The sequence below is a fragment of the Eubalaena glacialis genome, chromosome 5 (genome assembly GCF_028564815.1).
Source record: "Eubalaena glacialis isolate mEubGla1 chromosome 5, mEubGla1.1.hap2.+ XY, whole genome shotgun sequence".
Lineage (NCBI taxonomy): Eukaryota > Metazoa > Chordata > Mammalia > Artiodactyla > Balaenidae > Eubalaena > Eubalaena glacialis.
The window spans coordinates 19,316,682-19,460,860 of record NC_083720.1 but is presented as its reverse complement, the minus strand read 5'-3'; the positions used below and the strand labels follow the sequence as shown (position 1 = coordinate 19,460,860).

The 144,179-nt window shown below is 38.6% G+C and overlaps 2 protein-coding genes and 1 pseudogene across 2 annotated transcripts; all 3 read right to left on the bottom strand.

Moving 5' to 3' along the window:
* Positions 1–8,632: 8,632 nt before the first annotated feature.
* Positions 8,633–13,390, bottom strand: IL2 (interleukin 2). The gene is made up of 4 exons (XM_061191109.1): positions 13,244–13,390; positions 13,091–13,150; positions 10,541–10,687; positions 8,633–8,743 (listed from the first exon to the last, which is right to left on the bottom strand). The coding sequence occupies exons 1-4, from the start codon at positions 13,388–13,390 to the stop codon at positions 8,633–8,635; spliced, it is 465 nt and encodes a 154-aa protein (XP_061047092.1).
* Positions 13,391–57,020: 43,630 nt separating this feature from the next.
* On the bottom strand, positions 57,021–90,482 carry LOC133091747 (uncharacterized; annotated as a pseudogene).
* A 27,986-nt stretch (positions 90,483–118,468) lies between these two features.
* IL21 (interleukin 21) lies at positions 118,469–125,435 on the bottom strand. Its single transcript, XM_061191108.1, has 5 exons — positions 125,268–125,435; positions 125,125–125,160; positions 120,524–120,679; positions 118,579–118,656; positions 118,469–118,492 (listed from the first exon to the last, which is right to left on the bottom strand). Exons 1-5 carry the CDS (start codon positions 125,433–125,435, stop codon positions 118,469–118,471), a joined length of 462 nt encoding a protein of 153 aa, XP_061047091.1.
* Positions 125,436–144,179: the final 18,744 nt, after the last annotated feature.

The following is a 144,179-nucleotide window of genomic DNA, read 5'->3' as shown; positions in this document are numbered from 1 at the left end:
ATCCTTATACATTTAACCTTTTTTGTCTTTTTATTTAAAGTATTTTTTTAATAAACAGCAGTGTATAGTTGGGTTTTTTTTAAACAAGTAGTCGATACATGTTTATTAAAATGATTACTTTATATCTTTTTAAAAAATTTAAATATTAGAATCAACTTTGTTTTTTACGTTCCTTTTTTTTTTAATTTTTTTAAATTAATTAAATTATTTATTTTACTTTTGACTGTGTTGGGTCTTCGTTTCTGTGCGAGGGCTTTCTCTAGTTGCGGCAAGCGGGGGCCACTCTTCATCGCGGTGCGCGGGCCTCTCACTATCGCGGCCTCTCTTGTTGCGGAGCACAGGCTCCAGACGCGCAGGCTCAGTAGTTGTGGCTCACGGGCCCAGTTGCTCCGCGGCATGTGGGATCTTCCCAGACCAGGGCTCAAACCCGTGTCCCCTGCATTGGCAGGCAGATTCTCAACCACTGCGCCACCAGGGAAGCCCAATGTTCCTTTTTTATTTTCTTTTCCATTATGGTTTATCACAGGATGTTGAATATAGTTCCCTGTGCTGTACAGTAGGACCTTATTGTTTATCCATTCTATATATAATAGTTTGCATCTGCTAACCCCAAACTCCCAATCCATTAATTGGGACTGGTTTTTATTGTATCTTACAATCTTTTTTTTTAATTGAAGTTTTTATTAATTTATATTTAATGAGATTATTGATAGAATTTGGTTTAAGTCTTTCTTCTTGCTATTTGTTTTCTGTTTGTCTCATTCTTTGTTCCTATAGCTTCCCTTTATTCTTTTTATCTTATCGTTTTAGGTGTATTTTTAATATTATATTTTCTCCTGTATTACTTTTTAGTTATACTATTCTTTGAGTTTGCTGTATATTATAATACACAAATTTGACTTACTACAGTCTACTTAAACTTTATTCTTTTAGCACTTCCTAAACAATGCAAGATTTTAATGTAACATTTTAATGCCACTTACTATCTTTTGCCCTTAGTTCTTTTGCTGTCAAATATTTTACTTATGCATATGTTAAAATGCCACAAGACATGTTGTCATCTTAATTAGCCACTATTTACCCAGTGTGGTACTCTTCATTTCTTTTTTTGCAGTTGTGTGCTTCCATCTGGGATTATTCTCTTGAACCTGAAGTTATTCCTTTAGAAGTACTTATAGTTCAGGTCTGCTTTTGACTAGTTTTCTCAGAATTTTGTCTGAAATGTCTATTTCACCTAAATTTCTAACACATTCTGAAAAGAATTCTAGATGATCATGTGTTTTGTTTTATCACCCATATGTCATCCCATTGTTTTCCAGCTTCCGTAAGTGTTGTTGAAAAATTAGCCAACAGTTTTATTATTGTTCTGCTGAAGGCATTGCCTTTTTTCCCACTGGCTGCTTTTTGTCTTTGCTTTTCAACAGTTTGACTGTGATTTCCCTAGGTGTGGATGTGAGGGTTTTGTATGGGTGTTTTTTGTTGTTTTGTATTTATCCTGCTTGGGTTTTACTGAGCTTCATTAATCTGTAGGTAAATGTCTTTTAATTGTTTATGAAAATTATTAGCCTTTATGTCTTCAAATACAGCTTATTCCTCTTTTTTCCCTTTCCTTTTATGATTCCAGTTACCTGTATGTTAGATCTTTTTGCTGTGTTCCACTTGTTTCTTATGTTCTTTTTGTTTCTACTTCCTTTTTCCCTCTGGTCTTCAGTTTGGTTATTTTTTTATTGGCCTGTCTTTGGATCACTATTCCAGTCTTCTGCTATGTCCAGTATGCTTTTAAACACATCTAGTGATTTCTTAATTTCAGATACTGTATTTCTCAGTTCTAGAATGTTCATTAGATTTTTTAAAAATATATTTCAACTTTCTGCAAAAATTCATTGTAGTTTCATCTATATTTGAGAACTAATGCCCTATTTTCTTCAACATATTAACCAGTTATTTTGAAGTCTGTGACTTATACCTATATCTGAATTCTTCGTTGAAGATTTTTATTGGTTTTTACCTCGTAATTTTGAATGTATGTGTGTGTTAGCATGCCTCATAATTTTTTGATGCCACATGTGGATGAAATATTATAAAGGCTCTGGATGTGGATTTGATGATGTTATCTTTAAAACAGATTATGTTGTCTTGAGAAGGCAAGTAGAATCTGGTGGATACCTTTCATCCTGTTGAATCCTGGTTTTAGGCTTTGTGAGAGCTGGTTTATTTCAGATGGCCTTATTCTAAGGCTCATTTACCTAGGGCCTTGCCCCTTCTTTTCTCTTATCTTAAATCCTGATGTATTTACTAGACCCTACCCCCATGGCAGAGCTTAAACTCCAGTCTGTGTCTCCTCAGCACCACACAGCTCATTTGCCTCATACCTGCTTTTTCTCTGCCATTTCTTTTGGTTGTTGGAAGGTGTCATAACCTGTGCATGTGCAGCTGACAGATCAGCTCTTGAAGGGAATTTGTATGTAGATATATGGATGGGGTCCTTTTCCACCGTTCCCTCTGTTTTGCTTCTCAAATCCCATTCACTTTGACAACCCTGAACTCCTACTTTTATTTCCTCATAGGTCTGCCACTTGAGTTCTATTTCCCTGTGCCATAATTTGGAAAATACCCTCAGCAAAAAAGCCAGGATGTCTGTTGTCCACATTCTTTCTCATGAGGAATATAACCTGTAAGACCTGCCTGCGCTGGTTGCTATCCTCACACAGGGGAACTGGTACCACACTTAGGCTTGAAGGGAGGAGGAGATTATTAGAAAAATGAAGGTCAGAGTCATAAAGAAAGGGCTATTTTGAGAGGTGTATGACCTTTGGTCAGCCATCCTGAGGCCATCCTGAGATGATCCTTCATCCAACTCTTACCAGGGATTTGGCCAAACTCAACTAGAAACCAGAAGGCAGGAAAGCACATTAATGTATGTAAGTCAGCTTAGGGTAGAGAGGATGTCAAGTTGTCAAGGGGAAAATGGAAATATCTGGCACAGTTCACCCCTTTCCTTTGTTCCTTAACATAAACTCACTTTCTTCATTTGGGAGAAAAGTTTGTATCTCAAGCAAAGGAGACACTTGAAATTCCATCAATTTTGGTATCATTGTGGGGTAATGTCCATTCAGCGATACGTTCCTGAAACTTAAAATATTAGGCACACCACCAGTATTTTTCACATAAAGAAAGTGAGACTATATGAAGTCCCAAAAAGAAAAGCAAGTAAAATAACTACCTGGGTCTCTGGTCAATAGCCAAGAAAGTTGGTAGTCATGAAAGTTCACAGTCATGAAAGTTGGTAATCATAGCTGCCTTCTTTCAATACTCTTTGCATGTTCCCCTTTATCCTTTGCCATTACTTTGGCTGGGCGGAATTCTTTGCCTGGTGGTAGACTCCAGATCTCAATTCTATGGAATCTGAATCTCTGGTGCTCTTGCATTTTGAGGATTGGTACAGTTTTCCATTGATCAGTACAATTGGAAAGAGAGAGCTAAAAGGTGCCCCGCTGAGTTTCCTGGGTTCCAAATACAGTGTTACCTATTGTGTAGCAGTCACGTCTGTTCTGTAGCAGGAATTCAATTTCCCCTTGTCAGCAAAATCAATTACTCTGCCAGTACAATATGTACCTGTTGGTTCAGCTGCATGAAAAGCCCCCAGATACTCAAAAGGTAGTCTCAGCTCAGGTAATCAGGTAGTCAGTTTTCTGATAGAAGTTAATGTTCCTGGTAGACACACGTCTCATTGAGCACTAGGACCAGTTAACCAAGCTGAGGTTTTATTAACGGGAGGTAAAAAAAATTTTTCAAGTGAGTCATTTAGTATAATAGATGGCTTACCATTACTTGTACTTCTTGATTCCCAGACCTGTGCACTCTGGCTCTGGGAAAAACTGTACCATATTTTGGCTGCTGATTTAACACAGATAGAGCATTCTGCACTTGATCCTCATAATACTGTTTCCAAGCAGGTTCATAACTGAACCCTCAGCAGGCCATTTCACTGTCTTACCAAGCCAGTTGCCTCTGAATGATAGAGCATGTAGTGAGATAAGTGAAATCCATGCTCATGATCCTATTGCCACACTTCTTTTGCCATAAACTATATTCTTTGGTTGGAGACAGTGTTGTGATGGATAAGGCATTCTATAAATCTAGTAACAGTGGTGCTGCAGAACACTTGAGGCAGAGAAGGAAAATCTGTGTTTAGAACATGGATCTATCCTTTTGAGGACAAAACATTGTTCATGCCCCAGTGGAAGAGGTCCAGTATAATCAATCCCAGCTGGTTCCTCAGGGAAATGGTGCCATATTGAAAGCTCAGCATTGGCTTATGCTTTGGGGAGGTTGGGCACTCAGCAGTGGCAGTAGCCAGATCAGTATTTGTGAGTGAAAGACCATTTTGTTGGGCTCATGCATATCTCCATACTTGCTACCGTGGCCATTTTGTTCATGAGCCTATTGAATAAGCACTGGATTGGCCAAAGAAAGAGACTGGCTGGCATCCTCAGGAAGGGTCATCTTGTCCACCTGAATAATGAGAGGCTTCTTTACAGTGGGACATTAATATCTTCAGATTCTCTGCCCATTCGCATACATCTTCTTCAGACCTCCCTCTCACCAATTTTCCATTTTCTTTCTCATACCCCCAATCAGCTGGCAATCTCATGTGTCACTTCCCATAAATCAGTCTATTCTAGATCCAAACCTCTGTCTATTTCTCCTTCAGTATGAAATGGGTAACCAAATGTACAAATCTGAATAGGGTTATTACTCTGGGATCATCCATTCTGGCTGATACCCACATCTGGTGCAGATACATTTGTGAACCAGGCCCTCAATTTTCTCTCTTGTAATAGGGAACTCGGCAAGAAGCCGAAGGAGTAGGCTAAGGGAGCCGGGTTAAGCCACATACCATGAGAATCTAAACTGCCTGCTGATAAAGTTGACTTGTCCCTCTTGGACCTGTTTATACCCATTCACTTGTATTTTGTAGTGAAATGTGTGCTCTGTTGCCCAATATTATGTTTCAGTACATCAGTTAATAACTAGTTCATGATGGGCAGTTCAGGTTGCATAATCTTTTGGTGTCCTATGGTCAGACATTTGTCTCTACCAGGGTTTTGTAACAAGCCAGGAGCTGCTTTTAAATGGAGACTTATCTGCAGTGTAGGGTGTGGTCTTTTCTAAAAACTCTAGGACTGTGTGGTCATTATCTTTTGGGGACTTTCTACAGGCTTTTAACATCTCTATTACAAACACTTTGAATAACACTGGGTCGGCTGGGTCATAAATCTCATGTGGCTGAAGAATTTGTATTGAGGCCTGGGCCTGCTGTGTAGCCCTTTCTTGCTGTGGGCCTCACTGAAAACTGACAGCCTTATGAGTTACCCTTCAAAAATGGGTCAGAGTAGCATATGTAGCGTTCTTTCAAATCCCAGAGGCTCGCCAAGCTTTGTACCTCTTTGTAATTGGCCTTTCAAGGCACAGCATCTTGCCCTCCACTGTAGAGGAACCTCCTAACATGCATGAAACTACTGAACCCTTAGAAACTTCGTATTTGTGACACATCCCTGAACTTGTCACCCTTCTAACCCACATTCGCCTTACTCAGGCACTACTCCTACTTGTTACTTGTCAACAAATCCAGTTAGCATAAAAGCGTCAATGTAAAGGACCCGCATGATATTCTTTGAAATAGTAAGATGATCAGGTACTCTCCAGACTAATTAGGATAGAGAGCAGTAAAATTGATATATCCCTGGGACAAGACCGTTAATGTATTCTGTTGCCCATGTTATGTAAATGCAAATGGCAATAGCTAGAGACTGTCAGCTCTGCTCCCTGGAGAATATGTTCTCTTGAAAGGAGTCCTGAACAGTGCAGCTCCTTGGCCACTATGGGGGTGTGCTACAGGAAGATCTGTGATCCCTTTGGGCCCTCCTGAGAGGGACTTGGGCTAATCTTCCAGCAGGCTAAGTCCCCATTCTGACTGGTGGCTCACAGTGGAGTTTCAGAATTATAGGGTCCTTCAGGGCCATTATCTAATAGCCCCCAGAATATCTTGATCGTTCCCATTCTTCAGCCAATTGTCTCTCTGGTAAATATCTCTTCCAAAATGGCTTGGGGAAATTTTTGCAGTATGCATCTGTGGCCATATTACAGGATCCTTCCTTCAAGGGGTCCTGCATCCATCCCCCTTCTGAGGCAGGAATACCAGATACATGAAGTGGTTTAAATCCAGGAACTTGGAACAGGTCATGAATTCCAATTATGGTGATTCAAAATTCATTTCTGCCCAACAGAATTAGAATCTTCTAATTTTTAGGGATCTTGCAATCAGGTAGCCACCATTTAAGATCTTTTTTGGATAAAACACTTTGATTAGCACTCTGCCCTGTGGTTTATTGTGGTGATTGCTTCCATTTTGTCTTTGAGGGCTAAGTGCTGTCACCTGGCCTTTATCATTCCAGGATTACGTTATTCCCCAATGAGATCAGGGAAACCAGTTCCATTGCAGCACCGTCTGTCATTTCTGGCCTAATGAAAACACAACAGAACTCTGGTGGATGCTAGTGTCCCTCTTACCAGTGCACTTCGTAAAGTCTTCCTGGGCAAGATGAGAAGACTGTACCTAATGGATCCATTTCAACATTTCCAGTTCCCTGGTCCTTTGGACTCCATCTTCTACCAAGAACCTCTGGCATTTCAACATCGTTAAAAGAGGCCACTGTAGAGTCCTAGCATTTACTCAACCAGCTGTTAATGCCATTTGCAAGTTATCATTAAATTCGGAGTCCCAGGGAGTTGCATTCATCACAATTAAAGTAGCCCAAGCATGACTTATTTTTCATCCCCATTGGTCTAAATACTTTGTATCTCATTGCCCCAGAATGTTGAGATCTTAACTCCCATTTTAGACATGGAGGCAAGGAAAGATGGTAGAGGTGTGTTCTGAGGAAAATTGTCCTCAATTTGTGAGTCATTGGAAGGTTTTTAAGTAAAGGAGTCGTTTTTCCTCAGAACGGATTCTATTAAAGAAAAGGAGTTGCCTCTGTCAACAGGAAAGACAGATGTTTAAGGTTCTCAGTCTCTATGTCTGGCAGAACATCCACATCCCATATCTCAGAGTCCCACTCCTTCCCCATCCTTACTGTAGGAGACCTGGAGGGCTTAAGCTTTTAAGTGGCACTAGCTCTTTGCAGACCTTACATCAGACTCTTTGCTTTGTTCTCTGCCATATACGCCCTATGATTACAAGAGATGAACTCCTTCACAACTGCCAATGAGGACTTCTGGTTGCCCATGAATGTCTTTAATTGTGTGTTCATAACTTTAATTTTTCCCCTTCATTCTCTGTCTGAGACCGTCAGAAGAATACAGGTGATAATCACAATTTTTATAACTATTATTGCTGTAGCAATTAAATGTCACAGTCATTTCATCTCACATCTTGCTCTCTATCTGCATTTCATCCTGTGCTACCACTGATGATAATTTGAAAAATCAGAATGCTACATCCCATAGATTTCTCATGTCCTTATTTTGTGGTATTCCTTGAATATATGAACAACCTGGTCCCAGAATTCTATTTTGAGAATCTATTTCTTAGGGCTATTTCTGGTACAACTACTGTGTCTGAGTCAGAAAACAGATGGCATACTCAGAATAATTCAAGGAGAACCTAATAAAGAGACAACTTACAAAGCTGTGGTCAGCATACAGGGAAACTGCGAGGGATAGTATAGTACCCTGGAGCTGGTAATAGTATAAGTGCTACCATCTTTAGGCTGGAAGGGAGGAGTGGAGGGAAAGGTTAGCAGAACTCAGAAGGAAAAAGTCTCAAGAGAGCCACCTTGAGAAAACCTGGGTTCTTTGGTCGAGAGGCACAACCATCCAGTGGCTACTCCATAGGGAAAGTCAGGGGAATCTCTTCTGTCCCTCAGACAACCTACCAGGGTTCCCCAGTGGCAGGACCCAATGGAAAGCCAAAGGGCAGGGGAGAGCTTTGATATAGGTCAAACAGGTGAGCCTCCTGAGGGCAGAGAGCAAGGTATAAGATGTTGGAGAATGGATAGAAAGACACACCAATTATATAAAGGGTTTCAAGAATGTTTTTGTTTTGGCATCTTATTTAAATTTAAGGCATGACCTGGAGAAGGAAAATAGTATAATTTGATGGGGTAGTCTCAGATTAGAATTAAGAGTCTAATCAACTCATGAAAGGAGAAAGCAAGAGCTTTGAGAAACCCATTTCTGTATTCCACATACCTCTTCAGGGGAAGAGTGACTTTTGTAAGCATCTTAACCATCTTGTGAGTTTACATGAGTAATTCAGAAATATTTTAGTGCTCACTCTGTGCTATTCCCGGAATAACAAATATCTGGGCTTGTTTTTATTAAATAATTTTATTAACTGACCTATATAGACATTATCTTTAACAATCAACATAAAAATAAATAGGATAAATAATTTAAGTGAATTTTTTAGAGCCCGTAGGGCTTACAAAAAGAATCTTAAAAGATCCATATTTATCATCTGAAGACTAATAGTTACAAAAGGTAGAAAAGCATACATCAAAAAATAAATATAAATATTTAAATAAATAGAAAGCCTGATACATTTAAAATGGGAGGCACTTAATTATCAAGTCATCGTTGAGTAGATGCTTTGACAAAAGGTAATCCATTTTTTCAGAAATTCTACAGCGGTTACTGTCTCATCGTCATATTCACATGTGAATCTTGTTTCAGATCCCTGTAAAAGAAAACATTTTAATTTTGTTTTAGTTCAGGGTAGTTTATCTTATATATAATTATTTTCAGTTGAAGTCTTATAGACTTATGGCCTTTATTTTCAAGTATGTTAAACATATTAACCATTCACACTTTCTTGAAATGATCAAAATGATGTGCCAAAATTATATGTTATGATACCCAGTGATAGTGACATAAAAGCTAAAATTTTCCTCATTTGTTAGTTGTCACTCTTACTGAACACAAGATTTTTTTTTCCTGAATTTTGCACAATAAACATTTTAAAACAGTTTTAGACAAATACTTCATTAAGTGCTGCATGCAGAATTAAAGTTGTTAAGCCTCTTTTCCTCTCGAATTATATCTATATCTAAATATAGGTTACATGTATACAGTGATAGGCACATTATACTTTCTTCATTTCTAAACCTTAAATCTCCTATTAGTCTGCTTGAGTGAATCTCCTCATAGTTTCCCCAAAGCAAGATGGAACCAGCCCAGAGTAAGTTAGGATAAGCTTTGGGGGGAAATTTGTATGAAGAACATTTTCAAAAATACTCATAACGAATCCCACCCCACCTCAGTATCAGTGCAGATAAATTTCCCAATTTTTAGAAGTCTAAACATTAGAAATTTTGTGGACTGACTTTTTAGAAATTAACCTCCTCTGCTGATAGGAACTGTTTCAACTCTGGCTCTGGCTGACAAGCTAAGAAGAAAATATTTTGATATATGGTGAGATTAAAAGAGGGGGCTTTTTCAGAGTTGAAGTAATTCCTATCCTGAAAACATAAATCAAGTGAGATAAAGTATTCCCTTTAAACAAACTATTGCAGTGTTATATACCCTCTTACATATAATTATTTAAATACTGTAACCTCTTGGGGGTTTAGATTTTTTAAAGTATCTTGCTTTTTCTGATTTTCATGTAATTTTATATTAATTTTGCATCTAGAATTTAGAATGAGTTTTTCTGATGTTGGTCAAGAATTTTAGAGCAAAATTCTTGACATGGATGGTAAACTGAGTCTATCAATGGGTAGATGACATTGATCTCAATGTATTTTTTAAATTAAATAGAAAGAGACTATCTACTAATAAAGTGACTCTTATTTGGAAACAAGTAGAGTTACATACTTTTAGAAAGTTGGTTCTACTGTAATTAAAATTATGCTGTTTATTTAGGATATCTATTAATTCATGAATTTTGTACTTTGGCAGATGGATGAGAAAAGAGAGCCATGAATTTCTCACATCACCCAAGTTCCTTGTATGTTTCATGCTTCCTATGCATTTAAAAATACTTGAGGTCCTGAAAGTGAGTATTACTTCTAAATAAAAAGTTAATTATCTGGTCCATTGGCCATTTTACTGGTTGCCATTTTTTTTTTTTAGACAAATCTCTCGGTTCTTCCACCAGATGATAGGAAAATCTCATTTAAAAAGTCTTTCAGGTAATCAGAATTAGCTATTCTGGAAAATGATCTGAAGGAATTAAAAAATATATAATGAAACCTGTCTGCTTTCTGTGAAATTCAATTCAGTGTCTTCTTCCACTCCCAATTTTGTGTTCATGTGAGGGGTGACAGAGTGCAGCAGTGGGGGCTTGTCCCTGAATGGGTGGTAGGTGGAAGCCCTCTAGCTTACACTTCCCAGCTCCACCTAATATAAAAATGAGTTATGTTCACAGTGGACTTAAAATGCATGAGTACTTCACAAATACCAAATATGTTATACCACGTTAAAATGCCCTTCCATTTATTTTATTTCCAGGAGAGCAAATAAGATAATATCTTACCTTTAGTGTCAAAACTATTCTATTGATATTGTCCATTAAATCCTTGATATCTATCGAGTTCTGGGTTTTGCTTTGAGCAACATTTAGCACATCCTCCAGAGGCTTGAGTTCTTCTGCTAGACACTGAAGATGTTTCAATTCTGTAGCCTTGAATAATAATAAAAGTAATTATCAGGTCAATTTGCCCTGACTAAAGGTCAGAATCAGAAATTAATATCAAAATTTATTTTATTAACAGAGGCAGTATATAGTTTTTACCATTCTCTCTGTTTTCATCGTTACTATAAAGATGGACCAACATTATAAGACTGGAAAAATAAGAGTTCAGCTGCCCATAGTTAGCATTAACTATTAGTTAACAAATAATGAGTCATTAATTTCAGCTTAATTTGGCTTTGCAAAAAAGTCAACATTTCTGCACCCAAATGTAAATTACCAATATAGGTTGAATTCTTTTCCAGTCTGCAGAGAAATTATTAGAACCAGAGTAGTCATAATATGGAAGTATAGGATCACATTCTATGATTCTAATATTTAATAATCTAAGAGTTGAGAATCATAGAATGTTAGGGACAGAGGGAGCTCTTGGATGCCATCTGTCACAGTTCCAACATTTTATGGATTAGTTAGTTGTAGCTATTTAGTAATGGGTCAATATAGCAAGGCACATATAACTGCATCTTATTTTTTTACTTTTCTATAATAAGTACATTAAGATACATTTTTAAAAATGATTTGTCCAAATCAAATAAAAGCTTACAATATTTGAAGGATTTTTGGATGGGCCTCCTAATTTAGACATATACACACACAAAAACACACACACACATAACACACTTCTATATATAATGATAATATTTCATACTTCTATGGTACATTATAATTTCAAAGTGTTTTGTCCTAAAGAAGCCAAGCCTCACAGCCACCTTTTGAGATAGGTAATGCAGTGTGTTATCTCCATATTACAAATAAGGAAACTAAATCTCAGAATTTCAGTGTCTTCCCCAAGGCCGTATGACTAGGTGGAGCCAGGGTTAAATTTCAGTTCTTTTTCTTTATAACATTAACATAACCTTTGAATTAAATGTTTTTATAGCTCTCTCAATTCTTTTGCAAACATGAATGGTTGTAAAATGAACAAATGAATGGCGTTTATCACATTACTTTTAGTTTCAAATAGATTTTGCCTTGTCATTTAGAAACTGCTAGATTTCAAAGAATTCCACCATGCTCTAAATTATGCACATAATCTGGTGTTATCTTTCTAACACTTTTTAAAGGGATAGGTAGGAATACACCGCATACATCTTATGACATTTTCATCTAACGCCCTTTCAACTTGCTACTATAAGTTCTACAAGTTCAGGGCTTAAGTTTTTGGCATGAACAACTTGGAGCTCTTTCCTTCAAAAAACAGTCTAGTGTCTTTACGCTGCTGGAGGTAAGAGTTACGTGACTCTGATTAAGTTGGAGGAGCATCTCTAAGTTATCTCCTTTTTATCTTTTAAAGGGGTAGTTTGATGTATAATTTCCTCGAATTTATAAGAAGTGGGTCAGTGGGATTGCATTCATGACCCTTAAATCCCATTTTTTTTCTGGGCTGTTCACCCAGGGACAAGCTCTTTTTAGCATCAGATTTTGCCCATTATCTGTTGACTGGCATGACTACTAGGAAACTTTACATGCCTAGCGTAGCTCTAGGAGCTTAGATGATGCTTAGCTAACTGTCTGAATCCCCAAACGACCAAACGAAGCTTTTAGTCTTGGAACGTAAGTCATATAGCATCAGAAGTCTCTACGTCTATTGACATGAAAGATGTGTAAGTCCAAAGTTTTACTTTATACTTTCCAGGAAGAATTTTGTCTTTATTATTACTTCTAATAACTAATGCTTATATGGTGTTTACCATATGCCAGATACTGTTCTGAGTACTTTACATTTACTCCTTAATCCTCACAAAACTATATGAAGTATATATAATTATCATTTACATAAGTAAGTAAGAAACTGAATCACAAAGAGGGTAACTTGCCCAAGGTTACAAAAGCTTGGACATGGCAGAGCTGAGATTTCAGTTTAAATAATCTGCCCTAGAATCTGTGCTACGGATTACTGCTATGCTGCCTCTCGAAGATAGATCCTTAGGACTAAAACAGTAAAGGATTTTTTTTAATGTGGGCCCTCTGATACCAGTTTTGCTAATTTGAATGGTAAAGTGATATGATCAAGTATCTCTAGAGTTTTATATTTTTAAATAAAACAGTAGGTCAACACAATCTTTTTTAAAACTGTCCGAGCAATAAAGTGAGAATATTATTCTTTTCTTCCCATTCCCTCTACCCCAAAACACACATAAGTAGGTATAAAAAAAAAATATTGGCAAAGCCATTTTTCAGAAGCCCATTATCAAACTTGGTTATTTTAAAAAAGATGCTGAGGTTACTAATTCTTCTCCTCAGATGAAGTGCTACTAATCCAGTTAGTGTGTAAATTTTCACATTACTTTCAATTCTATCAAAATGTAAATGAATGTAGAAAGTTGTACTTACCTTCTTGGGCATGTAAAATTTAAATGTGAGCATCCTGAAGAGCTTGAGGTTCTCGTAATTCTGAGAAAGCATAACAGATTGTTATTAAAAAAAACAAACTCCACTTAGAAAAATTAAATGTAATAATTTGAGTAAGAAAGGGAATAAACTTACATTAATTTCCTTCAAAAGCAACTGTAAATCCAGCAGCAGTGACTTCACTTGTTCCTTTGTGTTCTCCGTAGAGCTTGAAGTAGGTGCACCGTTTGCCACGAGTGCAAGAGTTAGTGCAATGCAAGACAAGAGTTGCATCTTGTACATTGTGGCAGGAGTTGAGGTTACTGTGAGTAGTGATTAGAGAGGCTGATAGGAAGCTCTTGAACAAGAGAAGCAATTTATACTGTTAATTCTGGAAAAATATGATGGGGGTGTCAAAATGTTTTACATATTACACATACTTTCAAAGATTCTACCTGTGTGGCAAAAAGCATTACCTTTATTTTTCCTCTTCTGATGACTCTTTGGAATTTCTTTAAACCCCCATAAACTGACTGAATGGATGTAGGTGAAATCCCTCTTGGTTACATTAGCCCACACTAAGGTGGCAGTTCTAATTCATACAACTAACGCCTTCTGTGTGAAACAGTTTTTCCTCCCTCTTTCTTTAAGGGGGTGGGGATACAAAAGAGGCTCATGAAAAATTTCTCTTTGTCATAAAACTGTGTGGAACATGTGGAACACCATGTTGTGGTGGACAAGAACAAGAATAAATAGTTGAAAAGAATAAATTTTTAGATTTGTTGATTAAACAGGAAGAATATTGGTTTCCTGTTTCTGGATGGCTTTACTTTTTTATCTCCACGATGACTGAGCTAATGCATACAACATGCTAGATTACTTCTTATACAATCAGCTAGAGAGGTATTAAAATTAGAATACATAAAATACTGAGCTTGAGGCACCGTTTTATGCTGTTTTAATTTTAACATGTTTCTTGTATCTGTTTAAATCTCTTAATGTCTGTTGTCCTTTTTTTTTTTTTTTTTTTTTTTTTTTTTAGTGGTACGGTGTTTAACAAACATACTCAGAAAAGAGTTTGCATACAAGGGCACTACTAATGCTAATGGGAGTTTTTTTTGGTCATTTGTTTTACAGATTTCTTTTTGCTCCTTAATTATTTTTGATGGGCATCAAGGGGATATAATGAGAGTTGGAATGTTGCCAGAATCAAGGATGCTTTTTCTTCTTCTCAGTCTCTCAGGGGCCACCTGAGCTCTTAGATCTTTCTCCCTCTTCATGTCCATTTCATTTCTTTCTCTCTCTTGAACAGATTGCTTATATTTCTTTAAATATAAGGCAGAAAATGAGCATGACAATAGGGATCCCCAAGTTTATTTGTTTATAGGAAGCTCACTAACTGGAATTTCTGGATACCATTTGTACATTCTTTAGGAGAAAGGTGATGTGGCTAGCTCGTGGTGTACCAATACTGGCCTAATTATTGTGGCTGGGGGTGCAGAAGGCAGGGTAATAAGCAGTCCAGGAGGCCATGGTGAGCCATGGAATGTGTATGGGTGTGCGTGAGTGTGTGTGTGTGTGTCTTGTGGAGTGAGAGCAGTCCTCAGAGCAGGGGTATTTGGGCTCAGTTATTCCAACATGACTCTTACAGAAGCCAGAACTCAATCAATAGAAGTTACCAAGAGGGGTATCCATTACAATTCTTGGAGCACCTTTATGAAAAAATAAAGTACTGCAAAAAACTTGTGACAAACAAATACTCAGAAAAGGGTTTGCATCCAAGGGTATTGATGCCAGTTTTATAATAGACTTTATGTGTGCCATATATAAACCAATCCACAAGTTTCTAGTTTTTTATGTTTTCACTCTTTAATAGATTTAGATTTAGCTTCTAAAGCACCTGTGACACCATGAGTGTAACAATAATAGTTATTAAATAACACCAGATCGATATTTTTGTAGTCATTATATCGGGTAGGATACTTAGGATTGTGTTCATTTGTCCTCAGTGTAATGCACTAACTGCCTGAATGATGGTACAGATATATACTGCTAATTTAAACTGGGGAAAATTGAGGAAATCCTTCTTCAAAGACATTTCTTGTAACTTCTCCGTTCTTACTACCTTATTCATTTCTTGTCTATTCTTTAAACAGATATTTATCTAGCACCTATTATGCTGTCAGGTATATAGAAAGAAAAAATAATGCACAGGCACACAGTCTAGTTTAAGCCTTACCTGTGAAGTGATGGTACCATTTTGTAGATTAGACAACTTAAGATCAGAGAAGTTAAATAATTTGTTCTAGGTTATTTAGCCCTTACTGCCAGTTTAGGGCAGAACAAGATTTGAAACCAGAATATTCTTACTCCAAAGCCCACATTCTTACCATTTGTGTTCTTTTTTTTTTTTTTTTTTAATTTTTTATTTATTTATTTTTATATTTCTGGCTGTGTTGGGTCTTCGTTTCTGTGCGAGGGCTTTCTCCAGTTGCGGCAAGTGGGGGCCACTCTTCATCGCAGTGCGCGGGCCTCTCACTATCGTGGCCTCTCTTGTTGCGGAGCACAGGCTCCAGATGTGCAGGCTCAGTAATTGTGGCTCACGGGCCTAGTTGCTCCGCGGCATGTGGGATCTTCCCAGACCAGGGCTCGAACCCGTGTCTCCTGCATTGGCAGGCAGACTCTCAACCACTGCGCCACCAGGGAAGCCCACCATTTGTGTTCTTTCTCAAACAACCTGACGTGTAATAGAGCAGTCATACACAGACAGGTGTAATCCCAGGTAATGGGTGATTGCTGCCTCAAGAAAAGTGAATATAGGGGCTTCCCTGGTGGCACAGTGGTTGAGAATCTGCCTGCCAATGCAGGGGACACGGGTTCGAGCCCTGGTCTGGGAAGATCCCACATGCCGCGGAGCCCGTGAGCCACAGCTACTGAGCCTGCGCGTCTGGAGCCTGTGCTCCGCGACAAAAGAGGCTGCGACAGTGAGAGGCCCGCGCACCGCGATGAAGAGTGTCCCCCGCCCGCCGCAACTAGAGAAAGCCCTCGCACAGAAACGAAGACCCAACACAGCCAAAAATAAATTAATTAATTAATTAATTTTTTTTAAAAGTGAATATAAAGAATTTTGAAGAAGAAACATGACTTTAAACCGAATTTTGACAGCATGGTTAAAATGTAGATATGTAAATTTAGGATTAAGATAAGGGTGGGTAGGCAGGAAAGGTTACACATTCTTTGAGCATAATTTACTTTTTTTTTTTCTTTTGGCCACATTGCGAGGCATGCGGGATCTTAATTCCCCGACCAGGGATTGAACCTGTGCCCCCTGCAGTGGAAGCGCAGAGTCTTAACCACTGGACTGCCAGGGAAGTCCAGGTTACACATTCTAAGGAACACTTAATTGTATATAAAAAGAACAGAGAAAAATGTTTCAGTACTTTTTATCTATGCATTAGGCAATATTCAGAAGAATATAAAACATCTTCCTAAAATTTAAAGAGTTACAGTTCCTCAAGGGGAAAAAAGTGAAGAAAAAGCCAGATTAGAGACAAATAATTTTTTCTTTTAGAAAAGATTAGAGACCAATGATGATCTTTTCCTTTTTTTTTCTAAAAAAATGCAGAATGTCTCTCTGTACCTTTCAAATCAAAACCACAAATTTAGCATTAGTTATAAGGGAAAGGCTATTTGGTAATCTGTGTGTCAACTTTATTACACTTGTTTCACTTCTCTAAAGACTTCAGTGTCTCATCCCGGCATCATCAGCTCAGGCCTTTACCCTTCCAGAATGGAAAAATTCACACCCACACATTTTTCTGTGCGGGGCTTTTCCAGTGAGGCCTGTGATGTGCTCATAGTCTTGATATTTATATTTCTCCGGCTATTTCCATGAGAGAGTGGGTCAGTATATGGCTACATTGACAGGACCCTGTGGAAAATTGAATTCCTAGGCCCCTGGCTTGTCCTTATTGTGTAACAGGCATCATTATGGGAGTTGGCCTTATAACTTCTTTCTTGAAATGCTTGGGAAGAAAGCTACGGCAATCGTATGCTGTGGCCAACTTTCACTTTCTAACATGTCTGACACATCAGCGGACTTCTCTGGCTATAGTGGTGATAGAGTCAGTAGTAGACTGCTAACTACCACATGTGTCACACCCCCTACTTCCCCTTTGAAAATAAATTTTACTATTCAATAAGAAGCTCTTTTAGTTGCTTAGCATTGTTTGTGAGTCTGCCTCTTAGACTCAGGAATAGCCTAAGTCGCTAAAGCTGCCTCCCAGAGAGGCTGGTCAGTCAGTTCCCTAATCATCCGTCCATCAAAGCTAACTTTCAAGGACTCCACCTCCTGCAAGAATTTCTTCTTTCTGGACCTCTTTCACAGCTCTGTAAAACTTTAATTTGATCTGGATCTTGATGCCTGTATTAATGCATCTCTTGTCGGTCTCTCTAAAGGCCTCTTGGTTTTTCAAGATACAGTTCTCTCCTTTTGAAGTTAGGACATATTGTTGGATCATCTCCATATCACCTAGAGAACATTTCACTAGGAGCTCTGTGTTTCCTGTGAAAATCCAGATTTCCTCAGGCATAGGTTGGTGCCCATTGTTTGTCTTTATTAGACCTGCGGTCCTCCTTAATGTGATACCGCTTCTGTAAATCTGTCTGTCGATCACAGTTAAGTCTCGTTTGTGTGTGCTCTTCTTCTGTGTGGTAAGTTTTAATGATGTTCATAACCTTTTGGAATGGAAGAATTATTTCCTTGGTACTTTTAATTTTGCAAAGTGTTTTCAAATTCATTATCTAATTGAGTCACATTTTGCTGATAAGAAATTTGATGTTTTTAGAGGTTAAGTGACTTACCCAAGATCACATTCTTAAATTAGTGGTGAAGTTAGAGCAAAAACCCAAGGCTTCCTCATCTCTAATCTTATGTATTTCCTGTGTTAAATAGTGATGCCAAATTCTAGGCCCATTATGCTACATAGAAAAAGATGAATTGTGGCCATTTTCCATGTCACTCATTCTCAGTGATAGCTGATGAATCAAGTGAGGCATCATCCACCATCCACCTTCACTTAACCAACACCTTCTCTGAGCAGCTTTAGGATTTCTAAGAATTTAGAGCAGCTGAATTCATACAGTAGCTACAAAAGCTGGGTTTTGCTCATGTTTTTTAATCTCTTTCTGGGGTCTTTTAAAAGCACTGGAGCATTTGATGTTTCCTGACACTTCTCCCATATCTAAAGTAAGAAAATGATTGTATCCAATGTGGATTTAAGCTGCATTGTCCTTTTAGGAGTGCAGTGTTCTAAGGCTGACGTGGGGATATCACACAAGGCAATTGTCTGCATTTGTCAACCAGGAGACAGCTTACTACTTAAATGTGATGAGAATTGGGAGTATCTTCACAACCTTTGGAAATAATTTTTTGTGTAAATATATAACCCCTATGACAAGTCACACAGCAGTTACTAGAGGTAGAACATGACAGTCTTCTGATGGTAATAGTAATAGATTTGTAAAGCACTTCAAGTTCATAAAGGACTTTAACATCCATTTATTTCATTTCACAGCAAAATAGTTAAGGAAAGAAATTTTCTGCCTGCATGTATTTCATGAAGACCTTTATTTTCTTTGTACATTAAGAATTAAACCTTGCAACTTACAAATAAATATTAGCTTTCTCCTCTGTGGAGATAAATGCCTTCATTAAAATCATTGTAAAAATAAAGTTATTATTTACATTTAAGTTCTCTGTTAACTATTGGTTCTTTCCTCTTCTACAGAAGCTTTGGATGTATCATTGACAGTCCATTGTTACATCATTCCTAATGTTGAAAGATAAACTGAGGCATACTAAAAATTTTGAGAGTTTGAGCACAAGTCAATTCGAATCAGGCAGCATCCAATCTAGCAGATAGAAGGGAACTCTGGGGAGCTGTACAAAATGATAATAACCAGAAGGGAATGGGAGCAAGGAAGTTACACTAGGCAAAAAAGTGGATTGGTTACTGCAAGGTTACTTTCCTTTAGGGGATTGCAGGGGTCTATCAGGCAGATTACCTAATTTATGCTGATTAGGCAATTCCTGATTGGAATATCTGGGAGAGCCAAAACTGTAATTAAGTCTTGGTTTAGTGATGTGGGACTTAGCATAAACGATTCCATTTTGGGCCTGTTGTATTGTTTTTAACACTAATATATTTTTTAAAGATTATAACCTGATTTTTTGTTTAAAAATTGTAACATGATCTAATTACAAAATAATACGTATTCATTATAGAAAATTTGGAAAATAAAAGGAAACTGAAAAAAATTAAAAATCAACTGTAATCTTACCAGGTAGATATAACTATTGTTATCACATACTGGTATTTATGTCCATCTAATCTTTTTTCTGTGGTATGGTTTTACATGCTTATTTCTCTTAATTGTGTGTTATAAATATCTCATATATTAAGTATTCTAAAACATTATTTTTATTCTGTTGTGTGACTGTATTTTATTATTGGAATTTACGTTAATTACAAACATTCACAATTATGAATAGTGCTGTAATTCACTAAACTCTTTTGCACATAAATATTTGTGCAAATTTCTGATTTTCCTTTTAGGATAAAATCCTAGAATGGGAATTACTGTGTCAAAGTGTATGAATATTTTAAGGCTTTTGATACTTATTCAGAAAGTTCTTAACAATTTAGCACTCCTTATCAGTGGTATAAGCCTATATTTCTGTACCAATTACATAGTTTCCATATTATCAAATAAGGGTGGATCAAGAGGGAGAAAGGAGTGGGAATGGTGAAATGTATGCCAGTTGGAGGTTATACTAATACATTCAGTTTCATATTTGGAATTGGGAATCAGGTGGACCTGAGTGCCAGTCCTCTTTATCACTCACTGGCTGTGTGACCTTGAACAAATTTCTTATCCTCTCTGAGCCTGTTTTTTCATTTCTAAAATGACAATATGGACCTAAGTGGACTCTTGCGTGAATGACAAAATAGCATAAATGAAAGCACACAACACTAATCTGATAACTTTGAATGAATGAGTAGTCCCATGACCTGTTTCTGGTATGCTACGCCCTCTCCCTTTTCTACTAAGATATTTCTTTAAATGATGGCATTTGCTTTGTAAACTGTTTTGATATCATCCAGGTTTATCAATCTGCCTAATATGAAGGTTGAAAAAGAAAGAGGTGGAAATTTTTACCGTTCCAGCAATGCCCAGATTAAACTCAGGTAAAATCTAATTAACCAAATAATTTTTAATCATTCTATAGGGTTACTAGATGTAAAGTATAATGTAGATATTATTCCATAATATGTCAGCCCCATCTAAAGAGATCTCTGTCCATTGTAGAGGAGGAACATTTTTCCTTTATCCTTCTAGGTGCTCTGCTGAGACACCCCCCCCACCCTGTAATAAAAGACAGATTAATAGGAGAAAAAATAAACAATTGTTAAGTACATACGTATGTACCTACAGGAGCCCTATAAAGATCTGAGACGCAAAAGGCAGCCAGATGATTGAGGCTTAGATACCATCCTGAGCTAAGGAACCGGATAGGGGTCTGGGGCTTCAAAGAGGGGAAGGCGTTTCTTGGGAAAGTGAAAAGAGGAAATGTTTGGTAAGCAAAGGTTGCCCTGCCATGCAGATAAGTCTCTCAAGTTAGAAAGTTATCTTTGGGAATAAAGTGGGTTAAAAAAAATAAAATAAAAGCAGATAAACGAACAGTCAAAAAAAAAGTTATCTTTGGTAAGAGCTTTCTTCCTGGTACAGACCCCTCTCTAAATTTCCTTTATAAATGTAGATCTCTCTTACAAAAGGGTAACTTCTACTCTGTTTTCAGAGATGCTCCTGTGTCTGTAGTTTCTCAAAATAATCAACTAAAAATAATTCTTAGGGCCAAAAGGGCGTATTTTGGGGTGAAATATTCTGCTACCCTTCACCATCAAAATTGACCTATCCTGATCTGAGTTGAAAAACAACCTCATTCCTCTAAAACAACCAAAACTCTGAAAGTTAATTTTAAAAAGTCCTCTGATGTGCTGAATTATTAACAGTGTCTGCTTGGAGTGCTGTATTGAGAACAATTCTGTTCTCAGCGGAGAAGTGCACATGGATATTTAGTCTGCAGTGGGCTCTGGAATGTGGAGTCATGGCCTGTATGCCAAGTTTTTAACATTTCTGCTCTATGCTCATGCTTTCTTTAGGCCCAGTTCTAGCCAGCTTTTTTATTTGTTTTCAAGAGCAGGTTAGATTAGAAACAATTGTGGGAATCAGGCTGCCCACAGAATAAATGATCGCTGACAGTTTAAAAGGATGAGGCATAGGAGGTAACTATAAATACAGAAAACAAGTATTAAAAATGAAGGAAATATGGGGACCAAAGAAAAGCACAGCCTTCTGAAACCTTAGTACGTTTAGTATCCAGTAACCCCCATGCACCCCGATAACCCTGTATGATAGCAGAATATAATGACTGATATTTGCAATGATGACCTGCCTCTTCAAAAAATGTTGAAATTATGTTTTGCCTTGTTAAAATCTGCTTTGTTTAGGAAGTCAGAGCATATGTAATATTTTTAGGAAAGATTTCCATTACAAATGTTTAAGATAGAAACAAATTTGATATTTTAGCAAAAGCAAATGAGAGCATGTCTTCACACGTCTGCAGATCAAATAAAAAAAAATTATTATCGAAGACAGTAATGCTAGAGAAGAGGAGGGAGTCAAACAAATCAACACTGTATCAGGCCTCACTCTTGCAAATCATAGAGAATGGAAGGAGGAGCCAGCCTCTGTAAATAAGATGCATCTGTATCTTCTGTTACAGGGAACAAAAGGAAAGCTTTCACACCACCTCATGGTTACTTGGCTTTTTATACTGGTAGAGATTCTAGAAGTAGTTAATTAGGTGGCTGATTTTAGAGTCAAGCTTGCCTCATATAATTTTTTATTTTATTATTTTTTATTTTTTAAATTTATTTATTTTATTTATTATTTATTTATTTTTGGCTGCCTTGGGTCTTCGTCGCTGCGCACAGGCTTTCTCTAGTTCCAGCAAGCAGGAGCTACTCTTCATTGTGGTGCGCGGGCTTCTCATTGTGGTGGCTTCTCTTGTTGCGGAGCACGGGCTCTTGCCGCGCGGGCTTCAGTAGTTGTGGCTCACAGGCTCTAGGTTGCAGGCTCAGTAGTTGTGGCGCACGGGCTTAGTTGCTCTGCGGCATCTTCCTAGACCAGGGATCGAACCCGGGTCCCCTGCATTGGCAGGCGGATCCTTAACCACTGTGCCACCAGGGAAGTCCCCATATAACTTTTTAAAATTTATGAATATGTAATTTATTCTTAATTCTCTTCTCTATCTTTGACAATATTAGGCAAATAACTCTGGGCTACTCACCAAATGATATTAGGATTCTGGTAGAGTTCATTTCACCTCTTAGGCCAAACGTTGTTTATAGATTAACCCACATAGACTTCTCTGTGTGTGTGTGCATGTGTACTTGTATGTATGTATACATATAGACATATATCTGTATTTATTTCCTATTAAGAATTCGGGCAAACTTCATCCATGGGGTAAGAATGTATTATGGAACTTACAGGCACTGGCAAATCTCTGGGGTGTTTTAATCTGATTCATAAATTGTGAGGCATAATTATCACCAATAGAAGAGGTTATTTTAACCTAGGAGGAAAATCTTGTAAGTTTGTTGACAACCATTATGTCAGCCCTTGCTCACAAACATGAGGAAGCTTCTAACTATACTGAAGGCACACAGTCATTGAGAATATTTATATTAATAACACTTTTCCTCTGCAAATTAACCTGGAGAAATTGAGATTCCCCCCTCCTCTCTCTCACTTTTGATAGATTTCTCACATTGTGAGTCAGCAGTATAGGGCAGTTCTTACAAAACCATTGAGCTAATATTAAAATATGGAGTATACCAAAAACCTAGTTATTTCTAGCATCCCTTCTTTCCTAAGGGGAGGGGGTAAACCCTTGGGGCAACCCATGGACCATCTGGAAGGCACCCTAGATGTGGGTATAAGGGGCATCCTTAAATTTTTATTATTCTGAGTTTGGGTATGTTTGGGGGGAAGCAAAACCATGAAGAATTCTCAGCAGTGAATACTCGCTCAGGTAAGATGCAGGTACACTTCCTAAAAGAAGGAGTAGCAGCAGGTTGGCTGCTTCATGGACCAGAGTAATGATGAAGTGTTTTGAATATAGCAGGTAGTAACATAATAATGCCTAAGATTTTTACTTCTTCCATAAGTGAAGAATCATTGACCTAGAATTACCTATAAACATGGCAAGAGGCGGCATAAAAGTACAAAGAATATTCTTGAGGTGAGGCAAAAGGTAACTTATGTTTTCTGTGTAGAATATACAGAAGAGAAAAAGTAATTTTATTATACCTCACAGGTAGACTATGTAATCCAAGATAATACACTCTTTTAATCCAGTGTTCTCTCTGTGGTTGGCTCTGCTGGCTGTGGTGGTTAAAATCCCAACTATTAGAAATACTTTTGTGTGATTGAAATATCACTGAAAGTTCTTTTGACGTGCTCATGTACTACTTAGAAGAATAAATGTAATGAAATCCTAGTATCCCCTAGATTTCAAGATATTAATTCATTGTTCTCTACACTAGAGTACGTTTGGGGGGAAATGGAGCACTAAGAAATTTAATTTGATTGACTAGGCATTTAGGGATGATTTAAATTTAGATTGTATGATACTATTTCCTAGGGAATATAAATTCAAGTGCCACACCACAATGGTGAGGGTAGGACCACATGAGGGTCCCAGATGACTAGGGCATCAGAGCCTGAAAAAAGGAAGAACAAGCAACATCCATCCCAGGCGTATCTCAGTCCATTCCTACAGGGGCAGCTATGAGACACTGAATTACTTTGGAGCTTCCTAAATACCTTACTTTCTTCAGGCACAAAGGGATTTTAAAAAGTTATCCTGTTATTTCTGTTGTAGAGAATGCTAATTTTCTCCTAATATCTATTCTTCCGTCTTGCTTAGAATAAGAATCCTGAGTTTTAGCTGGTTACAGTACCGCTCCCCAGTAAAGACCACATTCCCTAGTTTTCCTTTGCAGTGAGGTGTGGCCATGCAGATATACTGGCAGCGCTCTAGCGACTCTTCAGGACCTAAAGACAGGGAACCACACTCTAGGGATGTTAGAGCTGAGAGCTAGGATACCAATATTTTCATGGAGCTACCAAATCAACTCTGATTGCCTAGTTGCTGAATTGTTTTATGTGAGAGAGAAATAAATATATCTTGTTTAAGTCACTGTTATTTTGGGTTTCTCATTATATGCCCCGAACAGCACTGTATGAGTACATTAGGCCTTGTTCTTATTAGACAATCCTATTGGGGGTTTTTTTTGACTGCAAAATATTTAAGGTACATTATCGAACATCATCATGGGCTATGAGAGTACAAAAATAGGTTGCTATCCCTAGCCTAAAGAATTTTATATTTTAGTAGAAAAACAGACATATATAGGGATGCTCCAATGTAATACAGTAAATGCAAGGGGACCGGTAGGTAGTTACTTGCCAAGTATAAAATTTATGCTAGCTTCTACTGGCATAAGAATAGACATAGAGATCAGTGGACTAGAATTGAGAGTTCCAAAATATACTCTTGATTTATAGTCAATTGATTTTTGACAAGGTTGCCAAGACAGTTCAGTGGAGGAAGAATAATAGTCTTTTCAACAGCTGGTGCTGGTACAACTGGATTTCTACATGTGAAAGAATGAAGTTGTACCCCAACTTCATACCATATACAGACATTAACTCAAAATGTATCATAAAACTAAATTTTAGAGCTCAAATTACAAGACTCATAGAATAAAACATAGGGGTAAATATTCTAGACTTTGAATTAAACAGTGGTTTCTTAGCTATGTCACTAAAAGCAAAACCAACGAAAGAAAATAATAAATTATACTTCATCGAAATTTAAAACTTCTGTGCTTCAAAGGACACCATAAAGAAAGTGAAAAGACGATCCACAGAATGGGAGAAAATATTTGCAAATCATATATTTATAAGTGATTTATATCCAGAATGTATAAAGAACTCTTGCAACTCAACAATAAAAGGACAAATAACCCAATTTAAAAGTGACCAAATGATTTGAAATTTCTTCAAAAAAGATGTATACATGGCCAAAAGAGCACATGAAAAGATACTGAATATCATTAATCATTAGGGAAAAGCAAACCAAAACCACAATGAGATGCCTCTTCATACCAATTAGTATAACTGAAATAAAAAAGACAATAATGTGTTTGCAAGGATGTGAAGAAATTGGAACCATGATGCATTGCTGGTGGGAATGTAAAATAATGGTCCAGCTGCTTTGGAAAACAGTTTGGCAGCTCCTCAAAATAACTAGAGTACCATATGACCCAACAATTCCACTCCTAGGTATATGCTCAAGAAAAATGGAAATATATCTACATAAAAACTTGTACACAAATGTTCATAGCAGCATTAATCAAAATAACCAAAAAGTGGAAGCAACCTAAATGCCGATCAGCTGACGAATGGATAAATAAAATGTGGTATACCCACACAGTGGAACATTATTTGGCAATAAATACTGAGGTACTGATACAGTCTACAACATAGATGAACCTTGAAAACATTATGCTTATTTCAAGCAACTGATCACAAAATGCCAAATATTGTATGATTTTATTTATATGAAATGTCCAGAAAAAGCAAATCCATCATGTCAGAAAGTAGATTAGTAGTTTCTAGAGGCTGGAATAAGGGAGAATGGGGAGTGATTGCTAAGGGGTTATGGGGTTTCTTTTGGGGGGTGATGAAAATGTTCTAAAATTAGGTAGTGGTGATGGTTGCACAACTTTGTGAATATACTGAAAACCACTGAAATGTACACTTATGGTATGTAAATTATAGTTCAAAGCTGTTAAATTTTTTTTGCTAGCTTCATAATTGTGGTTGAAACATATGCAGTATGCTTTTGGTCTGTGGCTAAACTGAAATAGTGTCTTCAAATGAAACTATATTTATCTCTAATAATTACATATATAACCAATGTAATGTAAAACAACTATATGATTACAATTAAGAAAAATGAAATGGGTTAAAGTTTTAAATTGTCTTTATTGTTAAATGGTAAAAGATAACACATGGCATTCAATCACTACTCCTATTGCCAATTATCATAACCTAATTAAGTCCCAAATATTGTAGAAGTGGTAATGCTTTCTCTTTGAGTAGTAAATGAAAATGGCATCCTCCAACACATCAGTATATTTGAATGCTTGAAAAATATATTTTAGTATGAATAACTGTACCAACCCATGCTATAGAAATGTGGCAATAGTTCCAGAAAAGGTGATTCCATGGCTTTCCCTCTCACTAGCTAATGGGAGTTCCATACAGTATGAACTGCTCAAAACAACAACAAAAAACTATGCAATCATCTTTGTTTTCTTTCTCTTGTACCCCATATTCAATCTGTCGAAAAATCTTGTTGGTTCTTCCTCAGAATTCATCCTTGATCCACCACTGAAACCACAGCTATCTCAACCACTCTAGTCTAAGCCATTATTATCTTTCATTTGAATATTTTAATAATTTTCCTAATTGATGCCTCTTCTTCCAGTTCTTGCCCCTTATACTGTAAGCCTCTTTTCACACAGGAGACAACATGATCTTTCTAAAATCTAAATCAAATTACATCATGCTGACCAGAACCTTGAAGAGGCTTCTCAGCTCACCAAAAGTAAAAGCCAAAGTTATTAATTGGCTTACAAGGCCCCCTCATCTGACCTCAATAATGTTATCTTCCACTCCTCTCTCTCACCTCCAGTCACACTGTTCTCCTTTCTATTCCCTGAACAAAACAGCCTGTGACAGCTTCAGGGCCGTTGTGTTTGCTGTTCCCTCTGCTTGAAATGCTCTCTACCCCAATATCCTCTTCACTTCCCTCATCTTCTTCAATTCTTTTCTCATATATCTTCCTCTCAGAGAGACCTTTTCTGTTCATGTTATTAATACTGACCTCCCAGGAACTAGCTATCTCCCCTCCCTGTTTTTTCCCTTTCTGCAGCTTATTATCACCTTCCAGTACACTGCATTACTTTCTTATTTATTCATTAAATATAGTCTGTGTCCTTCCACTATAACATAAACTCTGTGAAGGCAGGGATTTTTGTTTGGTTGTTTTGCCTATTACTACCCCTAGGGCCTGTAACAGTATCTGACACATAGATGTCGCTCAATAAATATTTATAGTAAGCCATTCTGAGGAAGTAGGATTTTTCCTGAGTACATTGGAAAGATATTGATAGATTTTATGTTTCCATTTTATAAAGATTCCTCTAGTAGTATTATGGAGGAGAAATTAGAGGAGCTAAGCCAAAAAAAAATGACTTTTTTTCTCATATCAAAATTTTGCAGAAACGCTCTATAGGGAGCCTGAACATAGCTTAGGAAGACAACATATCATTTCCTTGAGAAATGCCTTGATTAATTAAATAAAAATAAAATCTGAATTTTATTTGCCGATTTGTGAGCATGAGGTACAGCATCAGGTTTGTATGTAAATCTGCCATGTGCTATTTGTTACTGAGAGATTCAAAATGAAGCAGTGCTATCATATAATGTGGAATCAGCAAGAGTGTTGAAAGTTTGGTAGGGAACGTTGGAGTGGGGGAGAAATGTGGATTACTGAAGTGCTGACACAACTATTTTATCATGGGTAAGCAAGGAAATTATTCACTTTTTTTTCTCATGAAGGCCAAAAACACCCTTCAGTGGGTATTTTGTAGTATTCTGGATGGAAAGAGTTACTGTGTCTCTAAATGAGTGACTGAATTCTAAGGGAGCAGAAGAATCTGTCCTCTGAACAGAGTTTTGAGAGAGTCAAATACTTATAAAAGCAAAGATCCTCCTTTGTTCATTTACGCTATGTATAGTCAAGTGTGTGTTCCATGTTTTTCTTTTGATATTTATCTATAATCTGAAATGATGAAAAGTTGGGCTTTCCATGGAACGCTTCCATCCTGATGCTACTCTTTATGGTGAAAACGACATGCTTTTATGGTTTTCTCTTTGTGATTATGCCATATATTTGGAGGAAAAAATGTGATGTGTATTTATACTGGGGTAGATAAAGTTTTTATTTCACAATTACCATAACCATTTCGTATGACATACAGTCTATTCCCTAACTTTGTACTTTCTATTAATCTACCTCTTGCTAATTTTCTGGCCAAAAAGAACTAAAAAAGCTGTTGTCTTAAATCAGAGAGCTGAGTGAGAGACTCTTGTTTCTGCCCTGCTGAGCAGATAATAGTCAAAGGAAAACTTCTCAAATAGTCATTTCAGTTGTGAGCTTTCTCCTTAGGTTTATTTTTTCATACCTGTTCTTTCTTGGATTCGTGAAGTTTACAATTTAAATAATATTGAAAATATTTTTATTGATAATTTCCTAAAACACTAATTCCAGAGTGGATTGATAAGACTGGATTCATGGATAAAGGGGAATAATGTTTATTAATCGAAGGTTGTATTAACATTGCCAAGAGACCTGTTTTCAAATTGCTCAATTTACATAGACTAAAGTTTGTGCTTTCAGTCACACACAAGAATGATAGCTTCAGAGAGAAATCTCACTTACTACTTTCCCACTTCTTTGTAATAGTGTGTTTCCAGGTTGAAATGTTGTCTCCATTTCATCAAAACAGAGGCAAACCAATTTTTTATAATCTACTTTCACCCATGAAAGTCTGCAGTCTTTGTAGCATTTTAGCAAGAAATTCTAAAATCTTTTAACATCCCTTCAAATATCCATCTCCTAACCATTCTACTGGATTTCAGTGTTGTTTGGCCATATATACTGGGCTTAAAATTTCTAGCCAAGTTGTAAATAAGTCAGTAACTACACAGAGTAGATAAGACATTAAGTTTACTAAATTAAGTTAGTGGAAATTGGTTAAACTCCCACTTTCTCAAAATTTACTTTATTATTCAATCTAAATTATCCAACGTGATATTTCCTCTATTTCTCCAGATAGATAGCAGGAGAGCCTGGGGTCGGGGGGAAATTGACATTAGTGAGCTTGAGAGTAAACCCAATTCCCCCTACTCAAGTTGTTCATCCTCAGAAAGATTCACTTTCTAAGAAAAAAGCGACTCTCCCCAATCTTAAGTCAGTATGAGATCTAAGATGGAAAAACAAAGATGAAACCACAAACCCATGTCATATAAGAGAGATTTAGATATTCCATGAGTTAACATTCATAGAAATAGCCATCATATTTTCATTCTGTCTGCAAAAACCTTCCATAACTAGGGGCATTGTTTCATGAGCAAACACTTTATTAAATTGGAAAATTTATTTTACATTTTATAGTTGACCATGTTAAAGAGATAGTTCAACCATATCTTAACCCAATTTCGAAGAATACAAATGCTGTCAGGAATTACTAACTTATTTTTTTACAACTTTATTGGGGCATAATTGATATGCAAAAAAACCACACATATTTAGTGTATACAGTGTGATGAGTTTGGATATAGGAATACCCATGAAAGCATCACCACAATCAAGGTAATAAACATATATGTTATACCCCCCTTTTTGCTGTAATAACACTTAACACGTGATCTACCCTGTTAACAAATTTTTAAGCACACAGTGTATTATTGTTAACAGTATGCACTGTGTTGCACGGCAGATCTCTAGAGCTTACCCATCCTGCACAAATTAAACTTTATACTCATTGAACAACTTCCCATTTCCCCCTCCCTCCAGCCCCTGACAGCCACCATTCTACTCTGTTCCTATGAGTTTAACTATTTTAGATGCCTCATAGAAGTGGAGTAGTACAGTATTTATCCCTCTGTAACTGGGTTATTTCACTTAGCATAATGTTCTCGAGATTCATCCATGTTATTGCGTATGGCAGGATTTTCTTCTTTTTTAAGGTTGAATAATACTCCATTTTATATATATACACACCACATTTTCTTTATCCATTCATTTGTTGATGGATATTTAGGTTTTTTTCATATCTCGGTTATTGTGAATAATGCTGCAGTGAACATGAGTATGCAGATATTTCTTCAGTATCCTGATTTCAGCTCTTTTGCATATGTCCAGAAGTGGAATTGCTGGATCATATGATAGTTTATTTTTAATTTTTTGAGGAACCACCATACTGTTTTCCATAGCAAGTACACCATTTTACATTGTCACCAATGGTGCACAAGGGTTTCAATTTCTCCACATTCTAACCATCATTTATTATCTTTTTTTTTTAAAATAATAACCATCCTAACAGGTGTGAGATGATACCTAATTGTGATTTTGATTTGCAATTCCCTAATAATTAGTTGAGATTCTTTTTACCTATATGTTGGCCATTTGTATGGTCTTCTCTGAAGAAATGTCTGTTCAAGTTTTTTGCTTGTGTTTTAATTGCATTGTTTTGTTTTATTATTATTGAGTTGTAGGAGTTCCTTATATACTTTGGATATTAACCCCTTATCAGGTGTATGGTTTGCAGGTATTTTCTCTCATTCTGTAGGTTGCCTTTCATTCTGCTGATTGTTCTTTGCTCTGCAAAAGCTTTTTAGTTTTGGTGTAGTCCCACTTGTCAATTTTTGCTTTTGTTGACTGTGCGATTGGTGTCATATCCAAAAACCATTGCCAAGATCAGTGTCAAGAAGCTTTTCCTCTATGTTTTCTTCTAGGAGTTTTACAGTTTCAGGTCTTACATTTAAGTCTTTAATCCATTTTGAGTTGATGTTTGCATGTGGTTTAATATAAGGGTCCAATCGCATTCTTTTGCATGTGGATATTCAGTTTTCCCTACATAATTTGTTGACAAGATTATTCTTCCCCATTGTGTATTATTGGCACCTTTGCTGAAAAGTAATTGTATTTGCGTGGGTTTATTTCTTGGCTTTCTATTCTGTTCCATTGATTTATATGTCTATCTTTATACCAGTATCATACTGTTTTAATTACTGTAGCTTTGTAATACATTTTGAAATCAGGAAGTATGATGGCTCCATCTTTGTTCTTCTTTCTCAAGATTGCTTTGGCTATTTGGGGACTTTAATGGTTCCAAATGAATTTTAATATTTTTTTTCTATTTCTATAAAAAATGTCATTGGGATTTTGATGGGGATAACATTAAATCTATAGATCACTTTGGATAGTGTGGGCATTAAATAATATTAAGTCTTCCAGTCCATGAAAATAGAATGCCTTTTCATTTATTTGTGTCTTCTTTAATTTATTTTAACAATGTTCTGTAGTTATCAAGTCTTTCACCTCTGTGGTTAAGTTTATTCCTAAGTATTTTATTCTTTTTGACACTATTGTAAATGGGATTTTTTTCTTAATTTCTTTTTCAAATAGCTCATTGATAGTGTATAGAAATGGAACTGATTTTTGTATGCCAATTTTGTATCCTGCAACTTTCATGAATTTATTAGTTCTAACGGTTATTTTGTGAGTGTTTAGGGTTTTCTACATATTATGTCATCTGCAAAGAGAGATAATTTTACTTCTTCATTTCCTATTTAGATGCTTTTTATTTCTTTTCCTTGCCTAATTGCTCTGGCTAGAACTTTCAGTACTATGTTGAATAGAAGAGGCAAGAGTGGGCATCCTTGTCTTGTTAGTGATCTTAGAGGAAAAGATTTCAGTTTTTCACTGTTGAGTATGATATTAGCTATGGGCTTATCATATATGGCCTTTATTATGTTGAGGTAAATTTATTCATTATTTCTTTAAATAAGCTTTCTGTCCCTTTTTTTCTCTTCTCCTTCTTATACTCTGTAATGTGCATATTGGTTCATTTGATGATGTCCCATAGGTTCCTTAGGCTTTCTTCACTCTTTCATTATTTTTTCTTTGTGTTTCTCTGAGTGATTTCAAATGACTTGTCTTCAGGTTCACTGATTCGTCTGCTTGATCATGTCTGATACTGAAGCTCTGTATTGAATTTTTCAGTGTAATTATCAAATTCTTGAGCTCCAGAATTTCTGTTTGATTCTTTTTTACAGTTTTGTTTTTTGGGTTTTTTTACCATTGTTGATATTCTCACTTTTTCATGTATTGTTTTCCTGGTTTCATTTACAGTAAGCCCCCTACATACGATTGAGTTCCATTCTGAGAGCGAGTTCATAAGTCCAATTTGTTTGTAAGTCCAACAAAGTTAGCCTACATACCCAACTAACACAATCAGCTATATACTGCTGCTTTTACACTTGCTTCCAGACATCCTGTTGAGTATGATATTAGCTATGGCAGGGATGCCCACTCTTGCCACTTCTATTCAACATAGTACTGAAAATTCTAGCCAGAGCAATTAGGCAAGGAAAAGAAATAAAAAGCATCTGTACTATTGTACTCTATACAGTAGTGTACAGTAAAGTACAAAAAAGCACAACCACTTGTAGAGGATGCACGCACTTGACAATGTATGCCAGACACGTGAACTAACTTACATGATTCACACGAAAACATGTTCACATCTTTGAAAGTTCACAACTTGAAGGTTCGTATGTTGGGGACTTACTGTAGTTGTCTATCTGTGTTCTTTTGTAACTCACTGAACTTCTTTAAGATGATTACTTTGAATTATTTGTCAAGAAAAACATAGATCTCCATTTCTTTAGGGTTGGTTACTGGAGATATATTTTGTTCCTTTGGTTGTGTCATATTTCCCTGAATCTTTGTGTTTCTTATAGCTTTGCATTGGTGTCTGCACATTTGAAGAAACAGCCACCTCTCCCAGTCTTTTCGGATTGGCTTCAATAAGGAAAAATCTTCAATCATTCTGCCTAGAGTTTCTGGGAGATTCTCAAACCTTTTCTATGAATGTGCATACTCCACTCTCCCTTCTCCCTGCAGAAACATCTTTGGTGTTGTTTTGGTTTGTCTGTTTTCAGCCTGCAAAGCTCAAAATTATTGGACTCTCAACAAACTTAGATTATAGGCCATAGACAGAAAAGGCCTCTCTTGTTTTCTCTTTCTCTGCCATCAGATGGGCCACCTTTAGTCCCTACTTCTCTCTTTCTTGTAGGGTTTTACCAAGGCAGAAAGAAGCAGCTGATCCATTCTAATTTTCCTAATTTTTCCTATCATTTCCCTGGATACTGTAGCTTTAGTAGGCATGTCTGCCCCCAAGGTAAAAGAGTTTTACCAACTTTTTCCCAAGCAAGGTTCTGGAACCTCTCAGTGAGGAACAATATCAGGGTGCCCGTTGCCATTATTCCCACATTCTCTACTCGACAAATTCCACATCACATTTTAGAGTCTGAGACTTGTAGCACTTTAGTTTCATGTACCAAACTCTGTATCAGATAGGATACCTCCAGCTTTAAGTAACAGAAGCCCTACTTCGAATTGGCCTGAATACCAATGACATGTATTTCATATATTAGGAAGTCTAAAAGTAGGGTAGACTCCAGAGCCAACTGATTCAGCACCTTAGAGAGGTCATCAAGGATCCATATTCTCTGCTGCCACAGTGTTGGCTTCCTGCTAAGACTAGTTACTCTCATGAACATAATATGGCTGCCAGCAGCAACTAGAATAATGCACTTCCTTGTTTATATCCAGCAGGAGAGTGAAACTAGCTCCTTTTCCCAGAAACTCAAGTAGGTCCTTGATCTCAATTGTCTTAGGCCTGCCCAGCCCCCAGTTAACCAGTTCCAAGGGCGATAGTCTTATCGTGATTGGCTTTCACTGACCTTCTGCATGTATGAGTAGATATTGGCAGAAAAATTGATTGACAAAGCTATGTATTTGTTATCTCTCTTTGGGCTTAAGTTATTGTCGACAACCAACACTTTAATAATTCAATAAAGCTAGGTAGACTCCCTGTATCATTTAGAAAAGGTTCAAGGTTGAAAGTAGCATAACCCCAATATAGTGGCTTAAAAAAAAATAGGGTATTATTTGTGTCATATAAGAAATCTGGTCATATGTACTTGCTGTTTTGGCTCAGTAGCTTGACAATGTCAAGGTTAATGTCTGATTCTCAGCCTTTTTTATATACATCTGTCAACTCATGGTGACAAAACGGTCGCTGCATTCCAGATATCAAGTTTATATTTTAAGCAGGAAGAAGAGGGAAGGGTGATCTTACTTACATACTATCAGCCAGAACTAATGACCCATGGCCGCCCCCAACTGGTAGGTGACTGTGGAGAACGGGTCGGGGTAAGCCAAACACAATGTCTGCTGCATACTGACCACTGGATAAAGTACGTAAGCATATATAGTTTAGTACAGAGTAATTTATTTTCTTCCAGAAGCTAGAAATGAGTTTATATCTGCTGATAGGCATAAGGATCTAGACAGGCCCAATCTAGCTGCCCCATGCTATCAGAATGCTTCAGGCAGTCTACCTGTGGCAGCTCTCCTGGACTTGGGAGAATGTATGCTATCCATGGCCTCCTGCTACCTTGTGGTTTTTAGCTCAGCTTCTGAGTCCCCATCCATAGGAGTCCAGTTGATTGGGAAATTGAATCACAATTGATGCTGCAGGAAGCTGTGGTGGACCTTGTTTCTTGTTACCCCATAAATAGCCACATGATCTATTCTCATAACTCCTCCCAGTGTCCATGTGGGGAATAAGGGATTCTTTGAGCCTCCCTTTCCTCCTCTGCCCCCCAAAGTTGCCTTTGTTCTTTTAGGATTGGCAAGCTCTGACAGACTTTGGAGAGGACCTTGCCTCCTTGCCTAAGCCTCAAGAGCTATCCTCTTCTTAGCTTCAACTCTCTTATCTTCTCTCTTGTTATCTCTATATTTCTCTGGACAGTGGGTGTGAAGAGGCTACAGTAGAGGGAAAAAGGATTATAGCAAAGGGGACTTAATTTTGGCCTTCATTAAGTCCTGCTTTGTTCCCACAGCATCTAAGAGCTGGATGCAGAATAGGGCAAGACTGGAAGACCTACTTCCCATACCTCCACCATTCCCAAGCTAGCCCTACTCTGAACAGAGAGGAAAGATTGAAACCCTTTGATGACTCAGCAATAGTCAAACCCTCTTGGAATCCTAGAGCTACTTGGAACCAAGGCAGCAAATAAGAGGTAATTGTCTTTTGTTGCCTTCAGTTCTTATTCTTTTCTATGTCAGAACAGAGCATCACTCTCTTCCGTAACAACTTTCCTTCTGAGCCTTCTTCGTAAATCTTGTCATGGAATTCCATCCCTGCCCACCAGCATCACATGCACACACTAGTAGTCCTGTTCTAAGGCAAAGAGAAATAGAAAACTATTCTAGATTTCTGAGTCTAGGGAACTTGCTAATGGTTTTTCACAACTGGAGCTTGAGGGAAAATGGTATGTATTTTCATTTTTTGTTGGAAACTGGATATTCATACAGAGAAGTCATATACAGGGAGAAAGTCAACATCAGAGTCCACACACAACTCTTATGAACAGATACAGCTTCCAAGGCAATGAGGATTACGTAGTTGGAAGTGTCCAGAGCCAAAGAAGCTAAGTGGTGACAGCCTTTTACACATATCCAAGATGCCCTGTGCTCTTCTTCTCCAGACACTTCAGGTTTTGGCCAAGAGGCGTAAGTTTAAAATAAGCATGGATTGTTTGGAATGGCAGAATTCTTATAAGGGTTTTTTTTTTTTTTTTCATCCCAGTGCTGGGCATATATCTGTTTGCTATACTCAGAAGCAGCCGTGAGTTTCCTGGATCCTTCAACAGCTGTTGGTGTCCTAACAGTCTCTCAGTACTATCTAGTACAGGAGAGAAAATCAGGTGTCCTTGATTTAAAAACAGATTCCTGAGTCCCTGAATAGGTTATCTCAGGAATGAATCTTAAAGATGCTACAAAGGGGAAAGGGAAGGAAATCTTGAAAGTCAATATGTTATTTTGCTGTCTCTGGAAAGAGCCCAACCCAGATCTTTTCACACAAATGCACCTCTGAATCCCATGTATCCAGCAGTGCAGTCCAGAGCTTTTGTTTTTAAAGTGATGGGTTTTTTCCTCCTGATTAAAAAATAATGCATGTTCATTGTAGCGATTTTGAAAAATATAAAAAGTACAAGGAAGACAAAAATTATCTGTAGTCCCATATGTTCAGCAATTATTACTCCTATCAGTTTGATGCATTCTTTCCAGTCTCCCACTTCTTTCTCTGTCTCTCTCAATTTATGTGTGTTCATGGCCCTGGCAAAGTTGGGATGATAACCGTATACATGATTTTGTATTCTGCTTTTTTCACCCAACATTATATTATAACTATTTTCTCAGGCAAATAAGTATTTTTAAAACATCTTTTTAAATGATTTTGTAATATCAAATGACTGTATCAAATTTAATCATTTTCCTGATAATAATCCATACCTTTTCTGAACAATTTTAATAGTATTTATAGCATTTAAATAGCAGGTATATTAAAAATAAAATGCATATGAAATGTTCACTGTCCTCTGCCAAATGCTATAAAACATATAAAGAATTATAAGGCCAGTTTTCTGATCTCAAAGAGATTTTAGTTTATTATGGTATAACTTTTTAAAAATTAATTGTACCATATAGCTTAGTACTTAAACATAGAGTTTACAATTTAAAATAATTAGTACTTACAATTAATTATTTTAAAACACTATTTATTTTACATTCACTCTACTTTCCAAAACTCTGTGAGGCAACTTACCATAAAAGAATAGCTAAAATAAAAGTGAAGATCATCCTAAGTAGAGGAAAAAGATAGGAACCGAGACATAAAGGAAGGTAAAGGAAGAAAAGAGAAAGAGACCAATGAAATCAGAAAACCTAATCTAAGAAAAATACTGCATGGGCTGAGAGGCACCCAGCTTTTATTATCTAAAGTTCATTCCTTCAATTATTCATTTGTTCTTTCAGCTCACAAATAGTTATTGAGCACTTCCCATGTGCCAGGAACTGAGTTAGGGGCTGGGAACAATGATGAACAAAATAGACTTGTGCTCATAGAACCGGTATTTCACAAAGAGAGATACACTTTGTCCTAGCTCCTAATGACAGTATCCTCAGTGGAAAATTCAAATCTTCCACACTTCTTCATCTCTTATAGGTCCTCAGAAGAAGCAATGGACAGTCAGTTAAGTCAAAATGTTCAACATAAAGTTTGAAAAATATAGTCCATCAATGTAGAAATTGAAGTAGAAATAATAAAGCTTGGAAAATCTAGAGTATGAATGTTTGTCACATTCTTTATGAAATTTCATATGTAAATTACCCTATCTAGTCTTTTGACAATAATAATACAGTTGACCATTTTAAAATGTTTTTTTAAATTATCTAAGAAATCTGAACACATTACTAACATTTTGAAAAAGAGAAAATAAAACTCTCCCTTAAGGCCTTCACCTGACCTAACCAGTAATAACATTTATATATCTCTTTCCAATCTTTTAGATTGCCATATTTTACATACCTGTAATCATACAGTACATAAAATTTTCCTGGAATTTTTTTCACAAATCATTATATCATAAGCATTGTGTTAATCAGGGCTCTCCGGAGAAACAGAATATATATATTTGTTATATGTATAAATATATGTATTATATATATATAAAGTGAATGAATGAGAGAGAGAGAGAGAATTGGCTCACCCAATTATCGAGGCTGGGAAGTCCCAAGAGCTGCAGCCAGCAAGCTGGAGACCAAGAAGAGCCAATGTTTCCGTCCAAGTCTGAAGGTTTCCGTCCAAGTCTGAAGGAACCAATGTTCCACGCAAGCAGTCAGGCAGGAAGAGTTCCCTCGTACTCAGCCTTTTTGTCCTGTTTAGGTTGTCAATTGATTGGATGAGGCCTAACTCACACTAGGGAGGGCATTCTGCTTTATTCAGTCTACTGATTCAAAGGTTGATCTCATCCAGAAACACACTCACAGACAACACTGAGAATAACGGGCAGCAAATATCTGGACACTCACAGCCCAGTCAAGTTGACACAAAAAATTAACCATCAAAAGCATTTTGTATGATATATAGTTTTCATGAGCATAATTTACTTAGCCATTTCGGATTACGGTATTTTTTATTGTTTCCTGTTTTTCCCATTTATAATTAACACCATGATGGACATTGTTCATGATACGAATAGTTCCATATTTTAAACCATTTCTTTGAAAAAGCTCCCCCAGATGGGTTTCTTTTTGTTTAGGGGTTGGGACGTGTGTTGAGTTTCCTAGTGCTGCTGTAACAAAATGCCACCCACTTGTTGACTTAAAACAACGAAAATTTATTATTCTAGAGTTTAGATGTCCAAAAGCAAGATTTTGGCAGAGTTAAGCCTGAGGAAGAATCTGTTCCTTGTCCCTCATCTAGCTTCTGGTGGTTGCTGGCAGTCTTTGGGATTCCTCAGTGTAAGGATACATCACTCTATTCTCTGCCTCTGTGTTCACATGGTACTCTCTTCTCTGTGTCTGCACACGGCCTTCTTGAAGGACACCAGTCATTGGACTTAGGGCCCACCCTGATCCAGTATGATCTCATCTTAACTAATTACATCTGAAAAGACCCTGTTTCTAAATAAGGTCACATTCACAGGTGCCAGCGTTAGGACTTCAATATATCTTTTTAGGGGGACACAATTCAACCCATAGTAAGATGTCTGGCTATTCCTGATAGGTATTGTCAGATTGTACTCTAAAGGCCTGTATTTATTTAAAATACGCCAATAGGGTATGAGAGTAGTTTTGTTTTACGTTTTATATTCTTATAATTGTTATATCTTGCTGCTGATTTGACTCTTTTATCATTTTGGAAATGACACCTTTTTTCTCAGGTGAGCCCTTTTGGCTAGGACCAGAACTGCCGTCAGTATTCTTATAGTGGGAAAAGGTATAGGCTCTCATAGGCTATTCAGAGTGCTGGGACAGCCAGCAAAGGGTGCTGGGTTACTCCAGCCCTTCCAAGTTGCACGGAATGTGTGTAGGTTACCTCAGGAGATAAGGGCATACAGCATATCAGGAGCACTTGGGCACTGCAGTCTAATGAAGACTTGAACATCATCCTGCAGCTACTCAGTCAAACCTCAAGAACAGGCATGGAAAGCTCATTCAGGGTACAGTGCTTACTCCAGCGGCTAGCAATTTTATCTTTCTCTCAGTAGCAGGTATCAGCTGCTCCGTAGCAGACTAAGCTCCATCTGGTAGGCTACTTCTTATCTGTGTTTTTATGTCTTCTGCTGCTAACAATTAACTGACCTTAATCTCCTTATAGCTTCTGTTCAGTCATGGCTTCTACTCTACTATGGCTTCTGTTTCTTGCCCCTTTTCAGTGTCTCTTGGCTTCCATCCATACTATTGTCTGCTGGTTCTGATGCTGAGTGTTCTCAGTTCAAACTCCCCAAGGGAGTGATGCAGACTAGATTGGCCCATCCTCATTCCTGCTGAGCACAGTACTAGGTTAAGTAGAACTCATATGACAGGCGTCACGGGTAAGGGCCAGTCTATTGATGACTGTCTTTGAATCTGCTGGTTGTTCCTGGTGCAATCAACCATAAACATGGTGGTGAATCCTGTGTTAATAAATATGGTGACTCAGACCAGGAAGCCTCTCTCAGAAGGGGTATCAGACAGTCTGAGACTTTCCCAGTGGGGTTAGTGCAATTAGCAGGCTGCTGGCGTGGTCTATCCACTTGACACTTAGCTCACATTTCCAGCTCTACATATGTATGGTTCAGGATAACAATAACTCTTAGGTGATTGAGAAGTCTTCTAGAGAAGAATTCCTGGAAGAGAGGACAATAGAGCACAGTCTTGAAGGATAGTTAGAGTTGATTAAGGATGGAAGAGAGTACCAGGCGGAGATTATAGATTGAAGAAAGGCATAGACAGGAAACATTATGCAATGTGCGGGAAACTAAGTAGTTCAGTGTTACTAGGATACAAATGTTGATACAAGACAGTGTAGGCTTGTGTAGGAACCGATTTATGAAGACCCTATTTGCCAAGTTATAGAGCTTGGACTTTTGGTAAAAGGAAGTCGCTGAAATGTTTTAAGCAGGGAAATATAGTAGGTTCTTCTAGTTCAAGTGTAAAATATAGGTTTAAAGGGAGCAGAACTAGCAGCCTATTAACTGGTTAGGAAGCTATCAAAATAGCCATGCAAGAGACAACGAGGGCAGTGACAGTACAGACGGAGGACAGGGTACAGATTTGAGGAATGTTTGGAAGATAAAACTGGCAAAACTTGATAATTGAAATGATACAGAGACTGAGTGTCAGGAATGAGTTCAGAATGACTCCCAGGTTTCTTGCCTGGGCACCCTATGGGTGGTGTCCCTTTAACTGAAGTATAAGGACTTAGGACAAAAACAGGTTTTGGGGAGGAGATGAAAGGTGCATACTGAGTTCAGTTTTGGACATTTTGAGTTTTGAGTACCATAAATACACACATATGGATATATGCATCCAAGTTAAAGTGTCATTTCTTCAGAGAAAGCTTCTCTGACTAGTTGTAGGGTACAGATCTCCATCTCATAACATCCTCTGCTTTTCTGTTGTGCTAATCACAATTTAAGGTAAGTGACCAATTGTGCAGTTAACCATTAATGTAATCTTCAGGAGGACAGGCTCTATTTTCCTGGCCTAGGCCAGCGCCCTCTCCACAGTAGGCAGTCAGTAAATATCTACTGAATGAATGCTAGGTGCATCTCAATCACCTAAGAGTTAGTTATTGTTATCCTGTACCTTACATATACAGAGCTGGAGATTCTGAGAAAGAAAGTAGCTTGTGCATTGACACACATTGAGTGAGTGTAGGGTTACCAGATTTAGCAAATAAAAATACAGGATGACCAGTTAAAATTGTATTTCAGATAAAAAACAAGTACTTATTACTCCCAAATATTGAATCAGATAGACTTACACAGCTCAAAGTGAGTGGCATTTGACTTAGAACTATGTGACCCCAAAGTCCAACTCTTTCTACTCTGCCACTAAGATTGAACACCACTCCTATACTGAAAGCTTTGTTGGGGATTATACCAGCACCAATCCTCTTCCCCTGTTAATAAAAGTTTTTGTTTTATTTTATGTTGTTTTGTTTTAAAATTCCTGCTTTGATGGAAAGTAACTCAGTTTGTCCTGGATGCAGACCAGCAACCAGTGGATTCCAGAAGTTTTATTAGAGTCTCTCTGGGATGCCTTCTCCAAATATAAAGGTAAACTAAAACAACTTGGACCTTCTGCAGTTATCAGATACAGGGAAATGAGTTAAAGGACTCTCCTGAGTAGAACTGTTCCCCACCCACTTCTGTGGTATTTTGAGCCACTCAGGAGCTGTGGTCCCTATCAGATGATTATGTACGTCAAAAACGATTGTTTATGAGTTTCCTCATAGATGTTCTGAATCGTTCTGGCAACAAGATAACAGTGTGGTTCTGGCAATTTTCCTGAGCAAGCTTTAGGGCTATCCTGTGTGGTTAATTTGATCTGTGGAGCTGCTGCGTTATGGGTAATTTTGAAACACGAGGTTTACTTATCTGTCTGCCTATCCTAGGTGACAACGTTTAGGCATTGGTTCAAGGGGCAGTACCGGGCTTTTCTTGAAGGGCCTAGAAAGGCTCCTGTGCACTCTCTCTCCTTCTCTGTCTGTCTGTATGTATGATTCTACATAGAGAGACACATGTAAGTCATTTACTAGAACATTAATAAAGATTATCTTCTGAATAGTAAATTTTTACTTTTCCTTTATATCTATTTTTTGAATTTTTGATAGAAGCAATATTACCTTTATAATAACAATAACAATAAAGAGTATTCTCTTTTGGGGGAAAAACAGTTTCAGCCTTCCCTTTACAGACCATTGGTTAGTCCTCATATCTGATACTCTTCTGTTTCTTCTTCCTCTCCTCCGCTTACAAAAGAAAGATAAAAGAGAAGTAAGATAAAGAAAAGGTAGAGAATCTTCTAAAAGGTTATTCAATAAAAAGCAAAAAAAAAAAAATCCCCAAACAAGCAGCTCTTAAAAAAGGAAAATATAATATTGGTCAAAATCATCACAAAGAGATAGGTAAATTCTTTGGTTTAATATAAGCAATGAAAACATGTAAGCTCAGGATTTGATGTGCAGGCTCTTTTCAAGAGAAGTTTGCAAGAAAATATTTCCAGAAGTTGACATTTCCACATGGTAAAAAATTTCGGAGCAGAGAGCACCTGTTAGAACCTTGAGCCTCAAGCATGACTACATATTACCAAGGACAAGACAAAATGATTGTCATCTTTCCGTTCCTAATGGTTGATTTTTAACCCAACAATATAGGCCCATTTTCCAGATTGATTTCTCCTCCCTGCAGCCCCCAAGCAGCTGCTATCATTTATAAGGATTACTGTCAAATTGTTTTTGAAACATTTTTATCTATAGAAAGCAAATGGAATGCAGAAGACCTGGCACATTTCCACGGAACAAACTTTCACGCTTCAGCAGTATTTTAGGCTTTGTCTTCCAGCCCAGACTGGGTTACAAGCACAGGAACAGTCACAAAACATTATCTCTCTTGCTGCACTTCTACCTGCTACACAGAAATTCCTCCCGGCTGATTCTGAAAGGCCAGGAGGGAGGTCACTTGTGTTTGCTAACTCACTCTCTGCTCACACGTGGCACTTTTCCTTCCTGCCCTCTTCTCCGGCTCGCTGTGGTGGTGTCCTGAAGCTGTCGATATTGTCAAGGTCCTATTGGCTTCGACAAAAATTCTGATTTGTGTGATGCTGGACAAAACTGTCTTGTCTCCTGAATTTCCTCTGGAAAGTGCTGCCTTGAGTTTCTTAAGGTCTACAAAGTTTAGTGAAATAGCTCTTTTAGTTTTTATTCACGCTTTATTGCAACCCTTTCCACCTTGGACATAGAATTACGTCCATGGGAGTTGGATTGAAAGACAATCTGAGTAGTAAACACCTTGGTCTACTCCCTCTCTTGACTTTCTTCCCTCCCCGTTGCCCACTGTGATCCTTTGTTCTTGGACCAAACTTGAGGATGTGGACTCTTGTGTATGTTTGGATGAGTTCTTTCTTTCCCAGAAGGCTCTTCAGTCCTTTAGGCAAACAGACCTATTGTGGGCCACCCTGCCAGCCTTCTAGACATGCTCAGACACACCTGAATTACAAGGTGAATGTGGCATACGGTACCAAACCCACTCTGCTTCCCATGAATTTAGATTTGGAGTTCCAGGTATAACAGAGTGCTTACTGGGATAGAAATGTAAGAACTCCAGCCAGCGCTTAAAGCTGACAGCACTTCCCTGGTGTAGGTGAGCACAGTGGGTCTTCTTTTTCAGGATAGTCATTTAAGTGATCCCAAATGGTTAGGCAAACAAAAGGTACGCAGGCACCCATTGCCCCAGGAGAAGGGTGGAACAGAATCCTAATGTAAGACATCTCTCAAGACCCCTTGGTGTGCATGGCTGGTTGCTGGAGAAAAGGTAGGTAAATTTGCATAGATGCCAAGCAACCCCCTGGGAGAAAAGGAGGTAGAAAGCCTTTTAAATGTCAGTTCATTAGAAACTTCCTGATGGATTGGGATGGTTCTGACAGATTTTCCTGCAGTTTGAAAGGATAATGGCCTAGAGGCGAGCACACCGTAAGAGATGAGGAACCTGGTCTGATGGATTCATGGGGGCACGGAGGAGATCTGTACAACATGGCTAAGGCTGGAAGGCCTTCCTGGGACCCCCTCTGGCCTAGGGCTCTCAGCCTTTGGAACAAAGACTGTGAACATGTGGACTGGCTGTCTCTCTCCTTAAGGCCCAGTATGGCAGCTCCTCAGCCTGGGTATGGGCTGGGATAGCAAGAGCATCAGTCCACCAGGAGACAACATCCTTTGGCCTGTGTGGGACCCATGGCAGCAGCCAAAGCAAGGGTCTCTTCTACCTAGTGCTTGGAATCAAGACTGACTTTTTTTGAACTAAGTAGGCACCTGGCTATTTTGGCAATTCATGTCAGTGAAGGGTTGAGGAAGTGGGAAGGGCTCAAGATTGAGATACTGGACTTGTTAATAACTTGCAGGTGGGGCTAAAACAATTAACTGCTAAAATTAGCACTATGACTGATAAAGCCTCTAAACTGATAAAGCCAATCATATGGGTTATATGAGCAGAAAGAAAGGGCTCATTCACCTTCTATTAGTTTTAAGATTATTGTCCACTGTAATTTAGGGCTCAAATGAGGTTGCATATTTATACTTTTTAAAAGTAGAAGTTAATATGATTGTTTGCCCTACGCTGGTCTCTTAAATAAGCTAGATCCATTCACACAGGTCTTTGGAATTAATCCAGATGGTCTCCTCTTTGACTGGTGCCACTCACTGGCTCTTGCCCCGTGATTCCTGGTTCTTTGATTTGAGTCCATCTTTAGACCTCAGCTCTCGCTGTCTGCCTGGCCCTCTTGGACGGTTCTGGGCTAGATTTTCTAGTGTGGCAGAGATTCTCTTTTTCCAGCCAAGCCTTTAGCAAATGCCTACCTTTCTCCTGCCATCAGTGCCGCTACTGAGCTGCCTCCTTCTTAGTGGAGGAGGATAAGCCACAGCGCTTGGGAAACAAGCCACAGAGTTCACTCCAGTGCCCTGTGTCTCTGTGCCGTGCACTAGTCTTTTTGAGCTGTTTCACACTCTGCTGCTTCACCTGTGGAATGTGGGGATTAAACTAAATGGACCCACCATGCATTATGTATTAAAAAACAAACAATTATTTTTTGTGCTGGTGGTGTTTGTAATAATTTTGAGATACACATACCAAAAAAACCAAAAAAATGTTTACTTCAAATCAAATGCAGACTTTTGCCCTGGAGTATTCGTAGTGCATTCATAGCTCTCAGTTTTTGACAGGATCATGATATGGAGTTTTTAGAAGTTAAACCCTTGAAAAAATGATTTTTTTTTTTTTCACAAAAATGTATTTCCCCTTCTGAAGAGGGAAAGATGGAGGTTGATTAGAGAGTTGATACAATGGAAAGAAATGCTGAAATCCTGGTATTAATTTTACCTTAAAAATCTGGAGTTTTTATTCACATCAACTTGATAATTAAGCAAAAGCAGTGGAGAAATTTGCCCAAGACTTGGTCTTCCCACCTTTATTCAAATTACTGTCTTTATTACTTTCCATATCTTAACAAGGGAAAAACTGAAAGTAAGGGAGGTGTGTGCACCACAATGAATGCACTCATACCTTCCATCACTGAAAATGAGAATGAGCAAGCAATTTGTTTTTCCACATTCAGAATCATATTAAAAAAAAAAAACTCAAGTTTTTAATGGCATTAAGATTAGAAGCAATCAACAAAGGCAAGGAAATTCGCTGGAAGAAATGAAATTCCAACTTAAATCACAAATCCAAGAAAACATAGTCTACTGGTTTGATTGATCATATCAGGAATCCCCTGCCCACACTCAAAAACAATCTCTTTTCCCTGTAACAGATCTTTTTAGTCATGCAAGAAGGTGTGCCTCATGCACACAATCATGAAGATAGTTTTTAAATCAAATTCTTAAGAGGCTTGTTAAGACTGCTTGTATCTTTCTTTGAGATTCTTTTGACAAGAATTACCAACTACAAAAACCTTCTAAGACTTCAAACCTGAAAAGATTGTGTTTAATTTTTGTTTGGGTGGCAGGGGAGTTGGGGGAGGCTAGTCAGTAAAGACAGTCTACTTTTTATCTTTAGTGAAATCACGATGAGTAAACTGAAAGGAAGATTGGGTTGGGGTTTATGCAACTCAGGTTCTTCCTCTCTACCCTTCTATGCTGCTCTGCCTGCAGAGAGATTTACCTTTGCCTCTCTGTATTCCAGCTCTTCACTCTCAGAGCACTGCTACTCAGTCCTGGGCAATTCTAGCATTTCTGGTATGAAGTCTTAGATTGAATGAACAAGTTCAACATTTCTTAGGATCAGCCTGTAAAAGCAGAGTCTCCATCTGAAAAATATAACAGTCTCCATCTGAGTTATAAAATATAACTCAGTATTCATTCGAACTGACATGAACATGAATCATTTGGAGCTCTGTGGCCATACATGTCAAGAAATATTTATTAGATGCCCATTTATGTATAAAACTGAATGAAATAAAATGTACAGTGAATACCATAGGCACAGTCCTGACCCTAAAAGGAACAGTTGATAACAATAGTGATGATAAGAGCAACTACCACTTAGCAGGTGCTTACCATATGCCAGCCATTTATATTCTCATTTAATCCGTAAGCCACTCTAATGTAGATACTATTATGACTCCTTTATGGAGAAAGAAAATGAGGTTAGGAAATATTAAGCAGTTTACCCAAGGTTGCATGACATACACTATGCTCGTCTCTGAAGAACACACTACTGGGTTGTATTCCCCTTGAGCCTAAGTGAAGGCTGAGCATGTAAGACTGGAGAAAGCCTCTTCCCCACCAGTATGCTGGACTGTAAATTTGTTAAGTGCATGGGGTCCTTGGATGGAGAGGGAAATAGAGAAAAGAACAGAATTTCTTCTCCACATGGCCTGATACTGGTCTCCTGGAATGACTCCGTACAGAGAGATAAGGAGGAAGTGGGTACTAAAGGAACCATAAAATATATCTATAGGTTTATTTTGTGGTGGAGAAGGAAGTTTACAAAAGAAATATATCCTAGTTAAAAATTCAAACAATACAGAAATGTATAAAATAATCTCACCAGAAAATATTGCTGTTAATGGTTTATGTATATTCTTCTGGACTTTTTCCCACATATAAATATATAATTATTTAAAATGGGATTGTAATATACACACAAACATTTCATCTAATAATACACTCTATAATTCTTGTCTTTTTTTTTTTTTATAATTCTTTTCATATCTTTATCTCCTTTTTCTGTAGAACTACTTAGTATTTCATTGTATGGGTATACCATAATTTATCTAATATTTCTATTTATTTGGACGTTTAAATTTGTTTACAAATATTCTACAATAAATATTTGTATGCACACATCTTTGCAATGTGTCTAAAGTAAATCCCTGGAAGCGGAATTGTCAGGTCAAAGGAAAGGCATATTAAAAATTTTAAGGACTGTTGTCAAATGCCCTCCGATGAGATGGTACCATTTTATATTTCCACCGTCAGTGTAGGAGAGTGCCTATTTCCCTACACTTTTGCCAGGACTGGATATTATTAGTCTTTTTAACATGTGCCAGTGTGATGGGTGAAAACTGCATCTTGCTGTTTTGATTTGAATTTCTTTCATTGTTATTAAGTTTCAGCGTCTTTTCATATGTTTATTTAGCTACTTGTATTTTCCTTTTGTGAATTCCTAATTCTGTCTTCTTTTTCTGTTGGGAATTTAATGATTTTCTTACTGATTTTGATGAGTTTCTTGTATATTAGGGATAGTTTAGCATTTGTCTGCTATACGTATTGCAAATTTTGTTTCCTAATTTGTCTTTTGTCCTCATTTTCTTCTTCTCCTCTTCTTCCTTTTTCCCTCTCTCTCTCCCTCTTTCTTTCCCATATAGGTGTTTTAAATTTTTATGTCAAAAGTTTTTATGACCTTTGGACTTCATATATTTATTAGAAAGACCTTTCACAGTTCCAAGAGTATGCAAGTATCAATTCCTGTTTTTTTTAGAACCTTAATTTTTTTCATAATCAAATATTTGATCTAAATTTAATTCACTCAAAGTTAGCTAGGAATCCAAGTTTTCAGGTAAAATCATTAGCTTTAAAATGTCTGCCATTAAAATATATATTTTTTTAATGTGTGAGCCAAAACAACCTCGGTGGCCAGATTTGGCCGTGAACTGCCATTTCGTGACTTCTAGTTATAAAGATTTCACATAAGAAATTAAACAAGACCGACTGTTTCTGTTACATTGCTGATGGATAAAAGGAGTATATACAGCATGTAATTAAATGCAGGAAAAACTGTATAACTACCTGCTTGAAGGTAATGGCCTTCAAGTTCTATCTCCTGAGGAAGATTACTTAACTGAGATTCTAAGTTTCTTCATCTGCAAAATGGAGATAGTAGTAGGTTTCAGGGAGCATTAATTGTGTTCTGGCCTTGTATGGGGTCTAGCATGTGGGATAAGTCATTAAGTGGTAGTTATATTATGAGGGGTTTTAGTGAATTACAAATATGATCTCTACCACTCCAGTAGCCATTTTTGTGGCATGTTCTAAGCTTGTTTCAGAAAGAACTTACTCAATTGGAGATTTGATTAAAGTCAGGTAGTGCTTATGGGGTCCCAGTTTGTGTGTGATTTAGTGAGGGACTCTGTTGGAGATATGCAAGAAGCGTTAGACATAGTCTACTTTTAGGAAGTCTCCAGTTTGGTTAGGAAAATTAGACTTTCATTCAGAAAAACAAATGAAAACACAAATAAGGATGCTATAAATAGTACCAAATTGATATGGATATGTGTTAGCTCAAGAAGATAAAGTTGTAGGGGCGATGGAATTGAAGGCCTTGAAGAATGCATAGGATTTGTGTGTACCAAGAAAAGGGCATTCCAGGCTTGGGAAACAGCATGGACAAGACATAGATATGGGATTGCACGTGTCATTGTGCTCCGCTGCAGATGGTGGGGAGAGAGAGAAAGGAGGTGTGAATGGGGACAGAAAGGAAGAGTCCTGGCCAGGGCAGAATTGTGGGAATATGCTGGGACAGACACATTGAACTCAATAAATAGAGAGGGTTACAATTGTGGACTGAGTATTTTGGATGGAGAGGTACAAGAGTCTGTGACAGTGCAAAGTTTGGTCAGAAGGGCTGATCAGTCATTGGGAATTATGGGTGTTCACATGGAAGTTCAAGTTATGGCTATGGATGAGAATGTAAAAGTAGTAATAGCATTTATTGTCACTAACGTAGCCAGCAGTATGTCACTAACATAAAACATGGTTTCAAGAATTGTTTTATCTTACTTAAGCTTATCACTTAAACATTACAACTGTAGTAAGTTAGGTGATATTATTCTTATTTTACAGATGAAAACATTGAGATATAGAGAGGTTAAGAGACTTGCTCTGGAAGAGAGAAATGTCTTCAATAACACTAAAGGGTCTGTCTCTTTGGGATCTTCTTTAGAAGAGCCACTCATAAAAGTCAATCCAGACAGAGGCCACATTTCAAAGTATAGACACCAAGCTCTCACCCTCTTTTGAATGCACTTTAGGACATAGGTCAAGATGAGAATGGGGTCACAGTGTCTTGGTGACATCTGTGTCCTCACCATATGATGTATCCAGTAACCTTTCAGAGGATTAGAAATGTGAAACAACAAGGCCCACAGAGCAGGAAAAGTCTATTCAAGTGAAAAATTGTTCATTTTTGACTCAGTGATTTTCTCTGGTCCTTGAGTCATGATTGCTTAATGCTGCCAGGTGCTTCAATAATTCCCTCTTTCCTTTTTTTGACTAGTGGGTACTTTCTCTCAGTTTTCCTTTTCAGTTTTGGGGATTTTTCAGATTGTAATTTACTACAAGGGAGATAAAACCATTGATTTTTATAACTATATAACATTTCGGTAAATCAAGTCAAAGAATAACCAAGAATCTTGTCCAAGACAACAAAGTTAATCTCTCTTAGCAATAGGACTAAAATGTCTTAACATTCCTCTTTGGATTTTTATTATCCAAGCACATTTAAAGCATCAGCTTCTGGGATATTGTGCTAACTTCCTTCGTGAGAACCAATAAATGCAACTTTTATATTCTCAAGTTCATTCTCTTGATATCCCTTGGCCAGTTAAATGGCTATTTGGTAAAAAAAAATTGAGAAGACAGGAAGTCTTACAGATAATTTGCATGAAGTTTACCTCCTCAAAATGCAGTTACGAGAAAGTTCTTTTCTAAAATGAGCAGAAATCTGTTTTCCTAGAATATTGAGTCATGAATCTAAGGCTGAACCGAATCTACAGTTTAATAATGTGAACCCAGAATGAGCCTAGGACCCACTGTTCTACTCCAAGGACAGAGGAGCATAGCCCCCATGACTGTTTTGGATTGCCCTTCTTTTCATTCGTGCTTTCAGAAGAGATAGTGCCAGATGTTTCAAATCTGGAATATGGCCACTTTCTGCCAATGCAAACAGAAACCCTGCTACATATTGTTTTGGGGTTTTTAAAAAGACAACCAAAAAAACAATTTATTTATTTATTTGATGTGCCCATGGTTTCATGAAAATACCTCTTTTGGGTTTGTAAGAATTCATTTGCAGATGCATATTTTTGATAGGTAATTACATTAGCAAACTATTGTTTGCACCCCCATAATATCTATCAAATTTATCAACGTGTCTTCAGCCCCACTGTAGCTACCCAGGTCCAAGCCACTCACTATCATCTCTTGCCTGGACCACTATAATTGCCTCCTGGCTGGGTGTCTAGCAGCCCGAATATTTTTTAAACCAAAAGCCACTTCTTAGCTCTATCCTACTGAAAACCTCCCATGACTTATAAGACCCTAAGTAACCTGGCCTTTGACTACCTTTCCAGTCTTGTTTTGTTCTACTCTTGCCCCTACCCTCTGGCCTCCATTTTGTTTTAAAACTTAACCAAGGTCTTCCTCCCTAACGCTGTTGCACAATTGGTTTCCTCTTCCTGGAAGACTGCCCCTCTCACTTAGTACGGCAGTCTCTTTCTCCTCTTTAGATCTCAACTTAATGTCAGCACCACAGAGAAACCTTCCCTCACCACACTATCTAAGTGGGGCCCACCATTTTTACTCCAGTTCTTTGTCCTGTTTGTTTCTTTTATACCAGTTATATTAATCTGTTTTTTGTTTTCTTTCTATTATTTGTTTTTCTTTCTGGAAAAATTGAAAGCTCTTTGATCACAGGGGCTATCTCTGTTAGTTCACTACCATCCACTTAGCACCTGGTACCATGCCAGGAACACAATGGGTTCTTCTACATATTGATTTCCATGTGTTCCAAAAAGGAACCGCAATGCATTTTTGCTAGTTATTTTTTGAAAATAATAGTTTGAGATCTGATTGTTGTCAACAAACTTGGCTTTGAGAAGACAATCAAGTCTGGGTTGGTGATATAGGTAACTAAGACATTCCTGTGTGTCATCTGAGACACTGGTCTCTAGGCTAAAATGTTAAAGTGCCCTGATTACTCAGTAGATACTTACACTGGTAATATTACAATGATACTTCCATATTCAATTACCAAGGGCTATGGCAAACTCAAATACATTGAGAAGAAAACAATTAAGTTGAGGAAGGGTCTGGCTGTACAGAGAAGGAGGAACAGAAGATGAGAATTTTAATGTCAGCTGGGGATAGAATTGTAAAAAAATGAAATGAGATGAACATCAAAGTGTTGTTATATGGAAAAGATATATGATTCATTCTAAATTGTTCCAAAAGGAGAACTAAGATCAGAAAAACATATTTCAGATGATCATAAAGAAAAACTTGCACAGTTGCCCCAAAATAAAATAAACCTCCTTGTTAAGAACTAAGCTTTTTGTCACAACAAATGTTCGGGCAAGACCAATAACATCTTCAAACATATTAGTGTGAAAATGCTTATGCATAGTGACTTGTACAAAATAAACATTCAATTCATGTTGGTAAATAATTGCAACTATGTGAAGTGATAGAAATGTTAATTAGCTTGATCATGGTAATCATTTCACAATTTATGCACAAGTCAAAACATCACATTGTGCACCATAAACATACATGATTTTTGTCAATTATTCTTCAATAAAACTGGAAAAAATTCATGTTTGGTAAGTAAATGAGTGTATTACTGTGCAAGCTTAGAGCAAGTGGCCACAGAGGTCTAGAAGAATGCTGATACTCCTTGATGTTTCTAGCATCCCCTCTGTACCCATGTGGGAGATACAGAGAGAGAAATCAGCCCTTGTTCCTTGTCTTAACAGAGGATTTTAGAGAAGGTAAAAAGCCCTGAGCAATGTACAAGTTTTCTTAGAGGAGTTGTATGAGTTGGTCCTCAAAGGATTAAGAAAAACAGAATAAAGAGGATGTGACATTTTAGAGAATTAGTACAAAGGTCCAGAGATGAAATTGAACATGACATCAAGGACTGAGTAGGCAAGCTGGTTAGAGTGATGTGCCACCCCCCACCCCGGGGCAGGGAGAAATGAGGCAGCAGGAACATAGGAGCCAGACTGGAGAGTTTGAGTTTGATGCAGGAGACACATGGAAGTTTTGTAAATTATTAAGCAGAGGAGGGACATCATTAGAATGTGTATGAGAAACATTTGCCTGGTAGCTACTCCAGACAGACAAAATAGAGCTGTGCCTTTTAAACTGGGGTGCACTCCCCTCACATTCACACACCAAAATGTTCGCTGAGCGTTCATTTTACTTGAAGATTTGGGGGAAAAGATACTTTAACTTGTAAGTAATTGAAGACATTTCTCTATATCAAACAAATATGATAAAATCTAATACTTCAGAGAAATGACATTCTCTGCATGTTGCAGAATGGCTATAGGTTCTGCTCCAAGGGCCAGCTGGCTCTCTTGGGCTCTCTGTGGCAGTCGGTCCTTGGATGGGAAAGTGTGAACAGCCTACAAGAGTAAGTGAAAGAGCAGAAGACCATGCCCGATTAATCAACACTGAGAATGTGCTGCGCTGGGCACTATGCTAAGTGTTGGGGGTAGAGAGGTGAAGGCAGCGCTGCCCTGGAGTAACTGTTCACCTCGTGGAGGAGACAGGTCCATAAACAGATAATCTCAATATATCTTGGAAACCAGTAAAAACCAACTATGCACAGAATGGGGCCCTGGGTATGTTAGAGGAAGCAACTAGAGAATATAGCAGCAAATTGAATGCAGAGGCTACAAGGGATGAAACAAAGACCAGACCAAGACTTCTGTCCTGGGAGGCCCAAAGAATGAAGCTGCTTCTAACAGAAAAGATAGAGATGTGATTAGGTGCCCCAGTGGTGGCTGTTACTAAACAACTTCTGTTTAGTACAACCGAGAACTTATGCCTGGGAAGAAAACAGCACATGAGAAAGACAAACACCCACTTAGAGAACTTGTTTGCACCCACACTGTCTGACCTCGCTCTGCAGCTCTCCCACCTACCTGTGTTCATGAACTCATTTCCATCAGTGGTTCTAAGACCCAAGTTCTGATACTTTCCAATTTTTAACTTACCCTGCCTTTTGAGAAGAAAACCAGTTGAAAACTCCAGAATAACCTTTTCAATAAAGAACCCAGAATCCTGCAGCTTCTGATAAGAATTAGAATAAAGATCTAATTCATAGAAATGTAATATACCTTGCTGAAGTTAGTACTTGAACTATATGTGTGACAATTTTTTCAAAGAAAAAATTGTAGCAAACTCAAAATACAGTTCCTACCTCTCTTATAGAACAGTGGTTTACATTCATCAAATTGAATTGAATTGAATACCAGTGGCACACTGGTAAATGAAGTCATTGGTTATTAATAATGGTTTTTGAGTATTGATAATAATCACGAGTAACTAGATATTGCTACTAGCTAACATTTATTGAATGTTTAGTACAAGCTAGGCACTCTTCTAGATCAGCAATGGTGCAAGAGATTAATTCATTTAATTGTCACACAACCAAATTTGGTGGATATCATTATTATCTGTGTTTTATGGAGCAGGAGAGGTGAAGATATTTGTCCAAAGTAATACAGAATGTGGCAGAAGCTGGATTGTTTAAGAACTCCACAGCTTAAATGCTTAAACACTGTACTTCACTCCCTAACAATACTAATAATCATTGCAAATGATTTATATATTTTTTTAAAAATGGTTATCCCTATGTGGCTTTCTCAGTAGACATTCCCTTGAGTAGGAGAGAGAGAGAGAGAACAAGCAGGTTACACTGAGAACACCAGGAGTTGCACCCCATCTCAGGTAAACCCATAGGAGTATATGATGCCCAGGCACATCATCTGGGTGTACATCTCAGTAGAAAAAAAAAACATTTCAGCCTTCTGACATAGCAAATGAACTGATGCTCAGTTAAACCCTGCTCCAGCATTTGCGAAAACTCAGGGAGCAACTTTTTATGTGTATTGCCAATAAACAGGAACATGTAGCACATTTTTGAGCAACTTTTTATGTGTATTGCCAATAAATAGGAACATGTACCACATTTTTGAGCAAATTTATCTCAGAGGATTTCAGAAACTATGGGCCAACTTTAGATGGGTATTTCAAGCTATGAGCAGATCACCCTCAGCAATCAGTCCTTTGGAGACTGCATCAGACCTGGTTTATGCACCTCCCAAATTTACTCAGCCCTGCCTGCCCTCTGAGTTCTCACTGTTCTCACTGCTTGGTCAGTGGAGTGCCTTGGCCACCACTGTCACCTAATACCACTTGCTGTCACTGCCTCCTCAGAGTGATTGCTGGACTCTTTGTTGGGCCTGTTGGGAACACAGACAGGATCTAACCAGACCTACAGAGGATCTGGCCTCTCCCATCACTGTGGTCTCAAATGAAGCATCTTACTGTAAGGCATGGTATCCAGCTTCTCCAGAAGCTGCCTGGACAAATCAGGGCTGTACAACCAAGAACTGCAGGAGAGTTACTGTTCCATGTGGCAAACTTTGACCATTGAGGCATGGAAGATAGAAAGGTGTTGGCTGATAATTCCTCTCCTTGATGAACTGTTTTAAAGCACTGTGGTTCCAAAGAAATATAACCTATGCAACTGAGCAGTCAACAGTGTTTCCTTATGAAACTGGCCAGCTTGTTAATGCAACAACTTGTATTTGCTTTCTCTCCTTTCCTGCCTCATGTTCCTTTTCCCCTCACTTTTGCTGCCCTTAGATTGTACCACCTAGTAAAGCCTTTACACATAAACTTTGCCTCAGGTTTTGTTTTCTGGGGAACTTGGGCTAAGTCAAACTAATTATCCACTATATAAATGGCTATTGATCTTTTGCACACATGTGCCTTCAGATAATCCCTCTCTTAAGAAACTTCCTGCTCCTGAAATTCTACCATTTCATTTTTCTCTTTCAGCCATTCCCAAAGTATTGGTTGTATAGGATATACATTGTATATGTTATCATATTATCAAGTTATCATATGACTTATTATCATATGTTATCAGATTACCATATGATTTATTCCTTTGGTCTATTAGTATGGCGACTTACATTAATTTTTTGAATGTTAAACCAACCTTGCATTCATAGGGTAAACATCACTTGGTCATGATGTATTATCATTTTTATATCTTGCTGGATTTGATTTGTAAATATTTTGTTCAGGTTTTTTTCATTTGTGTTCATGGGGGATATTGATCTATATTTTTTCTTTTCTTGTGTCTGTCTGATTTTGGTATCAGAGTAATAATGGCCTTGTAAAATGAGTTTGGAAGTGTTTCCTCCTCCTTAACTTTCTGACAGAGATTCTATTAAATATTTAATAGAATTATCCAGTGAAGAATTTGGGCTTGACATTTTCTTTATGGGAAAGCTTATGACTCTGAATTCAATTTTTTTTGTAGATATAGGACTTCTCAGTTTCCTATTTCTTCTTGCAAGGGTTTTAGTAATTTTTGTCTTTCAAGAAACTTATCCATTTCATCTGGTTGTCAAAATTTTGGGCATAAAGTTGTTTTATAACATTTCCTATTACCTTTTAATATCTATAGGATCTGTATTGGTGTTTCCTTTTACATTTTTTATTTTGGCGATTTGAATTTTCTGTCTTTTTTGTCTTGATTATTATAGCTAGAGGTTTATGAATTTTGTTGATTTTTTAAAGAGCCAACTCTTGGTTTCATTGATTTTATCTATAGTTTCTTCATTTTATATTTGAATGATTTCTGCTCTTGAATTTATTACTTCCTTCTTTGTACTTACCAGCCAGTGAGGAAACAGTTTTCAAAAGGGAGACTAGTGGATTCATTTGCAACTCTGAGGAAAGTCCACCAGACTATCTCTAATACCACTTGGGCCTTTATGGTAACAAATGGTACAGTTTTTTGAAAATAAACTAAGAAATTACTTTCTGATTATCTGAGGGACTAGCATTCTGGTTACTTTAAGGCCCATATGAATGCTGTTTTCTGATGTCTGTTTTTAATTTTTTCTGGCTTTATTGGACTATAATTGCTAAATCACATTGTATAAATTTAAGGTGTACAATATGATGATTTGATATACATATATATTGTGAAATGACTACCACAATAAGGTTAGTTAACACATCTATCACCTCACATAGTTACCTTGTGTGTGTGTGTGTGTGTGTGTGTCTGTGTGTGTGTGTGGTGAGAACATTTAAAATCTACTCATTTCAAGTATCCATTACAGTATCGTTAACTATCGTCACCATGCTGTACGTTAGATTAAATGTTTTAAAGGTTGGAATTAGAGGAAATAAGAAAAATTAGTGTGGAAGAGAGGGAGACTTGGGCAAATAATTTTTACAGATGAAAATTAGGTCTCTAAATGAACCCTTTCTAATTTTTTTAAGTCCTTTAAAAATTTTGGCTTATTTGTGAGAAATGAACAGTACTCCCCCTAAAAGTCCTGTGTCTATAAGAGGAAAGATCCTAGGTTACTGTCTCTGTTATTGTTAATTTTTAGAATAGTTTAACTTGACTAAATCCCATTTAATTGAAGTACCTTTTGGATATACAGCTTGCTTCCTCTCCCTACTCTTTCCCTCACAATCATTTCTGTCCAATAAGGAGAAATAGAAATTTACTAAAAAGAACATCAGGGCTAAAGGAGAAATCTCCAACATATACCCTGTGGAATTTTAGAAAATATGTGTATGGCATGTTGTCAAAGGGAGATGTTGATATCAGACTGGCTTCAAAGCCTAGCTGTAGCTAAATGGTCTTGGGCAAGGTATTACCCTCTCTGTGCTTCAACTTCCTCTACTGTAAAAAGGAAATGATAATACCCACCTCAAGTTTACTGTGAGTTCATGTATATGAAGTGCTTAATAAAGTGATCATAGGGAATTCCTCATGAGGCCATAGGTGCAAGCTGGGAGAGAGGCAGCAATGTAGCAGGAGCAGAAGCCATAGGTATTTGGGTACTTCTTATAACTTACTTGTGCCTTCAGGACCTGCTCAGACTTGATCACGTATATACCGCTTCCATTTGATTATGGAATGCTGCTGTGCATGCCCAACTTTACAGTTTGGTGGTTCAGAGAAAACCCAGTACATGAGAGGCAGCTCAGGTCACATGGTAACTTGGTGGCCCATGGTTAAGCATTCAGTCTCTACAAAGGCCAAGTAGCAGGCCAAGATCTATTTCTCAGAAGGGGAGTAGTTTCTCTGCAGACGTTGGCAGGGTTTTGCTCCCAAATCCTAAGGGCCTGAGCTGTAATTCACTGATGGGGGCCTGCCAGAGACTCCAAACGGCAGCCCTATCTGCCACTGACACTTCAAGCAACATTGGATCTCCTGGATCATATGGTCCAAGGGGCAGAGCAGCTTGCCCAGCAGACTGGACCTGTTGCAGAGTCTTCTCTTGTTCTGGGCCCCACTCAAAACTAGCAGCTTTTTGGGTCATCTGGTAAATAAGCCAAAGTAACAAATCCAAATGAGGAATATGTTTCCTCTAAAATTCAAAGAGGCCCATCAGGCCTTGTGCCTCTCTTCAGTTGTAGGAAAAGCCAGGTCCAACAACTTATCCTTTACCTTAGATGTGATATGTTGACATGTCCCACCCCGCTGGAACCCTAGAAGTTTCACTAAGGCCCCTGAAGTTTGTCTAATTTACTTCTCACACTCTGGCATGTAAATATCTTACCAATAAGTCTAGAGTAGTTGCTGCTTCTTGCTCACTAGGTCCAATCAGCATCATATCATCAGTGTAACGGACCAGTGTGATATCTTATGGGAGGGAAAGATGATCAAGATCCCTGCAAACTAAATTGTGATATAGGGCTGGAGAGTTAATATACTCCTGAGGTAGGAAGTGAAGGTCTGCTGCTGGCCTTGCCAGTTGAAAGCAAGGTGGTCCTTATTGACAGAGCTGGAGAAAAAGGCATTTTCCAGATTACTAGCTGCCTAGCAGGTACAAGAGGATATGTTAATTTGTTCAAGCGATGAAACCACATCCGGTACAAAACTTTCAATTGGAGTCAATACCTGGTTAAGCTTAGCATTAAACGATGTCATTCTCCAAAATCTTCTGAAGAGGCCAGATAAGCTAGTTGAATGGGGATATGGTGGGAATCACCACCTCTGCATCTCTTGAGTCCTTGATGGCATTAGTCTCTGCAATACCTCCAGCAATGCAGTATTGCTTTTGGCTTACTATTTTCCTAAGTAGACATAGTTCTGGTTGCTTCCACTTGGTCTTTCCCACAATACTAGCCCTCTCTTCACAGGTTAAGGAACTAATGTAGGTAGTTTGGAAGTCCTAGCCACGGCAATCAGAGAAGAAAAAGAAATAAAAGGAATACAAATTGGAAAAGGAGAAGTAAACTGTCATTGTTTGTGGATGACATGATACTATGCATAGATAATCCTAAAGATGCCACCAGAAAACTACTAGAGCTAATCAATGAATTTGGTAAAGTAGCAGGATACAAAATTAATGCACAGAAATCTGTTGCATACCTATACACCAACAGCGAAAGATCAGAAAGAGAAATTAAGGAGACACTCCCATTCACCATTGCAACAAAAAGAATAAAATACCTAGGAATAAACCTACTTAAGGAGGTAAAAGACCTGTACTCAGAAAACTGTAAGACACTGATGAAAGAAATCAAAGATGACACAAACAGATGGAGAGATATACCATGTTCTTGGATTGGAAGAATTAATATTGTGAAAATGGCTATACTACCCAAAGTAATCTACAGATTCAGTGCAATCCCTATCAAATTACCAATGTCACTTTTTACAGAACTAGAACAAAAAATCTTAAAATTTCTATGGAGACACGACAGACCCCGAATAGCCAAAGCAATGTTAAGGGAAAAAAACAGAGCTGGAGGAATCAGGCTCCCTGACTTAGACTATACTACAAAGCTACAGTAATCAAGACAATATGGTACTGGCACAAAAATAGAAATGTAGATCAACGGAACGGGATAGGAAGCCCAGAGATAAACCCACGCACCTATGGTCAACTAATCTATGACAGAGGAGGCAAGGATATACAATGGAGAAAAGACAGTCTCTTCAATAAGTGGTGCTGGGAAAACTGGACAGCTACATGTAGAAGAATGAAATTAGAACACTTCCTAACACCATACACAAAAATAAACTCAAAAGGGATTAAAGACCTAAATGTAAGACCGGACACTATAAAACTCTTAGAGGAAAACATAGGAAGAACACTCTTTGACATAAATCACAGCAAGATCTTTTTTGACCCACCTCCTACAGTGATGGTAATAAAAACAAAAATAAACAAATGGGACTTAATGAAACTTAAAAGCTTTTGCACAGCAAAGGAAACTATAAACAAGATGAAAAGACAACCCTCAGAATGGGAGAAAATATTTGTTTTTCTCTTTCTGACTTACTTCACTCTGTATGATAGTCTCTAGGTCCATCCACGTCTCTACAAATGACCCAATTTCGTTCCTTTTTATGGCTAATATTCCACTGTATATATGCACCACATCTTCTTTATCCATTCATCTGTCAATGGGCATTTAGGTTGCTTCCATGACCTGGCTATTGTAAATAGTGCTGCAATGAACATTGGGGTGCATGTGTCTTTTTGAATTATAGTTTTCTCTGGGTATATGCCCACTAGTGGGATTGCTAGGTCGTATGGCAGTTCTAGTTTTAGTTTTTTAAGGAACCTCCATACTGTTCTCCATAGTGGCTGTATCAATTTACATTCCCACCAACAGTGCAAGGGGGTTCTCTTTTCTCCACACCCTCTCCAGCATTTGTTGTTTGTAGATTTTCTGATGATGCCCTTTCTAACTGGTGTGAGGTGATACCTCATTGTAGTTTTGATTTGCATTTCTCTAATAGTTAATGATGTTGAGCAGCTTTTCATGTGCCTCTTGGCCATCTGTATGTCTTCTTTGGAGAAATGTCTATTTAGGTCTTCTGCCCATTTTTTTGATTGGGTTGTTTGTTTTTTAATATTGAGCTGCATGAGCTGTTCATATATTTTGGAGAGTAATCCTTTGTCCCTTGATTTGTTTGCAAATATTTTCTCCCATTCTGAGGGTTGTCTTTTCATCTTGTTTATAGTTTCCTTTGCTGTGCAAAAGCTTTTAAGTTTCATTAAGTCCCATTTGTTTATTTTTGTTTTTATTACCATCACTGTAGGAGGTGGGTCAAAAAAGATCTTGCTGTGATTTATGTCAAAGAGTGTTCTTCCTATGTTTTCCTCTAAGAGTTTTATAGTGTCCGGTCTTACATTTAGGTCTTTAATCCCTTTTGAGTTTATTTTTGTGTATGGTGTTAGGAAGTGTTCTAATTTCATTCTTCTACATGTAGCTGTCCAGTTTTCCCAGCACCACTTATTGAAGAGATTGTCTTTTCTCCATTGTATATTCTTGCCTCCTTTGTCATAGATTAGTTGACCATAGGTGCGTGGATTTATCTCTGGGCTTTCTATCATGTTCCCTTGATCTATATTATGTTATTTGTAGACTTTTTTTTTTAAGTGCTTATCAATTATTCTCTCAGCTCTCTAAATGAAGGCAACTTGTTGGACTATGTCAATGTTGACAATAGGATGATGTGAATTTTTCTGTTGGTAAAGCAGGAAAAAGGGCCAGCTTGGGACTTGAGATGGTTAAGAAGACTATGTCCATGACTGCATTTGTAGACTTTTTGATGATGGCCATTCTGACAGGTGTGAGGTGATACCTCATTGTGGTTTTGATTGGCATTTCTCTAGTAATTAATTTGCCACATTAAGCATCTTTTCATGTTCCTGTTAGTCATCTGTATATCTTCTTGGGAACATGTCTCTTCAGGTCTTCTGCCCATTTTTTTGATTAAGGTGTTTGCTTGTTTGTTTTTGATATTGAGTTGTATGAGTTGTTTATATATTTTGGATATTAACCCCTTGTCAGTCACATCATTTGCAGATATTTTCTCCCATTCAGGAGGTTGTCTTTTCATTTTGTTGATGGTTTCCTTTGCTGTGCAAAAGCTTTTAAGTTAACTAGGTTCCATTTGTTTACTTTTACTTTTATTTCTTTTGCTTTAGGAGACTGATCCAAGAAAATATTACTATGATTTATGTCAGAGAGTGTTCCACCTATATTCTCTTCTAGGAGTTGTTATGGTTTCAGGTCTTACATTTAGGTCATTAATTCATTTTAAGTTTGTTTGTGTATATTGTGTGAGGAAATGTTCTAGTCTCATTGTTTTACATGTGCCTATCCAGTTTTCCCAGCACCACTTGTTGAAGAGACTTTCTTTTTCCATTGTATATTCTTGCCCCCTTTGTCATAGACTAACTGACCATAGGTGTATAGGTTTATTTCTGGGCTTTCTATTCTGTTCCTTAGGTAAAGTAAGAATTTAGTAGGCATTCTATCCATTTCACTTCTAGGAATACCAAGATCAACTAGCCAACCTCATAGGTCTATGCCACTCAGACTATTCCAATTACTGCTTTGACTCTGCTTTCCATTTACAGTAATCACACCCACCTTGCCTTTGGCTGCTGACTGCTGCCACTTGGTTCCTGCCACCCCAATATCCAGTTACTCCCTGTGTGTTTAGGTTTCTCAATTCAGTGGCTCTAGTTCCCACTGTGAAAAGAGTGATCACAGAGTTCTTAAGGATGTTGGCGCTCTCCTCACAAATTTATTTATCACAGTAATCATGAAAAGTATCTCTCCTGGACTCTCCCAGTGTGGGTGATTAGGTCTTAAGTGACAAATCCACTCTAACATTCCAATCTCTCTAAGCCTAACCCTAACCCTTCCTCTAAATTAAACCAAGGCAGGTTTGGTACTTCCAGCTTGCTCACTGTGGACCAAATTTTGGTCCAACCAAAGAAACCATTAGAGCTCTTTCTAACTCCCCAAGCTGTAACATTAAAGGCAGAATCTCTACTTGGTGAGCCCCTATCGATAAATTCTGCCTGATTCAATATTATGTTCCTTCCACCATTATCCACATTCTTAACATACATTCCTACACATGAACCCTGGATTTCTGCCTGTATAAATTTTAAAACTCAAGTAACTATTTTAACGTGTAGCATATCTCCTCATGGATCACACTTTGCACCCTACCTTCAGGGACTTGCTGGGACATGAGTCTAGTTATAGGTATAGAAGCAAGGATTGGTGGCAGGAGTGGTCCTGAGGAGAATCATCAGTGTCTTGTACAACAACTGCTCAAGGGAGGCCATTACAGTTTCCTCAGGCAATGCAGGGTTAATCCCCTCAGACAGGGGTAGAGAGGCTGCTTCCACTGGAAGTAGGGAAGTGTCTTCCACTGACAAGACTCATCAGAATTTAGGGTCTCAATGTCCGCAGTTCACCAGGGTCTTCCCACACATCTCTATTTCAACTTTCAGGATCCTGCTCCTTCCCAATCAATGTCTCACTTTAACAATAGACATTCTGGAGAGGCTAGGAGTTCAACTTGCATTGTAATTAAGCCAGTCAGTCACAGGATGAGAGTCTGTCCTTGATTTTCAGCAATCTCAACCCTGTGGCTACAGGAAATAAGGATCTCCTTGTGGGCACACAAAGAAACTTTCAGATCATCTATGCAGCGTGCTTGAGCTGGGAATTTGAATCCATGAACCCATCCTTTTCTATCCCAACTTTGTCCAGCAACAATAGGAGCAACCAGCCAACCTCATTCATTATATCCATTATTTTGCCAAAAATGTTTGAAAGTATTATATACACAGTCACCCAGATCCTTGCTTCTTCAAAGTAGTTGATTAGGAGTATCCAATTGTGATATTTATCCTATCTATATAGTTAGATCACACCATGGAGTGTCAGTACTCTTTTTATTACTGGAAATAAAGCCATTAGCATCTTTAAACCTAATCGGAATAGGGAACCAATTCCAGATATCCAGAAATAATTCAGAAAACTGATCCTTAACATTCTGTTCCTCTAGAACACCTCTCAGTACCAAAATCTGTATTAGTCAGGGTTCTCCAGAGAAATAGAACCAATAGGAGATAGATAGATTGATAGATAGATATAGATAGATAGATAGATAAAGACGAAATTGGCTCACATTGGAAGCTGAGAAGTACCTAGATCTACAGTTGGCAAGCTGGAGACTTAGAAGAGCCAATGTATAAGTTCTAGTCTGAAGGCCAAAAAAGACCAATGTCCCAGCTCAAATGGTCAAACAGTTGGAGTACCCTCTTACTCAGCCTTTTTATTCTATGTAGGTCTTCAGTTGATTGGATGAGGCCACATTCATTAGGGAGGACATCTGCTTTTACTCTATCTAGTGACTCAAATTTAATCTCATCCAGAAACATCCTCACAGACACACCCAGAATAATGTTTGAACAAATATCTGGGCATCCTGTGACCTAGTCAAGTTGAGACATAAAATTAATCATCACAGCCATCTTGTTATTTTCATAGATGTTGTCTATAGTATTTGTAGAGTAGATTTAATTCAGGTCCTTATTATTTCTTGCTTAAACTAATGAAACACCTTACAACTAATCTCATGATATTCAACTTCTCTTTCCTTGCATTCATCCCCTAAACTACCACCCAAATTACTTTTAAATAACACAGATAGATAGTGTTTTCCACCCTCATCCCTTTGCCAGAACACTGTAGCAACCTCCAGTGGTTTTCCTAGGCTGCAGGATTCAGTACGATCTCAGTAGCACAGGCAAGAGGAAGTCATCATCTTCCACTCCACGTCTCATGGGGATGCCTACTTATCCTTCTGATGATAAATCAGTGCAATACAATATAGTAGCTATTAGGTTAAACCATGAGAAATTGCCATTTTTTTAGGTTTAAAAAAAAAGGTAAATTGGTAGAATATGATGCAACTTAATCCAATAATATAAAATGAGAAGTATACTTGAAACTTCTCAAGAGCAGAGCCCTGTCTCATTCATCTCAGTTTACCCAGTGGCTAGCATGATTTCTGGCACATCACAGGGCCTAAGGAAATGTTTTCTGAGTTAATGAAACATTTTTATATTAAAGAACACTCAAGAAAATTTTGGAGTATTTAGTGAGTTTTCATTATTTTAGATTTTTCTCTGAGTTTATACACATGACTTTATGTCTTTATTTATTAGAATTACATTCAAAGATTCAAGTTAAAAAAGCAATTATTCTCAGAGTCAAGAAGTATTTCTGGTTCATCTAGACATTTTTAAATGTTCTTAGTCCATATGGAAGGAAAAAATAGAGAATATCTTAAATTTAACTTGAGCTAAGTTTTACTCTATACAATCACTTGAAAAGTAGTTCACCACCTGTGGCCACAAAACTCCCTTTTGAAAATAGTACTTTGGGGTTTGTTGGGATTTTTGCATGACTTTTTTTCTGGCTTTCAGAAAAATGCTAAAAATAAACTGATAGAACTCATGGGAAAAGTGAACCATTATGATCAAGTATAGCCTGTTCAATCCTTGAATGCACTGGAAACATTTCTTAATTTGACTGGAAATAGAAAGTTTTTCAGTAGAGGATCTCTCAGGGCTAATTACAATCAACTTATAGAATTGAAGGGCTGATAGGGACTTTGGGAGATCAATTTATTTACTCTGTCTTCTAGTAGCACAGTGTTTAAACCATCCCCAACAGGTAAGAATCTATCCTATTTTTTAAAAGGTCTGTAAAAAACTTGAAATTTTAAATCGTAAAGGCTTTTATAGACATAAATAGATAGTATATCACCGACAGCAATTTCCAGTAGTATAATTAATCTAACACATGAAATGCCTGGGACATAATAAGTGGTTAATAATTATTGGCTATAATTATTTTTGCATAATTAAGGTGGTTACAAAAAAATAATCACCTTCCTAAGACTAAGAAAATTTGCTTCTTTTAATTAAAAAAAAGCAAAGTGTGTCTACTTATCTATGTAATTATTTTATAACTGGATGGTACACATGAAACACTGGAAAACATATGAGCTATAGAGCTCTTAGGAGATGCGGGTTTAAATTCTAGCTCCTTTAAATTTCATCTTTTTTAAATGAGGACAATTATACAAACCTACCTTGCAAGACTGTTGTGGAGATTAAATATATTATTTTTAAATGTTTTGTACAGCACCTGCCCATTTGGTTCTTCCAAATAGGTCCTATTAATAGTACTAGTACTCAGCTTAAGCATTAACACATGCTTGCAGAAAGAGTGAATGGTGAAGTTACTACACAGTCAGTCTGAAGTGATAAGCATGACTCTACAGAGAGGGTCTCATTTCTTACACTGTTCCTACAAAAGCCGGATGTTCACAAATCAGGTATGTTAAAGTAGATATTCCTCCATTTGAAAGGAGAAGGAATTGTATCACTGGATCAGACAGCTAATCCTCTGAATCACCTAGGGAAACTTCTAAAAATACAGATACTTGACCTCCAAGTCAGACCTAGAAAATCAGCATCTCTGGGGGTGGGGAGAAGAAGGAAGGAATCCTATATTTTAAAAAAACAACAAAAAACAACCTAGGTGATTCCCATGATAAGTCAGTGAGATGACCTCTCTATTCCCTTCAAGATTTAGATTCTGTGATTCTAATCACACCTTCTAAGTGAGTCAGAGCTCAGAATTATTATGCACAATGAGGTAATTTGGTAATTTGTGGTTTCCTGTCTTTAGATTATGGGAGGGGGAAGAATCACATAATGGACATTATCTGATAAATTAATGGAGATTTGTTACAACATAGAAAAATGAAAACTTGCCTAATTAAACCCATAAGCTTTAGATCCCTAATATTCTGATGAATAAAGTGAACAAAGCAGACTGGATTTGAACACTGTAGATATATTCTGTGCCATAAAAAACCCTGACAGGGCTTCCCTGGTGGCGCAGTGGTTGAGAATCTGCCTGCCAATGCAGGGGACACGGGTTCGAGCCCTGGTCTGGGAAGATCCCACATGCCGCGGAGCAACTGGGCCCGTGAGCCACAGCTGCTGAGCCTGCGCATCTGGAGCCTGTGCTCCGCAACAAGAGAGGCCGCGATAGTGAGAGGCCCGCGCACCGCGATGAAGAGTGGTCCCCACTTGCCGCAACTAGAGAAAGCCCTCGCACAGAAACGAAGACCCAACACAGCCATAAATAAATAAAATTAATAATAATAATAATAAATTTAATTTAAAAAAAAAAAAAAAAACCCTGACAAAAAAGGCAAAATACCCAGGGAATGCTCAAGCAAGCCGCAGCCAAGGGAGTGATGGAGAAATAAGCTGAAGGTAATGACAGACACCTTGTTTTACCTCATAACTGAACAACTGCAGTCTCAAGGCTGAATCAATAAAGAAAAAGAATAAGCCGTCATTGAACCAGAATCATATTATATATAGAATTATGGGGGATGATTGCTGTCTGAGGCCCATATGCTCAAGGGAAATGTTGTTAAATTAGAGTTCACAGACGTACTTGATTCAGTCAAAGGAAGAAATCTCATACCAGTTTTGCAATGTGTCTCAGACTAATGCAGCAGATCGTGACCCTCAGGATAAATCACTCTTCTATGGACTAAGAGCAAACTTTTATATTTCCAGCACTGTGTCCGGCTTCCAGAAAGAAACTAGTGTTTATCGTGGCTGTCAGGTTCCAGAAAGCAGACAAAGTTCTCAGTGAAGTCTCCTCACTCTGGGAAAGAAATGAGAGGGTTACCTTTCACTCCTAAATTGATACAGTCAGAACTAAGATATGGGCAATTGACGACACCCGCCCCCCCCTCGCCAGCAACATGTGCCTACTGCGTTGACATACATGGAGTCTGCTCCTTTGTGCCTGGGGTGATGCTGGTCACTCCGTGCACTAACCTTGGGAGGAAGTGGTACCCTAAAGACCTCAAGTCTTAGGAAAACAGTAGAACCACACCATGCTTTCGACCAGGTGTGTAATTTTTTTTTTAATTCTCATTGATTTACATAATAGTAGGTTTCTAGCTACAGGGATATTAACACACTTTAGAAAAGGCAATTACTCACCTAGCACTATCTCCAGGACCTAAATCAGAAAAGCCAATCAGTCACAAGATAGAGAGGAATCTGATTCTTAAGTGTGTGATTTTGGCTGTAGCTCTCAAGTATTTCCTGACTTTACAATGGTACACCATCTAATAATTAGAAAACACTTTCCTTTCACTTGCTAATCCACATCATGATGACCTGTGTCAGGGTTGATAAAACTGAGGTCTGGAGGCTAACATTGACTTCTCTACAGGAAGGAATTCTCAAGGGCTCCATATCCTGTCCTGTTTTTAACTCTGAAATGTATTAACCTATTCACCCCTTGTGAAGATGACACAGAAAAGGAAACGATCAGGTTTTATAACTATTTATAACATTCTGATTCATTCTTGGTCTCAGAGCTCTGTGGGTGTTTACTACAGCTTAGCAACTTTCTCTCATAAAATAATGCTCAGTAAACCTCTTCTTGGACGACAGCCAGGTATAAATGGTCTCAAAGCCCTATTTTGCATCAGTGCACTTGATTGCCTTCGAAAAAGGTGAGGAGCACGCAAAGAGAAATTCCTCCCCCAGAGAGAACCACTAACTGGAAAGGAGTCTTGATTGCTAGTGAATTATTTTCGGTTTCAATTCCTAGATTCAGGGCTGTATTTAAAGAGGCCCACTTAATGGAAGAATTTAAGTCTCGTTGTTGAGTGATTTGGGGGAAAACAAAGCTATTTGTTTTCCAGCTATTTGCATCGTGCTGGGAGCTGTGACAACAAGGGAAGAGGGAAAAAGTGGCTTCCTTAGAGCTCTGTCTTTGGAAGAAGGCGCTGAGTTTTAAAATAGGCGCACAGTGCTTGAATCAGCAATTCTAGCAGTATTTCCTCTCTACGATGAAATTAAGATAGTTTGTCTTATAGGCTTTCCTCACTTTCTCTTTCTTTTTCACACTTACACTGCGTCCCCTTGCTTCAATGCGTTTCCCTTATCTGCTGCTTACCCCGTTCCCTCTTTCTCTTCTCCCTCATCCTTTAAGAACTTTGCAGATGTGGTGCAGCTGGGGATGGTAGAAAAAACATGCTCGTCTGACTTAAAATCCAGGTGGGAAGTAGTCGGGTAGATTCAGGGATTTGGAAGAAAAATCAGTTGGAAACAATCTACTATATTTCCCCAGCATGTAAGAGGATTTCAGTGGAGGTTGAGTCTTGACATTTGGCAAATGGTACAGAAATCTTGGTTTCAGAACTAGGATCCTAAGGTGGCCTGTGACACGATTTTATTGACTAAAGGACAGGCTAGTGTCTTTGGTGTTTAAATTATAACAGGGCATTTGACTGATTGACCTAGGGCTTGTGCACTGGTGACATAAAGAACGTCTTCTTTTATCCCACCTCTCTCCTCTCCTGGCACTAGTTTTTGCATCCAAAGAAAAGCAAGAGAATTGGGGGTGAGGAAGGAGGGAGAAGTTTTTCGGGGTCTGAGCCGCAGTAGAATAAAGAAATTGAGGAAAATGGAATGATGGTATAGCATCTATCCCCTCTCTGGCTCCTAGAACTGGGTTTGAGCTTGGATAATGGAAAGGACGTGGTGCTTGCCCTCTGCTACCCTTTGGACTGAGAAAAAGGGGAAAGCCAGCGAGCAAAGAGCTGTGTTTTGGATAAATTGAGTGACAAAGTACACCAAGTTCGGACTGCTCCCCTCATGGAAACTGGCGTGGCTGAGGTGCCTTAAGGATTGTCAGCTTATGGGGCACTAGAGAAGCACCCTTGGTGTTTCCCTTGATGTTCTCACGAGGGACTCCAGTGATGCTCCTTCCAGCAGCCCTCCAGACTGTAGACACTGGGGGAAAATGTGCCAGATCCAAGACAGATACATGTAAAGTACGCCCTTTGTATTGGTGCTCACAATTAACTGTGGGAGAGTTTGAGGGAGGGTTGAAATCCTGCAATCAAACATAGGGACATAGTAATTTGGAAATTTCTGATTAAGCCTGATGTACACCTGTCAAGAACATCAGAAACTCCCTCTTCATGACCATGTGTGTGTGTGTGTGTGTGTGTGTGTGTGTGTGTGTGTGTTGAAAGCAGTTGGGATTTAATATCTGGTATAATTACATGCAGTGAGGGGCATGTTTATTTTATATTAGTAGATCTTCTTTCTGGCCTTCCTGTTCCTATATAATTTTTTTTACCTTCCTTAATCTTTGGTGATTAAGAATTGGTGGAGACTAGGTCTAACTATGACTTTGTATACTGTAGAGAATATCTTTCACCAAGATTCATTTTAGGAAAATCATTCTAGCACCAGAGATATCTCCATGTTTTTCTCCCCTAAAGCTTGTAATGAATGAGCTCTTGTTTTGCTTTACATACTTTACTTTTTTTTTCTAGTGAAATAAAAGCATGTGATTATAGAGCATTTGAAATTATGGAAATTTAGAAAGAAGGGAAAATAGCACAAATCATGTAATGCCACAGGCCTGTTTTGGAAAGCACCACCATTATTTGCAGGATCGGAGACATGAAGTCTAGTCTACTCACAGACGAGGGCTGAAGTTGGTCCTCAGTTTAATAGTGACAGAAACAGGATTAAAGCAAGATTCCAGCATGCTTCTAACTATATTTTAATAGTGGCCTGCTAGAGACAACAATGACTTTGCTTTTATTATGTAGGCCTTGGAGAGCACCTACCCTTGGGGATTTCAGACCACATGATAGGGAGGGCAACACAGCAAGCTATTGGAGAAACACTGTAGATTCACTGAAGCCCTGCTGTGTTTTGGGCCTGCACAGCAAGCTATACTGTTAAGTGTATATTCTGGACCCCAAAAACCATCTGTTTCTGCCCCTATTTCTGATGGACAAAAGGTATTTCTGTTCTCCCTATCACATTCAGTCCAAAGGAAAATATCAGAAAAATTAATTTACTCCAATCTAAATGTAATAATACCTCTCCCAGAGATGGTTGCAATTTTAAGGAATGACTAAAGGTATAAGTCAAGAGAATTAATTTCTATCTGTAAAGTTTCCAGTATCAGTAAATAAAACATAGAAGCATTGACAGAGGGCCATGGTGTTTATTACACAGAGAAGTAGCTAACTATCTGAGAAGATATCCCACATATTGAGTCCAGGGCAGTCTTCAGGCATTCTAAATCCTAAATGAGTCTTACTGAAGCAATTTGGAGTACTCCATGGATTTTATTTCAGAGACCAGGAACAAGCCCAAGAAAGGCTTGATTAGATTGAAAATAATGATTCATCCATTCAATACACATTCATTGAGCACCTACTGTATGTAATGCTCAATCTTAGAATTTGGAGAAGTTATAAAGGTGTTTAAATTTTATTTCCTGGTCTTAAGGAGTCTTTATTCTAGTAAAGGACACAAAACATATGCACAAATAACTTTAACATAAGGTAAAAAAAAGTGGTGCCACGAGAAAGGTTTTTTGTGTTTATTTTAAGAATGGAGGGTGCTAGAGCATATTATTGAAAGAAGAAGATATGTCAGAGTGAGGGGGTGATTAAAGAGTCAAGAGAAAGATTTTTTGAGAGAATGATGCTCCTGGAGTGAAATGTGGTGGGATCAACTTTGCAGAGGGGCTGGGAAAGAGACATGAAGGGAGGAAGAGCTTGAGTGTGTGTGTGTGTGTGTGTGTGTGTGTGTGTGAGAGAGAGAGAGAGAGAGGGAGATACTGAGAAAATATAATTTGAAGAGGAAGAAAGTATAGGAGGTTTATATTGAGTAGCCTAGGTCTGCATTACATAGGATGGAAAGCTGTTTATTGAGTGTGAAAATGGCAGCAGTGGTGCTGGGGCTTGATAGAAAGGTTTAGAGTAAGTATCCTGAGACTTTATTGGTTCATCTGTTAAAAAAGAGAGCCTTGTCAAGTAGCAGTGATAGCCCAAGCGGGTTGCGTGGCTTTATTGTGGATCCATTCAGCCTTGTGACTTTATTCTAAGATTGAAAGCAAGCGCAAGAAGGAGTGGATGGGGACTTTAACCTAATGGGATTTGGCAAAGAAGGCACAGGTGCAGGAGAGAAAGGAATGGATCAAGAATGCCCATAACAACATCACTAAGAGGATGAACCAGGGGGTGTTGGGGGGAGGGGAGGGGAGGGGAGGGCTTGTGGAGCTAAAAGAGCCAGAGGACCTGAGAGGGCCTGGTGCAGGTACCTCTCCCTGACATGTTTATCTAAGCTCTACCTAGTGATTTCCTCTACTCTGCCCTGTGGGTGAGTCCCTTTACATCTAAACTTCTTCAGTAGGAGAGAAAGTGGGTGAGTGTGGTGACAAGGTTCCAGAATCTTAATAACACAGTGGCTGAATTTCAATGCAGCTAGACTTCCTATAGATACAATTCATGGGGAAAAAAATCCTCTCCCACTTACATTTTTTAAAATGTGAACAAACACTGCAAAGCAAAGCCCTATATCTATATAACAGTAAGTCCCGTTGTTAAAAAATACAGAAAAGATGATTAAATAAATAAAAACACTTAGGAACAATTAGGCACTTTACAAATTCTTAGCTGTCATCAATCATTATTTAATCTTACGCTGTTTTCCTTGTGCTTGTGTAGATTTTTTTCTCTTCACCTTGAATGTTTATACTTAAAATCAAAAACCATTACAGAATTGAAAAGCCTATACCAGGAGTCAATATATCTTTGACCTTTATTTTGCTATGGGCTTTAACTTCCCTGAAATGGGGATTTTCTTTTTTTTTTTTTTTTTTTACTCTTGATTGGTTCTTTCTTTGTGTTCTAAAATGAGGAAGAAACTGTTTTTCTTCACGGCCATTTCTGAAAGAGAACAGATGAAGTCACTAATTAAAACCCTGTCTTCTCCCCAGTCAAGGTTTCTAGTTCCTTTTTTCTTTTTGGAAAGGACATCCTTCTGTCCCCACCTCCCAGTCAACATCCTTTAATGGTTATCCCCTGAGGGCTGCTATAGCTTCACTTCCATGGATGAATGCTAACATGGAATTTTGGTTGTAAAGTTAAACTTACCAGAACATGACTTTGAAGGAGAGAATTCACCAAGCTCTTAAGGCAGAGCTTAAGTCCCAGGTAGACTTGTCCCGGTGGATGAATCCCTCCCCGAGCTGTGGGCCATTTAGGAATCAAAGGCTCTGCCTAGGACACCTTCGGGAGTGTTGCCCTTGGCCCTAGCTCCTTCTGGCTGATTTAACAGTGGTGGGCCTCCCGTTGCGCAGATCCTGCTGTAACCAGCACGCCATGCCAGGTCCTGCCATGCTGAGGTCTCGTCAATGCTCAGATCGATTGATTGATTGTGTAGGTGACACTTAAAAAGAGCCTTTATTTTAAAAATTCATTTAAAATAGTCAGTAAAAAGGATAGGGGTCAAAACTGAAACCATGACTTTTCCCTGAGAAGTAGCAGACAGCCCCAAGCTTGGCTCCTGGTTCCCTCACTTACTCTGTGAACCTAGGCTGGGTGCCAGGCTCATGAGAAATCTCGACTCTGTCGGCGGCTCCTTCGCTTTTCCTCCCAGTGCCACCTTTCGGGAAAACCGAGCGAAGCACTGAGCGTGCCAGCTTTGTGGAGTGAAGTCACTTTGAGGGGAGGCGGGTAAAGGACTTTGTGCCCTGACCCTTGCTCTCCTCTTTTGGTCTCAGAGCGGGACTCACCTCACTGTGGGGGGACCCTCCCAGGAGCATGAGATTGGTATTGTGGTACGGTCTCCTCCAGAAAGTGGCTGGGCTTCTCCAGGGCCCTGAACTTGGACCTGCTAAAGCTGGGGCAGTGGGCACTGAAGCTAAGCCAAAAACTATACCAAAGAGATATTGTATAGATGTTTATGTAATATATATATGTAGGCTTTATAAATAAAAAGAGTAAGACGTTCTCCCTCTGGGGTGTGCAATATCACCCACATTGAGAAAGCATGCCTTAGCTAAATCCCCCCAAACATTTATGCCATTCTAATGCCACTCAGCCTAAGGGGAAATGTGATAGAGGGTAAATTGGAAGGAAAAGAAACATGGCCCTATGAACACATTGAGAGGAGCCCTCCAGCACCCTGGAGGGGATCAGTTTAAGTGAGGAGACCTGAGGCTTAACCTCCTTTTTCTTCATGGTAAACACACCTCTGCCAACATGATGTGACCTTTGTGGCAGGACAAATAAGAAAATCACAGGGAAAAATCAAAACATGCTCTCCCTTCAGAAAACCAGGCAAATGTCCTAATATCCTTCTTACCCCTCGGGAAACAGGGTAGACCCTGCTCACTCCATGCCTGAAAAAGCAAAGAAACAGACCAATAAAAGCTCCCAGAAAAGACTGTGAGAAATCTGCAGATAAACTAGTCTCTCCTATTATTTCAGAATTAAGTGACTTCTCAGGCATAGTGACAATTGATTTCATAATATAACTGTGTATTTTTGGAAGATAAACTTTTATTGTAAAGTGCTCATTGATTTAGCAATGATGACTGAAAACATTTAAAATAATTAAAATACTTATACAGTTGTCAGTATATTACTCTAATTATCGGTTTTAAAAAAATAAACTTAAATTCAGTTAAAAAATGTTTGTCTTGACAAGTAATAGGAGAGTATTCAAACTATAACTAGTATATATAAATATTTGGTACTGTGGTACAGCCAGTAGAATTCACTGATTTTTACATTTCTTAATGCTCTGAAAGAAAAGTGAATTTGAAGGATGTATATATTGGATATTACTGTGATTATAAAATATTGTGTTTTGAGGATCAGTAGGGTCTCGTATAGCTAGTTATTTAATCTCCGCTAGGCTGTGAGATGCTGCTTGATGCGGCTGTTTGCCTGAGAATATTGACTTCACTGTAAAGGATCATTCAACCTGTTTTTACAGACTTAAAATAGAAAGACAGGTTTTACTTTTTTCCCATGTAGGAGAGAGTGGAACATTTTAAAATTTAGACACTTAAAAAGAATTCCAAGATAAAAGAAAGTGAGACTTGAAATTTCTAAGTAGTTCTGGGTCTTTTAGTCACCATCCCCAAGTCATTTCTCATAAGGTGCTTTTATTTTTGGTAAACTGTGCACCTGCTCATACAAGAAGAATTCTTATTTACAGTGTTTAGGAATACAAGAGTTTAATTTAGAAAATTGATAGTAATTATCAAATAACACTCAGTACAGAATATGCCCCTAATAAACAGCACCATGTGCTGTTGTCACTGAAATGTGAAAATACTCCTTTAGAATGACTTAGCTTCCCTAAGCCACAGTTTCCTCTTCTGTAAAGGGTTATAATATAATATTTTTCAAAAAGGTTGTTATATGGATTAAATGAGATAATATGTCACAATGGTTTACAACTTGTCCTGTGCTTTGCAAGTATGGAGAATTGTTGCCATTATGATTGATGTTTTGAATTGGAGTGTCAGGAAAAACACCCAACTTCTTGCCCAAGCTCTTCTGATTATTGTGTGGTGGTCTACCTAGAGGTTATCATCCTTGTTTGTTAAATATAGAGATTCCTAGGATTTGCTTTGACTATACTGTGCATATTTTCTATTAATTGGATTGCAATTATACTCTGTTAATATTTCCTGTTTACTTGTTTGTATCTACTACTAGACTGTAAATTAGAAAGGCAGCTTATCTACCTCATTCATTCATCATTCTACCCCAATTTCCAGTATATGTGACTTAGCACCCAGTAGGTGCTCAATTAGGTGTTGAATGAATACCAGAATAGATGGTGATGATGTCCTGATCGATAGTTATATACTTCAGTTTCCTCAGGTAAAATGTTTTTCCCATGTGGTTTTAAAACCTGCCTCAATTGTAACCTGAGGCCTCCATGACTCATTCAGCCTCCCAACCAAAAACACCAGGACTGCCAATTACTGTAAAAGGCAATGTCTTCAGAAAGAAAAGTTGTCTACCTACAGTAACTAAACAGAAACCACCTACCTCCTAATTTCATGTTGCCCCATGAACCACCAAAGAGTGGGAATTTTCCATCCCCATCTAAGAAGATTGCTGTTTTAACAAATGGCCTAAATCACTTTGGAAGGTGTTCGGATATTGAGTAAAGAAAGTGATATACACGTACTCATTAAAGCTGTCTTGAATCTACAAGGTAGGCTAGAGTGTGCTGGGTTCCCTGTGAGTTACATGACAAATGGAAGGCCCCTGCCCCTGCCCTCAAAAGGCTTGCTACCACGTCAAGGAGATAAGTCTATACTAGAGAAGGAAGAATTGATTCAAGAGTGTCTCAAGGGACAAGAGGCGTACAAATTATGAAAGGTGAAAGCCCTGAAACAAGGTAGATTCTGAGACCAGTGAGATGAGGAGGACAACATGGATGGGTGGAGATAGTGTGACGGGTGGAGATAGTGTGACAGGTGGTTTGAATTCAAGCTAGGTTTAAAACAAGGTGTTGCCAGTAGGACGTCCTATAGCAATTGGACTGGAGCTAGGCTTGAGCACTTTCCTTGAGCTGGCCACCTTTTTATAAAGAAAATTGCTTTGGTGAAGCAGAGGCTGGGGGCCTCATGCACCGCCCAGACTTAAAGGGAGCCAGTCCTGTTGGGATTTGCTTTGCCTCTGTATCAGTTAGGACTGCTTTCTTCCTCGTTTATCACTTGCAACATAGACAGTGCAGCTCTGAACATCACATCCATGCTCATTCAAGACAGTAGGAGAGGGGCTGGGAGAAAAGAATTAATGTCAACATGTCTTCTCTAATGTCCAGTTGCCAGAATGGTATCACTTGGTGATGTCTGGGGATTCTAGCAAGGAAGACTGGAAAATAAACTGTTTAGCTTTCGCCTCCCTTCAAATAGAGTCAGTAGAGAGCTGGATCTGGGTGTGGGGGAACCAACATACAGTGTCAGTCACTGGCTCTGAAACACACCTCACCACTTGCTCCCTTACCATTCCCTCCCTCCCTCCCTCATTACAGTATTATTTTTAGGTAGAGAACACTCAAGGATGTTTCTAGTGGAAAGAGTCATCAGACTCACTAAAGTCTTCATCTTGCATCCACCCAGTCTGCTCAGATACCAAGGAAACCTGTTTCTCTTATCACCTTTCAGTATTGTAGCAGATGTATTTCCTCTCAGCCCACCTCCGATTTCAACTGCAGCCATGGTGGACAGTTCTATGCATGCCATTAATCCTCCACCTCAGACACCCACCATAAACCTCTCTGCTTTCGTGCCCCAGGGTCTTCAGCAAACCCAAAGTAATTTGTTGGCCCACACATATGAGCAGCCCAGAAATACAGGAGGGTTTATTTTCCTGGAGATAACCCTCCTCCAGGGGTAGACGGGAGTCAGTAGACCAATACCCTGACCTTCTGCACTGGAACAATCTTGATGGGCATTCTACGTGCTTCTTTAGAGGGTCCTAATTAGGTGCCCACAGTAGAAACCTGCCCAGTAAGTCCCTCTTTCCTGGTTTTTCTTCCTCTGCCTGACTCTCCTTCTCCCTTACTCCTGCTTCCTGGGATCACCACACGAGTATGTGATGAGACCTGTACCTATGTCTTTGTCTCAGGCCCTGCTTTGTGGGGAACTCAAACTAAGGCAGATCTCTTCATTGGGACTCCTTGACAATTTTTACCTTTTGGCATTTCCACCATATCCTTCTTTTTTTTTTTTTTTTAAGATTTTTTTCATGTGGACCATTTTTAAAGACTTCATTGAATTTGTTACAATATTGCTTCTGTATTATGTTTTGGTTTTTTGGCTGTGAGGCATGTAGGATCTTAGCTCCCTGACCAGGGATCAAACCCACACCCCCCACCTTGGAAGGCAGAGTCTTAATCACTGGACTGCCAGGGAAGTCCCCACCATATCCTTCTCTTGACATATTCCCTTTTGAAGGGAAGGTGGGCTTAATTTTTCTACAGAAACTAAAAGTTTAGGTGTGTGATTAATAATCCATTATACAAATGTAAGTATATGTTTTTCTGTTGGGAAAAACAAATACATTAGAGAATGTTCTTCTCTCAGAATTCCTTATAGGACCCAGATATTAACTGATTATCGTGTATGTGTATGTGCCCAGGAGAATCAGCAACATAGAAGCATTTAAAAAGCAGTCAATGTGCCACATACCAGGTCCATCGGTACGAACTAAGGATCCACAATCAAGCAGAGACGGTTTCTGCTCTCAGATCACCCAGGGAGTAGAGGTGGGTATGGGGAAGGTCAGGTCAATGATGATCTGTGTGGAACGTGTTGTGAGAATCCACAGATCTTGGTGACTGATGAAATGGGTATGGAAACAAAAAAGACGTAAGGATCTTGGATGACTCCAAGCTTCCCAGCCTGGGTGACTGGGGGGATGGGACATCATTAACCAAGACAGAAAATGTAAGGCAAATAGATTTGAAGAAGAAGACAACATGTTGAGTTTTAAATATCTGTAAGTTATTCAGGTGGAGATATCTAGTAGACAGAAATATGGGTCTAGAGTTAAAGAAAGAAGTCAGGGTTGGAATGTAGATTTGGAAGTCATCGATGCATGAAGTTAACATGATGGGAATAAATTAGATCCACGGGAAAAGAAAAGAGAAGAAAAGCAAGTGGAGGATGAACCCCAGGAAGCAGCAAGACTAATAAATGGATTAAGAAACAGGAACCAGCAATGAGATTGAAGAGACTGACCACAGAGGTAGGAGAAGAATCAGATGGGAGTATTTCTCAATTCTTAAAAACCATGGAAGGGGGACTTCCCTGGTGGCACAGTGGTTAAGAATCTGCCTGCCAATTCAGGGGACATGGGTTCGAGCCCTGGTCTGGGAAGATCCCTCATGCCACGGAGCAACTAAGCCCGTGTGCCACAACTACTGAGCCTGCACTCTAGAGCCCACGAGTCACAACTACTGAAGCCCGCGTGCCACAACTACTGAAGCCCGTGCACCTAGAGCCTGTGCTCCGCAACAAGAGAAGCCACCGCAATGAAGAGTAGACCCCACTCGCCACAACTAGGGAAAGCCCACGCGCAGCAACGAAGACCCAATGCAGCCAAAAATAAATAAGTAAAAATTTTTTAAATGATATAAAAAAAAAAAAACACGGGAGGATGTGTAAGGAGAAGCAGTAATTTATAGTGACTGCTGCTGTGTTATGGAGAGGTCAGGTAAGATGGATAAAGACAAAGGCCTTTAGCATTAATGACCTCAGAGGTATCCATTTCAGTAGAGGGGTGGACAAAGGACATCTGGTACATTATTTTACTAACCTCAACCTATGTCTCCTAAGCAGCCATGAAAGTAGGGCATTACCTTCTAGCATCTCTATTTATAGTATCAGCTTCTGCTGACAACCAGAAGCAGATTTCTTCACTTTCCCTTTTTCCTTCTCCCTTCTCCTCCCCAAACATATTGAGGTTTATTTTCCTCATATGTGAAGTATTATTCTCTCCTCCTCCACATCTTCTATAGAAGATGCTACTGTTTCTTGGCTTACTTGCCCAGCAAATTCTGGTAAAAACAACTCTCTGTTCTTATCTGAACAGAAGCTCTCTGGACAGTTTCATTTGTATTAATGAACTTTGCAAACAGCACCCCCATTGGACTGTTACTCCACCATCCAGGACATGTGGTACACACCAGATGATCTGGTTAAAAAAAATGTGATTGAAAAGACAAACTGGTAGAAACCCAGAAATGGTTGCAAACCCATATTTCCAATTACTTGTTTTGTATCTTTGTGTTTTGATGCTTATTTTACTTTATAATGATGAGTCACATAAAAGACTAGTCCTGCATCTATGGGAGGCTTTGCTAAGTGCAGAAAAATTACAACAACAAAAAACCTGAATTCTTTTTTTTTACAAAATGGTTACGGGAATCACATAAGATCAGAAGTAAATTGTTATGTGAAGCATGATTCAGGTCACAGCAAGCTGTTTAGCCCTAAGGCAGTAAACACTAGGAGGGACTGGAAAACTGCCACTATGTGGTATGAGCTGGTTGTGTGAATGTAGGCTTTAAGCTTCAGAAAACTATGTGGAAACTGGTTTGGGGATTTAGCGAGATGATTATAAATTTGGTTCTAGACATATTGAATTTGAGATTCTAATGTAGAGAAAGGTCTGGATGGAAAAGCCAACCAGGAGGGTGTAAATGGGGAAGGGAAAGCTGAAGAGAAATTGAGGCTGGAAGAGATTTGAGAGTCCATCCATGAACTGTGTAGGGCAGGTTAAGATTAGCAAGGTAGAATATAGGGTGAGATAAACAATATTTCAATATAGGGTGAGATAAAACAAGGTTTGATGATGCCCATTCCCCCATCTTCCTTAGTAATAGAATGCAGACTTTTAGTTGAGCACATCACCTCCTGAAATCAAAGAGCACATTTCTCAGCTTACCACATAGCTGTTGACCACATGACCACATCCAATTGTATAGTTGTATAGGACTTCTAGGACAGGGCATGCCCTCTTTCTGCTTCCTGGTGCTTGGAGTGCAGAGGCAGTGGATGACTCTAGCAGTCATGTTGGCCATGGGGTGGCCTTGAGGAAGTCACATGCAATGGGCCAAACAGTAGAAGGGCCTGCATTTCTGTTGACTTCATGAGGCTGTTATATACCAGCTCTGGACATTCTGTAAACTAGATTTTCTTTTAGTGGAGAGAATAAACTCTTGTGTGTGGAAGCCATTGTAGTTGGGTCTTTGTTACTTTCAACAGAACATAATCTAATACAAACTCAGGGTGTAAAAAGGAAGAGGTGCTAAAGAAAAAGACAAAGAAGGCAAAATCAGAGTGGTAATAGGAGGATTAGGACAGGTGTATCAGAGAACCAAAGAACCAGAGAAAAAAGATGGAAAGCTAGGAAGGTATTAAATACTGAAGAGAGAATGATTATATTTCTTTCTAAGTACATTAAAGTTGTGGTGAGGAAAGAAATGTATTTATTAATCATAATTGATTGTGCATCATTTATTTAGTGTTGCAAAACACCTCGAGCTTACAATTTTCTATTATTCTAAAAGACTTTATAATACATTTCTTAATTCTCTTTCAACTGAAGCTAATCTAAGCCACAAACCTTCATAAACTGTATTTCATATTTCAGTTTGACAATAATGACTATATTATAGAATGGATAGTGGCAAAGGAGCAACAAAAAATCTGTATGTGTATATATTTTGGTTATTAACTCCTTATCAGTCGTATCATTTGCAAATATTTTCTCCCATTCAGTAGGTTGTCTTTTCATTTTGTTGATGGTTTCCCTTGCTGTGCAAAAGCTTTTAAGTTTAGTTAGGTCCCATTTGTTTATTTTTGCTTTTGCTTCTTTGCCTTGTATATATTTGGTGTGAGAAAATGTTCTAATTCATTTTTTCACATGTAGCTGTCCAGTTTCCCAGCACCATTTATTGAAGAGACTGTCTTTTCCCCATTGTATATTCTTGCCTCCTTTGTTATAGATTAATTGGCCACGAGTGTGTGGGTTTATTTCTGGGCTCTCTATTCTGTTCCATTGACCTATGTGTCTGTTTTTGTGTCAGTGCCATACTGTTTTGATTACTGTAACCTTGTAGTATAGTCTGAAGTAGTCAGGGAGCATGATACCTCCAGCTTTGTTCTTCTTTCTCAAGATTGCTTTGGCTATTGAGGGTCTTTTGCAGTTCCATATAAAATTTAAGATTATTCTAGTTCTGTGAAAAATGTCATGGGTATTTTGATAGGGATTGCATTAAATCTGTAGATTGTTTTGGGATAGCTCTTACAACTCAACATCAAAAAAACAAAAAACCTGATTAAAAAATGGGTGGAAGACCATTCTTCCAAAAAAGACATATAGATGACCAACAGGCACATAAAAGGATGCTCAACATTGCTAATCATCAGAGAAATACAAACCAAAACCACAATGAGGTATCACCTCACACCTGTCAGAATGGCTATCATCAAAAAGACCACAAATAACAAAAGTTGACAAGGATGTGGAGAAAAGGGAACCCTCATACACCATTGTTGGGAATGTAAATTGGTGCAGCCTCTATGGAAAACAGTATGGAGGTTCCTCAAAACTAAAAATAGAACTACCATATGATCCAGCAATTCCACTTGTGAGTATATATCCAAAGAAAGCAAAAACACTATTTGGAAAAGATACATGCATCCAGTGTTCATAGCAGCAGCATTATTTACAATAGCCAAGATATGGATGCAACCTAAGTGTCCATCAACAGATAATTGGATTAAGAAGATGTGGCACATATACACACACTCACACACACACACACACACACACAGAATGAAATTTTGCCATTTGCAACAACGTAGGTGGACCTGGACGGTATTATGCTTAGTGAAATAAGTCAGATAAAAAGATAAATACTGTATGTTATCACTTATATATGGATCTAAAAAAATGAAACAAATGAATGAATATAAAAAAACAAAAACAGACTCACAGATAGAGAGTGCAAACCAGTAGTTACCAGTGGGGAGAGGGAAGGGGGGGAGGTACAAAATAGGGGTAGAGGATTAAGAGGTACCACTACTATGTATAAAATAAATAAGCTACAAGGACATATTGTACAGCACGGGGAATGTAGCCAATATTTTATAATAACTTTAAATGGAATATAATGTATAAAAATATTGAATCACTATTTATACACCTGAAACTAATATAATAATTTAAATCAGCTATACTTCAAAAAAAAATCTCTATGTGTGCAAAATGGAATCTATGAGCCTCCAAAAAAGTTAGTGGTAGTGATTTCTAATGGATTCTGAATGATACAATTGTACTGGATTTTTTGTTTAGGGTTCAGTATCTTTGTTCTGAGACAGGAAATTTATATCCATCTTATTGACAATGTTCATCTCATAAAATGAGGATACTGACTAGAATAGAATTTTATTAAAAGAGTTCTCAATCACTTAAAATCCAAAGTTGGATAAAAATTTCATGCAGAAAGAGACATGAAGTTTAAAAGATTTTCCAAATCAGCAAGAATGTTCCACAAAAGCATAATTTCATATTATTATTTGCCTTATGCTTTTTATTGAAATATAGTTGACTTACAGTATTAGTTTCAGGTATACAACATAGTAATTTGATATTTCTATACATTACACACATAGAAAGTTATTACAATATTATTGCCTATATTTCCTGTGCTGTACATTACATACCTGTGACTTATTTATTTTATAACTGGTAGTTTGTGCCTCTTACTCCCCTTCACCTATTTTGTCCATCTGCCTTATTTTTTATATTAACTTGGAGTTACCATATTTTAAATCCATTATACTAGTAATGACCTGCTTCTGAAAGTATATTAACCTTAGTTGATCAAAGTATCCAAAGAATAAGGTATTGTAGTCAACTGAATTTTCTGGACAATCCAGGATTAAATAAAAGGCTTTTGGTTTCAGTTACTACCTTTGAGAGTGTCAGTTCACATGTATATGCTTTCCAGTCTTTGTAATTAGGGTAAAATATACTGCAACTGTAATTGCATATTCTGATGCTTAATCTTCAGTGCCTTGAGAATAACTTCTTTGGAACTATTACTATAGAAAGAACGGGGATCATATCCTGGGATGCAACACTTTATATTATAGATAACGGAACTGAGGCTCTGAAAAGTCAAAGGCATATGCACGTGCATACATCCCTGTGTGCATTCATAATTAAACACAAATTCATAAAAGTACCAAACTAAACCACTGTTACCTTTTACAAGATCTCAAGGAGAGTTAAGTAAACTACCAAAACACATGGATTTTAATTTTTAACAAATGTGACCATCATGAATTTTTCCCTGCTCACACATGCAAACAAGATTCATATTCATTCTATTTCACATAATATAGTCAAAATTACCCTTAGGTTGATAATTGTAGAACTGGATGTTTGAACCTATAGTATTTTGAAGTCTCTAAAGAACCTTCTAGGCAAACAGGGGAAGTGACTGAGTGAGCCAAAGTCAGAATTATTTTTAATGGGCAGAGTAAGAGAAAAGAGAGAAGACAGTCATGTGATAATAATTTTGGTGCCCTCAAAGCTGAATCATAAACTATGCATTTGGCAGGGAGGCTTCTCTGGCAGGGGTTTATACTTATCTTTGTGGCATGTTTCTGGACCAGCTCTGTTTTAGTTAAATAGCATTATCAGTAGATTGCTCTACGATTGCCGATTAGTAGAATGTTAGGTCTGCAGCTTGAATTTGTTGATCTGCTATTATTTCTGCCTCAAAATACACAATGTTGTTGTATATTGGTTTATATTAATGATAAAATTGTTACTGATTTATTTAGCAGGTGAAACAGCATTAGTCTTCTCCCATCACTGCCCCTGAACACCGTATTGGCTCTCCATTCTCCACATCTAGATAATATGTGAGGCAGATTCCAATCTTTTCCAGTCATTTTGGGACATCAAAACATCCTATTTTCAGCTATAGAAGGCCAGCCAATCTAATATCAAAATTTAAATCTTTCATCCAATTAAAGCTTCTCCCTTCCCCTGCCTGCCAGCATGAAATTGACTCATGGCTTTAAACCAGCTGTGGGGAAAGAGAGAGTAGGGCACTCTGCTCTTTTGCTCTCCTTTCTCTCCCCCTGCAAACACACATCTTTGCTACCTTTGGCTCTTTCAGGGCCAGTGGCAGGGGAGAGACAAGAAGTAAAGGGTGGTGCTTTAACTAGTTGGTGCTGTTGACTCTGCTCTCTCACACTGAGATTCAAATGCTGGCTCTTCCGTGGTACACACTGGTGAATTCCTCAGAGATGTCCGTCCACTTGCCCTTGTTCTTGACTCAGGCAATTCCTTCCCCAGATGACCTCTTGTGATACCCGAACAGCTTCCGTCCCTGGTGGTAACACCACACAGCATTGTTCTGCCAGGATTCCCTCACCCCAGCAGACAGTCTTTCGGGCTGGAGCCTTTTAGGACTGGCTCTCACGTGGCCATTCCACCACCCATTCACCGGGAACTGACCTGGGAAACATTTGGCATCCTTGCCCTGTTCTGTCCCACTGCTGTCCTCTCCCCCTTGCCCTGCCATCTTGGGCTACTATGGTTTCTTCTTCAGATGTGCCCCTAAGCTCCTGGAAGCACACATGAGTTTGACCACCAAACTCATCTTTGTGCACCCTGGTGGTAGAGCACATAGCAAGTGATGTGGGTCAGCCCTTGTTCTAGCCGACAACCCCAGTCTCTAGGAGGACTTCTCTTGGGGTCTCCCTCATGCACTTAGGGGACATGTAGCCTGGATCTTCCCTCACAGGGAGGATAGGGGAAATACTTTCTCTACTGTGAACTCTATGCAAGGACTCCTCTTCCCAGGGAATCCTTAGTTTGCTTTTATACAGTATGTGTGGGTAAGGGTCAACGGACCAGGTTGGATACTTCCCAGCAAGTCATGACTCTTTAGAATGTAGAGGGATTACCCATTATTTTCAGCTTTGTGCTTTAGTTGAAATTTCAAGGCAATAGAAGTTCTATTCCACAACCTGCTACACTTGTGTTTGAGGATGTGAAGTAATTTTCATAGATTGTATATAAAATGAAGAGGTTGAATTAGTTCATTGTTCTAAGGTCTCCTCTGTTAGTAAAAATATGCTAGGACTTATCCTGAATTCCTTTCTTTGGTAATCTAGCTTCTTGAGAAAACCAAAAATCAGGAAGTAACCCCCTAAAGTCCTCAGAACAAGTAAAAATAGTGTTTAAACCTCCCCTCTCCCCAACACACGTAAGCCTGAGTACTTATTTATCAAGTGATACCCTTGGGTCTCTCCTCAGTGCCTGCTTACTCTGACTTTCATAGTAAAGTCAGATTTAAGTCTCTGAATACTACAAAGTTAGTGTTCTTTTGTTGCAAATGACAGAGATCACCTTAAAACGGCTTATCAATTAGGATTCTGTTAGTTGCAAACAACCAAAAACCTAACTCAAATCGCCCTTTAAAGGTAAAGGAAATGTATCATCCATGTAAGTGACATATCTAGAGGCTTCAGGCAAAGTTTGATCCAGGTTCTCACCAAGAACCCAGTTTCTTTATTTTTTTCTGCATGGTTTTGGCTTTATCTTAAACCCGACTTCTCTTATAGTTGTAAGGAGTCTGTCAGAAGCATCTGACACTTAAAATGTCCTCATTTATGTCCACCAGGCATTTTGTTTTGCTAACTCCTAAGAATGACAAAGGAGGCTTTCTCAGAAGTTCCCAAAAAAGCCTCTTAATAGCTCAGTCAGGACAAACTAGGTCATGTGTTCATCTCTGCATCAATAACCCTATCCAGGATAATGAGGTGTGCTAACTATCTTCAGTCTGGGCCCACTCTGGAACTGAGATTTAGGGTCAACTCTACTCAAAACATATGATTGGAAAACTGGGGAGCTGTTAAGAAGGAGGAAGTAAAGAATGGACACTGGGGAAGCATGAACAAACGTCTGCTACATCAACATAAAAGGTAAAGCGGGATTTATTATCAGAATATGGAGATGTCTTATTACAGGAATGTTCTGGGCCTCAAGAAGGAATCAAATTGGTAATGAGAAGTCCATTGTGAATCCTTGCACACTTTTTTATTGCCTCTTATCCTTCCTTCTCATTAAGCATCTACTTTACAAATGACAGGCCATATGATGGGCTTAGATGACACCGTCTCAGTTCACATATTATAGTTAACAGACACAGAGAACTTAACATGCACTCTAGCTCCCGAATCCACATTACCCGGGAAGGACCCCTGGTTAACCTAATCAGATGCCTGCCCTTCATGCAATCAACTGTTACCAGGCACCAGGTCACTATAAAAAACGTGCTTCTACTAGGAACCTGCTCCTGTGTGTCAGAGAGGAGTTAAGGGGACCACAGGGAGCCGGGCAGCCTTCACACAAAGTGTCTGCCCAGCAGTAACCACTCGAGACAGACACATTGCTGCACTCTGTCTGCAATGAGAGAAAAAAAAGGAATTTACAAATCAGACACAAGAATTTAAGAGTATGGCGAAGCATCAGTTCCACATGATACAATGGTTCCTATTCATGATGATAATTCTGGGTCATTTAATGTTACACTAGGTTCACTCTCTTTTAGTTAAATTGAAATTTTACTCTTGTGGAATAAAGTGTGGCCATCATTATGCTAGTGAGTATAACCTATAGCCTCCCTATTCTGTCTTTTGTAGTTTCCTTAACCTCTATACATTGTCCAGGTTGATTGTTAAGATTCCCTTCATTATGTGTATCTGCAGTTATTTCTGATACCGATTCTGGATCACCACAATTGTTTCTAACGTGAATTCTTTTAACAAATATTTCCCTCTTACTAAATGGTACGCTTGCCTTCTCCCATAATGTATGCAGTTCTATTTATATAATTTTGACTGAACTGATGAAGGTGGGTGTTATTTATCTTAGTTCCCAGAGGTGGACTTGTCATCAAACTGTTTATAGATTTCCTTATTCCCAAGTTTTGGTCACAAAACTCAATATATCTGCTGAATGATTTCTCTATGCTGAAGTCTGATTCACTGGAGAAGTAATGCCGTGTCTATGCTGAAGGACCCTCGAACACACAGTACTGGAATAAAGAAACAGAGATTTATTACCAGAGAAATGAAAATAAATTATACTCATCTATCAGTGCGGCAGGAATGCTGAGAAGCTGGTCCCAGGATTGCCTCCCTTGAGCCTTTGTTCTGCCTTTCCTTGACTTGTTCTAGATTCACAGACCCTTCTGGAGAGAGGACAGCAGCATCGTTAAGAATGCAGACTCTGGAGTCAGAAAGTATGGTAGCAATTAAGAACATGGGTTGGATTAGAATCCCACCTGTTTCTCTGAGAAACACTGGAAAAATTACTTACCTTCCCTCACTCAATTTCCTCCTTTATACAAGGGTAATAATAATACTAATAATACCTACCTACTAAGGAGGTTATATAAATCCAAGTTAAGAATTTAGTATAGTGCCCATATTCAGTACACTCCCCTGAATAAATTTCTCTTCCTTTTGGATTCTTTCCTAACCTTTTTTCTTTTCTTTTAGGAAAAGGAAACAGTTTTATTGTTGAATAAGCATTAAACCTGAATTTGATGCACATCACAGGCAATCTGCTAAAAGATTGCAAAGACATGAAGAAATCTCACCCCCCGTATATAGCCACACAGATACAGCAAATAACATACAGGTTTTCAAGATAAACAATAACTAGTCCCCACGTAAGACGATATGATAGCACTGTTTGTCACACATAATTTATTCTAACTTTACCTGGTATTTAGGGTGACCATCTGTGTTAGCTAATTGACTTTACCTGGAGGGAAAAAAAAAGTCTCATCTCTTTATGACAGGAGGCCGATTTGTAACTTGGAGTAAGCATCCATCTAAGCTGGGTTCCTAGCCTCCTACAGAATATTGCAAAATAATCACCACAGTAAGTCTAGTTCTTTTCAGTTTTAATGAATCTTTGTAAACCAATGTAAGACACGTGGAAAATCTCACCATACTTGACTGTCAAATCATCCTTACCCTTTTCTGGGAACCACCTCTCTCAGTGAAATCGTAAGAAGTCTCTTGGTCAGTTCAGATTCCTTTCTAAGGAGCAAAGGCCAAATGCCTTAGTGATGACTGGTGCTTTCTTCTGATCTAGAGATGAGATTTCAGGCCTATTCTTCCTCTCTGTGTTCTAGAAAATGCCCAGTAACCCTCTGGTGCTAATTAAGGATTAAATAGTAGTCTCAGTTTGAATTAATGACTGAGTAGTGACTACCTGTATAATAATACTTACCCTCCTTTGGCATTACCTTTATTTGTAGTGACAAACTCTTATAATGAAAGCAGAGCAAATGCTATATCCACATTGTAAAAGCAGGCACTTAGGGATAATGGGACAAAGCAGCTGCCCCTGAGGCAGGGCCTGGGAGTCACCATGTTCCACGTAGCAGCTGGAGCCTGTCAGAGCTGACCTAGGGGCTCTGACTCACACTAACCAGACTCACAGTGCGAAGATCAAATACCCAAGAGCTTTTGTCTATAATAAAGAGGAGGATCACTCAGCAGACTGGATATTTGTAGGTAAATAGTTCTTAGCTTCCTTTCAAGTTCAGAGACCCCCTTTACTCTGCAGTGCTCTCACAGCACTGTCTGAAGGGGTTTAGTTCTAAGAAATACCTCATCATCATAACTTTGTGGTTTGTACCCAAAGGAGGCCCTGGTCTAATGTAATTACCTCTGGGTCTCTATTTTGATACACATATCGCATCGCCACGTGTTAAGTGGCATCTTAAAGTATAGACGACTTTGATAGAATTCAAGACAACCAATGTATAAAAACATTGATATGAATGTAGATTTACAATGTGCATCTCACCAGGATGTGAGCTAAGAGTGGAGAATGAAAAAAAATCATGGAGAAAGACAAGTTTCTGAAGCACAATGTATTTTATGAATAAAACTTCTTAGCCTAGAGCACCAAGGCCAGTTGGACCCATAGTTTCTTTGACTGCACTGCCCCCTTGTGGTAAAATGGCTTAGTTCGTTGGCAGAAAGAGGCTTGGAACAGGAGACATATGAGAGGCTAGAACAATGTGCAATAGGTCAGATAAGAAATAAAATAGAAAATAAGTTTCCTGGAAGAGTGGTCAGGAGATTTTGTCATTGAGAATGCTGGGGAGAGCTCCTGGCACCTGTAGGGGCTGCTTTTATTGCCTACCTGTGATGGTCAGCTCTCTTGAATTGCTTAGGGCAGACAAGGTTTTGCTTTGTTTGTTTTGTTTGTTTTTGCTTTGCTTTGAAGCCCTGTGTAGGGTGAGTATCGTAACACTGAGTCATGTTGCTCATCCAGCACCGTCCCCTACACTCCTCATCATCTCAGAAATGTAGCCTAGGAAATTAAACGATGCTAGCCCACAAGCATACACTTGGCAGAGGACATGGCAAAGTAGCTCAGTGGCCCAGAGGAAGGCCCTATGCAGGGCATTTTACCCTTTTTAACTACCTTGGAGGCTCACAGCCAAAGGAGGCGCTTGGTGCTTGTTTATAATTTATGCCCATCTAATTTCAGTGAAGTGAGGAGGCCTACAATGAATATGACATTCAGGGAGCTTTTGCTTCAGTCTTCCTCTTTATTCTGCAATGTTGAGGAAAGAGCAGAAAGTGCAGGGACTGTGGCACCAGGTGACCGCCACACCGAGCATTACATTTAGTTCTAAATTTCCTTGTAGCCAAGGAAACACTGGAAATACAGAACCTTATATAGTTTGCATTGCCTGGAAGGGGCAAATATGACCCTCCTTCAGAGATACACAGTTTCTGTGATGGGATGGAGGTGTTAGCTAAGGCTATGGTGGTAATCATTTTGCAATATCTAAACATATCAAGTCAACATGCTGTACACCTTAAACTTATACAATGTTATATGTCAATTATATCTCAATGAAGCGGAACAAAAATTTTTTAATAATTTTAAAGAGAAAGAGAGAGGTATTTAGTTAGTTTCTGGCGTTACATTCCAAGAGGAATTTATCCTAGTAATTCGAAACCCATAAATAAACACTGAATTAAAAGATGTATAGTCGATTCTCTTCCAGGGAAGCTTGCAGACCTGTTAAGTATTAGATATGATGAGTAGTTCTTATTTAGTGGTTCCCAACCTCTGGTGGGACCTCTAGTGGGCCATGCAGTTATTGCAAAGTGTCTGTGAATCTAGATTCCAGATGCATAATTTCAGGAGAGAAACAGTAATGTTTTGTGCAAATGTACCAATATTTTTCACAAATATGAGGATAACCAGAACTAGCAAAATATAAATTTATGTAAAGGAACTACTGAACTCACACTAGCTTTTGGTTATTACATATTTTCGTAATTAGCTCTACTAACAATACAGTTATTAAAAAGTTGATATGACAAGTAGGTCCTTGTGCTTAAAAAGGCTGTGAGCCATTACTGGTGCAGACTGTCTAGATGGTGTAGCTGCTCCGAGGAGAGAAGGCAGACCTCCATCCCCACACACGCCTCCCCAGTCACGACTCTCAGCAGCTGCCTTCCACGTTCTGCGACGAGCTCCAAGGACGGCACTCCCGCGCTCGCAGGCGCCGGGGCTTTGTTCACTAATCAGCTTTGTGGTTTCAGGAGGCCCGAAAGTACTTCAGGGCTTTCCACTCCGAGCACTTTGTTCAGGAAGCTTGAGAGACTTGTTGTGGTTTCAGAAATGACACGCTTGAAGTTCTGGAGTTGGCACAGACTACGGCTCCTGCTCCAACAAAGGTAGGACGAGCGGCAGCCAGAGGGGCTGGTGGCCTGAAAACCGGAGCTGCGGTTATCTCCGCAGGCAACTGCTCTTCAGCAAGCTTGCAATTGCTCCACATCCCTTTCATGTGGGCAAAGAAAGAACTTTATCAGACAGAAAGTCTCTATCCTCTTGAAACGTTGGGGTGAAAGGGGAGGAAGTTGGGCAGTAGATCGGGGCAGAATTTACAACAGTGAAAATCACGTTTTTGGTGAGTTCTCCCCTTTCACACAGGTGACTCCGTGCTGCTCTAGATGCCCCGCAGCTGCCTGTGTGCTGGCTGAGGCTCACACTACAACGTGAGGCCCTCACAGAGGGGAAGGCAGGGCTCCCTGCAGCGTGCCTGAAGTTTTAAACCTCTGTGCTCTGGATTACCTGGCTTGGCTTGGCTGTTGGAGGACAGAGCTTCCAAAGCTAAAATGGGCAACGCAGAGCCCTGTGAGAGAAGCAATGTTGTACAGTATTTCAGCTCTCCCATTGAAACAATGCCAATAAGCAAGCCACCCAGTCACCACCCCAAGGACAGACTGGCACCTTTGTTAAGGGAAGTACAAGGTCACAAATAGTTTGTTTTTAGTTGTACCTCTAAGGGTACCTATAGACACATGTAAATTTGACTGTCCAGCCCAAAATGTCAATCCCACTGTCTGTTATGGCTTCTCTGTACCATTGGAAATTTACTTTCTTGAGTCAAGAGTCTTTTCAATCTCTTTTAGAATGGAAACATTCTGGTGGGTATATCTGGTAGAAATGGGGGAAATGACAGGTATATGGAGGTGGGACAGGATGCTGGGAATGATAAAAAGACAAGACAGATTTTGCTCACAGCTTGGAATGTTTGGAATAGAATCTGGAATCCATGGTCAGAAACAAAGTAGCCAAAGGCAAAATCACAACCCCAGCAGAGTCTGTCTGGCTTGTGGCCCAGCCTCCTTCCCTGCCAGGCCCTCTTCCCCTCTAGCTGACTTGACCTCAAACTTCAAACTCTTTCTTACCCACTTTGCTCTAGCAGACCTGTCATACAAAGAGCACTGAACCCAGGAAATATGCATTCACACCTTGATTCTTTGGGTAAGGCGTTCCATTTCCTTCTGTTTTCTCAGGTAAAATGGGGCTAGTGCCATCATGGTTCCCTGATGGTAAAAAAAATTTTTTTTTCTTGCATTTCTGAAATCTGGAAACATTTTTAAATGTATACATTTAACAAGGTAGTGTTTTTTCTTCCTTTAATCCTCAAAAGCCATTACTAAATAAATGGTGTGTCTTTTGATTAATGTCCCCATAGAACTAAAAAAAATCGTATTTTTTGCTCTTTATCACAAGTTAATGTGAGGGATGGATGTGATCGTTCTTGTGAAGACTTGGCAGTGTATAGAGGTAGACAGCAAAATTCCATGAATTTTTCCTAGAGGGCCTGATATCTATTGAATGATGGTTCAAATAATTCCCAGTGACATCCCAATAGGTTCATGCACAACAGACTCATAAGACTCTTTTCCTAGAGGCGCAATGTTAGAATGTTGGGTTCTGTTATTGGAAAACTATTTCATATCATTAAAATAAAAAAAAGAGAAAATGAAAATATGTTTTTACAAACATTAAAAGTAAACACAATATAAATTATGTTATATATACTATATATAGAGAGTGTGTGTGTGTATATATATATATATATATATATATATATATATATATATATATATATACACATATATAAAAGTATTACAGATGTTCCTTTAGGGATTTTTCTGCATGGTCTGGATTGATCAAGGCTGCTTAAAATATGAATCCAATGAGATTTTGATAGAAAACATATTTTTCTTTTCCTTAATATCTCATAGAAAACAAGAGTTCTTGATTACTCTAAGACTTGTTAGGGTATAAGACTGCTAGAAAATGGATTTGGGGCTTCTGGAAGACCAAGAAAGAGGGAGGCTTGGGGACAGGCCAGACATGTGGTACCTCTCAATGATACCAGGTAGGTGGCCCCTGCTCTCCTTCCTGGTCTGTTCTTCAGCAAATTTTGATATAGGAGCTATTCTCTCTAAAGTATTGGACTGGGGAATATATGGTGTCAAGCCTACTGGGGGTCTGACTGTGGTCAGCATTTTCAAATTCCAAGAATTTGATTTTCCAAAGTTAGATAGTAAATTCTTGGTATTAAACTTAGATTGAAAATTAGAACCCCTGGCCTTTTGTGCTGTGGGAAAGACATATCTTTGCAGCCAACAAATGAGGATTCAACAAACTTACTGAGGGACTTCTGTGTGTGAGGTTCTATACTAGGCATCAGATTTGCAAAGATGAATACATGTTCTTACAATTGATAAGAAAATGTGCTAAGGACATGAGCTAGAACTTCACGAAAGAAAATTTCAAATGGTCAATAACCACTTAAATGTGTGTAATTCACTAGCAGTTAAATGTAAGTTAAAATGAGAAGTCTTTTTTTTTTTTTTTTGCTCTGTTTGACAAATGTTAAAAACAATGGTTATACCCAGTGTTAGAGTGTGTGGGTGACTTTTCTATATTATTGATGAAATACCACCTTTCTAGGGGAGTTTGGCAATATGTATCAAAATAAAAATGCCCATGTTTAACCTGGAAATTCCCATTTTAGGAATTTAAACAAAAGAAGTAATAGAAAAGGGGCTCAAAGATATACATGTAGAGATTTTTTACCAAAGTATTGTTCATAATTATGGCTCCATATAAATGTCACTTAACAGGATTGTTAAATAATTTATGGTATATCCTTTCAATGGATTGCTGCGCAGTTGATGATGTATACCTGTCTTATAATAGCTATCCACAGTATATCATCGAGCAAAAATAACAGAATGCTATATACACTTTAATTCTATTTATTTTTTTAAAAAGTATGCATAATTATATACATAGAAAGAAATTAAGAACGATCTTCCAAGACGATTAACATGGACTGATCTTTTTTTATATGTACTTCTCTGTATTTCTTTAACTTTTTTGCAATGAGCTTTAATTACTTTTACTATTTGAGAAAAAGTATTAAAATATAAATATCAAGCACTCTGTCCTTAAGGGTATCACATTTTGTATAATGAGCATATTTTTCCAAGCTGGCATGTGAGTCGCCAACTAATTCTAGAATTTAAGGAATTGGCAGAGCTAAGATAGCTGTGAGCCCACCTCTCTTTTCAAAGCCCAAAGGCTGGTCCCAGGAAAAGGGCAAACACGTCCTACCTCCCTGTCCTCCAGTGAGCCAGTCACTACAGTCCTTTCCTCAGCGTTTTCCTGCTTTTGTTAAATCAGATCCAGGTGATGTCATCTCTCTTGAGCAGGGAAGGAACCACAGTTTCTCGGAAGGTCCAGGCACTCTGCTGGATGCACAAGTATCCTCCACTGAGGAGGTGGGTATTTTTAGACAAGGTAACTGGCCTCAAATTGGTCATGATTCAAATCTAGTCCTCTGATTCCAAAACCCATACTATTTCCATGTGTTCCTTAGCGTCTGCTTTTGTGCATTTGTGTGTTCCTGTTTTAGTGTAAAATAGTTTGTGCCCCCAAATTTGCACTGAATTGGGTCTTCCTTACAAGAGACCTATGGTGGGCACATTTTTCTCATGCCTTAGCCTTCTTTAACTGGCTAGAGGCCTACACACTCATCCGTCCATCCATCCATCCTTACCTGGAGCACCCCCTTCATTCGTCCTTCCATCTAGCATTTGTTAAGAGCAACATAGTTTAGTTGAGGAGCACGATCCATAGAACCAACCTGGCCGGGTGTAAACCATGGCTCCACTGCTTAGCAACTGTGAGACCATGGACAGGTTGCATAAATACCTGTGCCTCCATTTCCTGTAAAATGGGGATAATAACGGTACTTACCTCGTACTGTTGTTGTGAACATTAAATGGATGAATCAATGTGAAGCACTTAGAGTAGTGCCTGGAGTGTAAGTACATCTCTGTCATGATTAAGACCTTGTGCCAGGCACTGGACTAGATGCTGAAATTTCAAAGTGGATCAGAACAGGGTTTCTGCCTTCAAGGAGCTTACAGTCTAGTGGAAGAGACAGATGTGCCCTTGACCGTGAGCACAGAGTGCTGTGAGGACACTGCTGGAGAGGGTGGGAGTCAAGGGGGCTTCCCAGGGAAGAGACTGACCTGAGTTGAACCAGCTGACGGTGGGAAGGGCAGGGGCAAAGACCTGGAGGCTAGAGTGTTCGGCAGGTTTGAGGCACTTGGTTCCAAATGTGGTGGTTCCGAATGATTGGGAGGCGAATGCCAGAGGGGTATGGAGGAAATGGAACTGGAGGGGTGAGGTCAGCTGCCTCTTGTTCTTTGGCAGCTTTTATGAAAGTCCCCTAAATTTAGTGGACTACACCCCTCCCCCTTTACTTGCATTTAAACCTTTTTCCCTACAATCGCCCTTAATTAATAACAACACATCAGACCTAAAAGATAAGGTTGGAGGGTCATGGGGTAAAAACTCTCCTTTCATTCTGCTTGCTGTTTCTGGGATAGAATGACTGTGCTCCAGCTGTGTCTGTGTCTGGAAACTTCACCATATTCAGACTCTCAGACTATGGATGTGGCATCCAAAGTGTCCCCAGCTTTGGGGAAAAATGACTCTCCCAGCCATCTGGGTTTGGCAGGCTTTTCTGGCTGGACCAGCTGCCTCCCAGCCCACAGAGCCGGACATACGCCACGACCCACACCCCTGTCTTCAGTGGAAATCGCAGCGTGCCCGTGGGGCAGGCTGGCCAGCCTAGGCAGGCAGATTTATTTTACAGTTCTTGTATTGTCCTTCTCAAGCATAATTCTGTTCCAAGGATAGAATTTGAGTGCTGCAACTCCCACTGACTAGGAGTTTTAACAACTGTCTTGACTATTCTCAAGAACCACTCTGCCTCTATTTCTTTGCCTTTAAAGTATCAAGTATTAAAGTGTTTTCTGGTTAGTCAGCTTTAAAGTCATGCCTCATTTATCACGAAAATCGTGTATTCTTATTTTTTGTCTTCAGTCAGTGCATTCGTAAGTTTTCTTTATGAAATATGTATCTTTGGACCAAAAGATTCTTATTCTATTTTGAGATTCCCTTTGAGAGTAAAGGAAGGATGTTCGCTGAACTGGTTGCTATTTTCCAGAGGAGGTTCAAACCCTGTTACCTGTATTTATCTTCAAAAGGATTTTTGTAGGTCTGTCATAACACCCTCCGTGTTTCTCTGTTGGCTTCTGCTTACTTTCTGTTTTTTGGTGTAACATCCTCCACAGGTTATTTTTGGCAACAGAGCTTACCTGAATCAGTCTGCTTTTCATTTCTGAGGCAGACTGGTGATTCATCTTTAGTACGGGAGGACCTTCACAAACACGGCTGTAATGTTTTGTATCACTGGGTTTTGAGTTAGGGAGACAGATCAAGGAAAGTTGTCTCCACGGCTGTTCAGCTTTCCAATTAGTCCTTCACAGTTGCTCCTGTCAACAGCACCAGGAAGAATGTTAGTGCAGGTTAAGGTCTCCTTGGACTGCTTTTGACACCACCCCTGCTGGGGAGGCGGGTGGGATGGATAGAGGGAGAAAGGCTGGAAGTTGAAGCTATAGGTGCATTAAAGAGTAATCAAGTCACATGTCTCCTGATGTGCTCTACTGAGAAGGGCTCAGCATCACCTATGTTGTATTCCTGCCAAAAAGTATTTAACCTGAATTCAGTGGTGAGAAAACAATTAGGTACATGCAAATTGTGAGATATTTTGTGATATTTGGCTTGGGCTCTTCAAAAACGTCAATGTAATTAAAACAAAGCAAAACAAAACAAAAGACTGGGGAATTATTCTAGATTAGTTCTCAAAACATGATCCCAAGGCCAGCAGCATGAGTATCACCTAGGAGCTTATTGGAAATGCAGAATCTTGGGCCTACCCCAGGCTCAGAAGCAGAATCTGCATTTTAACAGGTTCCCCGGGTGATTCTGTGCACGTTCAATTTTGAGAAGTTCTGATTTAGTGTACAATTCACATTCAAATTTCCTGAATTGTCCAAGTAACATCCCATTTGGCTGTTTCCCATCCCATCTCCACCCCCAGTTTTTTTTTTTAATAAATTTATTTATTTGTTTGTTTGTTTGTTTATTTATTTATGGCTGCATTGGGCATTGCGTCTTCACTGCTACGTGCGGGCTTTCTCTAGTTGTGGCGAGCGGGGGCTACTCTTTGTTGCAGTGCGCGGGCTTCTCACTGCGGTGGCTTCTCTTGTTGCAGAGCACAGGCTCTAGGTGCACGGGCTTCAGTAGTTGTGGTGCACAGGATTAGTTGCTTCACGGCACGTGGGATCTTCCTGGACCCGGGATCAAACCCGTGTCCCCTGCATTGGCAGGCAGATTCTTAACCACTGCGCCACCAGGGCAGTCCCACCACCCCAAATTTAAATCTAGTCAGATATCACATTGCATTTCGTTGTCAAGTCTCTTAAGTCTCTTTTAATCTAGAAGCATGGCTCTCAAATTTTAGCAGGAATCAGGATCACTTTGAGGGCTCGTTAAAACAGATTTCCACCCCCAACTCCCACCCCCACCCCTGTCCCAGTGCACACACCTGAGTTCCTAGAGGTGAAATCAGATGCTGCTGGCCCTTGGACCACACTTTGAGTAACATGGTATTAAATAATAATGTTAGTTCAATGTTAAATTTCTAACATTGTTTGTATAGGAAAAAGCCTTTGTTTTTGGAGAGTCTTGGTGAACTATTTAGAGATGAAGTGTCATGATATCTACAAGTAACTCTCAAAAGATTCAGTAAAACAAATAAATGGCTAGATGGATGGAAGAACATGGATGATGGATGGATAGAGCAAACCATAAAATGTTAGTTAACAATCAGTGAACATAGATGAACAGTGAGCATAATGAACAAAACAAACAGTGAAGTAACACAAACAAACAAACTGTGAGGGAGGGAAATTTCCTCTGCCCTCTTAGGTTCATTGCCTGGGGCCTTGCAAATTAGACTGACAAGAGACAGATTAACAGAAGAAAAAGCATGCAAATTTTACTTGATGTTAATTTTTATGACACATGGGGACCTTCTTAGAAAAGAAATGAGGACCCAAAGAAGTGGATAGTCCTAAGAACTTATATAGCATTTTTAACAAAGAATGGAATGGATAAAGAAGATGTGGTACGTATATATAATGGAATATTAGTCAGCCATAAAAAAGGAATGAAATTGGGTCATTTGTAAAGACGTGAATAGACCTAGAGACTGTCATACAGAGTGAAGTAAGTCAGAAAGAGAAAAACAAATACTGTATATTAACGCATATATGTGGAATCTGAGAAAATTGGTATAGACGATCTTATTTACAAAGCAGAAATAGAGACACAGACATAGAGAACAAACGTATGGATACCAAGAGGGAAAGGGGGGGGTGGGATGATTTGGAAGATTGGGATTGACATATATATACTATTGATACTATGTATAAAATAGATAACTAGTGAGATCCTACTGTATAGCACAGGGAACTCTACTCAATGCTCTGTGGTGACCTAAATGGGAAGGAAATCCAAAAAAGAGGTGATATATGTATACTTATTCACTTTGCTGTACAGTAGAAACTAACACAACATTACAAAGCAACTATACTCCAATAAAAATTTTTTAAAAAAACAATGGTAAATTATGGATGTGCGACAAGACAAAGGAAAAGGGTTTTGGGCCTTCACATGGGGAAAACTATGGGAAGATAAATATATGGGGGAAACTAATAGAAGATAAGGGCTGTCTTAGCAAGGTTTGTTTGTACAGGTCCATCTCAATACCACCTTTCCATCTTCATGGCCATAAAACTTCCCTGGGATAGGGGATTTATGGTAGTCCTTATTTCTCAGGAGTTTCTGCTTTTTAGTCTGATAAGGAAGGTCTAGGATAGCTTCTTTCTACAGCTGTTGAAACTCAAATATATTCAGCTCCAAATAATCTTTATGCCAAAGTGGAAAAAGCATTCAGGACACACTACCCCAAAATGTGGCACCTTGGCATATTGAATATTTTAAGATGAAAGATTTGAGAAATGGCAGGTGCAGGAAGGACTCTCTGACCTCCCCTTTCTCCCCTGAAGCAGGTTTTAAGACCCATATGTGAGAGCTGCCCTCCCTAAATCTGGAGGAGAGGAGTATCCTCATCTTTGAGGAGAGAGGAATGCCAAGAGGAAGCCAAACCAACAGGCCTTGCTAAGTTTCCCCCAGTGTACTGCCCTGAGCTCATACCTTTTGTCCTATCACACTTTCCCATGACTTTCCGCACTTCATCAAATCTCGTATGAAAATGCTCAGGCTTTACTACTTCTTTGGATCTTCATTTCCTTATGAAGCCTCCCACGTTACATAAAACTTATACAGCATAAGTTTATGTAATATGTTTTTCCCTTGTTAAGCTGTCTTTTGTCAGTCTAATTTACAGGGTCTTAGCCAGTGAACCTAAAAAGGTAGAGGGAAAAACACATATTTTTTTCCTCTCCTACAGTGGCCTATTTTGGGTGGCACAGTCTGATCTCCTTCAAAACATAAAAAGTGTCTACCTAGAGATTGCAGCTTTTATTGTCCCTCTTAACAGGCCCTCTGGGGCCATCCTCGGACAGAGCCCCCTGCCCACGTCCTCTGCCTGCCTCATGTTTGTGGAAAAACTTCAGCCTCCTAGGCCTGTCCATCCGTCAGTCCGCACCTGTCCAGACGCTTTCTCAGCAGCCCCTGCCATGGGGAGCCGTCCCACCAGCCACGCGCAGGTCTGCGGGCTGCCTTCCTGTCACAGCACGTGATGGCAGTGCTAGCTAATACTTACTGCGTTCAGCATCGGCCCCTGCCAAACACACGAACGCACAGTTACTGGCTAATTATTAGTTACCAAGGCATGAATCTTAGACTGTTCCTTTGAAAAATGAAAATAGACATCAGATTCCCTACTGCTTCAGGTTTACTTCAGCAGTTAGTTCTAGTTTTGCTACTCCAGGCTTAGGAAATAAACCCTTAACATGTTTGGTTCACAGTCTCAAATGCTGCCATAGTCAAGAGCTTGGTGTTATTTTTCTTTAAAGAACACAGCAACAGTCATATTAAAGATTCCTTCTGGATTTGCCCCACTACTCCCACTGTTGCACTTGCTTCTGGTTACACTGACCAGCTCACAGTCTAGCCTGAGTCACTGAGCCTTCCTGAGCCTTAGTTTCTGTTTATAGGGATATGTGGCAGGCTGTAGCCTCCTGAATGGCCATGCTGTCTTTGGCCAGGTCCCATGCTATGGCCTCTGCCTAGAAGTCCATACCCACCCTCTAGACCAACTAGGGGGTGATTTTGCCCCTCAGGAGACATGTGGCAATGTCTGGAGACTTTTTTGGTTGTCACATCTTGAGGTTAGGGGTGCAAGTGGCATCTAAGTGGTAGAGGCCAGAGGTACTACTAAATATCCTATAATGCCCAAGTCCGCACAACAAATTATTATCTGTCCCCAAATGTCAGTAGTGCCAGGTTGAAAACTCTCTTCTAGACCTAGTAATTCCTACAAGTCATTAGCCTGCAATTTAAATGCCACTTCCCCTAGGACCCCTTGTCTAATGCCCTAAACCGAACATAAAGCTATCAAAACCTTTATCGCTATATGCTACATGTTATAGTTATCCTTTACCCATTTTTCTCTTTAGGAGATAAGGAACTATTTCTTGTTGAGTGTTTTATGTATCTCTTGAGCTTAGCATGTATTGTAGAACGAAGGGATGGATGGATGGATGGATGGATGGATGGATGGCATGATCAGTTTGCTGGAGATGCCATAGCAAAGGACCACAGACTGGATGACTTAAACAACAGAAATTTATTTTCTCAAAGTTCTAGAGGCTGGAAGTCCAAGATCAAGGTGTCAGCAGGTTTAGTGTCTTCTGAGGCCTCTCTCCTTAGCTTGCAGACTGCTAAACTCTTCTTATTAGGACACCAGTCAGATTGGATTAAGGCCTACCCTAACCTTAAACTCATCACCTCTTTTAACTTAATCACGTCTTTAAAGGCCCTATGTCCAAATATAGTCGCATCCTGAGGTTCTAGGGGTTAGGGCTTCAACATATGAATTTGGCAAGGGGGACACAATTTGGTCCTTCACAGACAGATTTTTATCATCTCTAACATTCTGAAGTTCAACTTCTCAGTTGGAGAAGAACAATTCTGATCCCTTCCCAATTCTGGCTTCTCTTTAACAATCTTTCTGCCTTCTACCTCCAAATCACTGAGGGCTGTGAGATGAAAATCGCTTGATGTAGCCTTGGTGCTAACAGCCTTACGCAGGTGACCAAAGGCAGATAGCCGTGCATCCTTGTATTCTGCCTCCACCACTAGCGAGGTGAGTGGTCACAGGCAATCTCAGCTCCTGCTCTGAAAAATGGGACCATGATTATATCAACCTCTTAGGACTGGTGCCGAGATTTATCAAGATAATGCATAAAATGTGCCTAACATAGCACTTGGCACATAGTAAGTATTCAATAAATGTTAGCTTTAGTCGACCTTTTTTTTTTTCCCCCGTAAATTAGACTTTTTTTTTTTAGTCACAGTAAAGTTTTTCTTTCACCTTAGTAAAAACTTTGAATTTTGCAAGGCAAAACATATTTTGCTCTCTAAGTCTTTCCTCTTAGTTGATATTACAGATACTGATATTGAGAAACCCCTTTGTCATCCAGTTTTTACTCACAACTCCTACCCTGGTACCCTGTGTGCCACCAACTCTCACAAGCTAATGACAGGCTAATGGGAAAACGGGAGGAATGGAGACCTTCGGGGCTTACATTTCCTCTGTCAATCTTGTCATCTCCTTCTCACCCACCTTAGCATCCACCCTGCATTAAACGTATAGATTCTACTTCCTTAGTCCCCTAAAGATTTATCTTTCCCTACAGGCCTCCCGCTGCCTTCTCTGGGCCCTCACCACTTCTTGTGTGGCACCTCTTTAGAGCCTGACTTCCCGGGCCCTGGATGATGTCCCTTCACACCCACCCCCTCTTCTGCTCTTAGTTGGATCTTGCCAACAAAAAATGCCTCCATGGCTTCCTCTAGCTTTCAGGATGAACTTCTCAATCCACGAGGCCCATTCCAATTTGGCACTACTTCCTCCTCCAGCCTCCTCTCTCCAAGACCCTCCTCCTGAAGGGTCTGTGCTATTTCAGGCTTCTATGCCTTTCCACACGCTATACTCTCTACTTCAGATTCCGTTGCTTCACTATTCACAAGGGAAATAGCCAGGACATGGAAGCAACCTAAGTGTCCAGCGACAGATGAATGGATAAAGAGGATATGGCACATATATACAATGGAATATTACTCAGCCATAAAAAGAAACGAAATTGAGTTATTTGTAGTGAGGTGGATGGACCTAGAGTCTGTCACACAGAGTGAAGTAAGTCAGAAAGAGAAAAACAAATACCGTATGCTAACACATATATATGGAATCTAAAAAAAAAAATGGTTCTGAAGAACCTAGGGGCAGGACAGGAATAAAGACGCAGATGTAGAGAATGGACTTGAGGACACGGGGAGGGGGAAGGGTAAGCTGGAACGAAGTGAGAGAGTAGCATTGACATATATACACTACCAAATGTAAAATAGCTAGCTAGTGGGAAGCAGCCGCATAGCACAGGGAGATCAGCTCGGTGTTTTGTGACCACCTAGAGGGGTGGGATATGGAGGGTGGGAGGGAGGGAGACGCAAGAGGGAGGACATATGGAGATGTATGTATACGCATAGCTGATTCACTTTGTTATAAAGCAGAAACTAACACACCATTGTAAAGCAGTTATACTCCAATAAAGATGTTAAAAAAAATTCCCTTGCTTCCATCCTTCACCCAACCAACTCCTACTTGCTTTTCAAACATCTACCTCTTCCAGGAAACCTTCTTTACTCCCTAGGCTTCAACTGTAGCTTTCATTTATTCAGGGAAATTTGCATGCAGTGAAATGCACAGTTCTTAAATGTATAATTCAAGGAGTTTTAATAAACTTATGCACATCCATGTAACCTCTATTGCAATCAAGATACAGGCAATTCCCTTCTTCTCCTTCCCAGTCCACCTCTACCCGGCCCTCCCCCCCCCCCAATTAGGCAACTATCCTTCTAATTTCTATCACCACAGATTAGTTTTGCCTGTTTTTGAACTTCATATAAGTGGAATCGTATGGTATATACTTGTTTGTCCATGTATGCATGAGTCTATTTTTAGACTCTAGTCTGTTCCTTTCATCTATTTGTCTATCTTTATGCTACTATCATACTGTCTTAATCATTGTACCTTTATGTAATTCTTGAATTCAGATTATATGAGACTCAACTTTGTTCTTCAAGAATATTTTGGCTAAACTAGGCATTTTGCATTTCCATATGAATTTTACAATCGACTTGCAACTTCTACCAAACAAATGTCTGTTGGGATTGTGAATGTAATTGTAATTGCATTGAACTTATAGATCAATTTTGGGGAAAAGTGACCCTAAGCAATATTCAGTCTTCCAATCCATGAACATAATATAGTTCTCCAATTACTGAGATCTTAAATTTCTCTCAACAATGTTTTGTAGTTTCTAGTTTAGACGTTTTGCATGTTTTTTATTAAATATGTTGCTAAGCATTTTATAATTTTGATACTATTATGAATGATATTTAAAACTTTTCATTTCCCAGTTTTTGCTGCTGGTATATATAGAATTGATTTTGTATATTGACCTTGTATATTGAGACCTTGATAAATTTACTTATTAGCTCTAGTAGATTTTTTTATAGTCCATGGGATTTTCTATGTAATCAATCATGTCAATCTGTAAATAGAAACAGTTTTGCTTTTCCTTTCCAATGTTTATACTTTTTGTGTCTTTTGTTGCCTCATTACACATGTTTAGGTTTCTAAAACAGCTTTGAATAAAAGTGAGAGTAGACATCCTTGCCTTGCTCCTGGTCTGAAATCTAAAGAGTTTAATAGTTCACCATTAAGTTTATTGTTAGCAGTAGGTTTTTAAAACTGCCCTTTATCAGAAAAAGGAAGTTTTCTTCTATTTCAGTTTGCAGAGCTTTTTTGTTGTTTTTAAATCAGGAAAAGTGTTAAATTTTATCAAATGCTTTTTATGCATCTATTGAAATAATAATTTGCTTTTTCTCCTTTATCCATATGGTGAATTATATTGATTGATATTTGAATGTTAAACAATTCTTGCATTCTTTGCATGCAATATAGTTGGTCATAATCTAATGAATATATATATTGCTGGGTAAAATGCCAATTTTAAAGTATTTTTTACATTTATGTTTATGAAGAATATTGGTCTGTGATTTTATTTTCTCAAAAGATTTCTCTCAGGTATTGGTATCAGGATTATGCAGACCTCATAAAATGAGTTTGGAAGTATTCTTTCGTCTTCTGTTTTCTGAAAGAGCTTTATAAACTTGATATAACTTCTATAAATGATTGATTGAATTCACTAGGGAAGCTATCTGGGCCTGGAGTGTTCCTCATGAGACATTTTTTGTTTTATTATGAATTCTATTTCATTAATAGATATAGACCTTTTCAATATTCTATGTCTTTTTGTGTCCATTTTGATAAATTTATCTTTTAAGGAATTTTTCCATTTCATCTCATTTTTAAAAACTTATTGATATAAAGTTTTTTAAATAATATTTACTTGCTATCATAATGTCTGTAGAGTCTACAGTGATGTCTCCTCTTTTATTCATATTGGCTATCTGTACTTTCTTTTCTGTTCATCAGTCTTGCTAGGGATTTGGCAATTTTATTACTCTTTCCAAGGAACAAATTTTTGGCTTTTCTTGGTTTTTTCTATTTGTCTAAGGTCAATATACGAAATCAATTCTATATATACTAGCAGCAAAAACTGAGAAATGATAGGTGCTAGTGTTTCATGCAAAATAAATCCAAAGTAAGTAGAAGGAAGAAAATAATAATTACTGCTTACTTTGTATTATTATTATTAATTCAAAATATTTTCTAATATCTCTTGTGATTTCTTCTTTGATTTCATGGGTTATTTAGAAGTCTGTTTCTTAATTTCCAAATATTAGGGACTTATCTAGATATCTTAGTAGTAATAACTTCTAATTTAATTTCATTGTGGTAAAATATATATATACTCTAAGGTTTTGAGATTTACTTCTTATGAAATTTATTGAGATTTATTTTGAGGCTGAGGATGTGGCCTATCTTGGTGACTGTTTCATGCACACTTAAAAAGAATATGTACTTTGAAGATGTTACATGTATGTTACATAAATAGCAGTTAGATCAAGTTGGTTGATAGTGTTGTTCAGATCTTCTATATACTCAGTGTTCTGTCAATTACTGAGAGAGGTGTGTTCAAATCTCCACTTATAACTGGATTTGTCTGTTTGTCCCTTTAGTTTTGTCAGTATTTGCTTCGTCTGTTTTGAAACTCTATATTAAATGAATACACATTTCTTTTTTTGTTTCTTGATGTAATTATTTAATGACACAGGAAAATAACATGGTATGAAACAAGCTGGTTACAAATAGTGGTTAAAGGATGACTTACTTCACTTTTGATAAAAACAATTTAAAAGTATGTATACAAAACACTGGAAGGTTATGTATCAAAATATTGACAGTAGGTGAATACACATTTCTGATTCTTATGTCTTCTTGATGAAGTGATCTTTTTATTATTATAAAATGTTCATCTCTTTCACTGGTAATATTTCTTGTTTTAAAATCTATTTTGTTTGATGTTAACATAGGCACAACGCCTTCTTATACTTATTGTTTTAGTCATATATCTTTTTCCATTCCTTTACTTTGAACCTGTTTTTACATTTACAGTATGTCTCTTGTAGAAAGCATATAGTTGTGTCTTATTTTTTAATGCAGTCTAACAGTCTCTGCTTTAAAATAGGGGATTTAGTCCATTTTCATTTAGTGTAATTAGTTATATATTGGCGGATTTAAGTCTAGTGTTTTCCTATGTGTTTTCTCTTTGTCCCATCTGTTTTTTATTCTTGAGTTCTTTCTTTCCAAGCTTTTCTTAGGTTAATTAAATATTTTTACTATTCCATTTTAATTCTCCCAATTTTAGCTATTTTTTAATCCTTTTTAGTTGTGACTAAGATTACAACATGCATCCTCAATTTACCATAGTCTGTGTAGAGTTGATACTGTATTAAATTTAAGAACCCTGAAACAATGTAATTCAATTTACCACTATACCATCTTGTGTGCTGTTGTTGTCATATATTTTTAATAATCTCCGTAATAAGATGTTATAATTTTTGACATTAAACTGGTATTTGTCTTAAACAAATTACAAGAAGGAAAAAATATACTATTTTATATTTTCTCACATATCTGCCATTTCCAATGGTCTTTATTCCTTCCTGTATATCTGAGTTTCCATCTGCTATCCTTTCCTTTAGTTTGAAGAATTTCTTTTAATATTTCTTATAGGACTTCTATAATCTTTTGTTTATTTGGGAATGTCTTTTTTGCCTTCATTTTTGATAAAACATGAAAAACCACTATTTATAGTTTGCTGAAAATCAAAAGCAGGCAAAAAGTGAAGAGATTTGACTCTTGAAAGAAGGAAACTACACTGAGTGAGAGCTACATTTATATGACCTTTACCTTGAGGGCTCCTTCAATCCATAGGTGTGGTATAACCAGAACTCAATAAGGAGGCTTCAGTCTATTGATCTGAGTTGTCAGAAGACATAGTTTAGGGTGTTAGAGTAGCTGGGAATTGAGGGAGGGAAGTCCAAAAACAGGGGAGCCACAGTTAGGACTCCTCTAAATTGGCACAGAAACTGCCTCAAATATTTGGATGGCCTCAGAAATAACCACTGGGCTCCTTGAAGTCTCCTCTGTGCAGGCACAGTTCAGGGGCCTTCCAAGGCTTTGAGACAGTTTGTCTATGGGAAGGTCGTTCTAATAAAAACTACTCTGCCATTCCCAGAACCAGAGCTTTCCCATTGTATTTTGAACATTCACCTATCACAGAATGTGTCATCTTGTACTATAATTATGAATTTAATTATATGCATCTCCCACAATACTTTAAACTCTGTAGGGTATGATCTACTTATTCAGGTATCCTTAATGTCTAGTACAGTGTCTGGCACGCTGTGCTCAATAAATGTTAATTTAGTAAATAAATCTAATAAAACTAACAAGTTTGACAACCAGGGTGAGAGGGCCTGCCTCTTTAGCAGTTCTCATGTGGAACATTGGTTTTCTCAGGCCAGTCATTTGAAGAGTGTTCTGAGGATTACAGGAGAAAAGTATCCTCCTCTTTTCTCTAGCCTCTATGATTTTACCATTAATTTATAGTGATGTCAATAATAAAAACCAGTCCTTTGACAATTAGTTGCAGATTATGGATTAACATAGTAAATAGGAAGTAAGGATACATTATTTCTTATTTTATTTTATTTTTAAATGATTAGATTAAACATCTGACTTGAAACAGCAGATGTGGTGGCCATGGCGCTCTTCACACTTGCAGGAAAGAATAAGGAGAAATAATATTCAGCCCAGCCCAAATGGATTTCCTGGCTGTATGGGAACAGCAGTGGATTCCAGATCAGAAACAATGGAAGGTATGACCCCAGATTCTATTTGTTGTAATATGGTGCTGACCAGTGTTCGGTGCTGACCTGATTGTTGAAGGAAATAAACAGTACAAATAACTGTGGGATCTCAGAACCTTTTACTCAGTGCAACTCTTCTATATGGTTATGGTCCCTTCTGCTGTTTACCTGGTGATGTAGCCTTTACTACAAGGTGTGTGTGGGTTGGGAGCTGGGGACAGACTCCACACAGGGCTGTGTGTCCTGCAAGGAACCACCCTTCTGTCAAGAGCTAACGCTGACTGGTAGCCTTCATAACCTGACTGGGCTTGTTTTTCAAAGGTAGGAGAAGAGGATTCTACATTTTTGTTTTCCACAGATGGTTAGACAGAGAGAGTACTGTCAGAGGGAGTTTCACACCTCAATTTTATTTAACTAGGGGCCTGGTGAGGATCAGGATACTATCTTTCTTTTATAAAGGTTATTTTCAAGGTAATTTAAAGTGCTGGGATTGAAGAGTCTATTAATTTAAGGCTCTTCTTCTCATAAGTGACAAAAATACAACTGAAACTAGTTTCAATATAAAAGGGGGTTCAGTGGCTTACATAATTAGTTTTCATGGTGAACCTTCAGACACAGTGTATCTCCCCTCTGTTTCACTCTGCTTCTCTCTGTGCTCAGAAGGCAGTCCCCAAAGAGTGGCAAAGATGACTACTGGCAGCTCCAGCCTAAATCCCGTCAGCTTAACAACCCCAGTAGGAAGAGAACATTCCTCTCTAAATAATTACAACAAAAGTCACAGGGAGGCTTCTCCATGCTCTGGCTTGTGTTATGTTCCCACCCATGGGGCTGGGGAGGAGGTGAGACCAGCCCCACTTGACCACAAGGACTGAGGGTTGGTCAAGCAAGGATTCCCAAAGAGAAAGAAGGGTTCCAATGCCAGAGGAAGGAAAAGAGATGCAGGGCAGACAAAACAAAGGGTTGGGGTTCTTTGTTGGTTGGCTTGTTGCTCCCCAACCAGGGAGAAGGAAGTTTCAGCATTAAAAGTAGAAGCAACAGAGGCCAGAATGTCTGAGCCATTACCAGGCTAGACCTGATGAGGAGAGCAGAAGCAGGAGATGAGAAAAGGTAAATAACACAGAATTGGTTAGAGCACTGAGACTCTATTGGGGAGGGCTATATTACACAGAAAATAGTGGTAAACTTTCGGAAGGAGAAGGCAAGACCAGAGGCAGCTGGAAAAGATGATTTAACTGATGTGTTTAATTAACGTCCTGCAACCTCAAACCTTTCTTCTGTGGCAACTACTCAGAACACTTTTTGACCTATTAGGAAACTTTGAATTAAAATACAATTCAGTGAGGCCAAGTTTGTGGAAAAGAGGTTCCCAGGTGAGCTATTCGTCATGGGAGAAATCCCCTAAGCAGCAGGAGGTGAATGGGAATTCAGCACAAGCTAATTGTCACTAGTGGCAGAATAAGTCTGAAAACAAGCTTCTACATTGTCAAGTGTGTACCCACTTTACAAGGCACTTTCCTGTGCCTTGTTTTATTCTACCTCTGTGAGCAGCCTTTGATGTCAGAAGTGCTGGAATGATTACGACTATTTCACAGGTGAGGAAATCTGCAGTGTGTTTCTGGCTTCATCCTAAATGAAGGAAAGAGGATAGCAGTGTCCTGGTTAAAGGACCCCTAAAGAGGACCCCAGCTAGATTAAGGTCACTTTCCCAGGAGCCAGTGGCCGGGCATTCTGCCTGTTTAAGGATGCTGCGAGCTCTTCTCTCGGCTGCCCCTATATGAGCAGGGCAGCGGCTAACCGTACCAGAGCAGGTTTCAAACACTCCTGGTCTTGTTCACACTGAGATCTGTAGGTCCAAGGAGAAATGGTCTTCCTGGTCCTGAAGCTCCTTTTAGAAATGATCTCAATAGTGAAAATCTTTGTAAAGTCCAGGACTGAAAGAGCTGAGAAAACGTCTCAGAGTTTCTACCATTTGCTTTTGTGTGGGGTGGCGTGACAGGTCCTCATGGTTTAGAATTTGGGTGTCTTGTATGTAATCACTTTGTTTCGATAGGTGGCAGCATGTCCTCTCCTTTAAAAGGTTGACTTTTTAAAAGAGCATATTCAGTGAAAAGCTCTATCAGGAAATGAAGAGGTGCTAATAATGATAAAAGCAAATAGAAAATGTTCCCTGTGACCCACCATGAACACATTGCTCATGGTCACGACTAAAGTCATTGATTCAGACTTTGATCGACCAGTAATAACTCCAGACCAAAAGTTGTATCATGACACTTCTACTTCAAATTCTAGTACAGTTTAGTTCTTTCCTCATCAGGGATGTAACATATTGGGAAAGCTTTGCCAGATGACATTGAATTCTTTCCCACCTACCATGTTGTGAATGATCACACCTGCCCTTCTCCACCATTCTGAGTGACCAGCTCCAATCTCTTCTCTCTTTTCAGGATTGCTTTCTCCATCAACAGATATAAATGTTTTAATTCCACTCACAATGGCATTTCTCCCAAGGGACCATCCAAGGAATGGTTGATTTCAACTGAGTCAAAAAAGAAAAGGAGAGGCTTAACTAGAAGCTTGAAATGCACAAACTGCCCTACATTCTAAGAATAAGACTATCCTTATCAGGAAAAATCTATTCTGTTTGTGGCATGGAGTGATGGCCACCCTGGGGCAGGGGTAGTTTAGTAAGGAGGGGTAGCAGGTCCTCCTGGGATGTAGGACTTGTGAGTGCCCATTAGCAGTGTCATATTCTTGAATTTGAGAGGTGACTCTTTGCAATACAAATCCGTTTATCTCCAAAATTGGGCTTTTGAGAATTAAATGGGCTTTTGAGAATTAAATTGTGAGAATTAAATTGTGACCCCCCCCCCACAAAAGGAGATAACCTATATAAAATATATATAATAAATATGTATATAATTATATATAATTACATTTGAACAAATATATCCTGAAACTACCTCGTTTTGATAATAAAATTAATCTTTGCCCTAAGCCGCCTTCTTATTTAAAAAATAAACTTTTAAAAGAAAAAAAAAAAATCACTCTTACTGTAGTAGACACAGTTGGTGCCTGCCCAGCTATCCATGGATCCTTTTCATCAACTCTATGTGCCCATCCTATCTGTGCCCTTTGATGACATGGGACACTCAGAGGATGGCGCTTGGGCACTGGAGCAGCCTCACCTGTGTCCTGAAGCTCCACAGACATAACGGGTGGTTGCAAAAGTACAAAAACGCAGTCACTTGCATTCCAGGCAGAACTAACAACTCTGAGGTGTAATTTATGCTCCAGGGAACCCTGCAGGATTAAGTTGAATCTGGGGCTTCCCCTGAATTTATAGCCAGGCCTGAATTTCCCCATCCCAATCCTGCTTTCCCCACTCTCTTCCTGGTTTTTCTCGCATTTCCGTGGTAAACCACTTGCACTGGAATCCTTGACTCAGGTTCTACTTCTAGGAAAACCTGATCAAGGATACTTACTGCTTTTTCTTGTCTCTCTCTCTTCCTCTCTTTCTCTGTCTCTGTATCAGTCCCTCTCTCTCTATCTCTGTCTCTCCCACACGGACATTCTTTCTTTTTTTTTTTGTAAGTTAGATTTGGGGATTTTCTTTCTTTCTTTTTTAAAATTTATTTATTTCTTTATTTATGGCTGTGTTGGGTCTTCGTTGCTGTGCACAGGCTTTCCTTAGTTGCGGTGAGCGGGGGCTACTCTTCGTTGTGGTGCACGGGCTTCTCATTGTCGTGGCTTCTCTTGTTGCGGAACAGGGGCTCTAGGCGCATGGGCTTCAGTAGTTGTGGCACTCGGGCTCAGTAGTTGTGGCTTGCGGGCTCTAGAGCTCAGGCTCAGTAGTTGTGGCGCACAGGCTTAGTTGCTCCGCGGCATGTGGGATCTTCCCAGACCAGGGCTCGAACCCGTGTCCCTTGCATTGGCAGGCAGATTCTTAACCACTGCGCCACCAGGGAAGTCTGGATTTGGGGATTTTCTTGAATTAAGATTATAGGGGAAAATCACACAGCAACTAAACTCTTCTCCTCCAAATCCACCATCTCTCAGCCTAATAGGAAGATGGTAACATGCTCAGAGCTAGTTTAAAAAGATAATTTTAAAGATGTTATTTGTAACTGAGGTACCACAACCTAGAACCTTCCTTTGTAGCAATTGCTGGGTTTTTCCTTCACTCTCCTCTCTATTTAAAATTGACTCTCATCTGCCTCACACATGCCCCACCCACCTCTCCATAGCCCCTTTCTCTGCTTGTGTTTCTCCATAGCACTTTGCCACCTCATTCAAATGAGTAAAGGAAAACTAAATAAAGTGAGAGAAATAAAATAATTTGTAACATGCAAGGAAGCCTTATTGAAAAGAATATTTCATTATGAATGGGAAGGTAGAAAAAGACATCTTTAGGGATTCATAAGTGGGTGTATGGATGCCTTGAATTTTCTATTTCTGTAAAGGGAGAAGAGATATCATATGGAAGAGTTTCAGTTGTGTGACTGGAAATCATCAAGATGTTTTATCGACCAGCAAAAGAACTGTAGACAATAAAACCCCACAAGTTTTCTCTGGAAAAATATTTTTGCTAAAATTTTAATGATAAGTGGAATGTTTCCATTTTTATATTCCAAATTTTGGATTGCTGAAGGCCAATTTCAAAAATAAAGAAGAGGTGTGGGTATATCTGATAAGAGGATGGGGGGAGATTTGCAGAAAATACATGATACCCAAAAATCAGGGAGAAGCTATAAAGGAAAAAAACCATTAGTACACTACTAGCCTAATAGAGAGAAAGCAAGCTGTGCATTGGGAATTAAAACCCAATGGGAGAACTCCAATGCCAACCATCACAGAACCCACCAATTCTTTCCACAAATATTTAATGAGTTCTTTCCATGTTCAAGGCATCGTTCTAGGTGCCAGATATATAGTAGTGAACAAAACAGACTAAATCTCTGTAGAATTGAGCTTACATTCTAGTGGGGGAGAGAGACAGTCAACAGAAATTATTAAAATATATATGTCCAGAGTGGTAAATGCTATGGAGAAAAATAAAGCAGGGGTGTTTGGGGTGGGGGGTTGCAATTTAAAATACAGTAGTAGTCAGAGAAGACCTGGTGGACAAGATGACAGCTGAATATGGTAAGGAGGAAGGTGAAACAATGGACCACATGGACATTTGGCGGAAGAGCATGCCAAAGGAAGAAACAGAAAGTGCAGATGGCTTAGATAGGAGTGTGCCTGGAGTGTTGGAAAAAGGAGAATGCCAGTGTGGCTGGAGTTGAGTAAGAAGAGTGAAAATGAGGTTAGAGAGATGAGGGGTAGAGGGGACATGACCATGTAGCCCCTGTTGTAGGACTCAGGCTTTACCATGAATGAGGTGTGAGCCGTTGGAAGGTTTTGAGCTGAAGGATGCCACATTGTGTTTAGTTTTTTTTAAAGGATCATTCAGGTTGCTCTATTGCAAATAGATTTTGATGAGAGGCGGGGACCAAAGCAAGAAAACTATTTAAGAAGGTATTACCATGTCTGGGTGAGAGATTGCGCTGGCCTCGATAAAGTGGGAGCTGGAGATGGTGACAAGTAGTTGGATTATAGAGGTATTTTGAAAACAGTTGTCCATTATCGCTGACTTTGGTGATAATTAAATTCAACGTGAAAGAGAAAGAGAAATGTCAAGGAAAATTTCAATGCATAATCGTGTATTTGTGTTTAGTTCAATTCAATTACATAAACATTTGTTTTCTACTGTAGGTTATCTAGCACATATGAGGCACTGTGCTAGTGAAATGCAGTTCCTTCTGCCAAAGGGCTTATATTCTGGAAAGGGAAACAGACATATAAATCAATAAATTTGTGTACACCACACTAAGTCTAATAAAGTATGCTCAACTTCTGAAAGTGGGGAGAGATTAACACTGTCACAGAGATAGAGTAAGACAATGATGGAAATCCTTCTAGAGGAAGTGATGCCTATGTTGAATATTGATGGACACATGAGGGGTTTTCTGGGTGCTAAAGAGGAGGTGGAGAAGTAATATTCCAGGGAGAGGTCACGGCAAGTACAAAGACACAGAGGAATAAAACAAATGTGGTGTGCCTAGGGAAATAGAAATAAATTGGATTGGCTGGAATGCGAAGTTCAAGGTGAAGAGAGGCTGGGAGCTGAGGAAAGCAGATGATAAAGGATTTTATATACCCTGCTTCATGCCTGGGCTATCCAAAGGAGAGCCAGTGAAAAGTTTTAAATAAGAGAGAGTTGTGATCAGACTTAAGTTTTGTAAAATATCACTCTGGTGTCCATGCAGAGATGATTGGAAAGAGGAGAAGGCAAGAGGCTAGAAACCCAACAAAAGTTATTGCAACCATTGCTGAGAACCTGAATTAAGGCAATGGCAGAGGGAATAGAAAAGAAAGGTTGGACTTAAGAATTAGAAATAGCAAAGCCCAGTGGCAAATTGGTTATAGTATATGAGAGAGAAAGCAGAGTCTTGGAGGCTGGCAGATGCGTTCCCATCAATTAAGATTAGAGGACACTGCTATTGTAGCATTATTTAAAATAGCCAAGATATGGAAGCAACCTAAGTGCCTAACAACAGATGAATGAAGAAGATATGGTACATATATACAATGAAATACTACTCAGCCATAAAAACGATGGAATCATTTTTGCAACAGTCTGGGTGGACCTTGAGGGTATTATGCTAAGTGAAATAAGTCAGACAGAGAAAGACAAATACCATATGATTTCATTCAGATGTGGAATATAAAAAACAGACAAACAAGCAAACCAACGCCAAAATAAATGAGCAAATCAAACCAAACACAAACACGTAGATACAGAGACAAGAGTAGTAGTTACTAGAGAGGAAAGGGCAGTAGGGTGAGGGTGAAATGGATAAAGGGGATCAACTGTATGGTGACAGATGGAAACTAAATTTTTGGTGGTGAGCATACTGCAGGGTATACAGAAGTAGAAATATATTATTGTACACATGAACCTTATATAATGTTATAAACCAATGTTACCTCAATAAAAATAAATCAAAAAAAGAAAAATTTTTAAAAATAGAAATGATAAACAAAGATCAGGGAAAGCTTTAAAACAAAGAAGGTCGTGGAAGCTGGGGAAAATGATGTGATCAATTTTGGCATGTGAGATAAAGGTGAAGCACCTGGAGGATAAAGATGGAAATCTCCCATTTGGGCCTGGGAATTAGCAGAGGGGAATAGCCTTTATCTGTAGATTTAGGGGTCAATGACATGTACAGGGATATTTAAAACAACAGGAACTTTTTTGACTGTTGAGGGAAAAGGTTTAAAGTAAAAAGGTGGCCAAGGATAGAATCCTCAAGAGCATCAACGTCTAAGGGGAGACACAGGAAAGCAAACCGACAACTGACACTGAGAATATATGGTCAGAGATGTAAGACAAGTAGCAGGATAAAGAGTAGCCTCCAAAGTCAAAGAGGGAAAAGAGACGGTGTAATCAAAAGTAACAAAGATCGTAATAAGATCAAGTAAGATAAGGATTTAGACACATTTGTGAGTTGTGTGAGTTGGAGGTCATTGTTGATCAGAGAAAGGACAATTTTAATGATACAGTGATAGGGTGTGGGATGGGTAGAAATCAGATTATAGTGGTTTGAAGTGGATAGGAGGTGAGGGAGTACAGACACGTGTATAGACTACTCTTTCAATGAGCTTGACTTAGCCTGAATACCCAAACCTCCCTCTTCCACATGAGGTGAGGCCATGCCCACACTAACCTGTGGACTAGAGTAGATGGAGGTAGATGTTGAAAACAGGTGAGTGTTTAGAGCTGAGAGTGAAGTGGGGAAGTGACTCCAGTAAGCCAGATAGGGGAGTTTGAAAGGGTCCCCGAAAGGTAAGGGGCCAGGGCCAGTGTCTAAAGCTGGATTAGGGGAGCAAGACAGACATCTAGGTAGGGAGTTTGTAGGCAGGTCCTCGAGAAGAATGAGACTGTGTGTTCCACTGGGTCTGCAGTTCAAGGGATTGATCAGGGCTCCAGGCTCAGTGGGGAAGGAGGGAAACTAATAAACTGAGAGAATGGGAAGAGTGAAGGCCTAGTTGTCATGGCAGAGTCTCAGGGCAGATGTAGTAGAAGGAGGGCAGTTTGAGAGCAAAGAGACTAATAGGTGATGGTTTCTTATATATGAAGATTTCAGACAGAGAATGGTTCCAGGTGCATGGCCATGGGAGTGGTCAGATGATGGGGTGAAAGATGCAGGCGTTTGAAACTGAGGTACTCAGGTTCTGGGAAGCTACAGTGTTGGTGGAATCCTCCTCAAGGTCACTGAAGTCACCCAGGATGATGGCAGAAATTGGATTCATGGAAAAGAACATGCCTAAGTCCTCAATGAACATAGAGGAGTGTTCAGGAGATGACAATCATCAAAAAAAAAAAAGTAAGGGGACAGCAAAGCTGGATGGGATAAACTTCAAAGCAGGAATGAGTTTTGCGCAAGAGTGTGCATGTAATAGACATTGGGAAGAACATCTTCAACTGCTCTTGGACCTGCCATACATTTGGGAGGGCTGCAAAGGAAGTGGTGTCCTTGAGGTAGGGACAGGAAGTGGAAAGTTCCGTTTCAGGGAAAGTATGTAAGGAGAAAAGATTGTCTTTATCATATACATGTAAAAACTTTATGCTCTCAGAAACTAAGGATCATCTTTTATTTTCTACTAAGACTGTTGAATTATAGGTTTCCAGGGAATCACAAAAGACAGTTGTACTGACTGGGTAGTATTTAATATGACCAGGTCTTAAATAAGAAGCCATGAACATAAACATTTAAAACCAAATATATAATAAATAATCATTAAGTTATAAAGTACATAGTTCATATTAAAACTAAATTCTCAGATGCAAATGTAAATATAACAGAGCAATAATATAGAATAATAATGCTACAATTTTGTGTCCAAAGAAGACACTTTCAGCTAAAATGCTAAAAATAATGATTAATTTTCCCTGAACTACCATGACCTACAGAAACCTTTCTTTCTTTCTCTCTTCCTTCCTTCCTTGCTTTCTTTTCTTTTCCCTCTTTCTTTCTTTCCCTTTCTTCCTTCCTTCCTTCCTTTCTTTCTTTCTTTCTCTTTCTCTCTCTCTCTCTTTCTCTCTCTCTCTTTGTTTCTTTCTTTCTTTCCTTCCTTCCTTCCTTTTTTTTTTTTTTTTTTTTTGGAACATTTCCCTTGTTCCTGCAGCAAGTGTTGCTACAAATGCTGTTGAAATAATGTTGAGTAAATGATCCGATTCAGTAGAAAGTTTTACTCAGAAGTATGGTCAGATGTTCCTGTAAGAGTATCTAGAACTTTAGAGACTCATAGACACATAAAGCTCAAAAAAAGGCTGAATATTCCATAGAGATTAAGTCCAACACCCTCATCCTACAGATAAAGAAATGGAAACCCAAAAAATTTAAGCAAGTGACCACGACTTCACATCCAGTGAGATTTCAGGTCTCCGGTATCTCCATCCATAGGTGAACAGCAGTGTTTATGGGTCAGCCTCAGCTCTTCCGGAGGGCTGGCTAAGTCTTGAACACAGAGCAGTGAAGATGGAGCAGTTCGAGTCTCACTTCTTCATCTTGTTTATTCTGATGCATTGCTTTCCTTGGGATATTGCCAGGATCGTTACCCGAGTCTTTAAACTCAGTTTAGTGAAGGCTCTTAGCCAACACCCCATTAAGTTAATTTTACTTTTAAGGTAGAATCTCTGGTCAAAAGGATTAGAACAGAGATTTTTAACAGTAGACACACCAAAATAAATACATTATTTTAAATATAAAATCACAGTGTCAAAGAAGTCAACAACTATAAAGCCAGAAACAAGAAATAAGGACTCCATCTTTCCCAAGTCAATCTCGTGCCTGCTTTCCACTTTTATCCCAACAACCTGGCCTGATGCTGAGGCAGGCTTTAGATGCATATTATCATCATGATGCACATATTTACACGATTCCTTTGTAATAACATTTAAAAATTTTAAAACAGAATACCTTGTTTCTGATGATAAAACATTTCATTGTGAGTTGAAATAATTGATTCCTAATATACGTTTTAGAACCATAAATTATCTGTACTTGTTTAAAAAATATTTTTAAGTAGATCATCTTTGTTCTTAGAGCATAAAGCGTTTCCCATACAACATCCTCTTGCACACTCACAGCCACTTTAACAATAAGAGATTCTCAAATAGCTTATAACATTCTAGTGAAAATTTTATTTTTCTAGCGTTTTTAACTTTATATTTAAATAAACTGCTGGAGTTGATATGAAATGGCAGTTAGATCAGGTTGCTTGTTTTTGCTACCCATGGTTGAAAGACTGGGATGCTTATGCAAAAATCTGTTTTCTACTAGGAGTCCTGAACTCCTGATTTGTCTCCTGATTTTGACTTTATATAGATGATTGAATTTGCCTTATGCAAAGCATACGAACGCAAAGTGTCTGTCAATTTTAAAAGTAGAAAGAAAGGAAGAAAGAAAGAAGGAAACAGACATTTGGCATTAATAACTCGCTCCCATACGATCATTATAACAATTTGAGAAGAGAGCTACAAGACTTTTTAAAATTCTGTTTGGTTCCAGAAGATCGTCTAATGCATGTCCCTCTATAGATTTTAATTGCCACTTCCACAAGCTTAGAATGTTAGCTTATAAAGGGACTTGAGTTGGGGAAGGTACTAGTATACCCACTTAGAGAAAAAAAAAAGACCAAAAGAGTCTATTCCATAAATACATTCATATGTATAGTATTTAAATATTTTTGACAGATTCTAATAAGGAAGTCAGACTTTTTGGAGCCATCTGGTAAAGCTATCCCCCGGTACATAAATAAATCACGTATTTATATGTTAGACATTCTGAGATAAAATAAAACCTCTTCAGATATAGATTTTAAGCAGTTTTCATTTCCTTAAAAGAATAAACACTTCAACTTTGATTTTCACCCTATGCTTCTATATTCTTCAGATTGAGTGAAGGTATATAACCTTTTAAGTTATGATCATCAGAAACCTCATTCTTGTCATAATCAAGATCAAGGTTAATATAAGATCAATCAATTCCCAAACTGTATTTTTGGTTAAAATTTTTAAACTTCTCCAAGAAATGGCATAATTGGCAGTAAGATAAAGTAAAAACTTTAGAGATCATAGAAATCTATAACACAGGAAATCAGACTCGAATTGAGTAGAAAGTTTTTTCAAGTTGACCAAACCCAGAGCATGTGGATCAAACTGAAGTATTGCATAGTGATTTTGGAGGAATAATCCTGACCTTGAACACTTATCTGAGTTTTTTCCCCCATCACTAATATATTGTACTCCTCCATTTGGAATACCAAGAACTGAGTTTCACTACTGTGTTAGAGTATGAAATATAGTGTCCAGCTTCAAGTGAGATCTTTAGGAACCTTCATATTCCGTGTGTTCTAGGAGAGATGCTGATGAATCATCTGTGGAAATAGAATACCATGAGCAACCTCAACATAAGAAGCAATCTGGATAAAGATGAAAGTCAAATATAATTTAAGTTATATACCTTTTGGATGAGTGATTTTAGTCTTTCTAGGAATTCTTTGGGTTGTTTTTTCTCATAAGAATCACATGAAGGACATGTCTAGAAATCAATGAAAGAGTAATAATCTTCTTTAAAACTTTTTTCCTATTTAATAAAATGTTCATTCAAATTTTATGTTTTCCAATTAGAGACATAAATCATGGTCACTGAAAAAATTTGAGAAGCACATAAAATTGTTCAGAAAATAACAATGAGAAAAATCACTTGTAATCCCATCATTAGATATAACCACTGCAGTGTTTTGATAGGTATCCTCCCAGTAATTTTTTTCTTTGCATTTGTGTTATTTACAGTGGCTATTAATTTGCCTTTGTTTTAACACAACATAACACAAGCATTTCCTACATATTAAATATTCTTCAAAAATATATCCCATAATGTTTGCTTTGTATTCCTACATAGGATTGAAGTATTACTATTTTTGGACATGTAAATTGCTTCTAACTTTTCACTATTTTATACAATACTGCAGTGGACATCTCTGAGTAATTTTTCATGTACATCTTTATTTTATTTGATAAATTACTAAAAGTAGAATTACTAAATTAAAGGGATAAAAAAATTTAAGGCTTTTGATATACGTTGTAAAACTGTTTTACTGCTATTCGCATAGAACATTCTTACCATTATTGTGCATTGTTAAAAATTTTAATTGAAAAAAATAGGATTTCCTATCTTAACTTGCATTTATTTGATTATGAAGAGATTAAACAATTCTTCACATGTGTATTGCCCACTTATATTTCTTTTTTTTTTTTTTTTTTAAATCCTTGTTATATGTTCTTTACCCTTATTCCTGTTGAGATACCAAACACCAGGCCATTGCTTGCTGTTTAGCATCTCTAATGCCGGTTTGATGTTGTGGTGAGAGATATTTGACTGAAAGATAAGAGATATAAGTTCTAATTCTCATTCTGGCACTTAATATTTGTGGAGCTTGGGACAAGTCACTTAATATCCTTGGTCTCACTTTCCCATCTATCAAATGAAGGTGCTTAACTGGATAATTCTATGTTCAGTGCCAATATTACCATTTTATGGTCTTTGATATTGGGTTTCAAAGACATGCTCAACTCTTTTCTTCTTTGAGGAAAGTTTTAGAGGGATACTTTTCACATTGCAACCTGGTCAAGCAATCAAAGGAAATAAAAATCATTTTGATATTGTAATTAAGATTTCATTTGAATCACACGTGAAATTCCTTAGAGTAGAGAGAACTGATAGAAACAATTTCTAGTAATTTATCTTATGTGTTTATCTACTGGTTTTGATTAATGCCTGAATTACTCATGAGATTATCTGCATTGCTCATGAGTTGGCGTAAGAGGAAATATACAAGAGGGTCTCAGGGCCCACAAAACTAGGGGTTATTGAAATTCCCCAGCCAAATAGTGGGGTCTACCCATTTAAATGTAGTACTGACTCTGCAATTGTACAGGACAGTAATAATATTCTTTAAAAGAGGAAGGCAAAGTTTGAGATTTATCCTGGTGTCTTGTAGGCTACCTCTTTTCTTTCAGGAAAACTAGGATCTAGCTCCTGTTAATAAGGATACAAGTTATATGTGATCATATAATGAGAGCAGAATATTTTTTAACTCTTAAGTCACAATTGGATTCTCTGCCTAATGACTTCCTCACCTTTGAAAGCTATATTAATTATTCCAGCTACCAGGAGCTGTTAGCAAATTCTAATTGGGTTTCTGGGCACTTTCAAGTCTGTGGACTAAGAAGAGGTGACTTTGCTTCTCAGAACACACTCTATATGATAAGGTATAACATGTAACTGGAAGGAAGGTACTGGAGGCTCTGGCTGTGTGTGTTTGTGTGTGCGTGTGTGTGTGTGTGTGATGTAATAGATATAGTTAATAAGTACAAATAAGATAGATGACAAATGACAGTCTTACCAGTTTATGTTTCTGTCTTTTCCCTGAATTTGTAGGAGGTAGTTTCCTCTTCAGCTGTTTAGTTAATACATTGATTATCTTTTCATTGTCTCCGGTATTTGCTGACTTTAGTTGGACCTTCTGAAAACATGAAAAAGCCGACCGCTCACAGTGTCTCTGAAAGAGAAATAATTTGTATAGATGTTAATGAAAGTTATTCAGAAAGTAAAAATAACCTTCCCAATCCTCTTTTCCTACTTCTACTGCAGTGTCTTGGGTCACATTCATTTTAGCAGACAAATGAGGAATGATTTCATGTCCTACGTAATCTTTGGGCTAAAGAGCAGACTCTTGTGATATAAAATTTCCCCATGTTAGGGGAGAGAGGACATTTCCCTGTCTCACAGACAAGAAGAGGGAGCTTTGCTTTGCCACAGTTCTTTATTCCTAATGTCATTTTGACGTCTGGGTGTTGGGCAGGACTTGGTATTTCATAAGGGAGAGTTAGTTTGGTTTTAGAACACACTTTATGAATTATGAGGCTCTAAAAGACATTGTGACTGGTGGCAGCTTTGGGTGAGTTATGCTGTAGTCTGATTAAGAATCCTTTCATTTGTCTTTTGTTTCTCTCTGCAATGTACATAGGAGTATCTAACAATGACATACATGTCTTGAGCAGCACCTTATCCTGTACAATGCCTGGCATAGTGTCTTGTTGCTAGTGAGTACTCAACAAATATTTGTGGAGTGGACAAATGAAGTAAGTGAGTTAAAGCCCCTCCTTTGGGAAAGGAAGTGGGTGCCTACCTCTGATGGCACATTCCACGCCTAAGATTCAGTACACCTGCTGTAGACCATGTGTGACTTTTCTAAAATCCTATTCACACTCTCGAGTCCATTAGGGTGGGATCTGCCTGAATCAAGCAGTCAAGGAACAGAATTTGAGACATGCTTCTCCCGCAGTGGGCAGGAAGACTGTCCCTTAGAAAATAAGAGTAATGTCTCAGAGCATGGAGAAGTGGGCAGATCAAGGATCAAAAACTTGACTCTTGCTTTAATCAAATAACCAGTGACTAGTGAATAAGTCAAAATGTTAGAAGTTGAACTGAAAATGAAATGGAATTTATTGGAAGAACAAAATTTATACTGACTTGTTGAAAACATTTTAATGCTGATCTAAGAACTTGTATCCAGGTTACTTTTTTCTTTCAGCAAATGTCTGCATATGATGCTATCCACCGCCCTAAAGTTGCTATATCTTCATTTCACCAGTGTATATGGAAGTTACTGCCATGTATACAGAAGCCTCAATTTTTCTCAGTTCCTACAAGGGCCGTCTTATATACAACAATATTACCTGAGTCTTCCCATGGACAATCAGCTGAAAATAGCATCTGGCCTGCTTTGCATTTTCCAACCTATATGCTTACCCATTATGAATGTTGATTAATAACATGCATCTTTAAGACACAACCCCATCAGATTTGCTTTGCATACATGGCCACAAGCCGAGAACCAGCTTATCTGGTTTCCTTATGTCAGAGCAGCTTGCCTCTCATAAGGGCGAGATAGTGTCCTTTACATATGTTTGCCAAAATGCTTATTTAATAGAAACTATATATAAATGTTAATTATAGCACTTTTTTTTCCTTGAAAACCACATGTTCATGTTTGTTGAAGTTTTTTCTTTTCTCTTCTTTTTGACCACAACCGGCTTAACTTACTGGAAAAAAATAATATTCATATTTAAAGAGGTAAATTTTCCAGCTGAAACTGAAAACACTAACTGTTTCATCCGTGATGATCTGAGAAACCAGCATTTCTCACAGAGACCCATTTTGCTGAGTTAACATTTACATGTGGATGTTGAAAGAGAATTAGGTTCCAAAGAAGTATAGGGGCCTACCAAATGAACTCCCTTGAGACAGGTATCACCAAGAGTGGTCAAGACAAGCAAGCAAAGATTTTGCACCTGAGAAAGCCTTTCTGAAAACCTCTGAATGGCATCTGGACACCAGTGCCTGTATTGATGGGGCTGTGCTTTCTCTCCTGCCCTTCCTTGTTCACCTGTGTCAATAGACATTGGAATTTTGCTTTGTGCTTTCTGCAAGCAGCAGAGCTATCCCTGGCAATCTGTGGTCCAGGACAAATAACTGCTGGCTTTGGCTTCAGATGCACAGTAAAGGCAGCCTCAATAAGGAAAAGAAGCAAAGGAGCTGTTCTGCTAAACTGCCTTAAGGATGTGTTGAGAAGAGGAGTAGACAGATTAACTTCGATTCAGGCAGCTTCAGGTACCCTGTCACTCAGGGTGACGCCGAGTTCATGTGCAGCAGTACCATCTGGGAGCAGAACCACTGTTTTCCTTTGCTGTGCCTTGCAGACTCAGAGGGCAAGGCTTTGTTTCCCTCATCCTTGAACACCTGGAAACATGAGGAGTTATCTGTCCTACATAAGTTTTGCAGAATTGAGGCAGCAGTAAGGAAATCAAAAGCAAGAGTAACAAACCACTCTTCTTTTTAGCTAGTCAAGTGCTGCTTTTGCAAGGAGGTGCACTTGGCTTTGTTGATTTGCAATTGAATATTTGAAAATATTTGCTTCCTTACAATTTATTTTTGACCTACTTACTTTTCTTTCTTTTTTTTGCAAAGAAAGCCCTGGCCATTCACACTAGGAAGTCTTGCTAACTGGGTAAAATTACCTTTGTCCTGCATACAAACTAGGTTTATATCAGGGTTCCTCAACAGTGGCACTGTTGACATTTTGGGATGGATAATTCTTGGTTGTCAGGACCGTCCTGTGCATTCTAGAATGTTTAGTAGCATCCCTGGCCTCTACCTACTAGATGCCAATAGAAACCCCACACACACAATTGTGCCAACCAGAAATTTTTCCAGACAATGCCAAATGTTCTCAGAGGGCAAAATCACCACCAGATGAGGACCGCTGATTATATGATTAGAAAGAGAAAGAAAGATGCCTGGTGAGGCCAATTAGCAACCTTAGATGATCACTATATATCAACATTTATATGCAACATTTAAATGAATTTATTTTCATTAAACTTGTTCATCTTTTTAACTCTTTATAGACTCTGCTTTGATGCTAGCCCTGAAAAGCTTGATACAATGCTACTGTGGCCTTGAACTATTTTCTTCCCTCCTGGGTTTGCCTGACAGCATAGCTTAAAGATCTTTGTAATACCATTATTCACTTGTATCATAGCCAGCATTGCTTGATCAGATTATCAGATAGATGCAGTGTCACTGAGACAAAATCCTGTCATTATACGATAAAAAAGATCTCTCTTTAACAAAGGATATAAAGGAAGTACCCACTGGATCAACTCAAGGTAGAAAGTGAGATATCTTATTTTGCAAGTTAGAGACTGTAGCTAAGAATCTCCCCAAAGGACTCTGACCACAGCAGTTAGACAAAGGGCATGAGATGCTAAAAAAGATATGTTTCGATAATTAGGGCATTAAGAAATAGTCTCACTTGTTGGAAAAGTCTTTCCAATGAGCTGAATGTGCTACTTTCATTTTAGGTATTGCTTATTAGAAAAGGACCTAGTAAATGAGAGTGGTTAGGTTCAGAGCTAGAGAGTGAATTTTAGAGAAAAGCAATAGTTGTGACTCATTCACTTTCTAAACTTCTACACATAGTCATTTACGATAATTGTTTTCTTTGCAATGTATCTTCATAAATCTCCCCTTTGTAGTGTCCTAATTACTGGTAACACTTTTATAGTTATTCTAATTTATGCAGTGAAAGGTCTGTGACAATGAAAACATTTCCCCCAGTTGTGTTTATATCCTCAGGGTACCAAACCTGAAGACTAGATCGAAGTTACCAAGGAAAAGATCAGCACATAGCACACTTGAACTGTATGCTAGGCCTCTTCTTCCTGGGACCTAATGGATTTAAATGGCTTAAGAGAACGGGATGAGTTGTTGAAAACTGTCCTTTCAAAAGACCTCACCGAAGGCCAAAGACAAGACTCACTGAGGCCAAGGTACGAGGGAATTATATTCTAAAGGATGGCCTTGATTTCCACACTACCATTCTTCCATGCTGTGCTATAATGTATTCTTTCTTTCTTTCCTTCTTTTTTTATTCCTTCCTTTCTCTCTTTGTCTCCCTTTCTTCCTTCCTCCCTTTCTTTCCTTTTTTCTCTCTCTTTCTTCCTTTCTAGTTATTAAAAGGTGAATTCTGCTTCTGTGGTATGTGTCTATATTTCGTACCTAGGTTTACAAAGAGGGCTGAAGAACTTTCATGCACAAGGATTCTTAAAATGTAATTAGTTGGACATTGTTCAGAAAATGATCATAGTATGGATTTATTTTCTAGTTTTGTTATTCTATCTCAACAATACTACTTGAGAATACTCTTAGAGATATTTGGAGATAAAAATATATCTTATAAGGTATGTAGTGTTTTATTGGTTGGCTTGTTGGTGAACCAATGAATATTTGAGCAAAATAGAAATAACTATTTTACCAACTATTAAACCCCAAAATTCATTGAAATTAAGTATATTTCTAAATAATCATGTTAATGCCTCTCTTAATTGGATTTAAAAACATATCAAATTTATTTTCACAAATAAATTCAACTGGTCTTACCTTTACGTCTTCTGGAGCTGGCAGAAATTCAGGGTCCTAGAGCAAAAGAAAATTAGTTCTGAGTTATTTATATAAGTCAAAAAGCTCCTTTTATAGTAATTGAAGAATATTATTTAATTTTGTTGTGACAAATATGGCCTTACCAAGTCATTCACATAGTTTTTCAGCTGCTCAACAATATCTATAAGTTGGCGCAGTCTAATCAAGAGGCGATCTTGCCCTTGGAAGCTTGATTTATGGGCCACTGTCCCTGAGAAGAGGACCATCAGGCAGATGACTATTCTCTCCATGTTGCCAGGTCTGGATCTCATAAGTGCTAGTAGAGCAAGACCTTGGTCTCAGTTTTCACTTCAGTTTGTGAACAGGCTGTCAGTAAAGCTATCTATTTATTCATCCTTCAGGGAGAGATAAAGCCCTCCCATTGCAGCCTGGAAATCTTTGTAAAATGGATGAATGTGAGTAACTCTTTTTTCTTTTCCACTGGCTAGGTATACGTGTGCATGTGCTAATGCGCGGGGGCAGGGATTGATGGAGTCAACGAAATGTGCCCCATCTGCATCTTAGACAGGAAAAAGAGAGAAATGGGTGAATTCCAATTTTCAGCATGAATCAAGAAATGTGCACAGTAAATAATAGGTACTACAAGACTTCAAAGAAGTAAACAAAACACTTTGATGTCTCCTTCTGTGCCTCCCTGGCATCTTACCTGTTCTCCCTGACAGTCATAAGGGCACTTCAATAATGAGTAAAATGGCAACATGTGCTTTCTTGCAGGACTTTTTCTTATGGTAGTAACTAGGCTTTTTGACTGAAATCGTCCAGTATTCCATCATAAAGGTAGGAGGAGAGCTACCTTTTAGGAAATTTTAAATATCAGGGGTATTTTCCAAATTAGCAAGAATATTTTAGGTTCTTAATCAGGTTAAATGGTTTAAAGTAGAATGTGCTCCAACTCTTCTCCAAAGCATCTTTAAGTAACATTAATCTCAGCTTCTAACATTTTACTTAACAATCTGATCTATACATATTATCTTATCCTCCAATCAAGATCTCACTCTACCTTCATTCAAAAGAAAGAAAAAAAAGAAACTCTGTAATGTCTCTCTCTTCTATATAATGCATCAATTAAATGAATGAAAAGTGCTAATACTCATTCCTCTCTAAACCAAAATTTTATTTCAAACAGCAAAATCCAGAAATACCCATAAGTGACTCTTTTTCTCTTCGGGTAGTGTTACTTATTATTTTCTCTGGGTATGAATGGCACATTTCTAACTATGACAGATAGAGGTTAATAAAAAACTCAAAGTCCAGAAGTGGTTTTATCATCCTCCTCTCTGCTGCTTCTCCTCTCCCTGCTACTCTTCACTCATTTGAGAAAGCTGAATACGATATTCCAGAAACATAGAAGTAGTATTGTAGCATAGTCAACTAGGTCTTACAAATAAAACTCTTGACTATAGATTTTATTTATCCATTTATTTCTTCATCTGTTTCATCACAAGCTTACAGCCATACTTTTTTCTAAAATGTTATGTGGCTGAGATAAATTGGACTTTGGACTTGATTTGCTTTGAAGGTTGTTTGTAATCTTTTTACCATAAAATAAAGGCATCAAGAGTATCCAGGTTTGGTCTTAAAGAGTAGATAAAAATTCCTACCAAAGATCAAGAAGTCCTCCCTATAATCATTAAATTCCATAGGGGAGGGTTCATGTGTAAACCCATGAAATACATATGGACTTGGGGTTGCCACTTGGCACCTCAACATTGCCTGCATTACCTTTGTGCATGCTTTCTTTATCTGCTAGAGAGATGTGAGTCTCCTTGAAGACACCAACCACAGTATTTAAGAGCTCAATTTCTAAAGCAAAGTGCTTGAATTCAAATCCAGGCCATAACAATTAATTGTACATATGACCCTGGATATGTTATTGCAAAAAGAAGATAAGTATAGAATCTAATCATAAGGTGTGATGAGGCTTAAATAGACATTCCAAGTAAAAGGGCCAAGTACAGCACACAATAAAATCCCAGAAGATTTGTGTGCTGACCGTGGATGAGCGTAGAGAGGAGAATTTATAGAAGCCTGGAGACTCTAACTGATCCATGGAAGGAAGAACATGGGCAGGTCAGCCAAAATACAAGGGTGTTCCTGTGCTGGTCATAAAAATGTCAAAAGTCTTTGGTGCTGCTTAGAGAGAATCACTCATCCCGACTCTGGAGTGCCTCACCACCACCCTAGACACCCCAGTTGCTCCCTGAGACCTCCCAGCCCTTTGCAATCCATCAACCAGCACACCAGGATCTCCAAGGTCCCACTCTAGCCTTAGGACCCAAGAGCTTTCTGAGTCAGATCCCCTGCTTTAAGTGGCATTTCAGTTGTTAAGCATTTTGAATATCACTGCTGGTATAGTAGGCTGAATAATGGCACCCCAAAGATGCACACACCCTCATCCCTGGAACCTGTGAATATGTTACCATCACAGGTAACAAAAGGGACTTTACAGATGTGATTAAATTAAGGATCCTGAGATAATCCAGATTCTCCTGGATTATCCGTGTGGCCCAATATAATCACAAGCGTCCTTATAAGAGGAAGGCAGGAGTGTCAGAGTCAAAGAAGATGTGATGCCAGAAGCCGAGGTCTGAGTGATATGGGGCTAGAAGCAAAAGAATATAGGTAGCCTCTAGAAGCTGGGAAAGATGGGGAACAGGTTCTTCCCTAGAGCCTCCAGAAAGAATACAGCTAACACCTCAATTTTAGCCCCATTAAGCTCATTTTGGACTTCTGAAATCCAGAACTGTATAATAATGAATTTGTGTTGTTTTAAGCCACTGATTTTGTGGTAATTTGTTACAATAGCTATAGGAACGTTACACACCTAGGTATGGAATTTTTACTCTTGGAAGAAGGGTGGGCAAGAGAGGAAAGGGTGATTAGGAGAGAACTAGTAAAGGCTGGAATTTGGTTTGTTGGGCTTTGGGGGGTGCAGGTAGAGGGGACAAGGAACCATGAAGAAGAGAGGGAAGTAAGATTAGTGTAGCTACCATGGGGTATGGGATATTAGGGAGAAGAATGTATGATGAGGACTTCCCTGAAAGTCTGGGTGTGTTGTAACAGCTTCTTCCTGGCGCTGAGAAGGCTTGCTCAGGGGTGACAGTGTGTTTCAAAGTTATGGAGCCCAATTTGCGTTGCACTTGAATTTATCACTGTGTTGAGACGGAACTTAGGGTGGGAGTAAAGAGGCTCAGATTTACTTGAGTTATGTATTCTGCTTAGAAATGCTAACTTATTGCTACCTTTGCAGCATCATTTCGTTGAGGTGTTAATGTATTTTTACTGCTTAAATTATAATCTTTTTTAGTATTTAGATTCAGTCAGTCCTGCCATTAACACTTGTAAGGAAAATGAGAATTTATTTCACTCTGACTAATATACCAGGGCACAATCTGAGTATAACAAGAATTTTGTGTTTTCTTATATGCGATTTTGTCTGCAAGAAATACTAGGTGAATGCAGAATCCTGCATCCAACCGAACCGAGCCATATAGGAATGTACAGAATGTACACACGCCTCAGACACCCACCAGCCACCTCAGTTTACTGCGTGTGTGATGAGCCCCACCTGTTCACATCTGGTGTTCCATCCTGGGAACCCTCTGTTGCCATTTCTCAATAGCTGGTAGCTGCAACCTCCACGAACAAACTTCAGGTCTTTTTCTAGGTAAAATGCCGTATTTATTGTAGTATGTATGTGTTCCTTAACCATTTAACATGTGTAAGACTGCTGTCTTTTTTTTTAGGTTCCTGTCATCTTTTTAATGTGTCACTGACAAAGTTTTAGTGTTGTGCCCCTAATCCCATTTCCCCCATAAGCTCTGTGGTTGTTATTGTGCTATTTTATATAGTGTAGTTGATTTTTAGAAAAGTGTATGTCACGGTATACTGGAACTGACTGTATTTTGTCTGGAAGTGTCACAGTTAAGTCTCAACAGCATCTAGTTACATCCAGGAAAAGAGCAAGACTAGGATAAAGGCTTTATTCCTAAGAAGGGAGAGAAAAGGGGGACGAGGGAGGAAGGCAGAAAGAATGAAAAACAGAGTCTTTCTTTCTTATTTTTACACATGGCCTATCTGAGCTCAGATTTTAAAAACCCTGGTGGTGCCGCTCCTCCCCTGGCCCCTCCCCATTAGCACAGGGGAGCTCATCTTGGCCTCCATGAGCCTCCTGAAATTATTTGCAAAATTTTGTGTTTATGTTTGTGGGAAGAAGAAAACCTTAAATTTCATCCTCTTCTCAAAAGAAATATCAGGCAGCTGCTATTTTTGTTTTCTAGGCTCCAGAGACTTCTGTGAAGGGCAGTGCGATCCACGCTCCTTCAGCACATCCACAGCACTGTGCACAAGAGTGACAGCTCCAGACTTTCTGTACAGGAGAAGTGAAGGGACAGCAGTCTGGCTGAAGTCACACTTGTGCAGTAAGCACCCTGCTTTTACTTAGCTTCCATGTTTACTTGGTACCTTGGAGTGAGGTGTTGGGTTCTGCTAGATGCCTTCTTTCCACAAAGATAACCCAGGTCGTCACCATGAAAGCATGAAGCTTTAGTCACCCACCCGAGGGGATTCGTGGACATATTTCAAGAATTTCTCGAATGGACTGTGCTTATAGACCCCCTGGTCAGTGTAGGAAGGAGGCCAGGGCACAGGAGGAAGGCTTCCAGCAGGGCGAGCAGGCTGAGGGTGAGAGGAATAAAGGGAAGGAGGGGTTGAAGTCTGAAAATGAATGCTGCTAGGTCATGGGGAAAGATGTGCCAGGTCTAAAACAGTGCTGGTTACTCTTTGCACCCAACTCTTCCGCCCTGTCTATACAGCTCTTCCTCGTGACCACTGGGTGTCAAATACTCCCTTTCTGCTTTCACTTGCTTTGGCCACTCATGGGTAGAATTAGATGTCCTGGCTGGCAAACTCTGCAAAGAGAGGTCTTCGGTGTTTAGAGTGATTGATGTTATTATAATGTGCCACTCTGACATGCCAAAGGTATTCAAACAGGTGGCTTGTCTCTAGATAACTAAGACACCCATCAATGAGGCTAGAGATCAGATGTCCATCATTCCGCAACCATCAGGCATAAAGGATGGAGAAAAAGAACCAGAAGATCCAAACTGTCCACCCAAGTTCCATCCTGACCCCACAGCACGAGATGTGACAAGTTCCACTGGACTCAAGGCCTGCACCTGTTTCCTTCCCTAGGGTGAGGGGCTGCTATAAACATCTTCTGTCTTGACCTTGCAGCTCCCAACACATGGTCATGAAAATAAAGAAGTACACCATTGACCTTTGCTGTGTCCTCTTCCTAAGCTGTCTGCTGAGTTCCTCATTCATAGGAACCTCCTCCCCACGTTCTCCAAGGGGCGGCGTCAGGATCTCAGAGAGAGGGGTCTGCAAGTTGAACGCCACCCTCATTCTGGACAGTTATTTCTGTTTCTAGGGATGAGGATCATTTTTTGGAAAATCACTACTTTTCATCGTTGTATTTACAAAAGTAATACATGTGTGTCATAAAACAAAGAATTCGAAGAACATATAATTGTGTAAAGTAAAAAGCAAAATTTTAAATTGCTCTCTTTTCTTCCCTAATTTTCACTTGCTGGGGGCACTCTTGAGAGTTTACAAAGTATCGTTATAGACTCTTTTCCTATGTACTTAGAACAACAGAGAGGCATAGATATAGATATATACATATTGAAGGAAGTAGAATTATAAATGGACATAAAGAAGTATAGAAAAAGAAACATAAAGATATAGACATAGAAAAAATGTGCTTTTTTACTTAAAAATTTAATCTTACCATACATATTCTACAACTTTCCTTTTTCACTCAACAATATGTCAGAGACAGCTGTCCATACAGTACTCACACAGGGCTATCTCATTTAAATAGGTAGATTGATATTCCATTGTATGGCTGTATTATGATTTATCTATTTATAACCCTGCTGGTAGACATTTAGAGTGTTTCCAATTTTTATCTCCTACAAACAGTGCTGCAGTGAACATCCTTAAACATCTATGTCTTTAGCATACGTGAACTGTATTTCTTTTAGGTACATATCCCACATTTCACATCCTGAGTGGAAAGATTATATCCTTTTAAAAAATTGATAGAAACTGCCAAATTGCCTCCGACATGTCATACCAGTTTATAGTCCCACCAGCAAAAGAGTCTCCTTTCCCACTCCATTCTCACAAACACATTTTTTTATAAATACTTTATTTATTTTTTATTTTTTTAAATTAATTAATTAATTAATTGGTTGCATCGGGTCTTAGTTGCAGCAGGTGGGCTCCTTAGTTGCAGCTCGCCAGCTCCTTAGTTGTGGCATGTGAACTCTCAGTTGCGGCATGCATGTGGGATCTAGTTCCCTGACCAGGGATCAAACCCAGGCCCCCTGCATTGGGAGCGCGGAGTCTTATCCACTATGCCTACAGGGACGTCCCTCATAAACACTTTATATTGTGAATATTTTAGATGTTTGCCATTATGCTAAGGCAAAAAAAAAAAATTAGTATCCTATCATTGATTTGCCTTTCTTTGATCAATAATTAAGTTTGGCATATTTCATATCTCTATTATCAGTGGTTTTTTGTTTTCTTCTGTGAAAAGGCTTGTTCATATTCTTTGCCAATCTATTGGGTTGTTTCTTACCTGTAAAGGCTCTTTTTCTCTTAAAGATATGTTAAACATGTTTAAATTATTTTCTCTGTGGTGTCTTTTGCCATACAGAGATTTTGTTTTTATGTTACTGGATCTGAGAATCTTATGTTTTATGACATAAGCTCCTACTGGATATCAAAAATGTCTCTCCTTCCATAATAATAAATGGTAGAAATTGGTTTAGTCTTCCTCTTGCTTGAGAAATCCTAATGCCAAGGAGTCACTATGAATTTAGGAGTACTTTTAAATGAATTTGCATTTAATTCATCACAAGACGAGTAACATACTTTTTTGAAAGTATGAATAATACATGTATGGTTGAAAATGATTTAGTTTATAAACAGTGGCCCACACATCACTGGATTCACGGCACCCGAATACCATAGTTTTAGAACAAAGTTGGATATGATATATAATTATTATATAAGTCTAATCTTATACCACACCCAAGGGGACAAAGCACTGCAGAATCCTAACATGGCATCCGAGCCATCAGTTGTCGATTGTGTTTGCTACGCTTTTAGTGCTGAGTGTTTTATTTTACTTAGAGTCTTCAAGTATGGATTCTCCATGTACAATGTACACGGTAGCTCTATAATCAAAATTGACTGATTAACAAAGTGGTCAACAGGAAAACACAGTCTCTGAGATTTGCTCAATGGACTCAAAGGTTGCCCTGAAATCAGCCTTTAAACTGAAAAATAGTTACACCTGAGAGCCACTTCTGTCGCTAATAAAGGGGGTGGGGTATCTCTGGGAAAAGACCTTGGACCAGTCAAAAAGATACTAATACTAATAATTATTAGAGCAAACACTTATATAGTTAAGTGCTTTACAGACATTATCTCATTTAAAGCACCAACATGAGATGAAGTACTATGATTATCCCTCCTTACAGATGAGGAAATCAAGGCACAACAAAGTTGAAGTGATTGGAGGACAACTGTTTGCAGAGCTTGACTATTTCTCTCCACATAAGGAGACTGCCACTGGTGCCAATACCATTGGGTTATAACAGAATAACCTCTGCAGTTCATGAGACCCCATAATGGGATTAAACCGCAATGGTGATGCTTCTGACATGTGGATTTGGAGTGAGGTGAGGAGTCCTTTTGCAGAATTATTCTTGGTGGTATCCAGAATGTAAATGTATACCTTGTCAGAGTGAATTAAATAATCAGCTTCCGATCTGGGTTGGAATATCCAATTGCCTGTCTTTTATTTTACCCAACCTGGTCCAGTGTAAGATTTGACTTTTTATTACACTAAGTGTAATAATTTTCTGGCATTTTATATCCATATAGGAAGAGATAAAGAAGTGAATAAACACTTGCAATCATTTGGATCATGAATAGCATAGACAAAATCAATCAGGAAATCAGCTATCTTGACAACTTAATGGCCAAAATGTGATTAAGTTATTTACATGTATTTAATCAATTATTGTTCATTTGCCATGTTTTTCAAGCCTTCTCACGGTAATGAAAACATCAGAACACTCATCTTCTGCTCCAGTTAGCTTCCACAACTTTAAAATAGACACTGAGGGGGCAATCAGTACAGAGGAAGACAAAAGAAACGTGCTTACAAAGAGAGTCAACTAAAATTAAATCTTCATGAAATTAAGAGATGGATGCCTCAGTGTTTTGGTATATCCACAGTTAAGTCATCACAGGTCACGTCAGTGTATTTAACAAAAGTTGTCTGTTACTTCTGCCATCTCTATATGTATCACCTGGAAGCTTTAATGGCATGACAGGGATGAGGGACTCCGGCCCTTGACTTGATTTTCATCCAGGCCTCAGAATGACAGCTTTGATCCTTGCTACTATGTTCAGAGAATAATTTTTAATGGGGTTAGTGTTCAGGTCAACATTTATTTTTATTTATTTATTTTTACTTTTTATTGGAGTATAGTTGATTTACAATGTTGTGTTAGTTTCACATGTTGTGTACAGCAAAGTGAATCAGTTATACATATACTTATATCCACTCTTTTTTAGATTCTTTCCTCATATAGGTCATTATGGAGTATTGAGTAGAGTTCCCTGTGCTATACAGTAGGTTCTTATTAGTTATCTATTTTATATGTAGTAGTGTGTATATGTCAATCCCAATCTCCCAATTTATCCCTCCCCCCTTCCCCCCCGGTAACGATAAGTTTGTTTTCTACATCTGTGACTCTATTTCTGTTTTGTAAATAAGTTCATTTGTACCATTTTTTTAGATTCAACATATAAGTGATATATGATATTTGTCTTTCTCTGTCTGACTTACTTCACTCAGTATGACAATCTCTAGGTCCATCCATGTCACTTCAAATGGCATTATGTCATTCTTTTTATGGCTGAGTAATATTCCATTGTATATATGTACCACATCTTCTTTATCCATTCCTCTGTTGATGGAGATTTAGGTTGCTCCCATGTCCTCGCTATTGTAAATAGTGCTGCAATGAACATTGGGGTGCATGTATCTTCTTGAATTATGGTTTTCTCTGGATATATGCCCAGGAGTGGGATTGCTGGATCATATGGTAGCTCTATTTTTAGTTTTTTAAGGAACCTCCATACTGTTCTCCATAATGGTTGTACCAGTTTACATTCCCACCAACAGTGTAGGAGGGATCCCTTTTCTCCACATCCTCTCCAGCATTGTTTGTAGATTTTTTGATGATGGCCATTCTGACTGGTGTGAGGTGATACCTTATTGTAGTTTTGATTTGCATTTCTCTAATAATTAGTGATACAGGTCAACGTTTAGGATGGAGACCTTAGAAATGTAAGGATTAAGGTGTCTAGAGAAGGTCCTCAGTAATTATGGAGAACAATGACCCCAGCAGCCCACAACACAAATGAACCACAATACCTAGAAAAGTTTTGAGTGTCCACCTCTCCCTCCTTTGATCTCCTCCTGGCTCTCTCTCTGGATCTCTCTCTTCCCCTTTTCTCTTGTATTGCTCTTTCACTCCCAATTTCTCCTCCTCTTTTCTTCTCTCTCCCTGGCTTTGTTTTCTTTCATCCTAGTTTGTTTTTTGTTCAAATCTTCACACCATGTATGTTTCTCATAAACTCATAACTAACACACAATAATAGTTCATTAAATTTCACTTATTATTGGGTGGAGGCTTCCTGAGACAGAGCTCAAAGAGGGATTCAAGAAAAAGACATTAGAATTAAAAGTCCTTGATAGCAGAAAGCTTTATGTGGAACAAAAGTGTGACATCCTTCACGCTCTGTCCTCTGAGAGCATTAAACTACATCTGGGGAGGGTCATGAGGTGACTTGGTTGAGATGGAAGGATGGTCTCAGTCACATGTGACAGATTGGAAGGAGTTTGAAGACCCAAGTGGAGGAAGATGAGAAAAGTACATTGAAAATACGTTCTGTGCAGTGCATTTGTTGGGCACTAAGTAATGCCACTAAGGTGGCATTCGGTGAAATGCCACAAATAAAGTGACATTTCAATAAGGTGAAATTTGACAGGGTTTGGTGTGATTAACGAACATCCATAGGAGTTTTAGGGACTCATTATCTCAGCTATGACAAGAAAGTGATATTACTGCTCTGAAAGGACTCCTTGGGGGGGCTTCCCTGCAGGTGAAGGGGAGGGAAAGTGGGCAGGGCTTTGTGCCTCTCCACCCCTGCTTCAATCAGAGAAAATCCTCTTTTATTTGTTTTATACATTGGGTCCTGTGTAAGATTTAGTTTGAAAAAAGGTTTACCCACTAGGAAATAAAACAAACAGTTTTAAAGTGACTGATGGTGTTCCCTATTTGTAGAGCTCAGGGTGGTGGTATCGCCTACCTGTGCCCAGGTGTTCTGCCTTGGATAAGGAAGCCATGCCATGGTCCACAGAGGGCATGGAAAGCCCACTTTTGCACTGTGGTTAATTGGTTGCTAATAGATATTACAGTTAACATTTATTGGACTCATACTACGTGCCAGGCATTATTCTGATGATTTTTGTCCCTAGTCTATCTTTTAGTTATTAATGTATTAAATCAATTCTTGGACAACACATTTGTATATTTATGTCTTGGAAGCCAGGCTGCCTTTTAAAATCAATGGCAACTTAAGGTTACTAAAGTCCAATTAGCCACCTACCCTCACATTTATGAGGTAACTGCTATTGTTATACATTTTACAGATGAGAAAACTGAGGCACAGAGAGTTTAAGAAACTTGTCCAAAGGGGCACTTATAAGAGGTGATGTGATGGCTACTGCTAAACATCAAGATTGCTACTGACTAGGTATAAGATGGCCTAGGATGGTGCCTGTTAGTGCTGAGAATAAAAGGTTTGATATGGGAACCATGATGAGGGTGGCAATATATCACAGCCATAATATGAAATTATGCATAACTTGTCAGAAAAAAGAAGACTAAGTCTTACATTTCTGTATATTTTCTATAAACTCTGCCCTCTCTAACTTCATTATTCACAGTAAAAATTATCTATTAATGAAAAAGATGATGAGAAGGTTTTTTGCCTTTAAAGGTTATAACTTAGGTAAGTCCATCAAAACTGTCTTTGCACATAGCAGGGACCCATTAAATGTTAGTTCCCTGCTTTTTTCCAGGGGTCAAAAAAACTGTCTTGTGGATCATACTTTTAAAATGTCATGGTGGTGGCTACCACCTCGGATATTAAATTTATTTGCTAAATAGAAGTGTAAGCATTGGGGAATATTGCAGTTAGAGCTTTGATGATTCCAGTTGATTTCTAAACAGATTTATAATATGTAAAACAATTTTCCTGACTACTCAAGAAATAGGAAAAGCATTTAGGCAATGGAGGATCATCTACAATTTTTTACTATAAGTTCACTGGAACATCATGGAGGAAAGGTGAAGAGAATTAAAATTAATAGCTATGATCAGGGGCAGAATGTCTTGATTGTTAGAAAAGTGAATAAGAACAAAACCAACAGGAGAACTCAGTATACGTCTACTTTGTGTGAGCATGAGGTGGGGAAAATACACGGTTTCCCTGTCACCTAGTGAGAGCAAATAGGCAAATGACGTGAATTTAGCACACGTCACCTAAGAGGTCTGTGGCTTAGGAACATGCTGAGTCAATTTGCTACTTGAGAATTTACATCACCTTGATAGTGGACTTCCCCAAAAGTGGAATTCTAAGCAACCTCATATCCCTACCTGGAGAGAGCAGAGATTTCCTTTTTCCTCTGTCTCTGACTGTCCAAATCATGCGATGGATACAAACCAGACCTCATTCCCTCCACCCACATTTTCCTTTACATAATACCACAGTAAGATTTTTCCTACAGCTTAGTCACTGGTAGATTAAATAGTGTTCTGAAAATTAGGAGGCAAGGTGACAAAACTGCTTTCAAGGAATTTTTTTTAATCTCTAAATTAAGGATTCTTAAATTCATTATTCAGCAATTACCATAAGAATGTTCCAGTCTGAAAGATAAAATGGCTTGCTATTTAAAACAATAAATAGGAAGCATTACATCATCAGAAAACATTTATTGAGGCTGTGTGTATTTGGTATTCTCCTAGATGCTATCAGGTCACTGCTCTACGAAGATACAAAGCAAACCTTAACTATACACATGATTGAGGAAATGAAAGCATGCTGGTCTTTATGTGTGAAAATGACACTAAATATGATCAGACAAATGTGCATTTGAGGTTTGTTTTACAGTTGCACTGAGTTTTCTTTCCATAATTTCTGTAGCACATTTACTGCTGGTGACCTGTGTCATAATTCTAAGATGATTAGCACAGGTTAGACGTATAGTCTTTGCTCATGAAATGGTTTTTGGCTTTGAGATCTTGATAGTAACTAAAGCCATGAGCAAGTACTATCATCGTCTTATGACTGATGCTTCAGTAAAAGTAATCTGGACTTATATGAATTCGGGAAAGGTTAGTAAAACCTACATTAGTGTAAGACACTATTAAGATACAGAAGTTACAACAATATTAATTATATATGAATTCATCTACCAGAAGAAAATTAATTGGGGGAATTATGGAATAAGAACTTTAGCCATTAATATGCTAGTGGGATTCCTTTATTAAGCTTTGCATTAGAATTCATCTTGATAATATTGGCTTAAATTCGTGGTCATTTTTTCCCCCTTTTAGGCAGGAGAACCTCTGATAACTGCCTTCTGCCACAGTGGAGTGTAAAGAACCCATGTGACTGTCTTGCGCACTGCTGTCTTTTCATGGTCCAGCACAGTGCCTGGCACAGAAAGGCACTTAATAAATATTTGTCTCCTGAACATATGAATGATTGGTTGATTGATTAAATGAATGAATGAATGAATTCATTAACTGATTATTGGCCTGTATTGGGTTGGCCAAAAAGTTCGTTTGGGTTTTTACAAATGAACTTTTTGGCCAACCCAATACAAGAAATACAATTGGATATAGCAGGAAACCAATCACTAGCTCGACCCTGATTCTTGCAAACAGAAGAATGAGACTTAGTGGACACCAAAATGGGAGGAGACCACCCACAGTCTGTTTACCTAGCATCACGAAAACAGATTACTCAGGTTCTAGAAGACGGATGGTGACTTCCTGACAGTTACATCCACGGAAAAAAGCCAGCAGTTGTTCCCTAGATAAGACAAACTGTTTCCATTCGTGAAACAGAAGCATTTGTTAATTAACAAAGAAGTGGTCACTGGAGCAGAGACCTAGGTAAGTGCCTTGAGCAGTTAAAACGAATTTCCTGCAGAAAAGCATTTCTTTTGATGATAACTTTAAAAAATAATTTATGTAGTTTCTTTTTCAGTAGCCGTGCTCCATCTGTATCGTGCAGCATTATTAGCATTTGTTCACAACAGAAGTGGTAAGGAAATTACTCACCACAATTGTTAGACCGGCTTATTAGAGGCAGAGAGAAAAAGAGTGGCCTTCATGGGTACTCAGTTCAGATGCTGCAGTCAGCAAAGGTGTGGGCCACGGTTAGGGAGGATGTGAGAATGGAGGAGGGAACCAGCTTGCTTCAGTTTCTGGGGAAACATTAAAATTTGTAATGCAAGCCACCTAGCCTGGCAAGAGTGATTGGTTTCTTTCGTTCTAGAAGAGAAGGGTTGCTGGGGAATAAATTCAGATGAATAAATATGGCTCTAAACTTTCTTTGAGTGTGAATTTCATGAAAGCCTCGCTTATGACGTCTCAGGAAATAAGTGCATATACTGGTTTTTTTAAAAATTTTTATAGAATGTGCAAAATTAGATTATATCAATCATTTCTCATGAATGGCTTGATGCCATGGCTTCGGTCTTCAGTTATGAATTTGCATGTCCCATGCACTTTGATCCCTATGTGTCTGTGTATAATGAGTGCATCTTTGTTCATTTAAAATTCATTCAACAAGTATTTATTGAGCACCAACTAGTCACGCTTTCTCCTCTTGTTTTTCCATGTGTGAAAAAATGGGATGGTCTTTAGCTGTGTTTTATTGGGCACAACTTTATTGGGCAAATGTTTTAGCAGGGACTTCCTAGCACATATGGTACTTTTGTAGAAATGAAAAACAAAAACAAACAAACACAAAAAAACCCAGCTCCCTCTGTGTGCAAAAGAATTATTTTCAAAAGTATCTCTTCCTCTCAGAAGATGAAGCCCTATGCCTGGGCACAGGGCTTGATGAGGTGAGTGGTGCATGCTTCAGCCCCTTCCTGGGCACCATTTTGCAGTACACAAAAGGCATACCTAAACGTGGAAACTCATCTAGATGAAGCCTCACAGAAACAGTTTGGGTTTGGTGATTTGGACCAAGAGTGGGGAGAGTTCCTTCAATCCATGTTAGTCAAAGAATCTCTATACCAAAGACTCTGTTCTTAATTGTCCATCTGCCAAATAAAGGAGTTAAACTAAATGCCTTTTTTCCCCCTAAAAAATATGTATTTTGATTATATAGTAGAGAGGTCAAGAGTGTGGGCTTTGGAGTCAGGTGCTTGAGTTTGAATCCTGGCTCTGTGATTTAAGATCAATTTGGCCATGGAGAATGTCTCTAAGCCTCAGCTTGTTCATTTGTAAAATGGAGATGATAGTACCTAGTAGCCAGTTCATAGAGTTATGATAAGAATTAAATGACATAAGGCACATAAAGCACGTAGGACAATATCTGGAGTAAGTGCTGAATAATCGTTAGTCATTATTATTGTCATTATTATTTAGTCAATGTGATTCCATATCTCCAGAAAGCCAAGGGCAGTCATCTACTTAGCATCAGTCATCTCACTAACACTCAATAGTTTATCCACACTTGCCACTCAGCCAGTTAAAACACCCTCTGGGTCACTTATCTGTAGTAAATAAGGGCATTCATTTGGTAGGCCTTGACAAAGCTACCGCCCTCTATCTCCTAACACTATTGTAATACCCCTAAGACATTTTTGATCTTTCTAGGGAAGGGTCAGGTGGCAAGCAGTTTATCCTGAATCAAATAATTGGAATCTGCACTGACACCTCAACATGCTCCTAAAAGCAGCCCATGGAGATTCTTAAGAAGTAATCCCTCAAGCAGGTGAATTCCTGAAGCACCTGAGAAGTACAGTGTTAGTGGCTAAAAACAACCACCATTTATTAGTTCTCATGAGTTTATGGGATGGCTTAATAGCTCTGCTGATCTGGGATAGGCTTAACTGATCTTGGCTAGGCTCACTCATTTGTCTGTGATCAGTGGCGGGTTGGCCTTGGCCCAGACCACTAAGTTCTCTTTTACTTGGCTGTCACATCGCTCCAGCCTAGGCATATTCTGATGGTGGTTGCCAGGGTCCAAGAGAAAAAGTGGACAGCAAGTCTTTTTCCAAGTCTTTGCTTGGGTCAAGTCATTAGCTAAAGCAAGTAAAGTGGCCAAGCCCAAAGTAAACAAGGAAGAATATGGGTAGAGGGAGGCATGAAAAATTGGGGCCATAACTATAATCTACCATACTCGGCAAATATTATTTTAAGGAAATCTATCTTATAAATTTGTCTAATAGTCAGCTTCATTGTTTTACTATTCTTTCACTAATATGTATATATACTCATGAATACATACATATATACGTATTAGTGACTGAATGTGTATACAGCATATATGTATTATATATATGGTATATAATACTAATATGTATATATATAGTTTTTTCTTGTTTTAGTCACAGGAAATGTCTTGAAAAGTGGTACAAAATCCAGAAATAAGTTGCTAGTTTCTAATCAAATGATAAAATCATGTCTGAAATGTTCTGTTTTGTTTTATACTTCCTTGCATGGCTCAGTCTGGGTCTTCAGAGAAGTAGTCACCACAAATATAATTGCCAGCAGCCAGAGCAACTGAAAGACTTCCCTATGTTTCAAACAGTGTCTTATGGAGGCCCCCAAGAGCCCCGTGTGCTTGGAACATGAACACTTTAGACAAAGAACAGAAAGAAAGCTGGCAGGCATTTTAAGGAGTGTTGAAGATTGGGTGAAATCTTGATCAAGTTCTCTTCATGAACTTCTGCTTTGCTCTTTCAGAAATCAGTTAGCAAAGTCCTTCTAAGGTAGATTAAAAAATTAAAAGGTAGGGTGAATTTATCCCTACTAAGGTAAGACTGAAGCATTGAATTATGCAGTTAAGTGACATGCTTGGGGATGCCAACACCTAAGACAGTGTGAAAGACGGAGTTCCCACTTCATAACAGCTGGCTGTCCTTGTACATAGAAGCCAGCTGGGGAGGGCAGAGGGTAGCCATCAAGGAGCTCGTTCCAACTAGTTTGCAAAACCACAGTTATAATGACCTGTAAGTCCTCCAAGTTGTAAGTTGTCTCATAGGATATTCATTTAGACCTGAACTTTAGGATCTAAAAAAATCCTCTTAAAATTGGCAAATATACCTTCTAATTTAGTTTATGTCTCCAAATTCTGCCACAGAAACACAATGGCTCACACCCTTAAATATTTGAAGACACTGTGTGGTCTGCTCCTCTCTAACTTTTTAACCAAACTTGTTTAATATTTTCCTACAGGACCTAGTTTCCAGCAGTACTATCATTTTGTTCCCTGTTTTTCTCTAGACCTTGCAGCTCTTTGCCACATCTGCTTTTAAATGTGGTGACAGTGCTGTCCCAGGTGTGGTAAACTGGGACAGTTCCCAGGCTCTGCACTCTGCCCCACCCCCACCCAACACACACACACACACACACACACACACACACACACACACATACACACACACACACACGTTACAATGACAGGTGGGTAGGAAATGACTCAGGAGGTGCTGTGTAGAGGAACAAGAGGAGGCTTCCAGCACAAGTGTGGGGAAAACCTTGAGGGTTTCAGACATAAGTGTACTCAGTCAATAAACTCATCCTTCCTCAGCACTGCAGATAATAGCAGAGTCCCTCGCTCTTTCCACAGGCTCTTCAAGATGCATGTGTCAAGTTAAGACTCCTGTCTCCTTCCAAGTTTATCCTTGCTATTCACTGTAACAAGAGATTGCCTATAAATGAGAAGTCGGCACCAAATGATATGATTTACCCTCACCTGTCTCACTGCACTAACCACAATGACCCCCAAGGGGTAACCAAAATCTCTTATAACTCTAATAACAGCAAAACAAACCCAAACTCCAGCCTTAATAAGTCATTCTTCTAACGATGCAACCTGATAGGTGTTTTTCTTTTGACCAGTACTCCAATGCTCACTATATTCAGCTTGAACTACTACAACTCCCTGGTCTTTTTTTCCCCGCTCCCTCCCTCCCTCCCTCCCTTTCTTCCTTCCTTCCTTCCTTCCTTCTTTCGCTTCCTTCCTTCTTTTCCCTCCTTCCTTCCTTCCCTTAACTACTCAAACCTTAATATTTTCTCACAAAAGTAGCTGGAGTGGGTTGGCTGAATGCATGAAGAGGAGAGTTATCCCTGCAGGTTCTGCTTTACATACTTGCCTCTAGTGTACTTCATCCTACTCTAATGTGGAGTTGCTAAAATGCGTTTCAAGTAAATAGTAAGGGGTTGCAAACAGAAGCTTTCTGTGATTAAATATGCATGGGAAAAGCATTAAGCCAGGCTTCTTGATTGCAGGACTTTCTGACTGTTTAATATGCTGTCGCATCTGTGACTTTCCAGCAGTGTGCATGTAACCATGGAGACCCTTCCTCTTGGAGCATCACATGGGACGAGTCGTACGGGATTGACCCTGGGAACTCTGGTCTAACTTGTGAAGGTACATCCCCAACACAGGTGTGGAGCATCCCTCCCAAGGGATGCCACTGAACAGAACGAGCTCCCCCACCCAGGTTTCCTTTTAGTTACTGACTCTCAGTGGTCTAACTTCAGCTGCTACCACACAGAGGCAAATGAGGAGAGTCTATAGAATACCCTTAAAGTTCTCTTTGTTAGTGATCTAGCGTGGAAGAAGGGTGCTTTCTATGTTTTCTCCCATTGATTTTCAGAATCTAGAGTTTTGGATCATTCATTCAGTCGAGAAATATTTATTGAATACACGGTTTGTGCCAGGCAGATGGACCAAGAATCCCAGCCTTTGTAGAGCTTATATTCTGGTGGTAGAGTCAGATAATGAACAGATAATAACGTAAACTATGAGGTACGTCGGACACGGAGGATTGCTTAGGAGAGAAAAAGCAGAGGAAGATAGGGAATGTGGGGTCTGAGAGCAGGAGCTATTTTTCACCACGTGCACAAAGAAAGCCCTATGAATGAAGGAGTAAGGAAGTTAAGCCATGAGAATATCTGCTGGAAGAAAACGTCAGGCAGCGGGCATAAGTCTGGAGTTTGGGAGAGCGCTCAGGGCTGGATTCTACATTTGGTGTGATCAGTGTGCATATGGTGTTTAATACTGAGAAGCTGGTTGAGACCACCAAGGGAGTTAGCGTAGATGAAGAAAAGGGAAGGTATGAGAATTAAGTCACAAAGTGTAAACACCTCAAAAGTTTAAAGTTTGCCCTAATGAGGAGGAGCAATCAGCAAAGGAAACTGACGTGGAATGGACACTGACAAGGGCGAAAACCCAAGAGAGTGGCAGCCAAGTAAAGAAAGAGAGAATGATGGACCCAGTGAAATGCTGATAGAGGAAGTGAGATGTAGACTTCAAATTGACCTGGATAGAGCAATGTGGAAGTAGCTGATTTAGGAGAACAAAAACTCAGGGAATAGTGGGGTTAGAGAGAGAATGGAAGGAAAGAAAATAGAGTCAGTAGGAAGAGATCATTATTTCAGAGAGTTTTGCTGTAAAGGGTAGCAGAGAAATGAAGTAGTAGGTAGAGAGGGGTGAACAGTCAAAACTATTTTTAAGATGGGAAAAAAGTCTGTTTTTATGCTAGTGTAAATGATTCACTAGAAATGAGAACATTGACGATA

Excerpts from the sequence above, each read along its gene's own strand:
- IL2 (XM_061191109.1), bottom strand. The coding sequence starts at position 13,390 with ATGTACAAGATGCAACTCTTGTCTTGCATTGCACTAACTCTTGCACTC. Across the intron at positions 13,151-13,243 it reads TGCTTTTGAAGGAAATTAAT|AATTACGAGAACCTCAAGCT; the intron begins GTAAGTTTATTC and ends ATGCTTTCTCAG. Across the intron at positions 8,744-10,540 it reads GAATAGTTTTGACACTAAAG|GGATCTGAAACAAGATTCAC; the intron begins GTAAGATATTAT and ends TTTCTTTTACAG.
- IL21 (XM_061191108.1), bottom strand. The coding sequence starts at position 125,435 with ATGAGATCCAGACCTGGCAACATGGAGAGAATAGTCATCTGCCTGATG. Across the intron at positions 120,680-125,124 it reads CAGCTCCAGAAGACGTAAAG|AGACACTGTGAGCGGTCGGC; the intron begins GTAAGACCAGTT and ends TTTCTCTTTCAG. Across the intron at positions 118,657-120,523 it reads AAAGACAGAAACATAAACTG|ACATGTCCTTCATGTGATTC; the intron begins GTAAGACTGTCA and ends ATTGATTTCTAG.